General features: G+C 44.4%; 1 protein-coding gene and 1 pseudogene across 1 annotated transcript; one reads left to right on the forward strand and one right to left on the reverse strand.

Moving 5' to 3' along the window:
* Nucleotides 1-208: 208 nt before the first annotated feature.
* LOC101152036 (cytochrome P450 2A13-like) lies at nucleotides 209-103,479 on the reverse strand (annotated as a pseudogene).
* On the forward strand, nucleotides 67,998-93,997 carry CYP2B6 (cytochrome P450 family 2 subfamily B member 6). Its single transcript, XM_004060779.4, has 9 exons — nucleotides 67,998-68,251; nucleotides 79,636-79,798; nucleotides 79,932-80,081; nucleotides 82,540-82,700; nucleotides 84,842-85,018; nucleotides 85,615-85,756; nucleotides 87,900-88,087; nucleotides 88,279-88,420; nucleotides 92,228-93,997. The coding sequence occupies exons 1-9, from the start codon at nucleotides 68,081-68,083 to the stop codon at nucleotides 92,407-92,409; spliced, it is 1,476 nt and encodes a 491-aa protein (XP_004060827.4). The 5' UTR covers nucleotides 67,998-68,080; the 3' UTR covers nucleotides 92,410-93,997.
* Nucleotides 103,480-123,799: the final 20,320 nt, after the last annotated feature.

Genomic DNA, 123,799 nt, shown 5'->3' on the forward strand with positions numbered 1-123,799 from the left:
AGGTTTCCCTTCCTCTCATCCCAGCTCTGAAGGACATCGTCAAGGTGAACTGAGCCCCTTGTGTTTCTTCTCTTCCCCCTAACCACTTCACCCCTTCCTTTCCCCCTGTCCTGCCCCCATTCTTAGCCCCGTCCCTCCCGCAGGCCCGCTCCTGGCCCCGCCCTTCCTCTGATCCCGCCCACCACGCCTGCACCAGCACAGCCCTCCCTCAGCAAGGCAAGTAGCTCTTGGTGTAGTTTCGTGGGACTGTGACAAAGCCCACGTGTTTGGGGGACACAACAATGTCCTTAGGCGACTGCCGCGATTTGAAGCGGAAGTTCTGCATGATGGTGGTGAGGTAGAGAAAGAGCTCCATTCTGGCCAGGCCTTCTCTGAAACAGTTCCGCCTTCCTGAGGAGGAGAGGCGGGAGGGGTGGAGGTGAAGCCCACTCTCAGTGCAGCCTCGCCCCACTACAGACCTCCAGCTGCGGCTCTCCCAGGGAGGAGGGGTGGAATATTATGGCCTGAGAGACTTTCAGAGGAGGCTCTGATCCTCCCTGAGCCTCAGTTTCCTTGAGTGTACAAAAGATGTACAAAAGATGGGGTGATCGATGCCAGGTGTCACAATGGGAGGTTTAGATGCCCCTTCCCCCAGATAACACTGGCAAATATGACTGCTGTGCCGTCATCTCCTTTTTAGGGATCTGAAGAATCTGCTGTGTGACCCTAGAGAAATACATCTCTGATTCTCTCTGGGCTTTGGTTTTCCCTGCCTCTGAAAGGGGTATGATGTTTCCTTTCCTTTTGCCTGGGCACAGGTACTGGGTGCTTGGTAGTTAAGGGAGTATCAGCTGGTGGCTCAACGGTAGATTCTAACAGGAACTTCCAAGCTGGGGAAATACTAGGCTACACGGCAGAGAGGGGAGCTGGGTAAGGGAGGCCCCTGCTGGTGTGAGTAGTAGCCTGGCAGCAAACAGTGGTCTCTTACTGATGGAGAAGGGCACAAAAGCATCACGCTTCTTAAACTGCCCCTTCTCACCCAGGAAGTGCTGGGGATTGAAGTGCTGGGGATTGAAGTCCCGGGGGTTGGAGAAGAACCTGAGATCTCTCAGCACGGAGCCCAACATAGGGAACACTTCTATGCCCTGGGAGGGAGGAGGAAGGTGTATGTGACGAGGCGGGTTGGGGGATTGTTGAGAGTACACAGGGGCTGGAGGGGGAACTAGGGTGCCCCAGGTGAGGGGAAGTGGCAGGCATGGGAATTGGGGACCTCTGAGAGAGGAGCCTTGGGGGATAGAAGTTTCATGTCTCTGAGACAGGAAGTTTGGGAGACATGGGGTTCACGTCCTCTTAGGCAGGGTGTTCAGGGAACATGAAATTTATGTCCTTAAAGCAAAAGGGCAAGGGGAAAGGAAAAGGAGACTCATGTCCCTTGGGACAGGGAGTTTGTGGACATGGAGTTCATTCCTCTCCATGTGGCAAAAATTCTGGGGGAGATACAGGATTCAGGAGTCGCTGAGAGGGAAGATAGAAGGGATGTGGTGGTTCAAAAAATCTTTCATTGAGAGAGTGGGACAGGGGCTAGAAAGCTTCTCATGGAGATGGGGTGCTGAGGTCACAGAGAGTGTGTTGGAAGTCCTAGGCTGGTGGGGGGACAAGCAGCACCTTGGAGAGGAAGAAATCCCGAAACTTGGTGTCCTTCTTGACCCTGCGGGCCACACCCATGGGGAGCAAGTCTCCAAATCTTTGGATCTCATGGATCACTGCCTCTGTGTAGAGCGTCTTGGCCCGGTCCTCAAACTTGGGCTGCTGGTTCTTGCCGATCACTCTGTCAATCTCCTCATGGACCTTTGCTGGGGGAGGAAGGGGAATGCGTTTAGGTATCTAGGGGTCTCAGAGCAGGGATGATAGCCTGAATAGGTAAAATGGGGTGGATGACATGGCTCCGTGTATGACACGGAGGTAGACCATTCATAACAGATGTCAGCAATTAGCATTGTTGGTGCAGGATCATGTTAACCAGGTCGTGCCAGAATCACAGAGGAGGCATAGGGAGGAATTCAGGGGATGATCCAGAGGAGCGGGCAGCGGGCACTCAGTGGGCTTGGGACAGGAGTGACTGACCAATCAGTGCAGACATTTTCAATATTTAAATAGCTAATGAGACTCAGCTGATGCGTATCAGCTGAATATTGCCCTGTCTCTGGACAGCAAGGCACGTCTCAGGGTCCTGGGATCTGGGACAGGTGGGTCTTTGCACCAGGCTCAGGGGAGTTTTGAGGGTCTGGGGCCCTCCACTTCCCCTCCCCTCCAGCCTTACCCTCCACCTCTGGGTGCTTCATGAGCAGCAGGAAGCCGTAGTGCAGGGTGGTGCTGACGGTCTCGGTGCCCGCATAGAAGAGGTTCAACGTGGTCATCACCAGGTTCTTCAAGTAGAACTCTGTGTTGGGGTTCTTCTCCTCCTGCAGGGAGAGGGGGCTTTAGGCCAACCTCACTCCTCCTGCCCTCAAGGCATGCCACCACATCTGGCTAATGTTTTAAAAACTTTGTTGTAAAGATTATATCTCGCCATGTTGCCCCGGCTGGTCTCAAACTCCTGGGCTCAAGCAATCTTCCTTTCCCAGCCCCCTAAAGTGCTGGGATTTTGGGTGGGAGCCACTGCACACAGCCCAGATTATTATTTATTTATTTTTTGAGATGGAGTCTTGCTATGTAACCCAGGCTGTAGTATAGTGGCATGATCTTGGCTCACTATAGCCTCCACCTCCCCAGTTCAAGAAATTCTCCTGCCTCAGCCTCACGAGTAGCTGGGATTACAGGCATGCACCACCATGCCCGGCTAATTTTGGTATTTTTAGTAGAGATGGGGTTTCACCTTGTTGGCCAGGTCGGTCTTGAACATCCTCCTCAGCCTCCAAAAGTGGTGGGATTACAGGCGTGAGCAACCGCGCCTGGCCGAGGCGCAGATTAAAATGTTAAAAAAAGTACTCTTTATGCAGATTCACCTTAACATTTTAACCCATTCCCAATATGACTTGTTCTATTCTATCAATCAATCATCTATCTATCTTACTCTGTTTTATGCTACTATAAAAAAATACTACAGACTAGGTAACATATTTATTTATTTTTTTGAGATGGAGTTGTGTTCTTGTTGCCCAGACTGGAGTGCAAATGGCATGATCTTGGTTGACTGCAACCTCTGCCTCCTGGGTTCAAGTGATTCTCCTGCCTCAGCGTTCAGAGTAGCTGGGATTACAGGCGCCTACCACCACTCCTGGCTAATTTTTGTATTTTTAGTAGAGACAGGGTTTCACCATGTTGGCAAGGCTGGTCTTGAACACCTGACCTCGAGTAATCTGCCCATCTCAGCCTCTCAAAGTGCTGGGATTACAGGTGTGAGCAGTAGCACCCAGTCTACTTATAAAGAATACAAATTTATTTCCCACAGTTCTGGAGACTGGGAGTCCAAGATCAAGGAGCTGGTAGGTTCGGTGCCTGGTGAGGATCAGGTTTCTACTTTCAAGATGGCTTCGTGCTGTTGGATCCTCCAAGGGGAGGATCACTGTGTCCTCACATGGTGGAAGGCGGAAGACCAAGAGAGGTAAACTCCATCCATCAAGCCCTTTTGTAGGGGTACCTAATCCCATTCATGATGATGGAACCCTCATGACCCAATCACCTGTCATAGGCCACACCTCCCAATACTGTTGCATTGGGGATTACATTCCAACATGGATAAAAAACATTCAAACCATAGCAATATCTTTCTGAACCACTTAGGGTAAATTACATACAACATAGGTTTTACTTCTCAATACTTTGGAGAGTATCTCCTAAAAATGGGGACATTTTCTGATATAACTACAGTTACATTTATCAGCTATAGTAAATTTAATGTTGATGCAATACTTTCATCCCTGAGGTTTATATTCCAACTGTTGGTTTGAGAAGTAATTTGACAACTTTGAAACGAAATGGCAGTTTCTTTGTTGCCTGAGTGATGCCACGCTTAAGATTCACTCATGGTTCAGCGTGGTGGCTTATTCCTGTAATCCCAGCACTTTGGGAGGCTGAGGCAAGAGGATTGGTTGAGGCCAGGAGTTTGAGACCAGCCCATGCAACACATTGAGACCCTGTCATTACCAAAAACAAAAACAAAAAAAGAAAACAAACAAACAAAATACACAAAGAAAAAAAAAGACTCACATCTAAGTTTCCAGAGGCATCTCAACAGTTAATGGCAAGGGCCCTGGATCCAGGGAGCTGGGCTTTGATCCTGGCTCTGAATGCTATCAGAAAAGTGACGTTGATTAAGTTATGTGATCTCTTCATGCCTTGGTTTCCCCAGTGGTAAATGGGGATAATTTTAGAGATACGTGGTGAAAACATTTATAGGTGAATTGATGCAAGGTCTGGCATTTTCTTCAAAATAATCCCAATTTGAGGAGGAGGTTCCAAGATGGCCAAATAGGAACAGCTCCAGTCTGCAGCTCCCAGCGTAAGTGATGCAGAAGATGGGTGATTTCTGCATTTCCAACTGAGGTACTGGGTTCATCTCACTGGCACTTGTCAGACAGTGGGTGCAGCCCATGGAGCAGGGCGGGGCAGCGCCTCACCCGGGAAGTGCAAGGGGTCGGGAAATTCCCTTTCCTAGCAAAGGGAAGCAGGGACAGATGGTACCTGGAAAATCACGACACTCCCACACTAATACTGTGCCTTTCCAATGGCCTTAGCAAACGGCACCCCAGGAGATTATATCCCATGCCTGGCTTGGAGGGTCCCACCCCCATGGAGCCTTGCTCACAGGTAGCACAGCAGTCTGAGATCGAACTGCAAGGTGGCAGCGAGGCTGGGGGAGAGGCATCCGCCATTGCTGAGGCTTGAGTAGGTAAACAAAGCGGCTAGGAAGCTCAAACTGCATGGAGCCCACCGCAGGTCAAGGAGGCCTGCCTGCCTCTATAGAATCCACCTGGGGGCAGGGCATAGCTGAACAAAAGGCAGCAGAAACTTCTGCAGACTTAAATGTCCGTGTCTGACAGCTTTGAAGAGAGTAGTGCTTCTCCCAGCATGGAGTTTGAGATCTGAGAACAGATAGACTGCCTCCTCAAGTGGGTCCCTGACCCCTGAGTAGCCTAAATGGGAGACATCTCCCAGTAGGGGCCCACTGACACCTCATACAGCCAGATGCCCCTCTGAGATGAAGCTTTCAGAAGATGGATCAGACAGCAAAATTTGCCGTTCTGCAATATTTGCTGTTCTGCAGCCTCCGCTGGTGATATCCAGGCAAACAGAGTCTGGAGTGGACCTCCAGCAAACTCCAACATACCTGCAGCTGAAGGTCCTGACTGTTAGAAGGAAAACTAACAAACAGAAAGGATATCCACACCAAAACCCCATTTGTACGTCACCATCATGAAAGACCAAAAGTAGATAAAACCACAAACATGGGGAGAAACCAGAGCAGAAAAGCTGAACACTCTAAAAATCAAAGCACCTCTTCTCATCCAAAGGAATGCAGCTCCTCACCAGCAACGGAACAAAGCTGGACAGAGAATGACTTTGATGAGATGAGAGAAGAAGGCTTCAGACAATCGGTAATAACAAACTTCTCTGAGCTAAAGGAGGATGTTTGAACCCATCACAAAGAAGCTAAAAACCTTGAAAGAAGATTAGATGAATGGCTAACTAGAATAAACAGTTTAAAGAAGACCTTAAATGACTTGATGGAGCTGAAAACCATGGCATGAGAACTACGTGATGCATGCACAAGCTTCAGTAACTGATTTGATCAAGTGGAAGGAAGGGTATCAGTGATTGAAGATCAAATGAATGAAATGAAGCGAGAAGAGAAGTTTAGAGAAAAAAGAGTAAAAAGAAATGAACAAAGCCTCCAAGAAATATGGGACTATGTGAAAAGACTAAATCTACATCTGATTGGTGGAATTGAAAGTGACGGGGACAATGGAAACAAGCTGGAAAACACTCTTCAGGATATTATCCAGGAGAACTTTCCCAACCTAGCAAGGCAGGCCAACATTCAAATTCAGGAAATACAGAGAATGCCACAAAGATACTCCTCGAGAAGAGCAACCCCAAGACACATAATTGTCAGATTCACCAAGGTTGAAATGAAGGAAAAAATTCTAAGGGCAGCTATAGAGAAAGGTCAGGTTACCCACAAAGGGAAACCGATCAGACTAACAGCAGATCTCTCGGCAGAAACTCTACAAGCCAGAAGAGAGTGGGGGCCAATATTCAACATTCTGAAAGCAAAGAATTTTCAACCCAGAATTTCATATCCAGCCAAACTAAGCTTCATAAGTGAAGGAGAAAAAACCATTTACAGAGAAACAAATGTTGAGAGATTTTGTCACCACCAGGCCTGCTTACAAGAGCTCCTGAAGGAAGCACTAAACATGGAAAGGAACAACTGGTACCAGCCACTGCAAAAACATGCTAAATTGTAAAGACCATCAATGCTAGGAAGAAACAGCATCAACTAACAAGCAAAATAACCATCTAATGTCATAATGACAGGATCAAATTCACACATAACAATATTAACCTTAAATGTAAATGGGCTAAATGCTCCAATTAAAAGACACAGACTGGCAAATTGGATAAAGAGTCAAGACCCATCAGTGTGCTGTATTCAGGAGACCCATCTCACGTGCAGAGACACATATAGGCTCAAAATAAAGGGATAGAGAAAGATCTACCAAGCAAATGGAAAATGAAAAAAAAAAAAGCAGGGGTTGCAATCCTAGTCTTTGATAAAACAGACTTTAAGCCAACAAAGATGAAAAGAGACAAAAGAGGCCATTACATAGGTAAAGGATCAATTCAACAAGAAGAGCTAACTATCCTAAATATATATGTACCCAATACAGGAGCACCCAGATTCATAAAGCAAGTCCTTAGATACCTACAAAGAGATTTAGACTACCACATAATAATAATGGAAGACTTTAACACTCCACTGTCAGTATTAGACAGTTCAATGAGACAGAAAGTTAACAAGGATATCCAGGAATTGAACTCAGCTCTGCACAAAGCCGACCTAAAAGACATCTACAGAACTCTCCACCCCAAATCAACAGAATATACATTCTTCTCAGCACCACATCGCACTTATTCCAATATTGACCACATAATTGGAAGTAAAGCACTCCTCAGCAAATGTAAAAGAACAGAAATCACAACAAACTGTCTCTCAGACCACAGTGCAATCAAACTAGAACTCAGGATTAAGAATCTCACTCAAAACCACTCAACTACATGGAAACTGAACAACCTGCTCCTGAATGACTACTGGGTACATAACGAAATGAAGGCAGAAATAAAGATGTTCTTTGAAACCAATGAGAACAAAGACACAACATACCAGAGTGTCTGGGACACATTTAAAGCAGCATGTGGAGGGAAATTTGTAGCACTAAATGCCCACAAGAGAAAGCAGGAAAGATCTAAAACTGACACCCTAACATCACAATTAAAAGTACCAGAGGAGCAAGAGCAAACACATTCAAAAGCTAGCAGAAGGCAAGAAATAACTAAGATCAGAGCAGAACTGAAGGAGATAGAGACACAAAAAATCCTTCAAAAAATCAATGAATACAGGAGGTGGATTTCTGAAAAGATCAACAAAATTGATAGACAACTAGCAAGACTAATAAAGAAGAAAAGAGAAGAATCAAATAGACGCAATAAAAAATGGTAGAGGGGATATCACCACCGATCCCACAGAAATATAAACTACCATCAGAGAATACTATAAACTCCTCTATGCAAATAGACTTGAAAATCTAGAAGAAATGGATAAATTCCTGGACACATACACCCTCCCAAGACTAAACCAGGAAGAAGTTGAATCCCTGAATAGACCAATAACAGGCTCTGAAATTGAGGCAATAATTAATTGCCTACCAACCAAAAAAGTCCAGGACCAGAGAGATTCACAGCTGAATTCTACCAGAGGTACAAGGAGGAGCTGGTACCATTCCTTCTGAAACTATTCCAATCAATAGAAAAAGAGGGAATCCTCCCTAACTCATTTTATGAGGCCAGCATCATCCTGATACCAAAGTCTGGCAGAGACACAACAAAAAAAGAGACTTTTAGGCCAATATGCCTGATGAACATTGATGCAAAAATCCTCAATAAAATACTGGCAAACCGAATCCAGCAGCACATCAAAAAGCTTATCCACCATGATCAAGTGGGCTTCATCCCTGGGATGCAAGGCGGGTTCAACATACACAAATCAATAAATGTAATCCAGCATATAAACAGAACCAAAGACAAAAACCACATGATTATCTCAATAGATGCAGAAAAGGCCTTTGACAAAATTCAACAGCCCTTTATGCTAAAAACTCTCAATAAATTAGGTATTGATGGGATGCATCTCAAAATAATAAGAGCTATTTATGACAACCCCACAGCCAATATCATACTGAATGGGCAAAAACTGGAAGCATTCCTTTTGAAAACTGGCACAAGACAGGGCTGCCCTCTCTCACCACTCCTATTCAACATAGTGTTGGAAGTTCTGGCCAGGGCAATCAGGCAGGAGAAAGAAATAAAGAGTATTCAATTAGGAAAAGAAGAAGTCAAATTGTCCCTGTTTGCAGATGACATGATTGTGTTAGAAAACCCCACTGTCTCAGCCCCAAATCTCCTTAAGCTGATAAGCAACTTCAGCAAAGTCTCAGGATACAAAATCAATGTGCAAAAATCACAAGCATTCTTATACACTGATAAGAGACAAACAGAGAGCCAAATCATGAGTGAACTCCCATTCACAATTGCTTCAAAGAGAATAAAATACCTAGGAATCCAACTTACAAGGGATGTGAAGGACCTCTTCAAGGAGAACTACAAACCACTGCTCAACGAAATAAAAGAAGACACAAACAAATGGAAGAACATTCCATGCTCATGGATTGCAATAATCAATATCATGCAAATGGCCGTACTGCCCAAGGTAATTTATAGATTCAATGCCATCCCCATCAAGCTACCAATGACTTTCTTCACAGAATTGGAAACAACTACTTTAAATTTCATATGGAATCAAAAAAGAGCCCACATTGCCAAGTCAATCCTATGCCAAAAGAACAAAGCTGGAGGCATCATGCTACCTGACTTCAAACTATACTTCAAGGCTATAGTAACCAAAATAGCATGGTAGTGGTACCAACACAGAGATATAGACCAACGGAACAGGACAGAGCCATCAGAAATAATACCACACATCTACAACCATATGATCTTTGACAAACCTGACAAAAACAAACAATGGGGAAAGGATTCGCTATTTAATAAGTGGTGCTGGGAAAACTAGCTAGCTATATGTAGAAAGCTGAAACTGGATCCCTTCCTTATACCTTATACAAAAATTAATTCAAGATGGATTAAAGACTTAAATGTTAGACCTAAAACCATAAAAACCCTAGAAGAAAACCTAGGCAATACCATTCAGGACATAAGCATGGGCAAGGACTTCATGTCTAAAACACCACAAGCAATGGCAACAAAAGGCAAAATGGACAAATGGGCTCCAATTAAATTAAAGAGCTTCTGCACAGCAAGAGAAACTACCATCAGAGTGAACAGGCAACCTACAGAATGGGAGAAAATTTTTGCAATCTACTCATCTGACAAAGGGCTAATATTCAGAACCTACAAAGAACTCAAACAAAATTACAAGAGAAAAACAAACAACCCCATCGAAAAGTGGGTGAAGTTCCCCTTCCTGTGTCCATGTGTTCTCATTGTTCAATTCCCGCCTATGAGTGAGAACATGCAGTGTTTGGTTTTTTGTCCTTGCGATAGTTTGCTGAGAATGATGGTTTCCAGCTTCATCCCTGTCCCTACAAAGGACATGAACTCATCATGTGGGGTGGGGGGAGGGGGGAGATATAGCATTAGGAGATATACCTAATGTTAAATGATGAGTTGATGGGTGTGGCACACCAACATGTCATATGTATACATATGTAACAAACCTGCACGTTGTGCACATGTACCCTAAAATTTAAAGTATAATAAAAAAAGTGGGTGAAGATATGAACAGATACTTCTGAAAAGAAGACATTTATGCAGCCAACAGACACATGAAAAAATGCTCATCATCACTGGCCATCAGAGAAACGCAAATCGAAACCACAATGAGATACCATCTCACGCCAGTTAGAATGGTGATCATTAAAAAGTCAGGAAACAACAGGTGCTGGAGAGGATGTGGAGAAATAGGAACACTTTTACACTGTTGGTGGGAATGTAAACTCATTCAACCATTGTGGAAGACAGTGTGGTGATTCCTCAGGGATCTAGAACCAGAAATACCATTTGACCCAGCCATCCCATTACTGGGTATATACCCAAAGGATTATAAATCATGCTGCTATAAAGACACATGCACATGTATGTTTATTGCGGCACTATTCACAATAGCAAAGACTTGGAACCAACCCAAATGTCCATCAATGATAGACTGGATTAAGAAAATATGGCACATATACACCATGGGGAGGGATAGCGTTAGGAGATATACCTAATGTAAATGACGAGTTAATGGGTGCAGCACACCAACATGGCGCATGTATACATATGTAACAAACCTGCACGTTGTGCACATGTACCCTAGAACTTAAAGTATATATAAAAAAAGAAATAAAGTACATGCTTTCTCTATACACTTACATGCTGTATGTAAGTGTCATACAGAGGTATGCTCTGTAAGACACTTACCTAAGCATATACAGTTAAACCCTTTTTCTATGTGGTTATTGAGAATTTGACTAGTGGTGTTAATTATGGGTAGCCACTGGTACTGATCAGTACTTCTTGTTTATTCCTATTTTTCCAGGAACCATTTGTTTTACACATTGTTCTCTGTATTACTCATATTTACCCAGAGAGAAAAATATATCACTATAATTTGTAAAATTCATATGTTTAATGAAAGGAGCAAAACTGTTCTCCACTTATTACAATTATTTTTGAAACATAAAAAAGGTTGTGAAGATTTCATCTTAATATGGACATTTATCTGTTCTCAGATAATACTTTTATAATTTCTTATGCCTGTCTTTAGTCTCTTAATCCTGTTATCTTCAGAAGCTAAGGATGTATGTCACCTCAGGACCTCTGTGATAATTGTGTTAACTCTACAAATTGATTGTAAAACATGTATGTTTGAACAATGTGAAATCAGTGCACCTTGAAAAAGAACAGAATAATAGTGATTTTTATGGAACAAGGGAAGACAAACATAACATCTGACTGCCTGTGGGGTCAGGCAAAAAGAGCCATATTTTTCTTCTTTCTTCTTGCAGAGGGCCTATAAACGGACGTGCAAGTAGGAAACATATTGCTAAATTCTTTTCCTAGCAAAGAATATTAATATTAATACCCTGGGAAAAGTATGCCTTCCTGGGGGGAGGTCTATAAATGGCTGCTCTGGGAATGTCTGCCTTGTGCAGTTGAGATAAGGACCGAGATAAACCTTGGTCTCCTGCAGAACCCTCAGGCTTACTAGGGTTGGGAAAACTCAACCCTGGTAAATTTGTGGTCAGACTGGTTCTCTGCTCTTGAACCCTGTTTTCTGTTATTTAAGATGTTTATCAAGACAATATGTGCACCGCTGAGCATAGATGCTTATCAGTGGTTCTGCTTTTGCCCTTTGCCTTATGATCTTTGTTGGACCCTTATCAGTGGCTCTGCTTTTGCCCTTTGTCCTGTGATCTTTGTTGGACCCTTATCAGTGGTTCTGCTTTTGCCCTTTGCCCTGTTCCCTCAGAAGCATGTGATCTTTGTTGGACCCTTATCAGTGGTTCTGCTTTTGCCCTTTGTCCTGTGATCTTTGTTGGACCCTTATCAGTGGTTCTGCTTTTGCCCTTTGCCCTGTTCCCTCAGAAGCATGTGATCTTTGTTAGGCCATTATCAGTGGTTCTGCTTTTTGCTCTTTGAAGCATGTGATCTTTGTACCTACTCTCTGTTCTTACACCCCCTCCCCTTTTGAAACCCTTAATAAAAGCTTGCTGGTCTGAGACGCAGGTGAGCATCATGGTCCTACCAATATGTGATGTCACCCCTGGTGGCCCAGATGTAAAATTCCTCTCTTTGTACTGTCTCTATTTCTCAGCTGGCCAACACTTATGGAAAATAGAAAGAACCTATGTTGAAATATTAAGGGTGGGTTCTCCCAGTAATAATACAGGCATGAAAAACATTTGATGGAAATCCAACATCCATTCCTGATTAAAAATTATCAGCAAGCTAGAAATAAACAGAATTTCTTACCCTGACTAAAGGCATCTACAAAAATATCTGCAGCCAACATCATACTTAAAGGTGAAAGACTTAATGCTTTCCCTCTAAGATTGGGAGCAAGTAAAGAATGGCTGTTCTTACCACTCTGATTCAAAATCGCACTGGAGGTTCTATCTGTTATTCCACTCTCTAGGTCCATGTGTACACATTGTTTAGCACCCACTTACGAATGAGAACATGTGATACTTTCTGTGCCTGGCTTATTTCACTTAAGATAATCCCCTCCAGTTGTATCCATGTTGCTATAAAAGACAAGACTTTATTCCTTTTTATGGCTAAATAGTATTCAATGGTGTATATACACCACATTTTATTTAACCATTCATCTGTTGATTCCCTATCTTTGCTATTGTAAATAGTATTTGGACCACATTTCAAGTACTTAATTAGTGGCCACATGCAGCAAGTGACTATCATATTGAACAATGTAGCCCTAACCCACTGTATGACCTTGGGTAAGACTTGCAAACTGTCACTGCTTCAATCTCTCCATCTACAAAATGGGGATGGCAACAATACCTGCCTAAGAGGGTAAAGACTGTGTTACTGTGTGTAAAGCACTTCACGCCTCCCCGTTGGTGCTTCACGCTGGGGCTGGAATGAGGACTCAATCTTAGCGTCAGATGACACAGCACAGCAGGACCCCGGTCCTTGGGTCAGAAAAGTCCATGCTGGCACCTCTCCAGTGTCAGGAAAGTACAGCTTCCACCTCATAAAAATCAGGATTGTTTGTCTTATCCTCCTGGGTCAAAGTAACTTCTGGGCTCAGGGTAAACACTGGGTCACTGTGTGTAAAGCACTTCACGCCTCCCCATCGGTGCTTCACACTGGGGCTGGAATGAGCACCCGATCTTAGTGTCAGATGACACAGCACAGCAGGACCCAGGTCCTTGGGTTGGAAAGGTCTGTGCTGGCACCTCTCCAGGGTCAGGAAAGTACAGCTTCCACCTCTTAAAAATCGGGACTCTTTGTCTTCTCCTCCTGGGTCAAAGTAACTTCAGGGTCAGGATCCTGGATCCAGCAAAGAGTTTGGTTAACATTGCAAGAAAGATGTTGCCTCATGGTCAAAAGTCAGGCCTAGGATGAGACAGGCAGACACGGACACATTCACATCCAAATTGTGCAAATATGGACTGACCCTGTCAGAGGCTGTGTGGGTGCAGGCTCACAGTGAAGATAGAGACATATGGGAGTCCAGTAGACATCAATCAAACTGGACCCAGTTTCCACACACATGGAGCTCAAGAGTCTCCAGGGGGAAAACAGAGACATAAAGTTAGAGAGAGATAGAGCCAGAGAAATTTCCTGCACCATGAAGATAGTTGGGAAGAACCCCCTCAGCGCTAGTTAGAGTGATCAGAAACCAAGCGGACCCGATCGCTGCACCTGCCAGTCTCAGTTTCTGTCTCCCTCCAACTGACCACCTCTTCCTCTCAGACTCACTAGTTCTGCATTTCTTGCCCCTCATTCTGTTTCTCCCATCACTTCCACCTATGGCTGTCACAGAAGGACTGATAAAGGAGGGGACACTGGAGATAGACCCTGAGCATTGAAGGCGGCCAGCCCCCCGACACCTGTGGGTATTTCTCATCAGGTTGGACAAGAGACTGAGAAAAGAAATAAGACACAGAGACAAAGTATAGAGAAAGAACAGTGGGCCCAGGGGACTAGCGCTCAGCATACGGAGGACCTGCACCGACGCCGGCCTCTGAGTTCACTCAGTATTTATTGATCATTATTTTTACTATCTTAGTGAGGGGAGTGTAGCAGGGCAACAGGTGGGGAGAAGGTCAGCACAGAAACATGTGAGCAAAGGAATCTGTATCATGAATAAGTTCAAGGAAACGTACTGTGCCCGGATGTGCACACAGGCTAGATTTATGTTTCTCTTTACCCAAACATCTTAGTTTAGTAAAGAGTAACAGAGAAGTATTGCTGCCAGCATATCTCACCTCCAGCCACCGGGTGGTTTTCTCTTATCTCAATAGAATGAATGGGAATGGTCAGCTTTACACCAAGACATTCCATTCCCAGGGATGAGCAGGAGACAGAAGCCTTCCTCTTATCTCAACTGCAAAGAGGCCTCCCTCTTTCACTACTCCTCCTCAGCACAGACCCCTTACGGGTGTTGGGCTGGGGGACGGTCAGGTCTTTCCCTTCCCATGGGGCCATATCTCAGGCTGTCTCAGTGGGGGGAAACCTTGGACAATATCCAGGCTTTCTTGGGCAGAGGTCCCTGTGGCTTTCCGCGGTGCATTCTGTCCCTGGTTAATCGAGAATGGAGAATGGTGATGACTTTTACCAGGCATACTGCAAACATATTGTTAACAAGGCACATCCCACACGTTCCTAAATCCATTAAACCTTGATTCAATACAGCACATGTTTCTGTGAGCACAGGGTTGGGGCTAAAGTTACAGCTTAACAGCATCTCAAAGCAGAAACAATTTTTCTTAGTACAGATCAAAATGGAGTTTCTTATATCTTCCTTTTCTACATAGACGCAGTAACAATCTGATCTCTCCTTCTTTTCCCCACAAGCGTCTGCAGGCTTCCAAAGAGAGGGGCTAGGAGATGCACCAACACACAAGCACAAATACGCCAGCACACACAGATACACACAATTGGTTCACATATTGCTAGGTTACAGTTTGCTATGCGACAAAGGCAGTGGACCAGATTTGATTGAATTGAACAATTCCTTCTTTTCATCAGCTTCTCAATTTTTTTTTTGAGACAGAGTATTGCTCTGTCACCCAGGCTAGTGTGCAGTGGCATAATCCTGGCTCACTGCAGCCTCCACCTCCCAGGTTCAAGTGACTCTCTTGCCTCAGCCTCCCGAGTAGCTGGGATTAAAGGTGCCCACCACCATGCCCGGCTGATTTTTGTATTTTTAGTAGAGACGGGGCTTTGCCATGTTGGCCAGGCTGGTCTCGAACTCCTAACCTCAAGTGATCTGCCCACCTTAGCTTCCCAAAGTGCTGGGATTACAGGTGTGAGCCACTGCACCCAGCCAGCCTCCCAATTTTGAACACACACTACCACCACCTCCACAACACACAAATGTAAATGCACTTTCATATATGAAATTGTATAAATACAAGGAAGCTCCACACATGCAAGGATATACACATAAGCACCCCCAGATTCAAACACAGAAACACACGCCTGCACATTTGCATAAATACAAACACCCCTTTACATATAAAAATCATATAAGCACATACACGGATGCAAGCAGGCATGGACAAATGCACGGAAGCATAAACAAACAGACAAAGCTAAGTAAAAAAGTGTGCATGCTCACCTATGCTTACAAAAATACACATACTCATACACAAACACCCACACGTTCACATGCTCAGGTGGACTTTGATATCTCTACCACTGTATCCCTGCCAACATCTAGAGAGTGGATAAGGGATAGGCATCAGGTCGCTGGGTTGCCTAAGCAGGAAGTCTGGGTTCCCTAACACATTTTTCTAAGCTAATGCTCCTTGATGATAATGAGAAAGGAGGCGGGGAATGGATGAAGTTTCATAACTGAGTGAAGAGGCAGGTTCAGGATAAAAGGCCCAGTTAGAGGCTGCAGTGGGGTGCAGGGCAGTCAGACTGGAACCATGGAGCTCAGCGTCCTCCTCTTCCTTGCACTCCTCACAGGCCTCTTGCTACTCCTGGTTCAGCATCACCCTAACTCCCATGGCACCCTCCCACCAGGGCCCCACCCTCTGCCCCTTTTGGGGAACCTTCTGCAGATGGACAGAAGAGGCCTACTCAAATCCTTTCTGAGGGTAAGGCACAGATGAATGGGGTCTGAGGGTGGGCTGCTTCTTGCCTCTGTACTTGGGGATCCTTCACCAAACAGAATGAGACAGACTTCCAGAGTCACGGGTGGCACGGGGATGGTTGGTGAGTACAGAGCATAGTGAAGCATGATGGGTGGTAGTATTAGGAGAAAAACATCAGTGAAATTAAATTTAGCAGAGTTTATTTGAGCAAAGAAGTGACTTATGAATCGGACAACTCCCTAAACCAGGAGAGACACCACATGGCAGTATGGGCAAGCAGTATTCACAGGCAGAAAAAGGAGGTGACATACAGAAACAGCCTGGCTGGCCACAGATCACAGCTTGCCTTACTTGGTCACAATCTGAGGAGCTAGCAGCCTGTGGTGGACTGAAAGCCCAGCTGCTCTGATTAGCCAACATTTGGCTACTTGTCGCAAGAATATATTCATCTGGGCCGGGTGCAGTGGCTCACGCCTGTAATCCCAGCACTTTGGGAGGCCAAGGCGGTGGATCACCTGAGGTCGGGAGTTTGAGACCAGCCTGGCCATCATGGGGAAACTGTGTCTCTATTAAAAATACAAAAATTAGCTGGGCATGGTGGTGTGTGCCTGTAATCCCAGCTACCCAGGAGGCTGAGGCAGGAGAATCACTTGAATCCAGGAGGCGAAGGTTGCAGTGAGCAGAGATGGTGCCACTGCACTCCAGCCTGGGCAACAGAGCAAGAGTCCATCTCAAAAAATAAAAATAAAAAAAAGAAGAATATACTCCCTCCCAAGTTAGGTTGCAGTTCACTCTATGCAGAGAGAACTTTATGTCAAATTTAATTTAATTAAACAATTCTCCCCTTTTGGTGAGCCTCAAAATTTTGAGATCGACCAAAACCTTGGGCATCAACATTACTTCTGTCACCATCATAATGGACTTGTTTGCTCTCAGTATGGAATTCACAATGGACAATGTCAAAGTAGTTGAGTGATTCTTTGTTTTCTTGTTTTTGTTATTCATACTGTAATGAAGCCATTGGATGTACAAAGAATGGCTGCATATGAGCATTTAAGACTCTCTCTCTTTTTTTTTTTTTTGAGACAGGGTCTCACTCTGTCACCCAGGCTGGAGTGCAGTGGCACGATCTTGGCTCACTGCAAGCTCCACTTCCAGGTTTCATGCCATTCTCCTGCCTCAGCTTCCTGAGTAGCTGGGACTGCAGGCGCCCGCCGCCACACCCGGCTATTTTTTTGTATTTTTAGTAGGGATGGGGTTTCACCATGTTAGCCAGGATGGTCTCGATCTCCTGATCTCGTGATGTACAAATTTAGGGGGTACATATGCAGTTTTGTTACATGCGTAGGTTTTGTAATGGTGAAGTTAGGGCCGTTAGGGTATTTATCACCCGAACAGTGTACATTGTACCCATTAAGTAATTTCTCATCATTCACCTCCCCCTTCTGCTCCCTCGCTCTTCTTAGTCTTCACTATTGTTCCTCTCTCTGTGTCCATGTGTACACATTTTGTAGCACTCACTTATGAGTGAGAACATGGAATATTTGACTTTCTGTGCCATCACTTAAAAATTGATCCGTTCATCCACTTATCTTTTCATCTATTCTTTAATTTATTAATTAAAGAATGTGTACTCACTGATTCTTTCATTTATGATTCATCCAAGGACATATACTGTCATTCATTTATTTGGATTACTTGATCCACAAGTTGATCCTTTGAAACAGTGATATGTTGATGGACTATTTGTCATTGATTCATTGGTTCATTCATTCATTCATTCATGCATTCTTCCATCCTTCTATGAACTAGGTTTCACCTTTATCCTTCCATCAGTCAGTCTTTCAATTCACCCTTAATCCATCCATGCTTTCCTTCATTTATCACAATAATTCACTCATTTATTCACCTCTGATCTATTTATCATTCAATCCAGCCATTCATTTATTCCTTTATTTACTCATACTTCACTAATTTACTTATTCACTTGTTCTTCCATAAATCTAGCCATTCATGTGATTATTCATTAATTGGGTTCATTGATTTCTTTGTCTATGGACCATTCATTAGTGATTAATTAATCAATCAATCCATCTATTAATTGGTAAGTAAATATATACATCCATTTATTGGTTTGTTCATTTCTTCATCAATCTTTCCTTCCATGAATTGATCCATTGATTGATTGATTGATGTTTTTATCCAGTTCTTCATGGATTCATCTATTGTTCTATTACACTGTTATATACCTGAGGACCAAGAATAGTGTCTCACCTATATTATGAACACAGTAAATATTAGTTCATTTTCTACTCATCTTAGAGAGGGTGTTTTGATTTGTAGCCTGGAGTTCTTAATCTGAAATTCCATGCAAAATCGTGTTGTGTGTGTGCATGTGTGTGTGTGTACCTGTGCATGTGGGAAGAGGATCCATAATAGACATTAGATTTCAGCAGTGAGAATTCTTGTTGCTTCCTCCCTGCTCTCCTCACCCCACACTGATTGCTTTGAGGAGTATCAAAGATCTAAGCCTTGTAGGTTTTTAATTGGTCAATAGAAAGTAGTGTCCCTGCTGAAAGGTCTCTTTTTAAAAAATTTTCTTTCCTTCTTTTTTCTTTTTTTAAATTTTGAGACTGAGTCTTGCTCTGTCACCCAGGCTGGAGTGCAGTGGCATGATCTCAGCTCACTGCAACCTCCACCTCCTGGGTTCAAGCGATTCACCCGCCTCAGCCTCCTGAGTAGCTAGGACTACAGGCTTGCACCACCACACCCAGCTAATTTTTTGTATTTTTAGTAGAGATGGGATTTTGCCATGTTGGCCAGGCTCATCTTGAACTCCTGAACTCAAGCAATCTGCCCACCTCAGTCTCCCAAAATGCTGGGATTACAGGCGTGAGCCACCATGCCTGGCCTCAAATGCCTCTTTAAAATGAGATTCATTCATCTTCTTTTCTGTGCAGAGAGAGTCTACAAGGAGATTGAACAGGTGGTTGGCCCACATCGCCCTCCAGCGCTTGATGACCGAGCCAAAATGCCATACACAGAGGCAGTCATCCATGAGATTCAGAGATTTGCCGACCTTCTCCCCATGGGTGTGCCCCACATTGTCACCCAACACACCAGCTTCCGAGGGTACACCATCCCCAAGGTAAGACTGGCTGCACCCCCACATCCCTCCTGTGTGGGCATCCTGGATTCTCTTAATCCCCAAACTCAACATTTTGTTAGCTTCTCAATTGAGTCCCCTTGTTTTTGTTTTTTTTCTTTTTCTTTTTTGTGGTGTGTGTGTGGAGGGTGGGCAGGGAATGGCAATATCTTTTGATCTTGTGATCCTCCCTCAGGACACGGAAGTATTTCTCATCCTGAGCACTGCTCTCCGTGACCCACACTACTTTGAAAAACCAGACGCCTTCAATCCTGACCACTTTCTGGATGCTAATGGGGCACTGAAAAAGAATGAAGCTTTTATCCCCTTCTCCTTAGGTAAGCTGGACCCACAATTTCTTTCCCAGACACCTGAGGGCAGGTCCTATCCTCAACTTGAGAAAAAAAATGACAGGTCCTTATTAATTGAGCACTTAATATATTCCAATTGCTTCACCTGCCTTATCCCATTCCATCTTCACTACAACCCTGTAAGGAGGCTTGAGAAAGATGACATTCCCAAAGGCACATCTGGGCAAGCAGGAGCTTGGGCAAGTATTTTAACATCTCTAAACCTCAGTGAATTCATTTTCTTAAAAAGAAAAAAATCTGTTGAGCACTACTCTAAGCCCAGTGCTGTACTGGGGGCTGAAGATAATGCATCAAACAGGTCACACAGAGACAGGGTTCCTGCCCCAGGAAATTTAAAGTCCAACAGGGAAGATAGGCATTCATCAAATAATAATAAAATAATCATCTCATGAAATGAATGAATGCCTGCAACATGCTTGGAACTGCCTGGCACAAAGGACATGCTCACAAGGGCAATTATTATTATAATTAGACATAATTATGATAAGTGCTCTAAAGGGAACTTTTGGAGCACAAAATAGGAAATACCAGCTAATCTTGTGGTGAGTCAGTAAGGAAAAGCTTACCAGAGGAACTGGCTTCCAAGCCGAGATGTTCATGGGTGGGCGTCAATCAACGATTGCAAAGTGTGTTCCAGGCAAAGGAAACAGCAAGGGCAAAGGCTAAAGGTGGAAATGTGATGGTACCATTGAGAATCTATAGGAAGTCCAGTGAGCCTTGGGTGTAGATTGCAGAAGGGAATAAGACAAAGGTCTCAGCTGGGCAGGACCTTGAAGGCTGTGGGAGGAGTTTGGATTTATGGTCTAGCACTGGGGAGGTGGAGAAGGTCTTGACGTGCTCTGACTTGTCCCAGTTCTCATCTTCCACTCTTTGGCTGGTTAAGAGAAAAACTTTAGGCAAATTAAACTTAGCAGAGTCTATTTGAGCAAAGAAACAATTCATGAATTGGGCAGCACACGGAACCAGGAAAGGTTCAGAGAGCTCCACCCAGCAATGTGATCAGGCAGTATTTATCCACAGAGAAAGGAACTGAGGTACAGAAACAGCTTGATTGGTTACAGCTCTGTGTTTGCCTTATCTGAGCATGTCTGGGCAGCTTGTAGCCTGTGATTGGCTGAAGGTTTGCTGCCGTGATTGTCCAAGGTTACTTGTTACAAGAATATACTCTCAAGTTACATTGCAGTTTGTTTACATGTTGAGTTACGTTACAGTTTGTTATGCAGGGAGGCTGCTTTAGGCCAAATTTAATTTAATTTAACATGCACCATCCATGAAAGGCCCCAGAAACAAATCCCCAGTCTTGAGTTTCATCAGTGACTTCAGTGACCCAGGGTCCTGGCCCAGCCCCTGGTTTTGTGCAGTACAGTGACCTCCTTCCACATTTTATCTTCAATGACAGTTAGGAACACATGGGGTGATGGCTTGAGGGTCAATGTCTTCTCTCAATTTTGCTATCTTGTTTTTTTTTTTTTCTTTTTTTGAGACACCGTCTCGTTCTGTCACCCAGGCTGGAGTGCAGTGGCACAATCTCAGCTCACTGCAAGCTCCGCTTCCTGGGTTCATGCCATCCTCCTGCCTCAGCCTCCTGAGTAGCTGAGAGTACAGTCACCTGCCACCATGCCCGGCTAATTTTTTGTGTTTTTTAGTAGAGACAGGGTTTCACCGTGTTAGCCAGAATAGTCTTGATCTCCTGATCTTGTGATCCACCCGCCTCAGCCTCCCAAAGTGCTGGGATTACAAGCGTGAGCCACCATGCCTGAGACATTATCTTAACATTTCTTTCTTTTTTTTTTCTTCAGACAGGGTCTTGCTCTGTTGCCCTGGCTGGAGTGCAGTGTCGTGATCTCAGGTCACTGCAACCTCTGCCTCCCAGGTTCAAGCGATTCTCCTGCCTCAGCCTCCCAAGTACCTGGGACTACAGGTGTGTACCACCATGCCTGGCTAATTTTTTGTATTTTTAGTAGAGATGGGTTTTCACCATGTTAGCCAGGATGGTCCTGATCTTCTGACCTGGTGATATGCCTGCCTTGGTCTCTCAAAGTGCTGGGATTACAAGCGTGAGCCATTGTGGCAGGCCTGCTATTTTGTTTTAAGAGAGGCAGGGATGTAGGGAAATAAGGACAGAGACAGATAAGTAACAAAGATAATGAGATTGAGAAACATAGTTGGGGACAAAGAGGGAACACACTGAGAGACAGAGATGGGGAGACAGTGGCAGAAGGACAGACAGCAGGTGAACATCAGGCAGTATACGGAGAGGAAGAGAGAGAGACACACACAGAGAGAGCCACATAAGGAGAAGAGGAGGAGGAGGAACAAGAGGAGAGGGAGGAGGAAAAGGAAGGAGGAGGGGACAAGGAAGGAGGGAAAGGAGAGAAACAGAATAAGAGACAGGAAAAAGAGAGAGTGACACAAGAAGAGAGGAAGAAAGAATGAAGGAGACAAATAAGGTATCTTTAGAGGGAGTTGAAAAGAAAGAAGGAGAGAGAGAGAGATTGGGGAGCAATCAGATTCAAATAGATGGAGATAGGAAGTTAAGCAAGATGGAAGAAAGCCAACAAAAGGAGAGGAAAAGAAGAAAAACTGTGTCTGACAGGTATAGACAGAGAAAAAGACAGGAGTAGGGCTGCCAGGGGCAGAAAGAAAGGTATAACCCAAGCCAAAAGGGTACTGCAGCCAAAGAAATTCGAAAGGTGTCCAAACAGATGGCCTCAGAGATGGGGAGGGCATGATGGGAAGGATATAACAAGCATCAGGCTGTTGTGGAAAACATTAGGTCACACAAAGAGTTACAGAAGAACAGGCCCAGAGACCTGCCTGTTTCTAAGCTCATGTTGCCCAACTTCTGGATGTGCCAAAGGGACATGGATCCATCTCTGGACACCTCCACATAGACACACTTGTCCAACAACTTGACAGGCATAGGGAATGCCTGAAAACTCACACTCGACATGGCCTTTCCAAGGTTTGCAGATTATGAAACACTGAAGTAAAGGGAAAGGCTCCCTTTGTCTCTGCCTGAGCTTTTTCCAGCTCCCTTTGTTCTTATTTTTCTCCAAATCTGTGGTTTAGAACCTACTGGGGGTTCCTTGCACCTCTGAGAATCGGTGGAAGCCATAGACCCTCCCTGTCTCATATGCATCAGTCCCATTCACAATTTATATACAATTTGGGTTTTTTACCCCCTGAGCTCTTGAAGCCTGTGGATCTCAGGCTGAGACCAGAAAACAGCCTAGAGACACAGACACAGACACATGTCCAGAAACACATACCCCACACATACCCCCAGAAACAAACACAAGGCGATAACCAAACCTTAAGGCTCCTTAGCACAAGCCAAGTGCTGTTCTAAGAATTTTTACAATTGTCTCCTTTAACCTCACAAGAGCCCTTTGAGGGAGGTGCCATTCTCCCCGTATGAGAAGTGAAGAACACTAAGAATGTTGTCGTAAATATGCTCACACTCACACATGTACAGGTACACACACACACACACACACACAACCAGAAGTGGGTCATTATACACTGTGGGGATCACCAAACCCTTTGGAACTGTAACAGAAGCTACAAACTCTCTACTAGAAAAATGAACATGGCGCCAGGCGCGGTGGCCCACGCCTGTAATCCCAGCACTTTGGGAGGCCAAGGCGGGTGGATTACCTGAGGTCAGGAGTTCGAGACCAGCCTGGCCAACATAGTGAAACCCCATGTCTACTAAAAATACAAGACATTAGCCAGGCGTGGTGGCAGGTGCCTGTAATCCCATCTACTTGGGAGGCTGAGGCATGAGAATCGTTTCAACACCCTGGGAGGCAGAGGTCACAGTGAGCCGAGATATCGCCGCTGTGCTCCAGCCTGGGTGACCGAGAGAGATTCCATCTCAAAAAAAAAAAATAAATAAATAAATAAAGAGATTGAGAGAGAGAGAGCGAGAGCGAGAGCGAGAGAGAGAGAAATGAACATGGCACATCCACTCAAAGATTTGCACCTGGTTTCAGAGCAGCTTCCTAAAAGTCCACCCTGAATTGTAGGTTAAAGGCCAGTCTTATGCAAATCTCTTGCAGCGGACATACATGTCTGGGCTTAGGGACATGGCAGAGCAAAGAGTATGCACCTGCAGTGTGCCCATGCTGGTGACCTTCTGTGCCCACAGGGAAGCGGATTTGTCTTGGTGAAGGCATCGCCCGCGCTGAATTGTTCCTATTCTTCACCACCATCCTCCAGAACTTCTCTGTGGCCAGCCCCGTGGCCCCAGAAGACATCGATCTGACACCCCAGGAGTGTGGTGTGGGCAAAATACCCCCAACATACCAGATCCGCTTCCTGCCCCGCTGAAGGGGCTGAGGGAAGGGAGTCAAATGATTCCAGGGTCATTCAGTGTCCCCGCCTCTGTAGACAATGGCTCTGACTCCCTGCAACTTCCTGCCTCTGAGAGACCTGCTGCAAGCCAGCTTCCTTCCCCTCCATGGCACCAGTTGTCTGAGGTTGCGTGCAAGTGAGTGGAGGAGTGAGATTATTGAAAATTATAATATACAAAATTATATATATATATTTTGAGACAGAGTCTCACTCTGTCGCCCAGGCTGGAGTGCAGTGGCGTGATCTCGGCTCACTGCAACCTCCACCCCCGGGGTTCAAGCAATTCTCCTGCCTCAGCCTCCCTAGTAGCTGGGATTACAGGTGTGTGCTACCATGCCTGGCTAATTTTTGTATTTTTAGTAGAGATGGGGTTTCACCGTGTTGGCCAGGCTGATCTCAAACTCCTGAACTCAAGTGATTCACCTGCCTTGGCCTCCCAAAGTGCTAGGATTACAGGTGTGAGTCACCGTGCCCGGCCATGTATATATATAATTTTAAAAATTAAGATGAAATTCACATATAATAAAATTAGCCATTTTAAAGTGTACAATTTCGTGGCATGTGGTTCATTCACAAAGCTGTACAACCACCACCATCTAGTTCCAAACATTTTCTTTTTTTCTGAGACGGAGTCTCACTCTGTCACCCAGGCTGGAGTTCAGTGTTCTTGAACTCCTGATGTCAGGTGATTCTCCTAGTTCCAAATGTTTTCATTATCTCCCCCCAACAAAACCCATACCTATCAAGCTGTCACTCCCCATACCCCATTCTCTTTTTCATCTCAGCCCCTGCCAATCTGGTTTTTGTCCTTATGGACTTACCAATTCTGAATATTTCCTATAAACAGAATCACACAATATTTGATTTTTTTTTTTAAACTAAGCCTTGCTTTGTCTCCCAGGCTGGAGTGCTGTGGCGTGATTTTGGTTCACTGCAACCTCCGCCTTCCAAGCTCAAGAGATTCTCCTGCCTCAGCTTCCAAGTAGCTGGGATTACAGGCATGTGGTACCACGCCTGGCTAATTTTCTTGTATTTTTAGTAGGGACATGTTGGCCAGGCTGGTTGTGAGCTCCTGGCCTCAGGTGATCCACACGTCTCAGTGTCCCAAAGTGCTGATATTACAGGCGTAATATGTGATCTTTTGTGTCTGGTTCCTTTCATGTTGAATGCTATTTTTGAGGTTCGTGCCTATTGTAGACCACAGTCACACACTGCTGCAGTCTTCCCCCATCCTCATTCCCAGCTGCCTCCTCCTACTGCTTCCGTCTATCAAAAAGCCCTCTTGGCCCAGGTTCCCTGAGCTGTGGGATTCTGCACTGGTTCTTTGCATTCCCTGATATGTTCCTTCAAATCCGCTGAGAATTAAATAAACATCTCTAAAGCATGACCTCCCCACACCAAGAGGTGATCTGTGCCATTTTGTGTGTGATTCTTTTATTGTCAGGTCTCTAGGGATTTTTCTGGAAGGAATGTTGGTGAGAACGCCTCCCTCACCTCAGTGACAACTCTGTGAAGGGCGAATCCATTGTCTTGCTCATCCCTGTACTCTTAACACAGCGTGTGGCATATGACAGGTGTTGAAAATATTTGGTGAGGAGTGAATGAATGAGTGGCTAAATCAGCCACCCCCACCCCCACAGCCCATCCAAAATGGAGCTAGGCCTCCTCCATCAGACTATGTCTCCTCCATATCCCACTTTCTTGTGAGGTCCAGAATAAATTCTCATCCCCAAAGGGCCCAGGATGCCCCCAATTCTGCCTGCCAGTTACTCTCGATCCCCTGTGCTGCAATGTCACCTTTTGATAAAGCTTAGCACTATTCTTGAAGTGGAACCACTCTAAATCCAGCCTCCAGGCTGGACACGGTGGCTTATGGCTATAATCCCAGTACTCTGGGAGGCCGAGTCAGGTGGATCATCTCAAGTCAGGGGGTCGAGACCAGCCTGCCCAACATACAGAAACCCTGTCTCAACTAAAAAAATACAAAAATTAGCTGGGTGTGGTGGCACGCACCTGTAGTCCCAGCTACTTGGGAGGCTGAGACAGGAAAATCGCTTGAACGCAGGAGGCAGAGGTTGCAGTGAGCCAATATCCCACCACTGTACTCCAGCCTGTGTGACAAAGCGAGACTCCATCTCAAAAATAAATAAATAAATAAATAAATCCAACCTCCATGTATTCCACCAGCAGGACCACCATCCTTCCCTGAGGGAGGTGTTGCAAGTTTAATATCTTTATCGCAAGGATACATCAGCCAGCCTGTGGCCAATGGGAAGCTGGTTCTGGGACTCAGCCCTGAGATGCTAACCTTTTGGCTTCTGCAGCACCTGCCAGCTTTAGGCTCCTTGTAGCCTCTGAAGAGTTAGCAGGGACTCTGCCTGTGCAAATGCATGGCACACATTCCCTCACCAACCACAGAAATAAAACAACAAACAGAGCAACATGTCTTTTAAGAGTGACAGCAGAATCTGCCTGGCTTATTTCACCTAACATAACGTCCTGCAATTCCATCCATGTTGCTGCAAATATCAGGATCTTTTTCTTTTTAATGGCTGAATAGTACTCCCTTCTGTATGGGCACCATATGAACACTTAGGTTGATTCCATATCTTGGCTGTTGTGAACAGAGCTGCGAAATACATGGGAGTGCAGACATCTCTTCAGTATACGGATTTCCTTTTATTGGAATACACTTACCAGTGGGATTGCTGGATTGTATGGTAGCTCGATTTTTAATGTTTTTCTTTTTTGTTTGTTTGTTTATTTTTATTTTATTTTATTTTATTTTGAGATGGAGTCTTACTCTGTTACCCAGGCTGGAGTGCAGTGGTATGATCTTAGCTCACTGCAGCCTCTGCCTTCTGGGTTCAAGCCATTCTCTTGCCTCAGCCTCCCAAGTAGCTGGGACTACAGGCACCCACCATCACGCCTGGCTGATTTTGTATTTTTAGTAGAGATGGAGTTTCACCATGTTGGCCAGGCTGGTCTTGAACTCCTGACTTCAGATGATCTGCCTACCTCAGCCTCCCAAAGTGCTGGGATTACAGGCATAAGTCACTGCACCTGGTCTATTTCTACTTTTTTTTTAAGGAAACTCCATATTGTTCCTCAAATTGGCTCTACTAATATACATTACCACCAACAGTGTACAAAGTTTCCATGGGGGATTATTTCAGATTGAGTGGTCAGAGAGGGCTTCTTTGAGAAGGCTTCTGAGAGTTGGCCATGAGAAGGTGTGGAGAGAAGCCTTCTCAGCTGAGGGAACAGCAAGGTAAAAGGCCCAGAGGTGAGAAAGCAAGCTTGGCACCTTCTGGGAGCAAGCAGGCATTGCCTCTGGTAATGTCTCCTCCTGGTAAAATGACAGCTCTGGGAGGGCAGGGTTCTTATTTCCTATCTATCTATCATCTATCTATCTATCTATCTATCTATCTATCTATCTATCTATCTATCTATCTATCATCTATCTATCTATCATCTATCTATCTATCTATCTATCTATCTATCTAATCACCTATCTTTCTATGTATCTATCATCTATGTATCTATCCATCTGTCTATTTATTTATAGAGTCAGAGTCTTGCTCTGTTGCCCATTGTATTAGTCCGTTTTCATGCTGCTGATAAAAACATACCCTAGACTGGGTAATTTATAAAGAAAAAGAGGTTTAATAAACTCACAGTTCCACATGACTGGGGAGGCCTCACAATCATGCTGAAAGGCAAAAGTCACATCTTACATGGCGCTGGCAAGACAGAGAATGAGAACCAAGTGAAAGGGGTTTTCCATTATAAAACCAACAGATCACATGAGACTTATTCACTACTATGAGGACAGTATGGGGGAAACCACCCCTATGATTCAATGATCTCCCACCGGGTCCCTCCCACAACATGTAGGGATTATGGCAGCTACAATTCAAGATGAGATTTGGATGGGGACGCAGCAAAACCATATCACCCAGGCTGGAGTGCAGTGGTGTGATGATGGCTCATTGCGGCCTCCAGCTCCTGGATTCAAGCAATCCTCCCATCTCAGCCTCCCGAGTAGTGAGGACTAAGTCTGTGACACCACCTCTGGCTAACTTTTAAATATTTTGAAAGGATGTAATCTTGCTATTTTGCCCAGGCTGCTCTTGTACACTTGGTCTGAAATGATCTCCCCATCTTGACATCCCAAAGCACTGAGATTACAGGTGTGAGCCATTGCACCTGGCAGTTTCTCATTTACTTAATTATTACTGTTGTCATGGTTTGCTTTGGTCCCTGTGGGTTCCCCCACCCTCCAGAACAAGTGCCTGACATATAGTAGGGTTCACAATAAATATTTGTGGAATAAATAAGAGCTGAGCCTTCAAGGGATCCAAAATACTTGCACAGAGTTTTTCTAGGTGGTTACAATGCCGCCCAGTTGCATGACTATTTCAGGGTGTTCATTGGCTCCCTTGGGTGATATTTTGACATCTATTTAAGAACTCCCACTTCTCCAAATCTGGGGGCCACATCTTTAGAGTTCTCAGCTTTCCATCTCTCAGGAATGAAGGAGATAATATCACCGATTGGAGCCAGATTGTCTGGATGTTGAATCCCAGCTCCTTGCTGGTGCCCTTGAGAAGTGACTTAAGCCCTCTGTGTGCCTTATTTCTACCTCTGTAAGCAGAGATCATCATAGCACCTCTCATGTGGGGCTGTTTGAAGATTCAGTGAGGTATGTGCAAAGAGCTTTTTGCACTTCCAAAAAGTGTCTGGGATATCATTGTGCACTGTAAGAATGCACTGTAACAATTATCATTGAGTCTTCTTGTTGGGATTAAAAGAGATCAGGTCTGTCAGGGCCTGGTACAGAAGTGGTATCAGAAAAATAATGACGTGCTGGCTGCTCACAAGGCTTCCCAGGCCAAGCTGGTGTGGGAAAGAGAGTTTCTGGAGTACCAGATGAGTTGGTCTCCCCTATGTGAGACACCCATGGGGAGCCATGGGCGGCCTCTGAGGAGAAAAGTCTCCTTATTGTCTTTATGTCTTTATGCTCCCAGAACATACCTGCTCAGCGGCATTCCACAGGTTGCTCAGGGAGATAACACCTCCTTAAAGCAGTGAAGTACAATCAAACATCTTGGCTTCTCCTGAAACCCACTCCCACTCATTTCAGTCCTGATAAGATTTTAAGTAGTTTAGACACACGCCTTTGCTCAAGGAAATTCACAGAAACCGCCACTGCTCTACATCTTATTGAATAACTCATGAGTTCTCCTTCATTGATTAATCCTTTTCCTCATCCCTTCCTTGCCCTCTTATCTGCCCTAAGAACAAAGAGCTTGTAAGCCAATAAATTAGGCAGAGCCAAAGAGCTCTGGGCCATGAGCAAGCCTCTGATGCTCTGGTCCCCCGGACCCACCTTTTAAATTCTTACTCTGTTTCTTTCTAACTCTTTTGTCTCCGTTGGACTCACAGTACCTGCAGGGTGGTGTGGGGCTGGTTCCCCAACATCTGGCGCCCAACGTGGGGCTCCCCATAATCTCTACAGATAATCTGGTGAAGGAATGCTAGAGCATGGAAAGTGGAAGATGACAGAAAAAGGGTGCCTGAATATGTTTTCACTTCAAGCTCTGTGGATAAGTAGTGTGCTTGGAGAATTCCAGGGTAACCTCGGGAAAATGGGTCAGGCTGAGAGTAAATTTGCTAATTACTTAAGCTTGGTGTGGCAGTTATTGTGCCACAGAGGGGCAATTGTGAGTACCCAAAATCTCACATCTTTGTTCCCGCTCATAGAAAAGTATTCTCCTTGGTTCCTGGAATATGGAACCATGAATGTAAAAGACTGTGACAAGTTCAGAGCAGACTTAAAATGAGCACAACAAGAGGGCTACGATATTCCCTTGTCTGCTTGGTCTGTGTGGTCAGCAATCAAAATACCACTGGAACGTTTCCACACTGAGGAGGATGAGAAGTTTCAGGATGACATAGAAAAGTTTAATAATCAGGAGTTTGATGATCTGCAAAGTGAACCATCACAGTTTAGTTTTAAAAAGGGGGAGAAAGGGATATATGCTAACCTCCAAAAACTTATAGAAGAAGCATTTCCACCTACTGCAGAAACAGTGCCACCCACTGCGCCTTTAGGGGAAGGTCCAGAATGGCCACCCCCACCTCAGCCTTATGAATTTTTGGAATGAGAGCCTGAGACATGACTTGCTGCTCCCATTGTTGCATGCCCCACAATTAACTATGGTGAAGGGAAGCTTTAGGCTCACCCAACAGCCAATTATGGTGAGGGAATGATCCAGGCTTGTCCACCTTTTAATTATGGTAGAGGAATGCTGTGAGCAGGTCCAAATACAAATTATGATGCAGGGACAATCCAGGCATCTATTTACCAGGCATGAGATGTGGGGGATTTGGATGCTTGGCAGTTTCTGGTAATTATTTCTCCAGCTGAGAAGCCCAGAGAACATGCTGAAGCATGCTGGGAGCCATTTCCTTTTAAAATATTAAAAGACTTAAAGCAAGCAATTGGACAATATGGGCCAAATTCTCCTTAGGTTCATTCCTTGTTACACTCTGTGGCTTATAACAGGCATTTAATACGTAAGGATTGGGAGGCATTAGCCCACTCCACCCTGTCCCCCACTGAGTTTCTCCAATTTAAAATCTGGTGGACAGATCAAGCAACAACAAATCAGGCATGCAGAACATGCTCAAGCCCAACCTCCTGTTAATATCACATCTGATCACTTGCTTGGAATCAGACAGGCATGGGGTACTCTAAATTGACAGATGGTAATGGGTGATGAGGCTATTGATCAGCTCAGAACTATATGCCTCAGAGCCTGGGAAAAAATTCATGACCCTGGTACTACTTATCCTTTTTTTAACTTAGTTCAACAGGGTCCAAAGGAGCCTTATCCAGATTTTATCACCCGTTTGCAAGACACGGCTCAAAAGGCTATTTTGGATTCTCATGTCAGGAAAGTGATCGTTCAGCTGCTTGCTTATGAAAATGCTGATACAGAATGTCAGGCAGAAATTAGACCTATTAAGGGAAAGGCAGATCTAAATGAGGAAAAAACTTTAAGTGAATACATTAAAGCCTGTGATGGCATTGGAGGCACTTGAAAAAGGCCAGCCTTCTTGCTCAGGCAATGGCTAGACTAAGGGTAACAAAAAACATATGAGTGTTCCCTGGATCTTGCTATAATTGTGGACAGATAGGACATACAAAAAGAGAGTGTACAAAGAGCCAAAAAAGGCAAAACTCAGAAGGAAAAAGCAGGGAACCAGGTACCTGTCCCAGATGTAAAAAGGGAAAACACTGGGCTAATCAATGTCATTCAAAGTTTGATAACAGTGGACAGCCCTTGCCAGGAAATGGACAGAGGGGCCAGCCACAGGCCCTGATTCAAAATGGGGCATTCCCAATTCAGGACAGGACGTCCCTGACTACAAATGGGGTGTTCCCAGCCCAGTCTATCCCTGTACAAATGTACAGCAATTATCCCCCTCCACAGCTAAAAGTGGGGCAGTAGATTTATGCTGTACTGAAGCTGTATCCCTCCTTCCTGGGGAGCCTCCTAGGAAGGTCCCAATGGGAGCTTATGACCCATTGCCAGATGGCAAGGTGGGAAGGTCCAGCTTAAATTTAAAGGCAATTCAAGTACACACTGGAGTAGTGGACTCTGATTGCCAGGGAGAAATTCAAATTGTTATCTCCTCCACTGTTCCCTGGAGTGCTAATCCAGGTGACAGAATAGCTCAACTGTTGCTTTTACTGTATATTAACTTAGGAGAAAGCTCAGAAAAAAGAACAGGATAATTTGGAAGCACAAATTCAGCAGGCAAGCCTGCCTATTGGGTAAATCAAGTCTCTGACAATAGACCTATTTGTATGGTCACTATTCAAGGAAAACAATTTGAGGGTGTGGTTGACACAGGAGCAGATGTGTCGATCATAGCTCTTTATCAATGACCAAAAAAGTGGCCCAAACAAAAGGACCCAGTGGGTCTTCTTGGGGTTGAGGGTTTGCTTGTATCTCACCAGGAGAGAATCAGCTTCCTGTCTGGGTACCCACAAGACATCTTAAGTTGTGCCATGAGCCAGAATCCAAGGAAGAGGAAAAGACCTCGGAACGTCTCTGCACCCCCAGTTCATCAGATGGCTCAGATGAACATCTCTGTTGAGCAGATGGAAACCAGTAAAACTCACCAAGCAACTCCACCGACCTGGGGACAGATGAAGAGACTAGTTCACGTTGCAGAAGAGAACCTGAGGTCTCAGAACAAGCTGCTGACCACCAGTAATCTAATGGTAGCTATGATGGTGGTAATCTCCTTGGTGGTGAGTCACCCTGTAGCTGAGGCAGATCAAAATTACACTTATTGGACCTAAGTTCCATTCCCAACACTGATTAGGCCTATTACATTGTTAGAACCCCCAGTGGAGGTTTATATTAATGATAGTGTCTGGATGCCTGGACCAACAGACAACCAAGGTCCTACTCATCCAGAGGAGGAAGGAATGTTGTAGCCATTACCTCTAATCAGACGGTCCCATTGCAGAGTTGTGTTAAACCTCCTTTTATGTTGGCAGTGGGAAAAATTAATATCCTAGCTGACTCTCAAACCATATCATGCTTCAACTCTCATCTTTTTACCTGCATTAATTCTACCTTTAATAAAGATAATAGCATGTTACTGTTTAGGGCTCGAGAAGGAGTTTGGATACCTGTTTCCCTCAATAGACCTTGGGAAGCCTCTCCCTCTATACATATTATCACTGAAGTACTAAAAGGAATACTTAATAGATCAAAATGATTCATATTTACTTTAATAGCTGTGATCATGGGCCTTATAGCTGTCACAGCTACTGCTGCTGCTGCTGATGTTGCTTTGCACTCTTCTATTCAAACTGTCGGCTTTGTGGATAGTTGGCAGAAAAATTCTTCTAAGCTTTGGAATTCCCAAAGCCAAATAGATCAAAAATTGGCAAATCAAATTAATGATCTCCGTCAAACAGTAATTTGGATGGGAGATTGGATTATGAGCTTGGAGCAATGTGATTGGAATACTTCTGATTTTTATATTACTCCTAGCTCTTATAATGCCACTGTACACCATTGGGAGATGATTAGATGTAACCTACAAGGAAAAGAAGATAATTTAACCCTAGATATTGCTAAACTGAAAAAACAACTTTTTGAGGTATCTCAGGCTCGTCTCAACCTGTTGCTCGAAGCTGATATTCTTGCTGGAGCCACTGATGGCCTTTCTAATACCAATCCTTTAAAGTGGATTAAAACCATAGCTGGATCAACAATTGCAAATTTTGTTTTGGTTTATGTATGTTTATGCTGTTTGTTTTTAGTCTACAGATGCAGACGACGCCTTCGGAGAGAAGCCAGACACTGTGAACGAGACATGATAGTAATAGCAGTTATTAATAAAAAAAATTAATAGAGACAAAAAAAGGGAGATGTGGGAAAAAGAGTTTCTGGAGTGCCAGATGAGTTGGTCTCCCCTGTGCGAGACACCCATGGGGAGCCATGGGCAGCCTCTAAGGAGAAAAGTCTCCTTATTGCCTTCATGTCTTATGCCCTGAGAGCATAACCGGTCAGTGGCATTTCACAAGTTGATCAGGGAGATAGCACTCCCTAGAAGCAGTGGAGTATAATCAAACATCTTGGCTTCTCCTGAAACCCACTCCCACCCATTTCAGTTCTGATAAGTTAAAGATCTTAAGTAGTTTAGACACACGCCTTTGCTCAAGGAAATACACAGAAATCGCCACTGCTGTTCATCTTATTGAATGACTCACGAGTTCTGCTTCATTGATTAATCCTTTTCCTCATCCCTTCCTCACCCTCCCATCTGCTCTAAGAACAAAGAGCTTGTAAACCAATAAATTAGGCAGAGCCAAAGAGCTCTGGGCCTCCGACGCTCTGTACTTCTCTGAGTCTCTTTTTTTCACTTGTCTAAGTCTATCCAGGGCTCTGGGTCTGTCTGTATCTGCATTTACACCTTTGTGAGTGAGCATCTCTCTAGCTATCCACCTCTTCCTTTCTCTGTGTGTGCCTATTTCCATCTCTCTCTGCTTCTCCCTCTAACGGTGTCCTGTGTCTTTCTCAGATTCCTTCTCCCTGTTTCACTGGGTCCCAGTTATTCCCTCCATCCCTTCCCACCTTCTTCCCTCCCTCCCTCTCCTTCCCCTCCTTCCCTCCCTTCCTCTCCCCCTTCTCTCTCTCTGGCACTTTGTCTTTCTTTCTCTCTCTGTCTCTCCCTGGTTCTTTCTGTCTCTCCCTTTCTTTCCATCTCTCCCTGGTGCTCTCTCTCTCCATCTCTCTTTCCTCTCCCCACCTCTCCCTGTCTCCATCTCTTCCTTGTGTCCTCTGTCTTTCTGTCTCTCTCTCTTCTCTCTCTCTCTTCATCTGTCTCAACACCCCATCTCTCCCTGGTGCTCTCGGTCTCTCTCTTTCTCAGTCTCTCTGTCTCTCTCCACTCCCTCCCTCTCTCCTTGGTGCTCTTTGTCCTTCTTTCTCTGTCTCTCTTTCTCCCCCATCTCCCCCTGGTGCTATCTGTCTCTCTTTCTCTCCATCTCTCTCTCTACATCTCTTTCTCTGTCTCTCTCTCTTGCCATCTCTCCCTGGTGCTCTCTGTCTGTCTCTCTCTCTCTCTTCATCTCTGTCACCCCCCATCTCTCACTGGTGCTCTCAATCTCTCTTTCTCTCTCTCCATCTCTCTGTCTCTCTCCTCCCCTCTCCATCTCTCCTTGGGGTTCCTTGTCTCTCTTTCTCTCTCTGTCCATCTCTCTCTCTCTTCTCTCTCTCTCCCTCTCTGTCTCTGTCTTTCTGTCTCTCTCCCTCTCTCTCTCTCTCCCATCTCTCCCTGGTGATATCTGTCTCTTTTTCTCTCTCTCTGTCTCTCTCTCTCCATCTCTCTCTGTCTCTTTCTCTCCTGCATCTCTCCTTGGTGCTCTCAATCTCTCTTTCTCTCTCTCCATCGCCCTGTCTCTCTCCTCCCCTCTCTATCTCTCCTTGGTGTTTTTTGTCTCCCTTTCTCTCTCTTCTCTCTCTCTCTCCATCTCTCTCTGTCTCCCCCATCTCTCCCTGGTGCTCTCTCTCTCTTTCTCTCTCCCTCCATCTCTCCCTGGTTCTCTCTCTCTCTCTTGCTTTCTGTCCCCCTGGAACCTTTGTCTCTTTCTGTCTTCTTACTCATGCTGTTTGCCCACATACCTCCCCTTCTGGCTCTCTGCCTGTGGGAAGGAGTAAGGTGGAGGTGATTATGTAATTGTCATTATTCCAGAGGGTGGGGTGAGGGATGAGGAGGAGATCAGGAAGGAATACTTTCTTTCTTCTCACCCATCCATCAACCTGGTCTCATAGACACCTCCCCCAGCTCCATGGCTACTGAATTTGGTGGGTAGGTCAGATCACTGCCTCCCTTCCCCAGGGAAGGTCAGAGAATGAATCGTACAGAACCAGAGGGATTGAGGGGCTCAGGCTGGGAGACAGAGACTGCAGTCAGGTGGAGCTTCCCAAAGGAGACAGGCAGGCCTCAGGGCTCTCCCTCAGCTGCCAGAAAAGGTGAAAAGCAGTGGAATCAAGATGCCAGTGGAGGCTTTGGGGAGTTCCCAACTCAGCTGGGCTGAGGCCTGAGGAATCCAGTTTCTAAAACACCAAAACAGAGACCTTTGAGAGCAGAAGGAGGGATGCCTGGCTTCCTTCCCAGCCCACTGGCTCTGGAATTCAACAAGAGAGAAAGGGCTTTGCTGCTTGTTCCCTTTTGGGTGTGTGTGTGTGGGCACTTCTTGGTCACTATAGTGAGCCTGAAAATTCCATAAGTCATTACCCCACCTACTAGAGAAAAATGCAAAAGATTTACACTCCCAGCACCTACACTTCAGCACTAGGGATCTCCTCACCCCAGCCACAGGCCTCAGTATTTCTTACCCACTTCCTGATATATTTGAGCCTGTCCCGGGCTGTCGAGGCAGGCTCACCACACTCTTTCCATCCTTCAATCTGTCTATCTATCTATCTATCATCTATCTATCTATCTATCTATCTATCTATCTATCTATCCTTTTAATTTTCATCCTTCTGTCCATATGTCCACAAATTCATCAAAAAATCCATTAATTATTTCTTCTATATAAATACTTTTGCTCTATTATCTATACATGTACCAATTAACTTTCCATTTATCCATCTATCCAATATTCCATCCATCCATTCATTAACCCTTCCATCATTCAACAACTTATTAATATTTACATCCACCTTTCCAATTATTATTCATCTATTTCAATCCATCCATCCATTAAGCCTTCACCCATCTATTAAATCTTTCATCCATCCACCCGTTAGTCATTCTAGTCATAAACCCTTCCTTACATCCATCCATCAATCGAGATGATTTCATTAAATTTCCATTAAATTTCTAGTGCATTGGAATAAGACTCAATCCACACTTCTGGTAATCTCTAAATGTTTCTTGCTACACAGTAACCCCTTTTGTGTAGGCATATCAATGTACAGGTGTGAGCTTCTGTGTACACATATGTGCATGTATCCAGAGAATCCAAGTGGTGTCTAGAAAATAGAATTAACATCCCCATTCCAGGGCAGTCTATATGGCATTTTCGCAATACCTCCTCCCACTTTCCTATGCATTCATCCACTTATTTATATATGTAAGAAGGTTCAGGTCTCCTTCCTGTAAGAAACACTCTTTACTCTGCCCCTATCATTCCTAGACTGATTCCCCTTTCCTCCAACTCAGTCTGGACTTTTGTTTTTTCTTGGGGGGGGGATCCTGCAGGGAGGGAACCTTACTCTCTTGATTTCTTGATTGAACCTTGAAGGTTGGGAGTGGCTTCCTTGACAGCACAGTCTAGAGCTTTCATAATCCCTCCCTATCACTGTCTAGCACAGACTTGAACACAGGAGGGGAGGCAGGCAGAAGCATGAGACTGAGATGTAGCTCTGGCCAATGGAGAATGATGGAAGATTCTTTGATGCTTCTCCAGGAAGCCAGCTACCTACTGGAGGAGTTCCAGAAGACCAAGGGCTTGGGGGCCACAGGGGGAGGGCTACTAGGTGACTATGTGGTTATGGAGAACTCAGTCATGAGAAGATGGGCCTTACTGGGAGAAAGCTTTGGAACGGGAGAAGAGGGAAAATATTAAGAATTCACTGAGCTTTCTGGCCAGGTTTCATATTAAACTTAACGTAAGCTGGGTGCAGTGGCACACACTTGTAGTCCCAGCTACTCAGGAAGATAAGGCAAGAAGATCACTTGAGCCTGGGAGGTCAAGGCTGCAGTGAGCTATGAATGTGCTATTGTACTCCAGCCTGGGAGATAGAGTGAGACCCAGTCTCAAAAACAAACAAACAAACAAACAAAAACAAACAAAAAACATACCAGTTAATGTGGAAGAGACTTAAAGTCCACTTGTCTAGAAACCCTAATCCTTGTCATCACTCTAAAATGTGAAACAAACATTTCACACTCTGACCACAACCACTAGGTCCCCAACTCCTTCACTGCATCACTGCCAATGGCCTGAGGCATACACTGGCCAACTAGGTCTTTGGGTAAGGTTCCAAAGAATGCAAAAACTGTAAAAGGTCAAGGCTCCCTCCTGGTAAAAGACTGTTTAAAATAACATTTCAAAATCTTGCGTTACATACAGGGAAGTTTTTCAAGAACCATAAGAAATTACGGGCAGCTTTTCTAATGTCTCATAAAGAAAAGAGGTGGGGCATGACAGTCCAAATAAGTGATTAAAAGCATAAAATTTACAGTCACAAGATCATACCCAGGCTCTGCCCTCATTAGCTGTGGAAGCCAGAAGCAAGTCATTTACAACTTTTTGGGCTTTACCTAACTCATTTGCAAAATGAAGATGACAAAATCAACCTCACAGACTTACAATCACGCTCTTAAAAACTTCACACAGTTCTTTTTTTATATATAAGAGAAATAGAGGTGGGCTAGGGCTATGTTTGAATTCAAACACAGACAGGTACAGGCAAATATCAGATGTTCATATGTACACAGCATGGCCCACGTGTCTGCATACAGACACAAGAATGCATGCACAAAAACATCCATACACTTGTATGTAGTCAACCTGTTGTGCACACGTACACACAAATGTGAATATGCACATTTGTTGAATATCCACATCTAGCTGGACCCAGAAAAGCACGTCATAGACCTCCCCCAAGTGGCATATCCCAAAGCACATGTGCACTCAGGAGACATGCACAGACAGACGCAGAGACTGGCAAGCATTCAGGAAGAGTGGCATGAACACACATGCACCTCATCAGGTAATCACACAAATGTGCTTGGGCAGACATAAGTTGGAAAGGATGCCCACTTATAAAGCACAAACACACACCCCACAAAGCCTGGCGCATGCATACATTCATCTATCAACAGGGACATGCTGAAACATACATGCACACAGAAACCTCAAGCATGCACCCAGAGTGACACACACACACACACAGATGTATAAATAAGGGTAAAAATGGCAGAGGCATCTAGGATAAACCATTGGACAAAATGACACAAACATGCAAAAATGCACTTGCACAAAGGGCAGTTGAGGGGAAGGTTGTCTTGCAGGGAAGAAGAAAGAGAAAGACAGAAAGACAAGATCATAGACAAGGGGAGAGAGACAGGTGGGCAAAGTCCTATGCAGGGCTCCAGGCCATCTAGAATAATATGAGAGTCTAATGCTTGCCTGTCCTCTTGCAGAAACTTAAATCGGTGAATATGGTAAATTTTATACTATGTGGGTTTTTTTAACCACCATAGAAATATATAAATATAATGAAATCTGAACTAATTTCCAAAAAAAAAAGGCACAATGTCACATATGACCAAAATCTGCATATGCTATCAGGAGCTCACAGACTCCCTGAGATCCACTGATTAAAATTTTCTTTTTTTATATTTATTTTTGTTTTATTTATTGTTTTTATTATACTTTAAGTGCTAGAGTATATGTGCACAACATGCAGGGTTGATACATACATCTACATGCATTGTGTTGGTTTGCTGCACCCATTAACACATCATTTACATTAGGTATTTCTCCTAATACTATCCCTCTCTCATTCCCCCACCCCACGACAGGCCCCAGTGTGTGTTGTTCCCTGTCCTGTGTCCAGATGATCTCATTGTTCAATTCCCACTTATGAGTGACAACATGCAGTGTTTGGTTTTCTGTCCTTGTGACAGTTTGCTCAGAATGATGGTTTCCAGCTTCATCCATGTCGCTACAAAGGACATGAACTCATCGTTTTTTATGGCTGCATAGTATTCCATGGTGTATATGTGCGAAATTTTCTTAACCCAGTCTACCATTGGTGGGCATTTGGGTTGGTTCCAAGTCTTTGCTATTGTGAATAGTGCTTCAATAAACATAAGTGTGCATGTGCCTTCATAGCAGTATGATATATAATCCTTTGGGTACATATCCAGTAATGGGATCGCTGGGTCAAATGGTATTTCTAGTCCTAGATCCTTGAGGAATAACCACACTGTCTTCCACAATGGTTGAACTAGTTTAAACACCCATCGATAGTGTAAAAGTGTTCCTATTTCTCCACATCCTCTCCAGCACCTGTTGTTTCCTGACTTTTTAATGATTGCCATTGTAACTGGTGTGAGATTGTATCTCATTGTGATTTTGATTTGCATTTCTCGGATGACCAGTTATGATGAGCATTTTTTCATTTGTTGGCTGCAAAAATGTCTTCTTTTGAGAAGTGTCTGTTCATATCCTTTGCCCATTTTTTGATGGGGTTGTTTGATTTTTTCTTGTAAATTTGTTTAAGTTCTTTGTAGATTCTGGATATTAGCCCTTTGTCAGATGGGTAGATTGCAAAAATTTTCTCCCATTCTGTAGGTTGCCTTTTCACTCTGATGGTAGTTTCTTTTGCTGTGCAGAAATGCTTTAGTTTAATTAGATCCATCTGTCTATTTTGGATTTTGTTGCCATTGCTTTTGGTGTTTTAGTCATGAAGTACTTGCCCATGTACATGTCCTGAATGGTATTGCCTAGGTTTTCCTTTAGGGCTTTTATGGTTTTAGGTCTAACATTTAAGTCTTTAATCCATCTTGAATTAATTTTTGTATAAGGTGTAAAGAAGGGATCCAGTTTCAGCTTTCTACATATGGCTAGCCAGTTTTCCCAGCAATATTTATTAAATAGGGAATCCTTTCCCCATTGTTTGTTTTTGTCAGGTTTGTCAAAGATCAAACGGCTGTAGATGTGTGGTGTTATTTCTGAGGCCTCTGTCCTGTTCCATTGGTCTATATCTCTGTTTTGGTACCAGTACCATGCTGTTTTGGTTACTGTAGCTTTGTAGTATAGTTTGAAGTCAGGTAGCATGATGCCTCCATCTTTGTTCTTTTTGCTTAGGATTGTCTTGGCAATGCGGGCTCTTTTTTGGTTCCATATGAACTTTAAAGTAGTTTTTTGAATTCTGTGAAGAAAGTCATTAGTAGTTTGATGAGGATGGCATTGAATCTATAAATAACCTTGGGCAGTATGGCCATTTTCACGATATTGATTCTCCTATCCATGAGCATGGAATGTTCTTCCATTTGTTTGTGTCCTCTTTTATTTCATTGAGCAATGGATTGTAGTTCTCCTTGAAGAGTTCATTCACATCACTGTATAAGAATGCTTGTGATTTTTTTCACATTGATTTTGTATCCTGAGACTTTGCTGAAGTTGCTTATCAGCTTAAGGAGATTTTGGACTGAGACGATGGGGTTTTCTAAATATACAATCGTGTCATCTGCAAGCAGGGACAATTTGACTTCCTCTTTTCCTAATTGAATATCGTTTATTTCTTTTTCTTGCCTGATTGCCCTGGCCAGAACTTCCAACACTATGTTGAATAGGAGTGGTGAGAGAGGGCATCCCTTTCTTGTGCCAGTTTTCAAAGGGAATGCTTCCAGTTTTTGCCCATTTAGTATATATGATGTTGGCTGTGGGTTTGTCATAAATAGCTCCTATTATTTTGAGATACATTCCATCAATACCTAGTTTATTGAGAGTTTTTTGAATGAAGGGCTGTTGAATTTTGTCAAAGGCCTTTTCTGCATCTATTGAGATAATCATGTGGTTTTTGTCTTTGGTTCTGTTTTTGTGATGGATTGCCTTTATTGATTTGTGTATGTTGAATCAGCCTTGCATCCCGGGGATGAAGACCACTTGATCATGGTGGATAAGCTTTTTGATGTGCTGCTGGATTCAGTTTGCCAGTATTTTATTGAGGAGTTTTGCATCGATGTTCATCAGGGACATTGGTCTAAAATTCTCTTTTTTTGTTGTGTCTCTGACAGGCTTTGGTATCAGGATGATGCTGGCCTCATAAAATGAGTTAGGAGGATTCCCTCTTTTTCTACTGATTGGAATAATTTCAGAAGGAATGGTACCAGCTCTTCTTTGTACCTCTGGTAGAATTCGGCTGTGAATCCATGTGGTCCTGGACTTTTTTTGGTTGGTAGGCTATTAATTTTTGCCTCAATTTCAGAGCCTGTTATTGGTCTATTCAGAGATTCAACTTCTTCCTTGTTTAGTCTTGGGAGGGTGTATGTGTCCAGGAATTTATCCATTTCTTCTAGATTTTCTAGTTTATTTGCATAGAGGTGTTTATAGTATTCTCTGATAGTAGTTTGTGTTTCTGTGGGATGGGTGGTGATATCCCCTTTATAATTTTTATTGCATCTGTTCGATTCTTCTCTCTTTTCTTCTTTAGTCTTGCTAGTGGTCTATGAATTCTGTGATCTTTTCAAAAAACCAACTCCTTTATTCATTGATTTTTCTGAGGGGTTTTTTGTGTCTCTATCTCCTTCAGTTCTGCTCTGATCTTAGTTATTTCTTGCCTTCTGCTAGCTTTTGAATGTGTTTGCTCTTGCTTCTCTAGTTCTTTTAATTATGATGTTAGGGTATCGATTTTAGATTTTTCCTGCTTTCTCTTGTGGGCATTTAGTGCTATAAATTTCCCTCTACATGAAAAAATGCTCATCATCACTGGCCATCAGAGACATGCAAATCAAAACCACAATGAGATACCATCTCACACCAGTTAGAATGGTGATCATTAAAAAGTCAGGAAACAACAGGTGCTGGAGAGGATGTGGAGAAATAGGAACAATTTTACACTGTTGGTGGGACTGTAAACTAGTTCAACCATTGTGGAAGTCGGTTTGATGGTTCCTCAGGGATCTAGAACTAGAAATGCCATTTGACCCAGTCATCCCATTACTGGGTATATACCCAAAGGATTATAAATCATGCTACTATAAAGGCACATGCACACGTATGTTTATAGCGGCACTATTCACAATAGCAAAGACTTGGAACCAACCTCAATGTCCAACAATGATAGACTGGATTAAGAAAATGTGGCACATATACACCATGGAATACTATGCAGCCATAAAAAGGGATGAGTTTGTGTCCTTTGTAGGGACATGGATGAAACTGGAAACCATCATTCTCAGCAAACTATCGCAAGGACAAAAAACCAAACACTGCATGTTCTCACTTATAGGTGGGAATTGAACAATGAGAACCCATGGATACAGGAAGGGGAACATCACACACCAGGGACTGTTGTGGGGTGGGGGGCGGGGGGAGGGATAGCATTAGGAGATATACCTAATGCTAAATGACAAGTTAATGGGTGCAGCACACCACCATGGCACATGTATACATATGTAACAAACCTGCATGTTGTGCACATGTACCCTAAAACTTAAAGTATAATAATAATAAAATTAAAAAAAAATTTCCCTCTACACACTGCTTTAAATGTGTCCCAGAGATTCTGGTGCTTTTTGTCCTTGTTCTCATTGGTTTCAAAGAACATCTTTATTTCTGTCTTCATTTTGTTATTTACCCAATAGTCATTCAGGAGCAAGTTGTTTAGTTTCCCTGTAGTTGTATGGTTTTGAGAGAGTTTCTTAATACTGCGTTCTAATTTGATTGCAATGTGATCTGAGAGACAGTTTGTTGTGATTTCTGTTCTTTCACATTTGCTGAGGAGTTCTTCACTTCCAACTATGTAGTCAATTGTGGAATAAGTTGGATGTGGTGCTAAGAAGAATGCATATTCTGTTGATTTGAGGTGGAGAGTTCTGTAGATGTCTATTAGTTCCATTTGGAGCAGAGCTGAGTTCAAGTCCTGGATATCCTTTTTAACCTTCTGTCTTGATGATCTGTCTAATATTGGCAGTGGGGTGTTAAAGTCTCCCATTATTATTATGTGGGAGTCTAAGTCTCCTTTTAGGTCTCTGAGGACTTGCTTAATGAATCTGGGTGATCCTGTATTGGGTGCATATTTAGAATAGTTAGATCTCCTTGTTGAATTGATCACTTTACCATTTTGTAATGGCCTTGTCTCTTTTGATCTGTGTTGGTTTAAATTCTGTTTTCTTCGAGACTAGGATTGCAACCCCCATTTTTTTTCCTTCCATTTGCTTGGTAAATCTTCCTCCATCCCTTTATTTTGAGCCTATGTGTGTCTCTGCACATGAGATGGGTCTCCTGAATACAGCACACTGATGGGACTTGATTCTTTATCCAATTTGCCAGTCTGTGTCTTTTAATTGGGGCATTTAGCCCACTTACATTTCAGGTTAATATTGTTATGTGTGAATTTGATCCAGTCATTATGATGTTAGCTGGTTATTTTGCCCATTAGTTGATGCAGTTTCTTCCTAGCATCAATGGTCTTTACAATTTGGCATGTTTCTGCAGTGGCTGCTACCAGTTGTTCCTTTCCATGTTTAGTTCTTCCTTCAGGAGCTCTTATAAGGCAGGCCTGGTGGTGACAAAATCTCTTAGCATTTGCTTGTCTGTAAAGGATTTTATTTCTCCTTCACTTATGAAGCTTAGTTTGGCTGAATATGAAGTTCTGGGTTGAAAATTCTTTGCTTTCAGAATGTTGAATATTGGCCCCCACTCTCTTCTGGCTTGTAGAGTTTCTGCCGAGAGATCCACTGCTAGTCTGTTGAGCTTCCCTTTGTGAGTAACCCGAACTTTCTCTCTGGCTGCGCTTAGCATTTCTTTCTTCGTTTCAAACTTGATGAATCTGACAATTACATGTCTTGGGGTTGCTCTTCTCAAGGAGTATCTTTGTGGTGTTCTCTGTATTTCCGGATTTTGAATGTTGGACTGCCTTGCTAGGTTGGGGAAGTTCTCCTGGGTAATACGCTGAAGAGTGTTTTCCAGCTTGTTTCCATTCTCCCCGTCACTTTCAGGTACACCAGTCAAATGTAGATTTGGTCTTTTCATATAGTCCCATATTTCTTGGAGGCTTTCTTCGTTTCTTTTTACTTTTTTTTCTCTAAACTTCCCTTCTTGCTTGATTTCATTCATTTGATCTTCAATCACTGATACTCTTCCTTCCACTTGATCGAATTGGCTACTGAAACTTGTGCATGTGTCATGTAGTTCTCATGCCAACGTTTTCAGCTCCATCAGGTCATTTAAGGTCTTCTCTATGCTGTTTATTCTAGTTACCATTCATCTAATCTTTTTTCAATGTTTTTAGCTTCCTTGTGATGGGTTCAAACATCCTCCTTTAGCTCAGAGAAGTTTGTTATTACCGACTTTCTGAAGTTTACTTCTGTCAACTCATCAAAGTCATTCTCTGTGCTTTTTTGTTCCGTTGCTGGCTAGCAGCTGCGATCCTTTGGAGGAGAAGTGGTGCTGTGGTTTTTAGAATTTTCAGCTTTTCTGCTCTGGTTTCTCCCCATCTTTGTGGTTTTATCTACCTTTGGTCTTTGATGATGGTGACCTACAGATGTGGTTTTGGTGGGGATGTGTTTTTTTGTTGATGTTGATGCTATCCCTTTCTGTTTGTTAGTTTTCCTTCTAACAGTCGGGTCCCTCACTGCAGGTCTGTTGGAGTTTGCTGGAGGTCCACTCCAGACCCTGTTTGCCTGGGTATCACCAGCAGAGGCTGCAATACAGCAAATACTGCAGAATAGCAAAAATTGCTGCCTGATCCTTCCTCTGGAAGCTTCGTCTCAGAGGGACACCCAGCTGTATGAGGTGTCAATCGGCCATTATTTGGAGGTGTCTCCAAGTTAGGCTACATGGGGGTCAGGGACCCACTTGAGGAGGCAGTCTGTCTGTCTCAGAGCTCAAACACCATGCTGGGAGAACCACTGCTCTCTTTAGAGCTGTCAGACAGGGACATTTAAGTCTGCAGAAGTTTCTGCTGCCTTTTGTTCAGCTATGCCCTGCCCCCAGAGGTGGATTCTACAGAGGCAGGCAGACTTGTTGAGCTGTGGTGGGCTCCACCCAGTCAGAGATTCCTGGCCACTTTGTTTACCTACTCAAGCCTCAGCAAAGGTGGACACCCCTCCCTCAGCCAGGCTTGCCACCTGGCAGTTTGATCTTGGACTAGCAGTGAGCAAGACTCTATGGGTGTGGGACCCACTGAGCCAGGTGCGGTATATAATCTCCTGGCATGCCATTTGCTAAGACCATTGGAAAAGTGCATTGTTTAGGTGGCAGTGTCCCAATTTTCCCGTTACAGTCTGTCACAGAAATCCCCCAACTGCTTGCACTTTGTGGGTGAGGCAATGCCCCACCCTGCTTCAGCTCACCCTCCATGGTCTGCACCCACTTTCTGACCAGTCCCAATGAGATGAACCAGGTACCTCAGTTGGAAATGCAGAAATCACCCATCTTATGCATCGTTCATGCTGGGACCTGCAGACCGGAGCTGTTCCTATTCTGCCATCTTGGAACAGCTCCTGATTAAAGTTTTCTTGATCATTGGATATCATCTGAGTGGGTGGATGGCTTCTCTGCCCTGCTCATATTTATACATTTCTTCCTTCAGGGGCCTCAAATCTGTACTGTCAGGGTTATCACCCATGTTAATGGTTGATTTATAGGGCTTAAGTTAGATTTGAATTAATTCCTTCACTGAGCAACACGGGTCCTGTGGATGATTTTCCTATAATCCTGAGTATCAGGATCTTTGTTGCAAAAGAGGCATGGGCAGCAGTGGCAGAGGTCCTGGTGAGCCATCTGCTCTTAGGAGCATGGATTTCAGTATGCCACCAAATGGCTGCTTTTTTCCCTCTTCTCTCTCTTTGTCTCACTTTTTGTTTTTTGATGGAGACTTACTCTGTTTTTTAAGATGGAGTCTTGTTCTTGTCACCCAGGCCGGAGTGCGATGGCTTGATTTCAGCTTACTGCAAACTCTGCCTCCTGGGTTTAAGAGATTCTCCTGCCTCAGCCTCCCAAATAGGTGGGATTACAGGTGCCCACGGCCATACCCATGTAATTTTTTTATTTTTTGTAGAGATGGGGTTTCACCATGTTGGCCAGGCTTATCTCGAACTCCTGACCTCAGTTGATCAACCCGTCTCGGCCTCCCAAATTGCTGGTATTACAGGCGTGAGCCCTTGCACCCAGCTGTCTCTCTCTCACTCTCCAAAGATTGCTCTTTCTTGAATGACTATCCAGTGGGCCCGTGTATTACACCAAATAGAGTCTTTCACCTGAGTGCTCTATAGATTGGGGCCCAATGCCTGGTTGGGACACATACCAGTTGGTGGAAAGGCAGAGTCTTTTTCCTGAGCCTAGCTAGCATCATTCACAGGTGCATTCTAAGATACACAGATAAGTCCAGGCTGAGACACATGATCCATGGCTATATTAAAGAGGTTCTTAATCCCACCATCCTGTCTTTTAACGCCAATTAATTAACAAAACTTCTGACCAAGGTTTACTAAATCTTTAATGGAGGCTCAGTAGGACTCAACAATGAAATACAAGGCAGCACAGGTCAAGGCACAGGCTGGCTAGAAGGCAGCAGCTGAAAATGCATGCTAGGTATCAGGTAGTGGAGTGGGTTAGCAGGTTAGCAAGCTAAAGCAAAAGAAGAAAGACCCCTGGTGATTGTAGTCAGAATCTAGCAGCTCTGTTCACAGTGTCAATTGTTATGGTCACTCATAGAGGCAGATGGACACCCACCGAAAATTTGGACCAGGTGTCAAAACTGATGATGCCACACACACAATGAGAGGGCATGGAAAGTTTTATTGCTCCCATAATTGAGGCCTCTAGGGAGAGTGGGACAGGCCCTTGATTTCTATGGTGGCTAGGGGCTGAGGGTAGTGTGAAAGTCCTACTGTACTCCTGCATGTTCAGGAGTTTGTGTGGTTTGAATCTTCCATAGGCACCAAAGGAGAGAGAACCTGGGCTTTCTTTATTATTATTATTGTCATTATTATTATTATTATTTTAATTGACACATTATAATTGTACATATTTATGGAGTACTGTGTGATGTTTCAATACATGTGTACAAAGTGTAAGGATCACAGATCCCGGTAATTAGAATATCTATCAACATAAAATAATATGAGAGTGATATATCATCATATTCATAGGTTTTTAAGATTATTGCGCCAAATATGAAATTTCTTGAAATATTTCAGTGAAATATCTTGTGAAACCATTTTTAGAAATTTTGCCTACCTTGGTCCACCCTCCCACCCTCAAAGATTCATGTCCCTTTCACATGCAAAATATATTATTCCTCTCCTGAGGTTCCTAAGAGTTTTGTTCCATTACATCAATTCAAAGATTAAAATCTTATCTGCATATAATCAGCTCATAAGTACCAAATCTCGTTATATAAATCCGGTGTGGATGAAACTTCTAGGTATAATTTCTCGACATCTGTGGACCCTCAGCAGTGAAGAAACAAGTTATCTGTTCTCAATATACAATGATGAGACAGGCAATAGGATAAGAGTTATAAACATTCAAGTTCAAGAGAGGGAAAATGGAAGATAAAAAGGAGTGCCCAGCTCAAAGCACTTTTGAAATCCAGATGGAAAAACTCCAGCTGAAGCCCCTTGGTTAGGTTTCAGGGCCCAGGAAAACTTCTCCATAGTTTTTGATCCTGTCCTCTGGGCTTTTGGCTATGCCCTGTGAGTACTGTTAGTGCTGCTAAAACAAAATACCTGAGGATGGGCAAGTTATAAAGATTAGAAATTTATTTCTCATGGTTCTGGAGGTTGGGAAGTCCAAGATCAAGGAACCAGATGGATTGGTGTCTGGTAAGGTCTGCTCTCTGATTCCAAGGTGGCACCTTGTTGCTGCCTACCCTGGAGGAAAGGAATACTTTCCTTTCCCATATTATTTTACGTTTATTATTATTATACTTTAAGTTTTAGGGTACATGGATCTTCAAGGATCCAGAACCAGAAATACCATTTGACCCAGTGATCCCATTACTGGGTATATACCCAAGGATTATAAATCATGCTACTATAAAGACACATTCACATGTATGTTTATTGCGGCACTATTCACCATAGCAAATACTTCGAACCAACTCAAATGTCCATCAATGATAGACTGGATTAAGAAAATGTGGCACATATACACCATGGAATACTATGCAGCCATAAAAAATGATGAGTTCAAGTCCTTTGCAGGGACATGGATGAAGCTGGAAACCCTCATTCTCAGCAAACTATCACAAGGACAGAAAACCAAACACCACAAGTTCTCACTCATAGGTGGGAATTGAACAATGAGAATATTTGGACATAGGGAGCGGAATATCACACGCGGGGCCTGTCGTGGGGTGGGAGTATGGGGGAGGGATAGCATCAGGAGATATACATAACATAAATGACGAGTTAATGGGTGCAGCACATCAACATGGCACATGTATACATATGTAACAAACCTGCACGTTGTGCATGTACCCTAGAACTTAAAGCATAATAAAAAATAAATAAAATAAAATAATAAGAAGAAAAAATTAAATCTAAGTAAAGCACTTAGAACAATGGCTGGCACATAGCAAATGCTGTGTTAGTTGCTGTTCTTCCAGGCCAGAAGCGACACAGACAAGTTACCACCAGGTGGCGCTGTATTCCTCCAGCTCCACAGGTTACTCAGGCTCAGAGTCTGGGGGTGCATCTCAACAGCCCGGAATTTGAATCCTGTTCTGCCACTGCCTAGTCGAGACATTTCACTACATGCCTAGCTGAGACATTTACTAGCTCTAGGCCTCATTTTATTCATTTCACTTCATTACTTTTGTTTTCTTTTTTTTTGAGACAGAGTCTCACTCTGTTGCCCAGGCTGGAGTGCAGTGTCACAGTCTCAGCTCACTGCAACCTTCGTCTCCAGAGTTCAAAGGATTCTCCTGCCTCAGCCTCCCAGGTAGCTGGGGTTACAGGCGCCCGCCACCACGTCTGGCTAATTTTTGTATTTTTAGTAGAGATGGGGTTTCACCATGTCAGCCAGGCTGGTCTGGAACTCCTGACCGCCTGTGATCCACCCACCTCGGCCTCTCAAAGTGCTGGGATTACAAGCACGAGCCACCATGCCAGGCAGAAAGCTGGTTTTCTTGAGAGGTGATGAAGACTTGAGGCTACGTCAATCATACCTGAGTTAGAATTCCAGTTCCAGCACCTACAATCTCTATTTCCTTTGATAAATGACATCACCAGTCTGCCCTTCAGTTCCCTCCTTTAGAAAATGAGTATTTTAACAAAACCTATCTCTGTATAACATACAGCAATCATGATGCCTACACCATGAGGATTCAGTGTGATACTGTAGGAAATCCTTTAACGCAAGGCTTGGCACAAAAAGACACTCCTATCAACCTTAAAATATTAAGACTAATATTAAACTAAGACTTGAGGGCTTGTTATATATCAGGAACATAACACCATGAATTCTCATAGCAACATCATGAAACAGATAATACTGTCATGATTTCCATATTATGGAAGAGGGAACTGAGGCTCAAGGAGGAGATGTTACTTATGGAAAGTCACACATTTGGGATTTAAAATAAGGCAGCCTGTCTCCAGAACCCATATTACTCACCATTATGCTAGACTGGACTCCCTCACCCTCGTAACCCATGTTGTGTGCCCAAAATTCAAGTTTCTTCTGGGCTTGAGGTCTTTGAACAGCTAGAGGTCTTCCATTCCTTCCATCTTCTGTACTGGAGTGGATGACTCAAGAAGTAGAAAACTGGCCAGGTGTGGTGGCTCACACCTGTAATCCCAGAACTTTGGGAGGCTGAGGTGGGTGGATCCCCTGAGTTCAGGAGTTCAAGACCAGCCTGGCCAACATGGTGAAACCCCATTTCTACTAAAAATACAAAAATTAGCCAGGCGTGGTGGTGCACACCTGGAATCCCAGCTGCTCGGGAGGCTGACACATGAGAATTACTTGAACTGGGGAGGTTGCAGTGAGCCAAGATCACACCACTGCACTCCAACCTGGGTGACAGAATGAGGTTCCATCACAAAAAAAAAAAAAAAAAAAAAAAAAGAAAAGAAAAGATAAAAGAAAAAAGGGGGAAAAATACAAAACCTTCTGCTCTTTGACCATGAAGATCGTGATAATACTGTAGGGCAGTGATGCTCTGCAGGCCTTGTTGAAACACAGGTTTTCGGTTTCTGGTTTAGCAGGTCTGGGGTGTGGTCTAAGAATTTGTGTTTTTAACAAGTTTCAGATAGCTGAGTGTGTGGTGTATGCCTATAGTCCTGGCTACTTGGGAGGCTAAGGCAGTAGGATTGCTTGGGTGCAGGAGGTCGAGGCTGGAGTGAGCTGATATCGCATGACTGCATTGCAGCCTGGGTGACAGAGCAAGACCCTGTCTGTCTAAAAAAAAAAAAAAAAGTTCCAAGGTGATGCTGATGCTGCAGGTCTGGAGGCTGCACTTTGAGAACCACTGAACTATAGCAGAGCAACGAGTTTGAAGGAATCTGGGTCCATGATTGACCACAAGGAGGGGAGCCACCTTGCAGTGCTGGACTAACTGTCTACTTCAAGAGGGACACAAAATAGAGAAAGAAACTTGTATTTTATTTCAGTGACTGCATTATGGGATCTGTTGATTACAACAACCTGGCCTTTATCTTAATTAATATAGACATTTTTCAGGCTGTTTTCCTGCAGATGCCCTGATAGATATCTTTGTTCCCACGAGCCATTGGTAACTTAGCCAACATCTGTCAGCAGGTCCAGTTCTGTGGATTCCCCTCAAGGTCCAGAGCTTGCTTCCTACTTTCCTTCCTTCCTTCCTTCCTTCCTTCCTTCCTTCCTTCCTTCCTTCCTTTTCCTTTCTCTCTTTTCTTTTCTTTGACAGGGTCTCACTCTGTCGCTCAGGCTGGAGTGCAGTGGTGCAATCACAGCTCACTACAGCTTTGAACTCCTCGGCTCAAGCGATCCTCCCCGCTTAGTCTCCTGAGTAGCTGGGGCTACAGGCACATGCTACCACCCCCAGCTAATTTTTTTATTTTTTGTAGAGACATGGTCTCGCTATGTCACCCAGGCTGGGATTACAGGCATTAGCCACCGTGTCTGGCTTCAGAGTGATTTTTCTACAGCACAAATTTGATTGTGACTTACCCTACTTTAAATCTCCCATGGCTCCAAAGGCTCTAGGAAAAAGTCAAAACTCCTCGGTGGGACATTCAGAGATTTTTCTAAGAATCCAAAGGACCTCTCATGGTCCATGTCCCAAAATTTCCCCCGATGGACCCTCTGGGCTAAACTTTTTCTCTTGTTACCTCTAGCCAAACACAACACAGTTCCAAGCCTCCTGCCCTTTCCTCTTGCTGTTCCTCCTCCCTGAGGTGCCTTTCATGGCTCAGGCTGTGGCCAGGATCAGCGTGGAGTCAGTAGTTTGGATGGGTGGTCCAGGTCCATTGCTCACTGAGTGACCAGGATCTGGTCTCGGAATGTGACAGAGGTCTGGGTCAGCGTTCAGGTGGAAGCAAGGCTTGGGGTTCAGGTTGTCCATTTTTCATTTTCTCAGAATATTTACTGACCTGTTATCAGCTGATATTTTGAGATATCCAAGCCCTGGCTCATTCTGGCACCAGATGGAGTCCAAGAGCTAGGCTAGGATGGCTCCTGGGTGTCATTGTCATTGAAAGGTTCACTGTTGTGTTAAAGAACCCAAAATCTCAGTGGGGTTCAGTCACGGGGCTCCATATCAGATCTGAGCATCTGAGTCCTCTGCTCATCCCTGGAGCCCCAGGATCCCCTCCCTGCTTAGTTATCCCAGTGCTCCCCCTACCATCCCACAGCTGCATTTGGTTTATTAGAAGGGTGGGGAGCAGTAAATGTATTTGACCAAACTCTTGGGTGCCAGGTCTAGTACACACATGTCCTCACTAAGTCTTCAAAACAACACCGTGGGCCATGGACGGTTCCTCACACCTGTAATCCCAGCATTTTGGGAGGCCGAGGCGGGAAAATCACATGAGGGCAGGAGTTCAGGACCAGCCTGGCCAACATGGTGAAACCCTATCTCTATTAAAAATACAAAAATTAGCTGGGTGTGGTGGCGTGCGCCTGTAATCCCAGCTACTCAGGAAGCTGAGGCAGGAGAATCGCATGGACCCAGGAGGCAGAGGTTGCAATGAGCCAAAATCACAACACTGCACTCCAGCCTGGGCAACAGAGTGAGACTCTGTCACAAAACCTGCCCCCACCAAAGCCCCCAAAAAACCCTGTGGAGGAGTGCTATTCTCAGCCCCATTTAATTTTTTTAATTTATTTTTGAGACAGTGTCTCACTCTATCACCCAGGCTGGAGTGCAGTGGCATGATCACAGCTCACCACAGCCTTGACTTCCTGGGCTCAAGTGATCCTCCCACCTCAGCCTCCTGACTAGGACTACAAGTGTGTGCCACTAAACCTGGATAATTTTTAAATTTTTTTGTAGAGAAGGGGTCTCACTGTGTTGCCCAGGCTTGTCTCAAACTCTTGGGTTCAATCAATCCTCCTGCCTCAGCCTCTCAAAGTGCTGGGATTACAGGCTTGAGCCACCGTGCCTGGCTTCATCACCATTTTATAGATAAGGAAACAGAGGCACAGAAGAGTGAAGACATTTGCTGAACTTCACATCACTAGCGGCTGTTCCAGAATTCAGGTAGAACAGTTACTTCAGATCTATTCTCCTTTGTGTGGCCACTCCACTCTCATTTTACAGATGAGAAACGGAGGCTCAGTGAGGGGAAATAGGGGAAATGTCTTCATTAGGACTGTACAGGCAAGGGTAGGATTTGAACACTGCATTCCTCTTTACAGGGCACAGAGAAGTACCTGATGTATTCCAGGGCTGTCCAGGTGGAGGCCCTTGCCTTGGCCACAGGAGTGCATGGAGTGGGGGTGATATTAGAACACAGGTCACCGAAGTGGGTGGATCATCTGAGGTCAGGAGTTCGAGACCAGCCTGGCCAACATGGTGAAACCCTGTCTTTACTGAAAATACAAAAATTAGCTGGGTGTGCTGGTGCTTGCCTGTAATCCCAGCTACTCAGAAGGCTGAGGCAGGAGAATCGCTGGAACCCGGGAGGTGGAGGTTGCAGTGAGCTGAGATGCCTCCATTGCACTCCAGGCTGGGTGACAGAGCGAGACTTCATCTCAACAAAAAAAAAAAAAAAAAAAAAAAAAAGAAGAACGCAGTTCAGAAGAATCCCTCAGGAGATTAAGGGTCACCACCTGCTTTGTCCACAGAGTTTATGTCCTTCTCAAGAAGGGTATGAGAGAGATACACAGAGAAATGTCTAGGGATACAGGGCTCTTTTATTGCTTGTTTTTTTGTTTTTTTTTTTTAAGATGGAGTCTCACTCTGTTGCCCAGGCTGGGGTGATGTCCAGGCTGGAGTGGAGTACTCTAGCTGTGGCAGCCCATCTGTAGCTCCCTCAGCCCATGTTTAGCTCCCTGGACCTGTCTCTAGCTCCCTCCACCTCTCTATGAATGTCTATATCTCTCCTTGTGCCAATTACACATTCCTCAAACACTTACTGTGTGTCCTCCCCATGGCATATTGAGTCTCATTTCCATCCTCACAATGACTCTATAGGGTAGGTGTATTAGTTCATTCTCATGCTGCCAATGAACACGTACTTGACACTGGGTAATTTATAAAGAAAAAGAGGTTTAATGGACTCACAGTTCCACATGGCTGGGGAAGCCTAACAATTACGACAGAAGGCAAAGGAGGAGCAAAGACACATCTTACCTGGAGGCAGGCAAGAGAGAGAGTGTGTGCAGGGAAAACTGCCCTTTGTAAAACCATCAGCTCTCCTGAGACTTATTCACTATCATGAAACAGCATGGGAAAATTCACCCCCATGATTCAATTACTTCCCACTGGGTCCCTCCCATGACATGTGGGGATTATGGGAATTACATTTCAAAATGAGATTTGGGTGGGGACACAGCCAAACCATATCATTCCACCTCTGACCCCTCCTAAATCTCATGTCCTCACATTTCAAAATAAATCATGCCTTCCCAACACTCCCTCAAGGCCTTAACTCATTTCAGCATTAACTCAGAAGTCCACAGTTCAAAGTCTCATCTGAGATGAGGCAAGTCCCTTTTGACTATAAACCTGTAAAATTAAAAGCAAGTTAATTATTTCCTAGATATAATGGGGGTATAGCCACTGGGTAAATACACCCATTCCAAAAAGAGAAATTGGCCAAAATGAAGGGGCTATAGGCCCCATGCAGGTCCAAAGTCCAGCAGGGCAGTCAAATCTTAAAGCTCCAAAATGATCTCCTTTGACACTATGTCTCACATGCAGGTCACACTGTTGCAAGAGGTGTGTTCCCATGACTTCAGGCAGCTCTGCCCCTGTGGCTTGCAGAGTACAGCCCCGCTCCTGGCTGCCCTCACGGGCTGGCATTTTGTGTCTGTGGCTTTTCCAGGTGCACAGTGCAAGTTGTTGGATCTACTATTCTGGGGTCTGGACGACAGTGGCCCTCTTCCCACAGCTCCACTAAGCAGTGCCCCAGCAGGGGCTCTGTGTGGGGGCTCCAACCCCACATTTCCTTTCTTCACTGCTCTAGCAAAGTTCTCCATGAGGACTCTGCTCCCTTAGCAGACCTCTTCCTGGACATCCTGGTGTTTCCATACATCCTCTGAAATCTAGGTGGAGGTTCCCAAACCTCAGTTCTTGTCTCCTGTGCACCACAGTCCCAACACCACTTGGAAGTTTTGAAGGCTTGGGGCTTGCACCCTCTGAAGCAAACACCTGAGCTGTACCTTGGCCAGCTTTAGTCAAGGCTGGAGTGGCTTCGAGGCAGGGCACCAAGTCCCAAGGCTGCACATAGCAGGGGATCCCTGGAGACCTTTTCCCCATTGTCTTGGTGATTAACATTCTGCTCCTGGTTACTTATGCAAATTTCTGCAGCTGGCTTGAATTTCTCCCCAGGAATTGGGGTTTTCTCTTGCATCTTCAGGCTGCAAGTTTCCCAAACTTTTATGCTCTGCTTCCTCTTGAATGCTTTGCTGCTTAGAAATTTCTTCTGCCAGATACCCTAAATCATTTGTATCAAGTTCAAAGTTCCACTGATCTTTTGGGCAGGGGCAATATGCCACCAGTCTCTTGGCATAGCAACAGTGGCCTTTAGTGCAGTTCCCAACAAGTTTCCCTTCTCCATCTGAAACCACCTCAGCCTGGACGTTATTGTTCATATCACTATCAACATTTTGGCCAAAGCCATTCAACAAGTCTCTAGGAAGTTCCAAACTTTCCCACATTTTCCTGTTTTCTTCTGAGTCTTCCAAACTGTTCCAACCTCTGCCTGTTACTCAGTTCCAAAGTAGCTTCCACATTTTTGGGTATCTTTACAGCAGTGTCCCACTCCCAGTACCAATTTACTGTGTTAGTCCATTCTCATGCTGCTAATGAAGACGTACTTGAGACTGGGTAATTTATAGACAAAAAGAGGTTTAATGGACTCATATTTCCACGTGGCTGGAGAGGCCTCACAATCATGGTGGATGGCAAAGAAGTAGCAAAGGTACGTCTTATATAGTAGCAGGCAAGAGAGAGCAGCAGGAAAGAAAGGGAAACTTCCTTTTATAAAACCATCAGACCTCATGAGACTTATTCACTATCAGAAGAACATCACGGGAAAACCCGTCCCCGTGAGTAAATCATCTCCCACAGTGTCCCTCCCACAACATGTGGGGATTATGGGAACTACAGTTTGAAATGAGAATTGGGTGGAGACACAGCCAAACAATATCACTAGGTATCCATATTTTCCAGATAAGGAAACTTTAGGTTCCAAGCTGAGCTTGCACTTGCCTGAGCATCTTTAGCACAACAAATGAATGATGACAAAGCTGGGATTTGAACTCAGGTATGTCTGACTGAAATTAGTCCTTTATTCTGACTTCCCAGAGTGTGCCCCTCAGAGCCTTGGACCTGAGAAATAGTGACGAGTGCTGTGATGGAAAAGAAAAATCTGAGAAGCCAAATAGTCCGCACAGCTGCTGTCAGCCCCCTCCCCTCTTGATGTTATTTTAAATGCATATAAACATTCTAAAGACCCTGAGAAGTCCTGCAGGTGAGAAATTGGTTTCCTCTCATTTAACCCAGTATCTCCCTTGCTATTTACCTGCAGAATCCCTTTTCTCCAGAACTTATTCTCTTCCTCTGCCTCTCACACTCTCTCTCTTTCTCTCTGCCTCCTACTCTTTACTATCTCTCTCTGTCTCCACATTCTGCTGAGAGAGGCATCATGGGGTAGTGATTAAAACAGCAGGCTGTAGAACCAAACTTTCTGGGTTTGACAACTGATTCTGCCTTTAGCCTGCTGCGTGACATTGGGAGAAGTCTCAACCCCTCTGTGTTTCACTTTCTCCATCCATAAAATGGGGGTGAAAACAATTACTACATCAAAGGGTGACAACTAAGTGAATTACTCTATTGAAAGCACTTCATGCCTCCTTATCAGTGCTCCCCAAGGGTGGAATGAGGACCCAGAGTACCCATATTAGGCCATACTTGTGTTGCTATAAAGACTGTGCCAGATTGCACAACAGAGCAGGAGACAGGTCCTGGGGTCAGGAAAGTCCATGGTGGCATCTTTCCTAGGTCAGGAAAGTGTGGGTTGTACTTTGTTGGTCCTCTCCTCATGGGTTGGGGAAGTATGGGGTGCAGCTGCTCCTGGCAGCTTTGACTTTCAGCCTCAGATAATGCATTGCCTGTGTCTAATCCACATGGATGTGGGGTGACTCAGCCACCTCCATTCCCTGAATCAGCATCTTCAGTGGCGGCAAGTGGTTTGTTTAGCTATGCAAGCAAGACGCAGATTTCCCATTTTAAATGAGAAAAAAAGCACCAGGCAGAGACAGCAGATGTGGACACATTCATTCACATGTTGCGTGATTAGGGACTGACCTCTGCCAGGGGCAGGGAGGGGACAGGCTCACAGCAGTGATGGAGACAGACCCAAGCCTAGGGGTCATCAATCAAACTGGACCCAGTATCTGTGCTTCTGGACCTCAGATTCTAGAGAAAGAGGGACACAGAAGGGCATAGAAGAGGGTGGGGAAGAGGTAGGGGGCAATGGGAAGAGAGGGGGGTTGCATTGATTTGAGATCTTTCTTCTTCTTAAAGAACGTTTAGTTACTGTAAAGTTCCTCTGTGAGCTATCTGCACCCCATGTTTATTGTAGCATACTCACACAGCCAATATATACAATCAACCTAAGTGTCTATCAACAGATGAATGAATGGGTAAAGAAAATGTGCTATGCATGCATGTACACACACACACACACACACACACACACACACACACACACACACAAATACTATTTAGCCTTAAGAAAGAAGAAAATCCTGTCCTTTGCAACACCAGGGGTGAACCTGGACCATGTTACATTAAGTGAAATAAGTCAGGCTCAGAAAGATATATACTGCATGATCTCACTTTTAAGTGGAGTATAAAAAAGTTTCACTCACAAAAGCAAAGAGTAGAATGGGGGTTACCAGGAGTTGGTGGAGAGGGTGAGGAGATGTTGATCAAAGGATACAAAATGTCAGTTAGGAGGAATAAGTTCAGGAGATCTATTACATAAATGGTGACTATAGTTAATAACAATGGATTGTGTTAACTATACATTAATTGAAAAGCAATTACTTGAAATTTGCTAAATTTGAAAATTGCTAAGAGGATTATGACTCCCACCTGGGGGGGAAGCAATGCTCCACAGCCACTGAAATCAACCCTGCTCTCCTCAAGAGACCCCGCTGAGCATCTGCTGAGGACCCGGGCGTCAGCCCCTCCTGCCTACCTCAGTCAGTGCCCACACACAATTGAGGGGTCTGAGGACAGGCCCACCTGGCCCAGCTCCTCCCCTCTAGTGCCCAAACATGTCATACGGGGGACTAGGTATCATCCTGCTCCATCCACCACCTTTGGCAGCTGAGTATCAAAGTACCAAAGTACTCGGCACCTGAGTACTCCTCCCAGGGAGGAGGTGGGCCCACCCAACCTGCCACTACCACCATGGCTGGCACCCACCTGCGTGTGCCACCAGCAGGCCTGGTGACTGGCCTATCCAGCCCATTATACCACCAACCACAAAAGCATGGACCATTTTGGAGCTAGAGGATTATCCTGCCACAGCTACTGTTCATGCCATGGCCACCACACAGGGGCCTGAGGTCCCACCTACCAGCCCAGCCCACCATTCCACTGTCAGAACCTGAGAAAGTCACCTGGAGGCCCAAGAATTGGCCCACCTAGATCCACTAACACCATTGCCAGTGTATGCTACCCTCAGACCCAAGGACAGGCATACTCACCATGCTGCTGCCACCCCTTGGCCCACCTAATGTCCCCATCTCAGAACAACTTTACCATGGCTTCCACTAACAACCACACCCTAAGCCACTGAGGAAATCACAGACTCTACTGACACTGTTTAAAGAGGGAGAAATCACATGGGAACCACACTAATGCGTGCACTCACAGTCAAAGTCAAAGTGCCCAACCCAACCAACACTATAGGTACAACTTCAGGGAAAATGTCCTCCCCTATGAAAGCAGATTCAAAAAATTAAAAGAAGCAACCATGATCCCAGATGCACAGATATCAATGTAAAGACACAAGAAACATGCAAAAGCAAGAAAACATGACACCTCCAAAGGAACACAATAATTCTCCAGCAAGAGATTCTAAAAAAAATTAATCTAGGCCAGGTGCAGTAGCTAACACTTGTAATCCCAGCACTTTGGGAGGCTGAGGCAGGTGGATCACTTGAGGTCAGGAGTTTGAGACCAACATGCCCAACATGGTGAAACCCCACCTCTACTAAAAATACAAAATTTGCCAGGAGTGGTGGCACGCACCTGTAATCCCAGTTACTTGGGAGGATGAAGCATAAGAATTGCTTGAACCTGGGAGGTGGAGGTTGCAGTGAGCTGAGATTGCACCACTGCACTCCAGCCTAGGCTACAGAGGGAGACTCCATCTCAAAAAAAAAAAAAAAAAAAAAAAAAAGAAGAAATCCATAAAATGCCTTAAAATTCAAAAGAATGATATTTAAAAAGCTCAGTGAAATACAAGAGAAGTAAAAAAAAATACAAAAATGTCAGAAAATTCAGAATATGAATGACAAACTTACCAAACAGATCACTATCATAAAAAAAAAGAACCAAACAGAAATTCTGGAACTGAATAATTCATAGAATTAAATACAAAACAAATTCAAAAGCTTCAATGATAGACTAGATAAAAAAAAAATTAACAACTGCATAACCTGAAGACAGGTCTTTTGAAATAACTCAGTCCGAAAAAAAAATAAATAAGAAACAATGAGCAAAGCATATCTGATATATAAAACACAAGAAAGCAACCAACTATTCAAATTTTCACTATCCCAGAAGGCAAAAAGGAAACAAAAGGGATAGAAAACCTGTTTAATGAAAGAATAGCTAAATTCTTCTAAAATCTATCAAGAGATTTAGATATCTAGATATACGAAGTTCAGAGACCCCTAGGTAGTTACAATGCAAAAAGTTCTTCTCCATGGCACATTGTATTGAGATTGCTTAAAGTCAAAGATGAAGAGCAAATTCTAAAAACAGTGAGAAAAAAGCATTTAGCCATCTATAAAGGAGCCCATCAACAGTGGGTTTGCAAGCAGAAACCTTACAAGCCAGGAGAAAATGGGATCATATATCCATTGAGCTGAGCTTTTGCTCACTGTCCACCACTGCTGAATGCCGCCTGCAGACGTGCCACTGACTTCCACCCCTCCGGATCCGGCATGGTGTCCACTGATAGAAAAAAACTATCCGCAAGATACTGTACCCAGAAAAGTTATACTTTATAAATGAAAAGGAAATAAAGTCTTTCCCAAACAAATAAAAGCTGAGTAAATTTATCATCACTAAACCAGACCTACAGGAAATGCTTAAAGGAGTCTTACACATAGAAGCAAAAGGAGGGTATCTACCATAAGGAATCACACAAAATGTGAAACCCATTGGTAGAGAAAACACACAAATGAGGAAGAGAATAGACTCAAATGGAAGCACAACAACAACAAAAAACCCACCAAACTGTTACAGGAGGGTCTTTCTTCTTAGAGCTCCCAAGATGGTGACGGGCCACTCCCAGATGGGGCGGGACACTTCCAAGATGGTGGCAAGCCTTTTGTTCTCTGAGCTGGGGTTCTTGGCCTCATGGATTCCAAGGAATGGAACCTTGGGCCATACGGTGAGTGTTATAGCTCTATTAGAAGCCGTGGGTCATGGAAGAGAACCATGGAACCCAGCAACTAGTGTTCAGCTCGATTAGAACAAACCCAGGCACTTAGCCATGGAAGAACAGTGGTGAGCCTTTAGCCTGATTGGGAGCAGCAATGGGTGCCTTGCTGGGTCAGGAGTGCAACGGACACCATGCTGGATCTGGAGGGGTGGAAGTCAGTGGCACATCTGCAGGCAGCATTCAGCAGTGGTGGACAGTGAGCAAAAGCTCAGCTCAAGCTGGAACAAACATGGACCAGAAGAGTGTGCATTGGCAAGATTTAATAGAGTGAAAACAGAGCTCCAATACAATGGGAGGGGACCCAAAGGGGGTTGCCCACCCCTGGCTCCAATGCCTGGGGTTTATATCCCAATCATTGTCCCTCCCTCTGTGCTCTCAGATGATAGATGATTTGACTATTTCTTTACCTCCTACTTTTAGCCTAATTGGTATTTTAGTGAGCCCTCTTTACTACCTGATTGGTCAGGTGTGAGCTGAGTTACAAGACCTTTGTTTAAAGGTGGGTGCAGTCACCTTCCCCAGCTAGGCTTAGGAAATCTTAGTCAGCCTAGGAAATCCAGCTAGTCCTGTCTCTCAGTACCCCCTCTCAACAGGAAAACCCAAGTGCTGTTGGGGAGGTTGGCCAACAGCTGTATTAACTTCTTTCTGCTGAATGGGGGCATAATAGGGGTCATGCAGTTGAGATTTCCTCAGGAGGGGTGTCTTTCATGTCATCAACATTGGAGCATGGGCTAGCAGGCAGGTCCAGGGGTCCGCGGTAGATCTTAGCCATGGACTGCACCTGGGGCTCCGTTTGAAGAACTATTTGTAGTTTTACAGCTTCAATTCTGGAAGAGACAAACTTAACAAGGAGGTTAAAGATACAGGGATTGAAATGTCTGGCCGGAAGTGCAGGGGATTATTTCTTTGGCACACTTCACAGGCCCTGACTACCTGCTTGACAGTTTTGAAAAGGCCTGGTCCACCAAATACTGATTTGGCCATCTGACGGGTGCTATCAATGCCTAAATGAAAGGTTTGGTGAAGGGTTTTAAGTAATTTCCATTGGTTAGCAGCAGGCAAAAGTATTTTTCCCTCTTCAGTGGCTAGACATCCTGAGGGGAGGAAACTATGTCCTTGTGAGGTTCCCCATTCTATTTCTTCTGCTGAGCACTGGGGCTTGGTTTCCCAGAGGGGATTACCCCATACTAGGGGTCCTTGTATAAGCATTTCTAATGGAGGGTCCCGCCTTGTGGCTCTTTGGCTTCAATATCTGCTTGGTGGTTCCCTTCTATTTCCCTTTCCTTTCCTTTCTAATGACCCCAGCAGTGTAAGATGGCCACCTCTTTAGGTTTCTGTACAGCCAATAATAACTCATAATGGCTTCCTGATGTTTAATAGGTGTTCCCTCAGAAGTTAGGAATTCCGTTTCTCACCGTATTTTTGTGTAGGCATGGAGGAGAAGGTAAGCATAATTAGAGTCTTTATGTATATTTACCCTTTTCCCTTCTCCTAATTCTAGTGTATCATGGCCCCTGCTTTTGCTAGGATGTCTCTCCCTAACAAAGGAGTGGGGCTTTCAGGCATAATTAGAAAGACATGTGAAAAGAGTAAAGTTCCCCAGTCACAACTTAGTGGCTGGGCGAAGTATCTAGTGACTGCTTGTCCTAGGACCCCTCGGATAGTAACAGATCTGGAAATCCAGCTAGTCCTGTCTCTCAAAACTACAATGATAAACAATAAGAGAAAAAGAAAGGAAGAAAGGATATACATATATAAAGAAGCCAACTAATAATATGACAGGATTAAGCTCTCACATATCAATAATAACCTTGAAGTAAATGGATTAAACTTTCCACTTAAAAGAAAGAGACTGATTGAATGGATTTAAAAAGCATGACCCAGCTATATGCTGCCTACAAGAAACACATCTCACCAGGAAAGACACATATAGTGAAAGTAAGGAAATGAGAAAAGATATTCCATGCAAACGAAAACCAAAAGTGAGCAGGAATACCTATGTTTATAAAGGAAACAGACTTTAAGTCAAAAACTGTAAAAAGAGACAAAGAAGGTCAATACATAATGATAAAAGTATCAATCGAGCAAGAGGTTATAACAATTCTAAACATATATGCACCCAACACTGAAGCACATAGATATACAAAGCAAATATTATTAGATCTGAGGGGAGAGATAGACTCCAACACAACAGTAGCTGGGGACTTCAACATCCCACTCTCAGCATTAGACAGATCATCTAGACAGAGTATCAACAATAAAACGTGGGATTTAAATTGCACCATAGAACAAATGAATCTAACAGACATTTACAGAACATTTTACCCAACAGCTGCAGAATACACATTCTTCTCATAAGCACATGAAACATTCTCCAGGATAGATCATATGTTAGACCACAAAACAAGTCTCAACACATTTTTGACATCAAAATCATATCACGTATCCTCTTAGACCATAATGGATTAAAATTAGAAGCAATAACAAGAGAAACTTTGGAAACTGTAAAAAATTAAGAAGAAAATAAAAAAATGTATTGAAATGAATGAAAATGGAAACAAAATATAGGCAAACTTAGGGGATACAGCAAAAGAAGTAATAAGAGGGAAGCTTATAGTAATGAATGCCTGCATCAAAAAAGTAGAAAGATTTCAAATAAACAATCTCATCATGCACCTCAAGGAACTAGAAAAGCAGAACAAACCAAACTCAAAATTAGTAGAATGAAAGAATAAACATCAGAGCAGAACTAAATGAAATAGAGACTGAAAAAAAAATTACAAAGGATCAATGAAATGAAAAATGTTTTTTGAAAAAGATATAAATCAACCATGAGCTAGACTAAGCAAGAATGAAAAGAGAGAAGACTCAAATAATTAAATTCAGAAATAAAAAAGAGACATTGCAACTGATACCATAAATATAAAAGATCATCAGAGGCTATTATGAACAATTATCAAATCAATGATATTAGCTTCCACTTAAAAAAAGAAGAAGGAAAATAAACCCCAAGGTGATAAAAGAAACAAATTTTAAAAATAACAGAAGAAATCAATGAAATATAAAACAGAAAAACAACAGGGAAAATCAGTGAAACCAGAAACTTATTCTTTGTGAAGATTAATAACATTGATAAAGAAAAAATAGAAAATACATAATTTACCAATATCAGGAAAAAGAGTTGAAATCATTATAGATTCTATAAATATTTAAATAATAATAAGGAAATATTATGAAAACTATGGCAAAAAATTTGGCAACTTAGATGATTTGGATAAATTCCTCAGAAGACACAAATCACAAAAACTCACTAAGGGAGAAATAGAAAACCTGAACAGCCCTATATTTATTTTAAAAATTGAATGTGTAGTTAAAAAGTTTTCTACAAAGAAAACTCTAGGCCCATATGACTTCACTAGTGAGTTCTATCAAACATTTATGAAAGAAGCATTATCTAGCCTATACAAACTCAGAAAATTAACAGGATGTGATATTTTCCATCTCATTCTCTGAGGCGAATGTCACACTGATCACAAAACCAGGAAAAGACATTACAAAAAGGAAAACGACAGACCAACACCCTCATGAACAAAGATTTAAAAATACTAAAGAAAATTTTGGCAAATTAAATCTCAGAATACAAAACAAGTGTACTACATTATGGGATAAACACAATGGAAGTGGGTTTAACCAGGGATGCAAGGTTGGTTTAAAGTTTGATAATCAATTAAGGGAGCTCAGCATATTAATGAGCATATATATATTCATTATAACACAGACATGAAAAACATTTGATAGAAATCCAACATCCATTCCTGATTAAAAATTATCAGCAAGCTAGAAATAAACAGAATTTCTTACCCTGACTAAAGGCATCTACAAAATATCTGCAGCCAACATCATACTTAAAGGTGAAAGACTTAATGCTTTCCCTCTAAGATTGGAAGCAAGTAGAGAATGGCAGTTCTTACCTCTGATTCAAAATTGCACTGGAGGGTCTACCTATTATGCCATGTTGTGGGAAGTCAGGAACCCCGAACGGAGGGACAGGCTGAAGCCATGCAGAAGAACATACATTGTGAAGATTTCACAGACATTTATTAGTTCCCCAAATTAATACTTTTATAATTTCTTATGCCTGTCTTTACTGCAATCTCTGAACATAAATTGTGAAGATTTCATGGACACTTAGCACTTCCCCAATCAATACCCTTGTGATTTCCTATGCCTGTCTTTACTTTAATCTCTTAATCTCATCATCTTCATAAGCTGAGGAGGATGTATGTCGCCTCAGGACCCTGTGATGATTGCGTTAACTGCACAAATTGTTTGTAGAGCATGTGTGTTTGAACAATATGAAATCTGGGCACCTTGAAAAAAGAACAGGATAATAGCAATGTTCGGGGAACAAAAGAGATAACCTTAAACTCTGACTGCTGGTGAGCTGGGCAGAACAGAGCCATATTTCTCTTCTTTCAAAAGCAAATGGGAGAAATATCTCTGAATTCTTTTTCTCAGCAAGGAACATCCCTGAGAAAGAGAATGCATCCCTGAGGGTAGGCCTCTGAAATGGCCGCTTCGGAGGGCAGCCGTCTTTTATGGTCAAAGCTGTAGGGATAAAATAAGCCCCAGTCTCCCACAGCACTCCCAGGCTTATTAGGACGAGGAAATTCCCGCCTAATAAAGTTTGGTCAGACTGGTTGTCTGCTCTCAAACCTTGTCTCCCAATAAGATGTTATCAATGACAATGCTTGCCTGAAACTTCATTGCAATTTTAATTTCACCCCAGTCCTGTGGTCCTGTGATCTTGCCCTGCCTCCATTTGCCTTATTATATCTTATTACCTTGTGAAGCATGTGATCTCTGTGACCCACACCCTATTTGTACACTCCCTCCCCTTTTGAAAATCACTAATAAAAACTTTCTGGTTTTACGGCTCAGGGGGCATCATGGAACCTGCCGACATATGATGTCTCCCCCGGACACCCAGCTTTAAAATTTCTCTCTTTTGTGCTCTGTCCCTTAATTTCTCAGGTTGGCCAACACTTAGGCAGAATAGAAAAGAAACTACCTGGAATATTGGGGGTGAATTTTGCCCGATATCTGGCTGAATTTCCCCCGATAATGTCACTCTCTATGTCCATGTGTACACATTGTTTAGCACCCACTTATGAATGAGAACATGTGATACTGACTTTCTGTGCCTGGCTTGTTTCACTTAAGATAATCCCCTGATACTGACTTTCTGTGCCTGGCTTGTTTCACTTAAGATAATCCCCTCCAGTTGTATCCATGTTGCTATAAAAGACATGATTTTATTCCTTTTCATGGCTAAATAGTATTCAATGGTGTTTATATACCACATTTTATTTAACCATTCATCTGCTGATTCCCTATTTTGGCTATTGTAAATAGTATTTGGACCCCTTTTCAAGTACTTAATTAGTGGCCACATGCAGCAAGTGACTATCATATTGAACAATGTAGCCCTAACCCACTGTATGACCTTGGGTAAGACTTGCAAACTGTCACTGCTTCAATATCTCCATCTATAAAATGGGGATGGCAACAATACCTCACTAAGAGGGTAAAGACTGTGTTACTGTGTGTAAAGCACTTCATGCCTCCCTGTCGGTGCTTCACCCTGGGGCTGCAATGAGCACCCAACCTTAGTGTCAGATGATACCGCACAGCAAGACCGAGGCCCTTGGTTCAGGAAAGTCCATGTTGGCACCTCTCCAGGGTCAGGAAAGTACAGTTTCCACCTCTTAAAAATAGGACTGTTTGTCTGCTCCTCCTGGGTCAAAGTAACTTCAGGGTCAGGGTCCTGGATCCAGCAAAGGATTTGCTTAACATTGCAAGAAAGATGTTGCCTCATGGTCAAAATCAGGCGTAGGATGAGACAGGCAGACACGCACACATTCACACCCACATTTTGCAAAGATGGACTGACCCTGTCAAAGGATGTGTGGGTGAAGGCGCACAGTGAGGATAGAGACATATGGGAGTCCAGTAGACATCAATCAAACTGGACCCAGTTTCCACACACCTGGAGCTCAAGAGTCTCCTGGGGGAAAACAGAGACACAAAGTTAGAGAGAGATAGAGGCAGAGAAATTTCCTGTACCGTGAAGATAGTCAGAGGCAGGGAAGAAACTCCTCAGCACTAGTTAGAGTGATTAGAAACCAAGAGGACCTGATCGCTGTACCTGCCAGGTCTCAGTTTCTGTCTCCTTTCAACTGCCCACCTCTTCCTCTGAGACTCACCAGTTCTGCATCTCTTGCTCCTCCTTCTGTTTCTCCAATCACTTCCACCTGTGGCTGTCACAGAAGGGTGGATGAAGGAGGGGACACTGGAGATAGACTCTGAGCACCTTCAGGCTTCCAAAGAGAGGGGCTAGGAGATCCACCAACACACAAGCACAAATACACCAGCACACACAGATACACACAATTGGTTCATAGATTGCTAGGTTACAGTTTGCTATGCTACAAAGGCAGTAAGCCAAATTTGCTTGAATTGAATAATTCCTTATTTTCATCAGCTTCTCCTTTTTTTTTTTTTTTTTTTTTTGAGATGGAGTATTGCTCTCTCACCCAGGCTGGAGTGCAGTGGTGTAATCTTGGCTCACTGCAGCCTCCACCTCCCAGGTTCAAGTGATTCTCTTGCCTCAGCCTCCCGAGTAGCTAGGATTAAAGGTGCCCACCACCACGCCCGGCTACTTTTTGTGTTTTTTGTAGAGATGGGGTTTTGCCATGTGGGCCAGGATGGTCTCGAACTCTTGACCTCAAGTGATCTGCCCCCCTCAGCTTCCCAACGTGCTGGGATTACAGGTGTGAGCCACCGCACCCAGCCAGCCTCTCAGTTTTGAACATGCACTACCACCACCTCCACAACACACAAATGTAAATGCACTTTCGTATATAAAACTGTATAAATACAAGGAAGCTCACACACATGCAAGGATACACATATAAGCACCCCCAGATTCAACCACAGAAACATACGCCAGCACATTTGCATAAATACAAACACCCCTGTACATACAAAAATCATATAAGAACATACAGGGATGCAAGCAGGCATGGACAAATGCATGCAAGCACAGACAAACAGACAAAGCTAAGTAAAAAAGTGCAAGCTCACCTATGCTTGCAAAAATAGACATACACATACCCACATACCCACACATTCACTTGCTCACGTGGACTTTGATATCTCTACCACTGTATCCCTGCCAATATCTACAGAGTGGGTAAAGGGATAGGCATCAGGTCACTGGGTTGCCCAAGCAGGAAGTCTGGGTTCCCTAACAACTTTTTCTAAGCTAATGCTCCTGGATGATGATGAAAATGGAGGTGGGGAATGGATGAAATTTCATAACTGGGTGGAGAGGCAGGGTCAGGATAAAAGGCCCAGCTGGAGGCTGCAGCGGGGTGCAAGGCAGTCAGACCAGGACCATGGAACTCAGCGTCCTCCTCTTCCTTGCACTCCTCACAGGACTCTTGCTACTCCTGGTTCAGCGCCACCCTAACACCCATGGCCGCCTCCCACCAGGGCCCCGCCCTCTGCCCCTTTTGGGAAACCTTCTGCAGATGGATAGAAGAGGCCTACTCAAATCCTTTCTGAGGGTAAGACACAGACGAATGGGGTCTGAGGGTGGGCTGCTTCTTGCCTTGGTACTTGGGGATCCTTCACCAAACAGAATGAGACAGACTTCCAGAGTCAGGGGTGGCACGGGGATGGTTGGTGAGTACAGAGCATAGTGAAGCATGATGGGTGGTAGTATTAGGAGAAAAACATCAAATTAAATTTAGCAGAGTTTATTTGAGTAAAGAAGTGACTCATGAATTGGACAGCTCCCTAAACCAGGAAAGACACCACATGGCAGTATGGTCAAGTGGTATTTACAGGCAGAAAAAGGAGGTGACATACGGAAACAGCCTGATTGGCCACAGATCACAGCTTGCCTTACTTGGTCACAATCTGAGCAGTTTGCAGTCTGTGTGGACTGAAAGCTCAGCTGCTCTGATTAGCCAACACTTGGCTACTTGTCACAAGAATATATTCATTTGGGCCAGGCGCAGTGGCTCATGCCTGTAATCCCAGCACTTTTGGAGGCCGAGGTGGTGGATCACCTGAGGTCAGGAGTTCGAGACCAGCCTGGCCAACATGGTGAAACCTTGTCTCTACTAAAAATACAAATATTAGCTGGGCATAGTGGTGCGTGCCTGTAATCTCAGCTACCCAGGAGGCTGAGGAAGGAGAATCACTTGAATCCAGGAGGCAGAGGTTGCAGTGAGCCAAGATCTTACCACTGCACTCCAGCCTGGGTGACAGAGCTCCTTCTCAAAAAAAAAAAAAAGAATATACTCCCAAGTTAGGTTGCAGTTCACTCTATACAGAGAGAGCTTTAGATCAAATTTAATTTAATTAAACAATTCTCTCCTTTTGGTCAGCCTCAAAATTTTGAGATTGACCAAAACCTTGGGCATCAACATTACTTCTGTCACCATCGTAATGGACTTGTCTGCTCTCAGTATGGAATTCACAATGGACAATGTCAAAGTAGTTGAGTGATTCTTTACGTTTTTTCATGTTTTTGTTGTTCCCACTGTAATGAGACCACTAGATGTACAAAGAATGGCTGCATATGAGCATTTAAGACTCTTTTCTTTTCTGAGACAGGGCCTCACTCTGTCAGCCAGGCTGGAGTGCTGTGGCATGATCACATCTCACTGCAGCCTTGACCTCCCAAGGCTCAGGTGATCCTCCTGCCTCAGCCCCCCAGGTAGCTGGAACTACAGGTGCATGCCACCACACCCAGCTAATTTTTGTATTTTTTGTAGAGACAGGGTTCTGCCATGTTGCCCAGACTGGTCTCAAACTCCTGGGCTCAAGCAATCCACCTGCCTCGGCCTCCCAAAGTGCTAGGATTACACGTGTGAGCCACCGCACCCGGCCAAGACTCTTGAGAAAATACAACACATCAGGGAGACTGTTATGATGGCTCTCAGGAGGGTAATACAAAGAAAATGAAGTCACTGGGCCTGTAATAAACTTTGAGGAATGTGGACTTGGGGGTATAGACAAGGTCCACTGTCCATAGACAGAAGAAAGGCTGTTAATAGTCTCTTTTAACTTGAGTGTGTCCATGAGCCAAACTGATCAAAATCGAATAATTCAAAGTTCAGACAATAAAGATAGTTCAATAGTATTAGAGTCCAATTGGTCATAGATTTTGTTCAGGGCATGATGGTGATTAAGGATCACACCTTGCTATAAAATAACTTGATTTATAGAGGCATTCATTTGTAGTTGGCCTGGTAACACATATCATAGTATCCTGGAGACCCACTAAAAGAAACATTAAGAGTAGAAAAGCTTGGGATAGCCAAGCTTGCTGTGTTAGTCCATTCTCACACTGTTATAAAGACATACCCAACTGGGTAATTTATAAAGAAAAGGGATGTAACTGACTCACAGTTCCACACGGCTGGGGAGGCCCCAGGAAAATACAATTCATGGCAAAAGGTGAATGAGAAGCAGGAAACTTACAATCATAGTGGAAGGTGAAGGAGAAGCAAGTACTTCTTCACAAGGTGGCAGGAAAAAGAGAGAGAGCCAAGGGGGAAGAGCCTCTTATAAAACCATCAGATCTTGTGAGAACTCACTCACTATCACAAGAACAGCATGGGGGAAACCGCCCCCAGGATCCAGTTACCTCCTACTAGGTCCTTCCCTCCACACCTGGGGATTACAATTCGAGATGAGATTAGGGTGAAGACACAGAGCCAAACCATATCACTTACCATCACCATTCAGGATGCTTGCAAACCAACTGTTAGCTGCACCTGTAAACACATATCTGTTTCTTTCCCCTGAGAAACGTCCTTAGTGTATTGGTGGCAGTGTCTAGAGAAACAGCATTGTCAGCCACATTTTAAATTAAGTTATCTGCACTAGTAAATTCACTGGAAAGATAAAAGCAATATTTCGTTTTCTTCAGCACCATACACAAGCCTCCAAGATGGGCATAGAGGAGATCTAAAATTGCGTGATGTTCCATTAAGCATTTTTGTTGCCACAAATGTTCTCATCTGGGTTTGGAGAGTGGCTTCTACCCATCTGAACTCCCTGGAGGTTCAATTAGCTGCAAAATTCAAGATGTCCCTTAATGTATAAATTAGCCTCAGATTCCATACAACTGTCACCCAAATACCACCAAGAGTGAGCACCCAGGAACCCAATTGGAACGTTTTCTGAACAGAAACCAACTTATCTTCGTCGATTTTGAGGTTGATAGTAATTTCAGTTATTGACTGTTTTGGCTTTTAACTACGGGAGGTATTAGGGAACTCTCAGGGGAACAATTTGGAAAGCAGCAGTGAGCTGGGCCAAATAGCAAGTTCTGGACCCGTGAGGAGAAAGAACAGAGTAAGCAAACCTCAGGATACTCAAGGTAGGCACTTGTGGTGTTGGAAAAGAGGGTCACCTACTGGCATTAGAGCAGAGATCAGTTAGATTTGTTTACCCATAAGTCTGCATAGCTCCTGAACAAGGTGGGAAACTTACTTTTTTGTGGTCTTATTCTAGCATGCTGCGAAGGTGCATAACCACATTTAGTTGGAAAGAGACTTTACTGTATTTACTTATTTATTTATTTTTTACAGCACTGGGGTCGTGCTATGTTGAACAGGCTGATCTTGAACTCTTGGCCTCAAGCAATCCTCCCATCTCAATCTCCCAAAGTGCTGGGATTACAAGCATGAGCCACCATGCCTGGCCACTTTACATATTTAATCCAGTAACATTACACACGCAATTACCCATACCCCCATAGGTAGTCCCCAGGTCTTGCATACGGGATGCCTGGAAGCAAAATATGCCTTTTGCAGCCATTATTTAGATACATTTTCTGTATTTGGTAGTGATTATGTTATTAGCTAGTTAATAGTATGTTATTACATACTGTTATTATATTAACTAACTAATAACATAATCACTACCAAATATTTCCAGTGAGTGCGAAAAAGCAAGTGGCAATTGATGTCTAGAATATCAAGACATAGCTTTCCACTCCTCCTTTGGAGTTTCTGGGTGATTCTCATTGGGAACATGAAGAGGCATTGGCACCAGTGAAATTATTTCCTGATTTTGGGGCATTGGCTCACAAACTCAACAACTGCTTGTTTGTTTTTTTGTTTGTTTGTTTGTTTGTTTTGCTAGAGTATAAGCCTTTGCTAAAGCCATTCACAGATTATAGTCCTATGGATTTTCTTGTAAGGAAAGGGAAAGGGTTAGGACAGCAAGAAATGGGGAAGAAAGGATAAAAGATAATGCTTTCATGATGGAAGAGAAATCTTGATCCACAATCTTGGAAAAGCTGTGCGCATATAAGATGCCAACTGCTTCTGGGGAAAAACTTCCCTGGTCAGCTTTGCCTTAAGGTCTCCAACAGACATACAGTTCTAGGAGTCTAGAAGGGTCCTTTCCGATGGAGAGATGTGGATCCAAGATCCAAGACCCTGACATTTTGCTACAGAGAAGAACTTGGCATTGTCCTTTCCACTGGAGTACAAGGAACAGTCTTAGAAGAACTTGGCATTGTCCTTTCCACTGGAGTACAAGGAACAGTCTTAGAAGAACTTGGTACAGTCTCTTCCAATGGAGTTCAAGGACAGTTTGTCTGGTGTCATTTCCAAAGGGCCCAATCTCTAAATTCTAGATCATGAAAGGTCTGGTTGTCATCAACCGATGTGTCATCAATGACTCATTTTACCTGGTGAAAACATGCTTTGGCATAAAGTATTATAGCCTTGCCTTATTGAGTCATATCAGAGTTTATACGAGTGGGAGATACATGAGATTCTATTATTGGGGGCATAGGCCTTCTATTACTATTTTACAAGAGATCTATCTATGTCTTTCCAGTAGGAGTGGATCTGATTGCCATCAATCAATAATACCTTAGACCAAGGGACTCCAATCAATTCAGCATGCTTTGCCTAATGATATTTGTTTGTAATACTGTTGCAGGACAATCAAAGACTGGAGAGACCAAAAAAGGTTCAGGAGAGTTTATTAAATTAAGGTGATCACCGGTTCAGCCAGACATACATCCAGAAAGTCTGAGCCCCGAACAAACGGCTTTTCCTACTTTTAAACATATTAAGGTGGGAACTACATGAGGCAGGAAGCCAGTTTCAGAAGTGAGAAACAAAGCAGTTAAATAACATTTCTTACATCTTGAGAAAGACATGTCTTGCAACCTAAACTTATCGGTCCTGTGACCCTGCAGCTGTGCAGGAACTCACTGGGCCTGTAATAAACTTTGAGGGATGTGGAGTTGGGGAGTATAGGTAAGGTCCGCTGTCCACAGAGAGAAGACAGGCTGTTAATATTCTCTTTTAACTTGAATGTAAGGTGCAGTCATACTTTGCAGAAACCTTAAGAGGATTTTAAAATTTCTATTACTACTACTATTAGGTTATAGTTGATTTCATTAATTCCTTCTTCAATACCTTATTTAACTGTTTTACCACTTGTCTAGTGAAACAAGTACCTCTATCACTGGAGAGTTCTCCAGGAATGCCCAGTAAGGAAAAACATTTTCTAATAACCTTTTATCTACTGTTATGGCATTGATTGATCTTTGTGCATAGAAACACTTTAATACAACCAGAAAACATGCAATGAAGCTGGCAGTTGAATTAACTCCATCTTCAAGTGTTCAAATGATCTACCAAGTGCCAGAAATATATCACCTGAGCTTTTTGTTGTCTTACTAGAATTATGGATTTGATAAACCAAATATTAGTTATAAACCATTTAGCAATCTGAGAACAGTCAACTCATCAATATTTTTTCATAGTTTGGATCATTTTCTGTCTTCTATGATGAGTCATGGAATGCAGAGCTTTTAGTAATGGAAATTTTAAGAACTCAGGAAGGACCAGGTGGCCATCTAGGGTCTCCATGAGCGCATGCTTCACATTGGAATTACAGACTCTAAAGTACAAATTTTAATACCATGAGTAGCAATTTATGCTTCTCTAATTCAGGTACGTAACACTGGTTTATCAAATAGGTTATCATAGGTAATTTGATGGTGCCATTGCACTCCAGCCTGGGTAACAGATTGAGACCCTGTCTCTGAATTGGAACTGCACGGGGGCGCCGTCCTTGGAGGGGTGAATGGGCGTGAAGAGGTGTCTGGGTATGAGCCACAGGTGTAGAATTTCACTCTTCTCTGCCATCCTCTGTTACATCCTGGGTACCTGCCTGCCACTGAAAGAATGAGGTAAAAGAGGTGGTGGCACAAATCAAATAGATTTTGCTGTGCCAATGAGAGAGAGCAGACTAGCCCAGGTCAGTGCCAGGAGAGTGGAGGAGAGAGGGAGAGCAGGAAAGGAGTCTGGGCAGGGAGTGCTAATCAACAGTACACATAGTGCCCTATAATGGCAACTGACACTTGCTCAGTATTTACCTGGCTTATCACTGCTTACCATGCATGATTTTATGATTAATTATCTACTTATTATTACTAATCAATCAACCCACTTTCCAATGGGAGAATTAGAACACTGACAATACCTTCCAGCTCCTCTTCCTCTTCCCCCTCCCATGTTGACCCATACTCCTGAATCTTAGGCTCGTTATCCTTTTACTATTAATAGAGTTATTTTTTTAATTTCTGATCAATGGTCTTTTTAATGATACCAAGTACAGAGTATATATGCCAATACTACTATGAATTTTTTAATTATTTGCTTAGACAGAATACATGGACATACAAATGGTGAATGTGATAATTGTCATACATATATATTTATCTTAGACACTTAGTCAAAACATGTGGTCTTTGGTTATCAGTTAGACACTGTCACTTTACCTGGAAGATACAAGGTAATTGGTCACAGACTCTCAAATTATGGAACATTTAGATTTTTCAGGGGAATGACATGGAGGGAGCCAAGGAGTCTTATGATTAGGTATGATGTTGTTTGGGTGGCTCATGACACCACTGGGCAACACTCAAAGATGTGGTGGCTTATACTTGTAATCCCAACACTTTGGGAGGCTGAGGTGGGAGGATCGCTTGAAGCCAGGAGTTAGAAACCAGTCTGGGCAACCAAACAAGACCCTGTCTCTACAAAAGACTTTTAAAAATTTAGCCAGGCATGGTGGCGTGTGCCTGTAGTCCCAGCTACTTGGGAGACTGAGGCAGGAGGATGACTTGAGCCTTGTAGTTTGAGGCTGCAGTGACCTATGATCATGTCACTGCCCTCCAGCCTGGGCACAGAGCAAGACCCTGTCTCTTAAAAAAAAAATCATCTGCAATGTGAGGAGTGATAACATTTAGGAACGTGTGTATAGGTTTAAATTCTGGTCAAAGACATCCTACACAATTCACTGAACTTTCTCTTTAAGGGTTTTTTCCCAAGCTCTGCAGACGCTATCTGGGCACAAATCATGCCTCTGTTAACAGAATTTGCTGTTCCTTCTAGCTCTTGGTATCCCACTGCCCGCTTTCTTTATGAAAGCTGGTATGGTCATTGAATATCCCAATCCTTTACAAATTTGGAAACAAGCAAAACTGTCAATGAAATTTGTATTTGCCTAAAATGAGTTTTTAAAAGGATCTTTGTGGCTACCTTATTAGTTCATAGAAAGTGGAAGCTTGTCAGGAATGATATTAAAGAATTTTTTCATTTAAATTGTTTTAGAGACAGGGTCTCACTCTGTTACCCAGGCTGCAGTGCAATGGCACAGTCATAGCTCACTGCACCCTTGAACTCCTGGACTCAGGAGATTCTCCCACCCTAGCCTCCAGAGTAGCTGGGACTAAAAGTGTGAGCCACCATGCCCCACTATTTATTTTTGTAGAGATGTGTTTTGGGGACAGTCTCACTATGTTGCCTAGGCTGGTCTCGAACTCCTGGACTCAAGCAATCCTCCTGCCTCAACCTCCCAAAGCATTGGGATAAGTTTTGCATAGACATGTTTGACCCTCTCCCTTCCTTTATTGCAGCAAAGATTTCCATTTTCTCACAGGGAGGACTTGGGGCAAATTGTTTTTGTCGTTGTTGTTGTTATTTGAGGATGTGGGTGGGTCATCTTGGTTAATGTCAGTGCAAGAACGGTGTCTGCTCCTCATTATTGGGGTTCCTTAGCTATTCAGGCAGGCAGCAGCTCCCTTGAGAAGACTTCCTGACCCCCAGGTCCCCACCATATGCTCTCATACACCAGCTGCCCCTCCTTACTGAGCCTATGTCCTTGACAATGCTGCATTTACCTGTGATCCTGTGGCTGAGCTCTCCCTCACACTTCCAGACAAGGAAGGCCTGTGAGGTATCAGAACAGAGCTGAACATAGTGCCTGGCACAGAGTAGGTGTTTAGTAAATATGTGTCCAGGAACAAATGAAGGAGTCAGTGAGTGAAAGCTCCAAGCCTGACTCAGCAGAACTGGCAGTCAGCCAGGGCCTGCAAAGTGCTGCCTGGCCCTCAATAGGGGGTTGCAGATCTGGGGATCCCTCCCCACCAAATAGAGTTGCATCATACAGGTAAAGGTCCCAAGTGCCTATTGTTTTCTTTTCATCATTTTCCATGTGTGACAAGAGTATCACGCAATCATGTGAATCAATGGACTTAGCTTTCTCACTAGAGTAATGTGTCTGGGAATTATCTGGGTTGTCATGGGATTTTCCAGGTGTCATTTACAACTACTTGTGGACAAGATGAGGTGCTACCCTCATCTTAGAATTAGGGATGGTGGCCAGGCGTGGCAGCCCATGCCTATAATCTCAGCACTTTGGGAGGCTGAAGCGGGTGGATCAACTGAGGTCGGGAGTTCGAGACCAACCTGACCAACATGGAGAAACCCTGTCTGTACTAAAAAACACAAAACTGGCTGGGCATGGTGGCACATGTCTGTAATCCCAGCTACTCGGGAGGCTGAGGCAGGAGAATTGCTTGAACCCGGGAGGCGGAGTTTGCCCTGAGCTGAGATTGCATCATTGCACTCCATCATGGGCAACAAAAGTGAAACTCCATCTCAAAAAAACCAAGCAAAAACAAACAAACAAAAAAAATTAGTGATAGTGATGCTCAGCCTGGGGAAAGCATTTGTCCAGTGGCACACAACTGGGAAAAGGGGAAGCTGAGATCCAGCAGGAGGTCTGTCTCCAAAGCCCTCCTAGACTAAAGCTGCTTAACAATTTGTGGATTATGAAATCCTCTGAGAGTTTGATTAAAGCTGTGGCCCCCTCTTTTCCAAATAGGCACATACATGTTTGCATAAAGTTGTGAGGCTTCACAGACTCCCTAAAACTCTTTCATAAACCTTCCGAGGATCCTCTAGGTATTCATGACCGTCTATTATGATTGCATCTCTTGGGGGTGGGGGAAAGAGGGAGGGCATGAGCAAGTGTGTGTCAGGGCTGAGGAAGGTGGTGCTGTTGCTTTTCCATTTCCCAATAAGCTTCCAGATTCTTTTTGATGTCAGAGGGATGTGGGCTCGTGTCTCAGATTCAACTCTTATGCATTGAGACACAGTTTTCTCTTCTGTCAGTTAAGATCATGACAATGAGAATGTGTGCCCCTAAGGTGGTTGTGAGGATTAAATGGGATATTGCATACAGCTAGTATATAATAAGTGCTCATTAAATGGCAACTACCTTGATCCACTCATTCATTTATTCACAAATCCAATAACAATTCAGTGGGCACTTTCTATGTACCAGGAAATAGTCTAGGAATTGATGATGTGGCATCTTGGACAAGACATACGAGGTCACTGTGCTTATGGACATTCCATTGGCAGAGACAGATAAGCAAAAAATAAACAGATAAGGAAATGTTAGGTGGAGAAGAGCTACAATTAAACTAAAGCAGGGGGATATTTCAGACAGTGATGAGAACTACGTTAGATTGAGTGGTTAGGGGAAGACTGTCTTGTTTTTTTTTCTGAGCAGAGACAATGAAAGATTCAGGTGGAAGGCACTAGAAGGAGGCAGGGGTGGCTGTAAGAATCCTGAAACAGGAAAAATGTCAGAGAACAACATGGAGGAATGAGTGGGAGGAGAAGTCAGAGCGGTAATAGGGCCACGTCATGTAGGACCATGTGAACCATCAGTGGAGACTTCAAATCTTATTCTCAGCAAAGTGGGAATATTGTAGGCCTTGGTGAGCATATGGATATTAATTATTTTACATTTTAGTGGGGTTACCCTGGCTTGTGGGGCAGTGAAACAATTGTTAAGTGGAGTAAGCATGTCATCCAGAAGTCCAGTGAAGGGGCTTTGCAGAGATCAATGCAGGGCATTTGTAAGTAAACTTAACAAATTTTATGACTTTTATGTCAAGTTTTTATTGAAGTTGAACATCACTGTAAAAAGCGCACAGCTCAATGAATTTTCACAAACTGAACATACTCATGTAATTGACGTGCAGGCCAAGTAGCAAGAATGCCCCGAAACCCTGCACCCTGTTCTTTTCTATTCACTATCCACCTACCATCTTGATCATGGGTTGATTTTATCTGTGTATGAACTTCTTTTTTTGTTTGTTTGTTCGTGAGATTGAATTTTGCTCTGTCGCCCAGGCTGGAGTGCAGTGGCACTATCTCGACTCACTGCAACCTCCGCCTCCCCGGGCTCAAGCAATTCTCTTGTCTCAGCCTCCCGAGTAGCTGGGACTACAGGTGAGGGCCACCACGCCTGGCTAATTTTTGTATTTTTAGTAGAGATGGGGTTTCACCATGTTGGTCAGGCTGCACTCAAACTCCTGACCTCGTGATCAGCCCGTCTCAGCCTCCCAAATTGCTGGGATTACAGATGTGAGTCACCACGCCTGGCCCTGTGTTTGAACTTCATACACATAAAATTATGATGCATTGACTCTTTTGTGCCTAGTTGCTTCCACTCAACATTATGCCTGTGAGTTTCAGCCACGTTGTCACCTGTAGCTGTAGTTTGTTCTTTTTTGTTGCTGTATACTAGTCTATTGTGAGAACCCTCACTGTTTGTCTATATCTATATTGATGAGCATTTTATTAAGAAAGCTTCTGTGAATATTTTGTTCATTTTTTGGTGAACACCCATACACATTTTTGCTGGGCATGTACCTGGGAGTGAAGTGGCTGGTTTCCTGGCTATCCATTTGTTCAGCTTCAGGAAATACTGCCCAGCAGTTCCCCAAGTGACTGCACAGTAATCCCACCTTATCCACTGGAGATATCTTCAGAGACCCCCAGTGGATGCCTGAAACCCCACATAATACTGAACACTATGCATACTCTTTTTTTTCCTATACAATCACATTATATAGGGAGGGTGGTATACACAGTGCAGACATGGTGGACAAAGGATGATTCATGTCCTGGGTGGGACAGAGTGGATGGTGAGAGATATCACCATCCTACTCAGAATGATGCACAACTTAAAACTTACGAATTCTTTATTTCTGGAATTTTCCATTTAATATTTTCAGACTGCGATTAGCTGCAGGTAACTGAAACTGCAAAAAGCAAAACCACAGATCATAAGAAGTATGCGGTGGGGGTGATATTCATCGTATTTTATCAACCATCTTTACTGTTTAGGGCACAAGCCAATCAGAGCAGACCCTGGCTGGGCCACCCGTTAACCTAAGCTTGTCCAACCTGCCTTATTTTGTTGTTGTTGTTCTGTTTTGTTTTGTTTACCTTTTTAGCAGCCTGAAGCCATGGTTTTCAGTTTCTGTCTCCAGTGATACACAGAAAGGAAGGATGAGGAAGGGGCTTTACTGGCCCAACCAGAAACGGAAACTAAGAACCCATGACTGTATTCTCTCCCTTGGACAGCGTTAACCATTAACCCTTAATTGCTGGGTCCCGGCAGGGGAAAGGGCAGCCTGGGGAGGCGGATGTTGGGGAGGGGTTAATTACCAATCTGGTATGTAAGTATTTTGATAGTTTTACAAATGAGGTGTATGCTGACTAACAGCCACCCCTGGTGTGGATGTGATTGGCAGTTCCGAGAGAAATATGGGGACGTCTTCACGGTACACCTGGGACCGAGGCCCGTGGTCATGCTGTGTGGAGTAGAGGCCATACGGGAGGCCCTGGTGGACAAGGCTGAGGCCTTCTCTGGCCGGGGAAAAATCGCCATGGTCGACCCATTCTTCCGGGGATACGGTGAGGGCCTCAGAGGCACTGGGAGGGGGCAGGTGGGGGGTGCATCAGGGAAGGGAGTATATGGGGGGAAGATGGACTCAGAGCCTTCTTCCAACTTCTTCTGCAACCAACCCACACCTCCCCTGCACCCCAGGTGTGATCTTTGCCAATGGAAACCGCTGGAAGGCGCTTCGGCGATTCTCTGTGACCACCATGAGGGACTTCGGGATGGGAAAGCGGAGTGTGGAGGAGCGGATTCAGGAGGAGGCTCAGTGTCTGATAGAGGAGCTTCGGAAATCCAAGGGTGAGTCCTGGGGAATGAATAGGAAAGAAAGACAATGAAACACTGAGAGATGCAGGTGCATGGGAATAGAAAGACAGAGAGGTATATAAGGGCACAGACAGAGACAGACGAAACTGGAGACACCATCAGACAGAGGGATAGAGACAGAGAGGGAGAGAGACAGGGGAATAGAGAGGGATGGGGATGGGCAGGAGAGAAACACAGAGAGCCAGGGAAAGGGAGAGATGCCAGGTGTATAATGTCCAAGAGTTACTCAAAGAGGCTGGATGTGATGACTCTCACCTGTAATCCCAGTACTTTGGGAAGCTCAGGCAGGAGGATTGCTTGAGGCCAAGAGTTGGAAAACAGCCTGGGCAACATAATGAGATCCTGTCTCTACACAATATAGAAAAGAAGTGAGCCAGGCATGGTGGTGTGTGCCTGTAGTCCCAGCTACTCAGGAGGCTAAGGTGGGACTACAGGATCACTTGGGCCCAGGAGGTTGAGGCCGCAGTGAGCTGTGATTGTGCCACTGCACTCCAGCCTGGACAACAGAGCAAGATCCTCTCTCAGACAAACAAACAAACCCTCAAAGACATATAATTTCATGGATCAATTGTGTCTGTCAAAGTCAAAAACGGAAGTTATGTAAAAGAAAAAAACTACAGACATTTAACAAATAATGAACTGTGTTTTCCTTGCCCTGGGTGAAGTGCTGATGAGCTGGCAGTGAGCAGACAGGCCAGGTGGGGTGTTCTGCCCGGGTGCAGCTGGAGGGGTCATCAAAGAATCACTAGGTTATTTTTGAGTTCTCCATAACTTGGTGTCTGTGGGACATGTAGGTGAAGGGTCTCTGGCTAGCACCTCCATCTCATTCATGCCAGGTGTTTACCATCTCTCTTATCAAAATTTCTCAAGAGACTCTGGGATGTAAATGCAGAGGCTGCATGGGGAGGTCGAGACCCAGGAGCTATAGGGAAACAGGGACAAGAAGACTGAAGAGAAGGACAGGAAGAAACAGTGACACAGGCAGGAGGAAAGAGACAGACGGAGGGACCAAAACAAAAAAATATAGGTTGGGTATGGGGCTCATGCCTGTAATCCCAGCACTTTGGGAGGCTGAGGCTGGTGGATCATTTGAGGCCAGCAGTTCAAAACCAGCCTGGCCAACATGGTGAAACCCCATCTGTGCTAAAAATACAAAAATTAGCCAGGTTTGGTAGCACGTGCCTTTAATCCCAGCTACTCAGGAGGCTGAGACAGGAGAATTGATTGAGCCTGGGAAATGGAGGTTGCTGTGAGCTAAGATCACACTACTGCACTCCAGTCTGCATGATAGAGTGAGACTCTGTCTCTAAAAATAATAATAATAATAATAATAAAATAAAGAACGGCAGGGGGGAGACAAATATACACACAGAGAGACAGAAAGAAACAAAGGCAAAGAGAAATTGAGGCAGAGAAAATTAGAGAGACAGACAGACAAAGCTTAGGAAAAGGTCTGCAGAGGAATGAGAGAAGACAGGCAAGTGAGAACCAGAGAGAGGCTGCACTAACCTGATGTTCTTGGGTCCTTACAGACCACTCTCCCTCCAGCTGGGGCCAGTACTGAGCCTGGTGTATACAGGTATCACTTAACAAGTACAGAATAATTCCCAGAAGACTGGAGAGCCCTAGATGTGGAAAGAAGAGATTAAGGGGGAGTAATAGGTAGGGGTGGAAAGATGGTTTTTTATTTGTTTTAAATTAGAGACAGGGTCTCACTCTGTACACAGGCTGGAGTGCAGTGGCACGATCATAGCTCACTGCAGCCTCAAACTCCTGGGCCCATGTGATCCTCCCACTTCAGGCCCCTGGACTATTTCAACTGGGACTACAGGCATGTGCCACCATGTCTAGGTACATTTTTTTTTTTTTTGTAGAGACAGGGTCTCCTTCTGTTGCCCAGGCTGGTCTTGAATTCCTGATCCTTTTGCCTCAGGCTCCCAAAGTGCTGGGATTAGAGGTATGGGCCCCTGTGCCCACCCAGGGCTTTTTAATTTATACAAGCAATTGATTGAACACCTACTCTGCCCAGCCCCTACCCCTGGGATTTAACTATACTCACTCCCAGAGTCAGAGGTGGGGCCTGAGAGGAGGTGCAGAGTGAGAACCGGCTGCATGGACTCTATAGCTGGATTGCCTGGGTCTAAATCCTGGCCTCAGGAATGAGTAGCTGTGCAACTTTGGTCAAATTACTCAACCTCTCGGTCTGCCCACCTATAAACTGGAGCTAATAATTGAATTACATCTGCCTCACATTGTTGTAGTGAGAGTTCAGTGGAATTATGTGTGAAGTGCTGGTACATAATTAGCTGTTATGGTTATTCTCATGTTTACCATTACTGAGTGATGGCAGACAATCACACAGAGGTGGGTGACAGCCTGATGTTCCCCAGGCCCTTCAGTCTGTGTCCTTGACCTGCTGACTTCTTCCTAGGAGCCCTCATGGACCCCACCTTCCTCTTCCAGTCCATTACTGCCAACATCATCTGCTCCATTGTCTTCGGAAAACGATTCCACTACCAAGATCAAGAGTTCCTGAAGATGCTGAACTTGTTCTACCAGACTTTTTCACTCGTCAGCTCTGTATTCGGCCAGGTCAGGGAGAGGGAGAGGGAGAGGGGGTGTGGGGGTGAGGTGAACATCCAGGACACAGGAGAAAAGGATGACTTATCTTGAGGGCTCAGAAATGCAGCTTATCCCTGGAAGAAAGGCAGAGACACATGAAGAATCAGGGACATGGAGACCTGGAGGGAGGGGAGACGGTGAGACAGGGATAGAGACACTGAGAGAGAGAATGAGGCGTGATGGGGAGGCAGAAATAGAGTCAGAGAGAGACTGAGAGAAGGAAGATGAGCAAAAACAAGACAAAGAAGGGCAGAAATCAAGAGATCCTGAGAGACAGAGTTGATGAGAATGAGAGTGAAAGAGAGGGAGAGAGAGAATGGATCAGGCTTTGAGCTTGATCTCTACTCTTCTGCTCCTGGATGTCATTTTTGTTATTTTTTTTTTTTAGACGGAGTCTCGCTGTTTCATTCAGGCTGGGGTGCAGTGTTGCCTTCTTGGCTTACTGCAAACTCCACCTCCCGGGTTCAAGTGATTCTCCTGCCTCAGCCTCCCAAGTAGCTGGGACTGCAGGCATGTGCCACCACACCTGGCTAATTTTTTTTTTTTGAGATGGAGCCTCGCTCTGTTGCCTAGGCTGGAGTGCAGTGGCACAATCTCGGCTCACTGCAACCTCCACCTCCCTGGTTCAAGCAATTCCCCATCTCAGCCTCCTGTAGCTGGGATTACAGGTGCCTGCCGCTACACCAGGCTAATGTTTTTGTATTTTTAGTAGAGACGGGGTTTCACCATGTTGGCCAGGCTGGTCTCTAACTCCTGACCTCAAGTGATCTGCCCACCCCAGATTCCCAAAGTGCTGGAATTACAGGTGTGAGCCACCATGCCCAGCCTGCTCCTGGTTCTCTTGTATCCTTGCTTCTCAGTCTTTGGTAAAGCTCTCCACCTAAAGAAAATGAAGGATAAATGACAATAAGGAACAGCAATTCTTCGTTTTCTCCCATTTCTCCTTCTCCCTCTGTGTTTTTTTTTTACTTTCCCCAGATTATAAAGGTAATCTTCTGCTCTTTTAAAACAAAATAATAAAATGTCTCCTTATTTCTTAACCTGGAAATATGCCTATTACATATTAAATTTAAGAATATCAAGCTGCAGAACAGTATGCATAGCTGTAGTTTTTGTTGTTGTTGTTTTCAGAGAGTATCTTGCTCTGTTGCTCAGGCTGGAGTGCAGTAGTGTGATCTCAGCTCCCTGCCACCTCCACCTCCCAAGTTCAAGTGATTCTTGAGGCTCAGCCTCCCAAGTAGCTGGGACTATAGGCGAGCGCCACCACACCCAGCTAATTTTTTTGTATTTTTAGTAGAGATGAGGTTTCACCACGTTGGCCAGTGGTCAACATAGCTACAGCTCTTAAGCGGGGGTGTAGGTTGAATTCACATGTGGGGTTGTCAGAGTTATGGATTTTCAGGACCCTACTTTCTGGGCGGTCTGATCTGGAAAGTCTGGGATGGGGCCCAAGGTGAGTACTTGTAACAAGCCCAACCAATAATTCTAATGTTCTCCTCCCACCGAGAACCACAGAGAAAAGTCTGGAAGGAGACCCACCAGACAGTTAACAATGGTTATCTCTAGAAAGAGAGATTAAGAAGGAAATTTATATCTCACTATATACATTTGCACTTTTGCAATTATTTGCAATAAATTAGGCATTCCATTCTTCATCAAAGTAATAGGAATAACCTCCAAAATACATAGTCCTAATGTGTCAGCAGGCTTATCTTTTGTAAGAATCATTTTATTAATATCTGACACAGCAAGGGAGATGAGGAGAGGAGAGAAGAGGGAGAGAAAAGTATGAGAAAGACAAATAAACAGGCTGAGGTAGACAATGAGTGACACAGAAAGGAAGTGAGACAGAGACTAAGAGAAAAAGGAGAGAGGCAGGGAGGTGGGGCAGAGGCCAAGAAAAAGACAGAAGGATGAGGGAGGAAGACGCAGAAAGAGGTAAATGTGAGACAGATCAAAGGAGACATAGAGTCAGTGAGTGAGGCGTTCAGAGGCAGAGGGGAGTGGGGAAGTGGGGTTCCCATGGAGGGATTGGGGCCCAGGAGGGGCTCTCTCCCTGTGACCTGCTAGCTCAGCCCTAGGCAAACCTCACCACCCCTTCTTTCTTGCAGCTGTTTGAGCTCTTCTCTGGCTTCTTGAAATACTTTCCTGGGGCACACAGGCAAGTTTACAAAAACCTGCAGGAAATCAATGCTTACGTTGGCCACAGTGTGGAGAAGCACCGTGAAACTCTGGACCCCAGCGCCCCCAGGGACCTCATCGACACCTACCTGCTCCACATGGAAAAAGTGGGGTCTGGGAGAGGAAAAGGGAAGGGAGGGGAGGGAAGGCAAGATGGAGAGGTGAGAAGAGGGAGGGAAAAGGGGTAGGGAAGGGGAAGATGGGGAGGGAAGAAGAAAGACTAGGGAGGGGAGAATAGGGAAAGGGAGGAGAGCAGATGAGGAAGGAAAGAAAGATGAGGTGAAAGGAAGGAGAAAATAGGGAGGAGGAACTGAGACGGAGAGAAAGGGGAGGTGGGGAGACAGAATAAAGGACAGAGAGAGAGAGAAAGACTGGCTGAGGAAGGAATTCGGGGCAAGGGACAAAAATACCGCAACAAGAGAAAAAACTCACAGAGGCAGAAAGAGACTGGGAGACAAAAAGAGAGAAACACATCAAAGAGATGTGGAGAGAGATAGAAACAGAGTCAGGCAGAGTAAAGAGAGGCTGAGAGAGACGAGTTAGAGATATGCGGCTGGACATGTAGAGGACAGAGAAAAGCAAACTGGGCCAGATAGTGTCAAAGACCTTTAGGCAAACGGAGGGCAGCCAGGGAGATGGGCGTATGCACAGCAAGGCTACAGCCTCCCCTGACCCTCCCCTTCCTTCCCTACTGTGGACGCAGGAGAAATCCAACCCACACAGTGAATTCAGCCACCAGAACCTCAACCTCAACACGCTCTCGCTCTTCTTTGCTGGCACTGAAACCACCAGCACCACTCTCCGCTACGGCTTCCTGCTCATGCTCAAATACCCTCATGTCGCAGGTGGGCCAGGGACAGCCAGTCAAGGGGGTCTTCTGGACTGCAGAAATGGGGCTATGGGTACCACCTGGATGAGAGAGGGGATGCTGGCTTCCTATTCTGGGAGCACTGTAGGCTCTGGGCTAGATTCCAACCAAGCCAATTCTGTTGGTGGATGCATGGATGCATGAGGAATCTGTCCATGCGTTCTCCCACTGTTTTCTTCCATCACTTAAGGAATTTTTGTTCTAAGGTTTTTGTTTGTTTGTTTTTTGTTTTTTGTTTTTTTTTTTTTGGTCTTTTTTGAGACAGAGTCTCGCTGTGTCGCCCAGGCTGGAGTGCAGTGGCATGCTCTTGGCTCACTGCAAGCTTCACTTCCAGGGTTCACGCCATTCTCCTGCCTCAGCTTCCCGATTAGCTGGAACTACAGGCACCTGCCACCACACCCGGCTAATTTTTTGTGTTTTTAGTAGAGATGGGGTTTCACCATGTTAGCCAGGATGGTCTCGATCTCCTGACCTGATGATGTGCAAATTTAGGGGGTACATATGCAGTTTTGTTACATGCGTAGGTTTTGTAATGGTCAAGTTTGGGCTGTTAGGGTATTTATCACCTGAACAGTGTACAGTGTACGAATTTCTCATCATTCACCCCCCTTCTGCTCCCTCACTCTTCTGAGTCTTCACTGTGCATCATTCCTCTCTCTGTGTCCATGTGTACACATTTTGTAGCACTCACTCATGAGTGAGAACATGCAATATTTGACTTTCTGTGCCATCACTTAAAAATCGATCCATCCACTTATCTTTTCATCTATTCATTCTTTAATTCATTAATTAAAGAATGTATAATTACTGATTCTTTCATTTATGATTCATCTAAGGACATATACTGTCATTCATTTATTTGGATTACTTGATCCACAAGTTGATCATTTGAAACAGTGATATGTTGATGGACTATTTGTCATTGATTCATTGGCTCATTCATTCATTCATTCATTCATGCATTCATCCATCCTTCTACGAACTAGGTTTCACTCTTATCCTTCCATCAGTCAACCTTTCAATTCACCCTTAATCCATCCATGCTTTCCTTCATTTATCACAATAATTCACTCATTTATTCACCTCTGATCTACTTATCATTCAATCCAGCCTTTCATTTACTCCTTTATTTACTCATACTTCACTAATTTAATTATTCACTTGCTCTTCCATAAATCTAGCCATTCATGTGATTATTCATTAATTGGGTTCATTGATTTCTTTGTCTATGGACCATTCATTAGTGATTAATTAATCAATCCATCTATTAATTGATAAGTAAATACAGACATCCATTTATTGGTTTGTTCATTTATTCATCAATCTTTCCATCCATGAATTGATCTATTGATTGATTGATTGATGTTTTTATCCAGTTGTTCATGGATTCATCTATTGTTCTATTACACTGTTATATACCTGAGGACCAAGAATAGTGTCTCAACTATATTATAAACACAATAAATATTAGTTCATTTTCTACTCATCTTAGAGAGGGTGTTTTGAGAGGTTTGTAGCCTGGAGTTCTTAATCTGAAATTCCATGCAAAATCGTGGTGTGTGTGTGCATATGTGTGTGTGTACCTGGGCATGTGGGAAGAGGATCCATAATATTCATTAGATTTCAAGCAGTGAGAATTCTTGTTGCTTCCTCCCTCCTCCCCTCACCCCATGCTGATTACTTTGAGGGGTATCAAGGATCTAACCCTTTACTATAGGTTTTTCATTGGTCAATAGAAAGTAGTGTCCCTGCTGAAAGGTCTCTTTTTAAAAAAATTTTTTTTTCTTTTGAGATGGAGTCTTGCTCTGTCACCCAGGCTAGAGTGCAGTGGCATGATCTCGGCTCACTGCAACCTCCACCTCCTGGGTTCAAGTGATTCTCCTGCCTCAGCCTCCTGAGTAGCTAGGAATACAGGTGTGCACCACCACACCCAGCTAATTTTTTGTATTTTTAGGAGAGACGGGATTTTGCCATGTTGGCCAGGCTCATCTTGAACTCCTGACCTCAAGGAATCCACCCACCTCAACCTCCAAAATTGCTGGGATTACAGGCATGAGCCACCATGCCTGGCCTGAAATGCTTCTTTAAAATGAGATTCGTTGGTCTTCTTTTCTGTACAGAGAGAGTCTACAGGGAGATTGAACAGGTGATTGGCCCACGTCGCCCTCCAGAGCTTCATGACCGAGCCAAAATGCCATACACAGAGGCAGTCATCCATGAGATTCAGAGATTTTCCGACCTTCTCCCCATGGGTGTGCCCCACATTGTCACCCAACACACCAGCTTCCGAGGGTATATCATCCCCAAGGTAAGACCAGCTGGACCCCCATAGCCCTCCTGTTTGGGCATCCTGGATTCTCTTAATCCCCAAACTCAACTTTTTGTTAGCTTGTTAATTGAGTCCCGTTGTTTTTGTTTTTTGTATTTCTTTTTTATGGGGTGTGTGTGGAGGGTGGGCAGGGAATGGCAATATCTTTTGATCTTGTGATCCTCCCTTAGGACACGGAAGTATTTCTCATCCTGAGCACTGCTCTCCATGACCCACACTACTTTGAAAAACCAGACGCCTTCAATCCTGACCACTTTCTGGATGCTAATGGGGCACTGAAAAAGAATGAAGCTTTTATCCCCTTCTCCTTAGGTAAGCTGGACCCACAATTTCTTTCCCAGACACCAGAGGGCAGGTACTATCCCCAACTTGAGAAAAACAACGAGAGGTACTGATTATTTGAGCACTTAATATATTCTGATTGCTTCACCTGCCTTATCCCATTCCATCTTCACTACAACCCTGTAAGGAGGCTTGAGAAAGAAGATTACATTTCCAAAGGCACATGTTGGCAAGCGGGACCTTGGGCAAGTATTTTAACATCTCTAAACCTCAGTAAGTTCATTTTCTTAAAAAGAAAAAATCTGTTGAGCACTACCCTAAGCCCAGTGCTGTACTAGGGGCTGAAGATAATGCATCAAACAAGTCACACAGAGACAGGGTTCCTGCCCCAGGAAATTTAAAGTCTAGCAGGGAAGATGGGCATTCATCAAATAATAATAAAATAATCATCTCATGAAATGAATGAATGCCTGCAACATGCTTAGAACTGCCTGGCACAAAGGACATGCTCACAAGGGCAATTATTATTATAATTAGACATAATTGTGATAAGTGCTCTAAAGGGAGCTTTGGGAGCACAAAATAGGAAATAGTAGCTAATCTTGTGGTGGGTCAGTAAGGAAAAGCTTACCAGAGGAACTGGCTTCCAAGCTAACATGTTCATGGGTGAGCATCAATCAACCATTGCAAAGTGTGTTCCAGGCAAAGGAAACAGCAAGGGCAAAGGCCAAAGGTGGAAACGTGATGGTACCATTGAGAACCTATAGGAAGTCCAGTGAGCCTTGGGTGTAGATTGCAGAAGGGAATAAGACAAAGGGCTCATCTGGGCAGGACCTTGAAGGTTGCAGGAGGAGTTTGGATTTATGGTCTAGCACTGGGGAGGTGGAAAAGGTCTTAACGTGCTCTGACTTGTCCCAGTTCTCATCCTCCACTCTTTGGCTGGTTAAAAGAAAAACTTTAGACAAATTAAACTTAGCAGAGTCTATCTGAACAAAGAAACAATTCATGAATTGGGTAGCACACGGAACCAGTAAAGGTTCAGAGAGCTCCACCCAGCAATGTGGTCAGGCACTATTTATCCACAGGGAAAGGAACTGAGGTACAGAAACAGCCTGATTGGTTACAGCTCTGTGTTTGCCTTATCTGAGCATGTCTGAGCAGCTTGTAGCCTGTGATTGGCTGAAGCTTTGCTGCCGTGATTGTCCAAGGTTACTTGTTACAAGAGTATACTCTCAAGTTACATTGCAGTTTGTTTACATGTTGAGTTATGTTACAGTTTGTTATGTAGGGAGGCTGCTTTAGTCCAAATTTAATTTAATTTAACATGCACCATCCATGAAAGGCCCCAGAAACAAACCCCCAGTCTTGAGTTTCATCAGTGACTTCAGTGATCCAGGGTTTGGCCCAGCCCCTGGTTTTGTGCAGTACAGTGACCTCCTTCCACATTTTATCTTCAATGAAAATTGGGAACACATGGGGTGATGGCTTGAATGTCAATGTCTTCTCTAAATTTTGCTATCTTAAGTTTCTTTTTTTTTTTTCCTTCTTCAGACGGTGTCTTCCTGTGCTGCCCAGGCTGGAGTGCAGTGTCGCGATTTCAGCTCACTGCAACCTCTGCCTCCCAGGTTCAAGTGATTCTCCTGCCTCAACCTCCCAAGTATCTGGAACTACGGGCATGTGCCATGCTGCCTGGCTAATTTTTTTTATTTTTAGTAGAGACGGGATTTCACCATGTTAGCCAGGATGGCCCTGATCTTCTGACCTTGTGATATGCCCGCCTTGGTCTCTCAAAGTCCCAGGATTACAGGCATGAGCCATTGTGACCGGCCTGCTATTTTGTTTTAAGACACGCAGAGATGTAGGGAAATAAGGACAGAGACAGATAATTAACAAAGATAATGTGACTGAGAAACAGAGTTAGGGACAAAGAGGGAACACGCTGAGGGATAGAGATGGGGAGCCAGTGGCAGAAAGACAGACAGCGGTTGAACATCAGACAGTATACAGACAGGAAGAGAGAGACACACACACACAGAGAGCCACATAAGGAGAAGGAGGAGGAATAAGAGGAGAGAGAGTAGGAAAAGGAAGGAGGTGGGGAGAAAGAAGGAGGGAAAGGAGAGAAACAATAAGAGATAGGAGAAAGAGAGAGGACATAAGAAGAGAGGAAGAAAGCATGAACAAGACAAACAAGGTATCTTTAGAGGGAGATGAAAGAAGGAGAGAGAAACAGAGATTGGTGAGGAGTCAGATTCAAATAGACGGAGAAAGGAAGTTAAGCAAGATGGAAGAAAGCCAAAAAAAGGAGAGGGAAAGAAGAGACACAGTGTCTGACAGGTACAGACAGAGAAAAAGACAGGGGTATGGCTGCCAGGGGCAGAAAGAAAGGCATAACCCAAGCCAAAAGGGTACTTGCAGCCAAAGAAATTCGGAAGGTGTCCAAACAGACGGTCCCAGAGATGGGGAGGGCGTGATGAGAGGGAGATAACAAGCCTCAGGCTGTTGTGAAAATCTTTGGGTCCCACAAATAGTTACAGAAGAACCAGCCCAGAGACCTGCCTGTTTCTAAGCTCATGTTGCCCAACTTCTGGATGTACCAAAGGGATGTGGACCCTTTTCCAGACACCTCCACGTAGACACACTTGTCCAACAACTTGACAGGCATAGGGAATGCCTGAAAACTCACACTTGACATGGCCTTTCCAAGGTTTGCAGATTATGAAACACTGAAGTGAAGGGAAAGGCTCCCTTTGTCTCTGCCTGAGCTTTTTCCAGCTCCCTTTGTTCTCATTTTTCTCCCAATCTGTGGTTTAGAACCTACTGGGGGTTCCTTGCACCTCTGAGAATCAGACCCTCCCTGTCTCATATGCATCAGTCCCATTCACAATTTATATAAAATTTGGGTTTTTTCTCCCCTGAGCTCTTGAAGCCTGTGGATCTCGGGCTGAGACCAGAAAACAGCCTAGAGACACACACACAGACACATGGCCAGAAACACATACCCCACACGTACCCCCAGAAACAAACACAAGGCGATGACCAAATCTTAAGGCTCCTTAGCACAAGCCAAGTGCTATTCTAAGAATTTTTACAATTGTCTCCTTTAACCTCAGAAGAGCCCTTTGAGAGATGTGTCATTCTCCCCATATGAGAAGTGAAGACACTAAAAATGTCATAAATGTGCTCACACTCACACATGTAGAGGCACACACACACACACACACACAACCAGAAGTGGGTCATTATACTCTTTGGGGATCACCAAACCCTTTGGAACTCTAACAGAAGCTACAAACTCTGTACTAGAAAAATGAACATGGCGCCTGGCACAATGGCTCATGCCTGTAATCCCAGCACTTTGGGAGACCAAGGTGGGTGGATTACCTGAGGTCAGGAGTTCGAGACCAGCCTGGCCAACATGGTGAAACCCTATCTCTACTAAAAATACAAGAAGTAGCCAGGCGTGGGGGCGGGTGCCTGTAATCCCAACTACTTGGGAGGGTAAGCCACGAGAATCATTTGAACCCCCTGGGAGGCAGAGGTCGCAGTGAGCAGAGATGGTGCCACTGTGCTCCAGCCTGGGTGACAGAGAGAGACTCCATCTCAAAAAAAAAAAAAAAAAAAGAGAGAGAGAGAGAAATGAACATGGCACATCCACTCAAAGATTTGCACCTGGTTTCAGAGCAGCTTCCTAAAAGTCCACCCTGAATTGTAGGTTAAAGGCCAGTCTTATGCAAATCTGTTGCAATGGACATAGGTGTCTGGGCTTAGGGACATGGCAGAGCGAAGAGTATGCACCTGCCCTGTTCCCATCCTGGTGACCTTCTGTGCCCACAGGGAAGCGGATTTGTCTTGGTGAAGGCATCGCCCGTGCTGAATTGTTCCTCTTCTTCACCACCATCCTCCAGAACTTCTCCGTGGCCAGCCCCGTGGCCCCAGAAGACATCGACCTGACACCCCAGGAGTGTGGTGTGGGCAAAATACCCCCAATGTACCAGATCCGCTTCCTGCCCCGCTGAAGGGGCTGAGGGAAGGGAGTCAAAGGATTCCAGGGTCATTCAGTGTCCCCGCCTCTGTAGACAACGGCTCTGACTCCCTGCAACTTCCTGCCTCTGAGAGACCTGCTGAAAGCCAGCTTCCTTCCCCTCCATGGCACCAGTTGTCTGAGATCACATTGCGAGTGAGTGGAGGAGTGAGATTATTGAAAATCATAATATACAAAATTTTGTATATGTGTGTGTGTGTATATATATATATATATATACTTTTTTTTTTTTTTGAGATGGAGTCTCACTCTGTCGTGCAGGCTGGAGTGCAGTGGCATGATCTTGGCTCACTGCAACCTCCACCCCCAGGGTTAAAGCAATTCTCCTGCCTCAGCCTCCCTAGTAGCCGGGATTACAGGTGTGCGCTACCACACCCAGCTAATTTTTGTATTTTTAGTAGAGACAGGGTTTCACCGTGTTGGCCAGGCTGGTCTCGAACTCCTGAACTCAAGTGATCCGCCCTCCTCGGCCTCCCAAAATGCTGGGATTACAGGCGTGAGTCACCGTGCCTGACCATATATATATAATTTTAAAAATTAAGATGAAATTCACATAACATAAAATTAGACATTTTAAAGTGTACAATTTCGTGGCATGTGGTTCATTCACAAAGCTGTACAACCACCACCATCTAGTTCCAAACATTTTTTTTTTTTTTTTTGAGATGGAGGCTCGCTGTGTCACCCAGGCTGGAGTTCAGTGGCGCCATCTTGGCCCACTGCAACCTCCACATCCTGGGTTCAAGAGATTCTCCTGCCTCAGCCTCTGGAGGAGCTGGGATCACAGGCCCCTGCCACCATGCCAGGCTAAACTTTGTATTTTTAGGTGGTCTCGAACTCCTGATGTCAGGTGATTCACCTGGTTCCAAATATTTTCATTATCTCCCCCCAAAATACCCATACCTCTCAAGCTGTCACTCCCCATACCCCATTCTCTTTTTCATCTCAGCCCCTGATAATCTGTTTTTTGTCACTATGGACTTACCAGTTCTGAATATTTCCTATAAACAGAATCACACAATATTTGACTTTTTTTTTTTTTGAAACTAAGCCTTGCTCTGTCTCCCAGGCTGGAGTGCTGTGGTGCGATTTTCGTTCACTGCAAACTCCGCCTTCCAAGATCAAGAGATTCTCCTGCCTCAGCTCCCAAGTAGCTGGGATTACAGGCATGTGCTACCACGTCTGGCTAATTTTCTTGTATTTTTAGTAGGGACATGTTGGCCAAGCTGGTCATGAGCTCCTGGCCTCAGGTGATCCACCCACCTCAGTGTCCCAAAGTGCTATTACAGGCATAATATGTGATCTTTTGTGTCTGGTTGCTTTCATGTTGGATGCTATTTTTGAGGTTCGTGCCTGTTGTAGACCACAGTCACACACTGCTGTAGTCTTCCCCCATCCTCATTCCCAGCTGCCTCTTCCTACTGCTTCCATCTATCAAAAAGCCCCCTTGGCCCAGGTTCCCTGACCTGTGGGATTCTGCACTGGTGCTTTGGATTCCCTGATATGTTCCTTCAAATCCACTGAGAATTAAATAAACATCTCTAAAGCCTGACTTCCCCACGTCAAGAGGTGATCTGTGCCATTTTGTGTGTGATTCTTTTATTGTCGGGTCTCTAGGGATTTTTCTGGAAGGAATGTTGGTGAGGACGCCTCCCTCACCTCAGTGACAACTCTGTGAAGGGCGAAATCATTGTCTTGCTCATCCCTGTACTCTCAACACAGCGTGTGGCATATGACAGGTGTTGAAAATATTTGGTGAGGAGTGAATGAATGAGTGGCTAAATCAGCCACCCCTACCCCCACAGCCCACCCAAAATGGAGCTAGGCCTCCTCCATCACACTGTGTCTCCTCCATATCCCACTTTCTTCTTTGGCCCAGAATAAATTCTCATCCCCAAAGGGCCCACGATGCCCCCATTCTGCCTGCCAGTTACTCTCGATACCCCGTGCTGCAATGTCACCTTTTGATAAAGCTTAGCACTATTCTTGCAGTGGAACCACTCTAAATCCAGCCTCCAGGCTGGTCGCGGTGGCTCATGCCTATAATCCCAGCACTTTGGGAGGCCGAGGCGGGTGGATCACTTCAAGTCAGGGGTTGGAGACCAGCCTGATCAACATACAAAAACCGTGTTTCAACTAAAAAAGATACAACAATTACCCGGGCATGGTGGCGTGCATCTGTAGTCCCAGCTACTCGGGAGGCTGAGACAGGGTGATCGCTTCAATGCAGGAGGCAGAAGTTGCAGTGAGCCAATTTCCCGCCACTGCACTCCAGCCTGGGCGACAAAGTGAGACTCCGTTTCATAAATAAATAAATAAATAAATAAATCCAGCCTCCACACATTCCACCAGCAGGACCACCACCCTTCCCTGAGGGAGGTGCTGCAAGTTTAATATCTTTATGACAAGGATACATCAGCCAGCCTGTGGCCAGTGGGAAGCTGGCTCTGGGACTGCACCCTGAGATGCTAACCTTTTGGCGTCTGCAGCATCTGCCATCTTTGGGCTCCTTGTAGCCTCTGAAGAGTTAACAGAGACTCTGCCAGTACAAATGCATGGCACACCTTCCCTCACCAACCACAGAAATGACAAACAGAGAGCAACATGTCTTTTAAGAGCGACAGCAGAATGGAAGGCGGGAGGAATGAGGACCACGGTGCCCTCAGCCTTCTCATTCCTCATTGTCCCCAGTGGCCCCTTGCTACTCTGGTTCTGGGGCCATCCCACCTCCCGGGGCTGCCTCTCTCCTAGGCCCTGGCCTCTGCCCTTCCAGGGGGAGCATTTTGCAAATAAACCACAGGGCTTTCTCAAGTCTGTCCAGGTGGTGAGATGGGAGAGTGTGGAAGGGATGGAAAAGGAGGAGGTGGGTAGATGGGAAACAGCTCACAGGCAGCAAGGCAGTTGGGGTCAAACTTTGGGTGGAACTCCACAGACAAGCTTGGGAGTTCCTTTCTGGCTTATATATTAACTACAGAAGCTTCTGGAATTTTATAAGGTGAAATGGAGAGGAGACAGACTGGAGGGAGAAATTCTGATAGACTTGAGGCTTTGAGATGTGGTCCTGGGGTGGAGCAAGACAAGAAGAGTACTGGAGATTGGGGTTTGAGGAGTCTATGCAATTATTTTTATTTTTAAAAATCTCTGTGGCTACATAGCAGGTGTATAGATTTATGTGGTAAGTGAGATATTTCGATACAGACATACAATGTATAATCACAGACATACAATGTAGACAGGCATAAAGTGTATAGTCACATATAATAATCACATCATGGTAAATGGGGTAACCATCACCTCAAGCACTCATCATTTCTTTGTGTTACAAACATTACAGTTATATTCCCTCTGTTATGCTAAAATGTACCACAGGCTGGGCACAGTGGCTCATGCCTATAATCCCAGTATTTTGGGAGGCCGAGGCAGATGGATTGCCTGGGCTGAGGAGTTCGAAACCACCCTGGGCAACATGGTGAAACCCTGTCTCTACAAAAATACAAAAAAAATTAGCCGGGCATGGTGGCATGCATCTGTAATCCCAGCTACTCTGGAGGCTGAAGCAGGAGAATTGCTTGAGCCTGGTAGGTGGAGTTTGCAGTAAGCCAAGATTGTGCCACTGCAGTCCCGCTTAGGTGACAGAGCGAGACTCCATCTCAAAAAAACAAACAAGCAAACAAACAAAAGTACAATGAATTATTGCTGACGGCAATCACCTTATTGTGCTATCAAAAACTAGATCTTATTCATTGTATCGAACTCTATTTTTGTACCCATTAGCCATCCCCAGTCCCTCACCTCTACCCTTCCCAGTCTCTGGTAACCATCATTCTACTCTCTCTGCATGAGTTAAATTGTCATAATTTTTAGCTCCCACGAATGAGTGAGAATGTGCAAAGTTTGCCTTTCTGTGCCTGGCTTATTTCACCTAACATAATGTCCTGCAGTTCCATCCATGTTGCTGCAAATAGCAGGATTTCATTCTTTTTTAGTGGCTGAATAGTACTCCCTTCTGTACGGGCACCACATGAACACTTAGTTTGATTCCATATCTTGGCTATTGCAAACAGAGCTGCAAAATACACTGGAGTGCAGATATCTCTTCAGTATACGGATTTCCTTTTTTTTATATATAGATTTAGCGGTGGGATTGCTGGATTGTGTGGTAGCTCTATTTTTAGTGGTTTTCTTTCTTTTTGTTTGTTTATTTTATTTATTTATTCATTTTTTTTGAGATGGAGTCTTACTCTGTCACCCAGGCTGGACTGCAGTGGTATGATCTCAGCTCACTGCAGCCTCCACCTCCTGGGTTCAAGCGATTCTCCTGCCTCAGCATCCTGAGTAGCTGGGACTACAGGCACCCGCCGACACGTTTGGATGATTTTTGTAATTTTAGTAGAGATGGAATTTCAACACGTTGGCCAGGCTGGTCTTGAACTCCTGACCTCAGATGACTCGCCCACCTCAGCCTCCCAAAGTGCTGGGATTACAGGCATGAGCCACCGCACCTGGCCTATTCTACTTTTTTTTTTTCTTTTTCTTAAGGAAACTCCATGTTGTTCCTCAAAGTGGCTCTACTAATTTACATTACCACCAACAGTGTACAAGGGTTCCATGGGGATTACTTCAGATTGAGTGGTCAGAGAGGGCTCCTTTGAGAAGACTTCTGAGAATTGGCCATGGGAAGGTGTGGGAAGAAGCCTTCTCCGCTGAGGGAACAGCAAGGTCAAAGACCCAGAGGTAAGAAAGCAAGCTTGGAACCTTCCAGGAGCAACAAGGCATTGGCTCTGATAATGCCTTCTCCTGCTAAAATGACAGCTCTAGGAGGGCAGGGTTCTTATTTCCTGTCCATCTATCTATCTGTCTATCTATCTATCTATCTATCTATCTATCTATCTATCTATCTATCTATCATCTATCTATCTATCCGTCTGTCTTTATTTATAGAGGCAGAGTCTTGCTCTGTTGTCCATTGTATTAGTCCATTTTCATGCTGCTGATAAAGACATACCGTAGACTGGGTAATTTATAAAGAAAAAGAAGTTTAATAAACTCACAGTTCCACATGGCTGCGGAGGCCTCACAATCATGCTGAAAGGCAAAAGGTGCGTCGTACATGGTGGCTGGCAAGAGAGAGAATGAGAACCAAGAGAAAGGGGTTTCCCCTTATAAAACCAACAGATCTCATGAGACTTATTGACTACTATGAGAACAGTATGGGGGAAACCACCCCTGTGATTCAATGATCACCCACTGGGTCCCTCCCACAATACGTGGGGATTATGGGAGCTACAATTCTAGATGAGATTTGGGTGGGGACACAGCCAAACCATATCACCAAGGCTGGAGTGCAGTGGTATGATCATGGCTCATTGCAGCCTCCAACTCCTGGGTTCAAGCAATCCTCCCACCTCAGCCTCCTGATTAGTGGTGACTACAGGTGTGTGACACCACCTCTGGCTGGCTTTTACATTTTTTGGAGAGATGGAGTCTTGCTATTTTGCCCAGGCTGGTCTCAAACTCTTGGTCTCAAATGATCTTCCCATCTTGACTTCCCAAAGCACTGAGATTACAGGTGTGAGCCATTGCACCTAGCTGGTTCTCATTTATTTAATTATTACTGTTGTCATGGTTTGCTTTGGTCCCTGTGGGTTCCCCCACCCTTTGAAACAAGTGCCTGACACATAGTAGGGTTCACAATAAATATTTGTGGAATAAATAAGAGCTGAGCCTTCAAGGGGTCCAAAATACTTGCACGGAGTTTTTCCAGGTGGGCACGATGCCATCCAGCTGCACAACTATTTCAGGGTGTTCATTGGCTCCTCTGGTTGATCTTTTGATGCCTGTATAAGAACTCCCACTTCTCCAAATCTGGGGGCCACATCTTTAGAGTTCTCAGCTTTCTGTCTCTCAGGAATGAAGGAGATAATATCACCGATTGGAGCCAGATTGTCTGGATGTTGAATCCCAGCTCCTTGCTGGTGCCTTTGAGAAGTGACTTAAGCCCTCTGTGTGCCTTATTTCTGCCTCTGTAAACGGAGATCATCGTAGCACCTCTCATGTGGGGCTGTTTGACGATTCGGTGAGGTATATGCAAAGAGTTTTTGCACTTGCAAAAGTGTCTGGGATATCATTGTGTGCTGTAAGAATGAGCTGTAATGATTATCACTGAGACTTGTTGTTGGGATTAAAAGAGATCAGGTCTGTCAGGGCCTGGTACACAAGAGGTACTAGAAAAATAATGGGAGGTTTAGATGCTCCTTCCTCCAGATACTCTCGCAAATATGACTGCTGTGTCGTCATCTCCTTTTTAGGGATATGAAGAATCTGCTGTGTGACCCTAGATGAATAAATCTCTGATTCACTCTGGGCCTTGGTTTTCCCTGCCTCTGAAAGGGGTATGATGTTTCCTTCCCTTTTGCCTAGGCGCAGGTACTGGGTGCTTTGTAGTTAAGGGAGTATCAGCTGGTGGCTCAAGGGTAGATTCTAACAGGAACTTCCAAGCTGGAGAAATACTAGGCTACACCTCAGAGAGGGGAGGTGGGTGAGGGAGGCCCCTGCTGGTGCGAGCAGGAGGTGGGTGAGGGAGGCCCCTGCTGGTGTGAGCTCGATCCTTTATCCCTGAGCTTCAGACTCTCTTAAGCCTTCCCACATGAGAAACTGACATGCAGATGGAGGTGGGGACCCTGCAATGTAAAGCCAGGTCACCTGTCCACAGAGGTGTGTCTGATAACCAGGGCATGACAGGTTAGAGAGTGTGGTGGCTAAAAGCACCAGCCCTTGGATCACCTGAGGTCAGGAGTTCAAGACCAGCCTGGCCAACATGGTGAAACTCCGTCTCTACTAAACATACAAAAATTAGCTTGGTGTGGTGGTGGGCGCCTGTAATCCCAGCTACTTGGGAGGCCGAAGCAGGAGAATCACTTGAACCCAGGAGGCAGAGGTTGCAGTGAGCCGAGATTGCGCCATTTCACTCCAGCCTGGGTGACAAAAGCGAAACTCTGTCTCAAAAAAAGCACCAGCCTTAGACTCAGAGAGACCAGGATTTGAGCTTGGGGGACCTCAGCTTCCTCTCTTTGTGACCTCAGGTAAGCCACTTATACTCTTTGGGCCTCAGTTTCCTCATTTGTAAAATTGAGGCTGTGATTGAACCTCTTTCAAAAGCTGTTGTGAGTGCTATAGGGGATACTATCTTAAAGCACTTAATGCAGTGCCTGGCACATGGTAGTTCTGTAGAAGTGCTTGCTATTTTAATTCACGTGCACAGGTCCTGCCTGTGGGTGAGGGCTCAGTAGATGGAACAGCAGTGGTTGATATAGTTGGGATTGTGAGGATTATTATGACAGGGGCTAATTTAAATGGGCCTGTGTTGTCTGCCCTCCCCACTGCCAGCCTGATTTCCCTCTGCCTGGCTTTGCAGCTCCTCCCATTGGCTGCTGGGGTGTACCCCTTGCATGCAGATGAGAAACGAGTCAATGAAGTCCCATGGGGAATTGGGATCCAGCGTGCACTGGTTGTGCTCCACTTTCTTAGCAATGAAGTCCTCCAGCCCTTGCAGCTCCTTAAAGGCCTGTTGCTGTGGTCCTGGCAGGTGTTTCATCACCGAAGAGAACATCTCATAGAGCTGGGGTTGCAGAGAGAGGATGGGAAGGGAAGGACCGCTGTCAGGAGGCAGGAACTGATGGGAATGGGACCTGTGTCAGAGCAAGAAAGGCACTGGGTTAAAGGCACCTACCTGCCCAGGTGTTTAGGTATTTCAGTGGGGCTGGATGGGAACATATATCTAAGTCTTCATGAGGGTTAAGTGAGAAGGCTACTGTCCAGAAATTTAGGTAACATGGACTGAGGCACACATCCAGGTTTCAATGAGGGTGGATTGGAGCACACAGCTAGGTGTTCAGACATTCAAGGCAGGATGTGTTGGAAAACCTGTTCAAGTGTTTAGCTACTCAGACGGGGCTGGTATGAGGGGAGTGTCACCTGTCTAGGTATGTAGGCATTCAGGTGGGCCTGGTTGAAGACAACTACTGAGATACTTATTGGGTCTGGATTGGGGGCTTTTGTTCAGATGTTCAGGTATTAAAGTGGGGCTGGTGAAGATGTTGAAGTGGAGGGGATACCTGTTGAGGTGTTTACCTATCCAAGTGGGATGCACTGGGGACACCTCTGTAAGGTGTGTGATTGGAAAGGGTTGGGGAACACTTATTTGGGTGTCAGGGAATAATCTGTCTAGATATTTATGTGTTTAGGGTATTGGTTAGGGCACGTGTCCATGTTTCCAGGTATTTAAGTGGGTGAAGTAGAGGGCGCTTGGCCAGATATTCCAGTGGGCTAATCTGGGACATTTGTGTAGATGTGAAATGATTATGATGGGCTGGATTTTGCAGCACCAGATGTTCAGGTATGCAGGAGGCGGGTTGACGCAGGCACTTGTCCAGGTGTTAAAATATTCAGAAGAACTGGGTAGGGAACATCTGTTAGAAATTACGGTAAGTCGGGGATGGGAACACGTGCCCAGGTGAGAGAGCTGAGCTGAGGGTATGCATCCTGCCTTCAGGCTCTGTTTTGGGGAGCATCTGTTGAGCTATCCAGGTGTCCTTGGAGACTGGGTAGTGGGCACCCATCCCAGGTTCTGGTGCAACTGTCCAGTTGTCCAATATTGGGGGCTGATTTTGAGGGGACACTGTCTGGAGGGGGGTGGGAGTTTGGGGCACCTGTCCCCATGTAGGGGAGCAGTTGGCAGGTTGTGGTAGGGGCGTGATGGCCAGGCTGCAGGCGGTTACCTGCCCCGTGGAGGTTGCCGTGAACTGGAAGCTTTCCAGCATCATGCACAGCAGTGACAGGAACTTTTATCCTCATAGTCAAAGCGGTCCCTAAAGACAATGGAGCTGATGACATTGGAGATGGTACAGCTTAGGAAGAAGGTGGGATCGATGCTGGAGCTTGCGGGTGTGGCGGTGTATTGGGGGAGAAGGGGGTTGGGAAGAGAGTCAACTCAGAGCTCTGATGCTAGTCTGAGAATTCCAGGAGGCACTGCCCTGATGAGCCACATTCCCAGCGCCAGACTACAGGGCTGGGAGCGCGGGCGCCTTTCCCCACCGAGGCCCGGTCCCCAGACAGAACGCGCGCAGGTTCCTCGCCCTGGGCGTTTTCCTTCTCCTGCCTCCACACTCGGGGTGTCCTGCTCACCGCGCGTGCCCTAGACGACCTTGATGAGGAAGCCCGCTTTCTCCCGGATACCTCCTTGATGCCGCGCTTGCCCACCCCGAAGTCCCTCAGGGTGGCGATGGAGAAGCGCCTGAGCGGCTTGGTGCGCTCCCAAGTGCGGCGGTCACTCCTGGGAGAGGAAAGCAGGGGTGGGGAGAGGTCAGGCCCTGGGGACAGGCACAGAAGCCTCGCGCAGGAGAGCTGCAAACTCAGTCAGAGAAACACAGAGAGAAACAGAGACCGAATAGGAACAAGAGGATCAGAAAAGAGACAGGCCAGACAGACAGAACAGCACAGCAGAACAGAGGGAGATGGGACACTCCATGGAGCATAGGGAGGGAAGGAGGGAGAGAAAAAGACAGAGATGGGAGAAGATGATGGAAGGGGGGGAAGTGAGGTATGGGGAGATAAGCGAGGAGAAAATAAAAATGGTGAAAGGCACAGCAGAACAGAGGGAGACGGGACACTCCATGGAGCATAGGGAGGGAAGGAGGGAGAGAAAAAGACAGAGATGGGAGAAGATGATGGAAGGGGGGGAAGTGAGGTATGGGGAGATAAGCGAGGAGAAAATAAAAATGGTGAAAGAGTCTTTTTTGTTTGTATGTTTGTTTATTTGTTTTTGAGACGGATTCTCGCTCTGTCACCCAGGCCGAAGTGCACTGTCGCCATCTTGGCGGCTCACTGCAACCTCCACCTTCCAGGTTCAAGCGTAAAAATGGTGAAAGACTCTTAAGCTGAGCTGGTGAAGACAGAAAACTACGGAAAGAGAAACAGAGACGGTCGGGAAGGAGGAGAGACTGTTATCAGGAGAGGAGGCTGGAGATGTGGAAGTAGGAATACCGCGAAATCCTAAGACAGAGGAAGGAGAAGGAGACGTCAGTGGACAGAGGAGAAACACAGAGAAGCACAGAAGCTGAGAAGGACAAAAAGACAAATGAAGACAGAGGACCAGGGTTGGAAAACAGAAACCCAGGATTGTCCTCAGAGATGGGGAAAGAGGAGACTCCAGTGAGAGAAGCAGGGAGAAATCTGGACAGGGACAGGGACAGGGATGCTGGAGACAGGCAAGAGGGAGAGGCCGCAATGAAGGGAGCTGGGGAGAGAAGGCCAGACGGGGGCTCTGCCGCAGCCTTCAGTGGGCAGGAGAGTCAGGGAGAAGGCTGGGGACACGGAGGCCATCGAGTCGGCCTGGCCACCTTCCCCCTCTTGGGCACCCCCTCACCACAGCGTTTGAAGACCCACTTGAAGGTGGCCTGCTCGCCTCGCCCGCTGAACTCCTCAGCCTGGTCCACCAGAGCCTCCTTGATGGCATCATGTCCGCACAGCACCACGACCCGCCGGGGCCCCAGGTGAATGGTGAACACGGGGCCATAGCGCTCACTGATCTGATGGAGGCAGGTGGGAGTGATTAGAGGGAGCAGCCCCCACTCTGAATGGGCCCAGCACCGAGATATCATGTACTGGGATGTTTCACCCCCAGGTTCTCACAGTCAGGGAGCTGGACATCCCAAGATCCTGTCTTTCCTGCCTAGGACCCTGATGTTGAAACTCCAAAACTCCCTTTCCTAAGACTCTGGTCCACACTGGTCAATCTCCTCCCACAAAGCCTCAGCCAATTGGGCAGCCCCCACCCTGTGCCACCCATCTCCCTGCCTTGGGACACCTTCATGATGGAGTCACATATCTGCTCTGTGTTCAGCTGCAGGTAGTTTCCAATAAAGGGCAATGGGGTGGGTCCCAAAGGCAGCTTCCCCCTGCTCTTCCTCTGCTGCCAGACTGACATCAAGACCATCACAGTCAGGCTGGCCAGCAAGGCCACCAGAAGCAGCCCTGAGGCCAGCATGGTGGCAGTGGAATGATAGATGGTGACGACTGGGGTGGTTTGCCTTTATACTGCCTGAAAAAAAGGGGTGGACTTTGGCTGGTTATAAAATCACCTCATTTCACCTCCCAACTACATCCTCTCTGTGAACCCCACCTAGCTTTGGACACAACCAGCAAAGGAGGAGAAGGGGGACCCCAGGGAAGCTGAACAGAGAGGGTACCTCCCAACTAAATCTGTGGTACATCAGGAGGGGTGCCCCAGGGCTGTGGATTTAGGAGGGGGCAACAGATAAGCTGTAGAACAAAGGAGTTGGGAATATTTGCATAGCGGAGTACTTGGGCTTTGGATTTGGGATCTGGGAGTGAGAATGCACCCCAAAATTGCGGATTTGGGGGTTCTGAGGAGAAGAATGCAAAGGTCTGGGTTTTATTAGGGTGAGATGGAAGTGTGGCTGTGCATTTAGGGGTCTTCTGTTGTGGAGGATGCAGGGTTAAGGGTCTTGGGGGGGGATTCCAGGCATATGGACTTGAGAGTCTTGGGGCTAGGAAGACCCAGGGCTGTGGGTGTGGAGTTTCTGGGAGGAGGAGTGTGTAGCAAGCCCAGTAGGTCGTCCCAGAAAGCCCAGCAGCCCAGCACTGGGCCCAGGGGCTGACTTGATTTTGCTTTTGCCCAGAGCTGTCTCTTGATGCCCGGAATCCTCACTGGAACCTCAGAGTGAGGCCAGGATGGGTGCCATGGAAACTCCACTGACCATCTCTGATTGGGAAACGGGTGGAAGACCAGAGCCATATTTCAAGGGAAATTTCCACACACCTGGAGAAGCGTACCTTGTGTTATCAGTTGACAGAGGGAATGGCCAGGTCTGGAGAAATAGTAACAACAACCCCCAAATGGTGGAAAAAGCTCAAGTGTCCCAAGGGTTGTAATTTACAAAGACCTACACTGGTTTCCAACCCAGATTCTTAGGGAAACCCACTAGATTGATTGTATCATCCCCATTAATATTATGATTGTTATTTGTTTCTCATTTTATATAAGGGTCTACAGAGGACAGAAAACAGACAGTGGGCAGGGGACATGCGTGAGTGGCCCTGAACTCCCATCTCTCCTGCTCTGAGTACTTAGTTCCCCTTTCTGGATTTGGTTTTCCTGCCAGTAGAAAGGGAGTATTTAGGAAAAGATCATATTTGAGGGTGAGTTAAGTCTCCTTTAAGAATGATTCCTGCTTTGTCAGGGGCTAGTACTATTAGCAGGCAGAGGGAACAATCGCAGAAGAGATTGGGGTAAACTCCCGTGTTAGGCACAGAGGCAGATCCTGGGGTGGGTGGGAGTGCAGAAGGGATGAGTAGCCCTCCTCTCCTTCCCTCAGGTAAATTCTTCCTTAGTAAACAGGACAGTTACCCTTTGGTGAGCATGGTCGTATATGGGAAGATTAAGTCTAGGTGTGTATGATCTGGTCGAATCTTTGTAACAGTGAGGTTGGTTCATCATGATCATCCTCATTTTGAAGATGAGCAGATCTAGACTCCATAAATCCTCTTGAGTGAGGTCACACACTGAGTAAGTGAGGGAGCTGGGATATGAACTTTCTTCTCATCCCCCATCATTGACTGGCCTAGATCACCCTGGGAGTCAAGTGCGGGCAGGCTTAGCAGGAGGTGAGTGCTGAAACTAGCATCAGCAGTGGACACAGGGATGACACTGGAGGGCTCTGATATCAACATCAGATATGGCCAGGGAGGGAAAGGCATCGTGTTGGCTTTGGGACTGCCCCCAGGTGTACGTGAGGATGGGAAACAGGTTGGCACTGAACTTGACACCAGGAGAATACTGAAGTCATGTTTGGTGCCAAGAGGGTTCTGTGTATTGTCTCAGGTGTCATTGAGGACATAAGAGTGTCCTGCTTCAGGAGGGCATAAGGGTGGCACCATATAGGGTCTGAGGTTGGTCCCAGTGGGCTCTGACATGAGCATGAGGCAGGTGCTGATATTGGTCCTATGTGGGTCTGAGATGAGCCTCAGCCAGACCCTGAGAGGGGCCCCAGATGGCCACAGGACAGGCTCTGATGGTTGGTCCTTCCAGGGTCGCACCTCTCCTCTAGGTCACCAAATTTGGACAAGTGGAGGTCTGTGAGGTTGACACTCCCAGGACTGGCTCTAACTGGCTCAAATTGGCTGTTGAGCTCTGAGACCTGTGTGGAGGAATCAAAGAGCAGAGAACAAAGTAGACAGAGGAAAGCTGTTTATTGATTTTGTGGGGGAAGAGGTGGGAAGGAGGATTAGCACCAGCTGGGCAGACATCAATCCATCTAATCCTGGTCACCAGCCTGCACTGGGGCTCGCCACAAGCCTGGGTCCTTCCTCTTCTCCCTTGTTTCTTAAAAAGGAGAGAGGTAGAAATTTGGAGAGTTTGTTTCTCAGTGAGTTTGGCACTAGGAAGGGCACTGAGTGTTCAGACAGGCTGCCATGACCTGGCCAGGGTGGGGGTGGGGAGAGTCAGGTTGGGAGAACTCTAGTATTTGGGGACATAGAGGTCAAGAAATTTTGGCCTTGTTGATTATTCTGAAGTGTGGAGTAAGAGAATGGTGTCTGAAATTACGTGGGAGGGACTTGTCCCAGTGGCGGTGCGGGTACAGGCTTTCAGAGTGAGTTAGTGGTGAACCCAGGAAAATCCCTTTCCATTGCTGGGCCTCTGTTTCCCTTTCTGGATGGATGGTACAGTGGTTAAGAGCAAGGTTAAGGCATGGATTGGAATCCAAACCTTATCCCGTCTTTGTTGTGTGACCTTGAACAGCTGACTTCATCTCTCTGAACCTTATGGAGCCAAAAACAGCTCCTAGCTCTTCAGCTATTTAGGTGAGAAGTATATGGGTCAAAGCAGGGGAGGTACATGTAAGTGCTCAATGAATATTAGCTGTTTTTATTAATCTGTAGGTTGAAGAGAACGGATGAGATGTTCTCTAAGCCCCCTCCTGGCTTTTACAATTCTCTGGTCTAACGTTATCAAAGCTTTTCCTTTGAGAAGGGGGAAGGGAGACAGAGTTTTTTCGGTACCTCTCTCCACATCCCTTCCTTAGCATAGCCAAGCCTTACCCATGAAGCTGTGAATAGGAAATTGAACTGCCTCCTAGAGCATGGCGCTGAGTTAAGCAGTATCCGCAGGAAGAAAGGCCAGTGTTAGGCCCTCAGATTACTCTGGATGGGCCTGGAGCCCTGCACAGGACTTTGCTCACCTGTCTCTCTCCCCTTTTCTCTGATCTTGTCTTTCTGTCTTCCTCTTTCTCGTTCCCTGCAAGTCAACCTTACCCTTAACTGCCCTGTGTGCTCCTGCAACTTTGCAAGTTTGCATGATTTTGTCCAGTGGTTTCTCCTAGATGCCTCTGTCATGTTTATCCTTATTTATACGTCTGTCTGTGTGTGTGTCACTCTGGGTGCATGTTTGAGGTTCCTGTGTGCATGTATGTTTCAGCATGTCCCTGTTGACAGATGAATTTATGCATGCACCAGGCTTTGTGGAGTGTGTGTTTGTGCTTGATAAGTGGGCATCCATTCCAACTTATGTCTACACATGCACATCTTTGTGAGTACCTGATGAGGTGCATGTGTGTTCCTGCCACCTTTCCTGAATGTTTGCCAGTCTCTGTCTGTCTGTGCATGTAGCCTGAGTGCATGCTTTGTGTTATGCCACTTGGGGGGTACCTATGACGTGCATTTCTTTGTCCAACCTGATGTATGGCTGCATGTTCACATTTGTGTGGATTCATGCACAACTGGGTGACTACATATAAGTGTTTGGATGTTTTATGCATACATTTTGGTGTCTGTATGCAGGCATGTGGGCCCTGTTGTGTACACATGAACATGTGGTATTTGCCTGTACCTCTCTGTGTTTGGATTCAAAAATAGCCCAAGCCCAGACCCATTTCTCTTCTACAAAAAAAAAAAAAAAACCATGTGAAGCTTTTTATGAGCATGATCTTAATTACACGCTGCACTGCAAGCCTGTGAGGTTGGTTTTATCATCTTCATTTTGCAAATGAGTTGGATAAGGCTCCCAAAATTGGAAGTCCCTTGCTTTGGGTTCTACAGTGAATGAGGGTAGAGCTGGAGTACGGCCTTGTGTGACTGTCAAGTCCATGCTGTCAACCACCACCCTGGACTGCCAAGCCCCACCTGTTTTCTTTATGAAACATCAGAAAATTGCCCCTAATCTCCTGTGGTTCTTGAAAAACTTCCCTGTAAGCACATAATAAAAGATTCCAAAATGTCAGGGGGAAAAAAGTCTTTTAATAGGAGGGAGACTTCAACTTCTAGTTTTTGCATTCTTTGGAAGATTAACCAAAGATATGGTCAGCTGGTATACCCCTCAGGCCATTGGCAGTGAGACAGTGCAGGAGTTGGGAAACTAGATGTTGTGGGCGGAGAGTGAAATGTCTGTGTTTCATATTTCAGAGTGATGACAAGGATAAAGGTGGGCCTGTGGATGTATTGGCTGAAATAGAGTGAAGAAGGTCAAAGAAGAGAAGAAAGTCAAGATTCTTTCTTTCTGAGTGTTTGGATAGCTCACATTCCTGGCCATAAAGGGCTTCCCTACCAGTAGAATGTCAGGGCTTAGAGTAGAGAGGCAGGAAAGAAGTTGGGTAGATGACAGGGATGAACAACTTTTTAAATAACAGGGCGAAGGTGTCAGTATCCAAGTGTCTGGAGAGTTTCTTCTGGTAATGTTTGAGTAGCTTCTATTGGATCAAGCATCCCATGAATAACAGCTATTAACTCTGAAGAAAACATTTTTAAGAACCCAGTTCTCTGAAATTACTGGAGAGTGAACAAAAGCAGCAGATACTGAAGGGGGTTGGGTGAAGCAGATTTCCTATTTTGGGTGTTTTTTTAATGCTTTCAGCCTAAAGGCAGACCCTGGAAAGTGCCTTGTGGGGTGGCTTAATCCCAGATAGAGATGTTTTAATTTTTTTGACTTCAAGAACCAGAGGACAGAATTCAAGGTGATTATAGCATCTGCTGATAGTGGTGGTAGAATTGCAAAAAGGAAAGAGCCAGAGAGGGGGAGCCCCAAATTCTGTAAATAAACTCTGTCCAAATTTCTGACCAATTGTTGAACTACTTATATGCTGGAGAACTCCAGGTACCCTGCTAAGGCTAAAGGAACTTAATTGAGATTTCAGAGCTGAGGGTTTGAGATTAGCCAGGTTAACTGCTTTCCAAATTAAACAAACAACCAAAATCAGTATTTTTCAACAGAACATAATGGAATCCATGGTCTCTACAACTTATCACTTGTAATATCCAGGATGAAATCTCAAATTACTAGGTATATGAAGATACAAGAAATGGGGGAGAGTCTAGCCAAGATGGCCAATTAAGAAAAGCTCCAGTCTACAGCTCCCAGTGTGAGCGACGCAGAAGACGAATGATTTCTGCATTTCCAACTGAGGTACCAGGTTCATCTCATGGGGCATTGTCGGACAGTGGGTGCAGGACAGTGGGTGCAGTGCACAGAGCGTGAGCCAAAGCAGGGCAAGGCATCGCCTCACCCAGGAAGTGCAAGGGGTCAGGGAATTCCCTTTCCTAGCCAAGGAAAGGGGTGACAGATGGCACCTGGAAAATCAGGTCACTTCCACCCTAATACTGCACTTTTCCAATGGTCTTAGCAAATGGCACACCAGGGGATCAGATCCTGCAACTGGCTCAGAGGGTGCTATGCCCACAGAGCCTTGCTGATTGCTAGCACAGCAGTCTAAGACCAAACTGCAAGATGGCAGTGAGGCTGGGGGAGGGGCGCCTGCCATTGCTGAGGCTTGAGTAGGTAAACAAAGTGGCCTGGAAGCTTGAACTGGGTGGAGCCCACCGCAGCTCAAGGAGGTCTGCCTGCCTCTGTAGACTCCACCTCTAGGGGCAGGGCATAGCCAAACAAAAGGCAGCAGAAACCTCTGCAGACTTGAATGTCCCTGTCTGACAGCTTTGGAGAGAGTAGTGGTTCTCCCAGCACGCAGCTGGAGATCTGAGAACAGACAGACTGCCTCCTCAAGTGGGTCCCTGACCCCTGAGTAGCCTAACTGGAAGGCATCCACCAGTAGGGGCAGATTGACACCTCACACGGCCAGGTACTCCTCTGAGATAAAACTTCCAGAAGAATGATCAGGCAGCAACATTTGCTGTTCACCAATATTCACTGTTCTGCAGCCTCTGCTGCTGATACCCAGGCAAACAGGGTCTGGAGTGGACCTCCAGCAAACTCCAACAGACCTGCAACTGAGGGTCCTGACTGTTAGAAGGAAAACTAACAAACAGAAAGGACATCCACACCAAAACCCCATCTGTACATCACCATCATCAAAGACCAAAGGTAGATAAAACTGCAAAGATGGGGAAAAAACAGAGCAGAAAAACTTAAAATTCTAAAAATCAGAACGCCTCTCCTCCTCCAAAGGAATGCAGCTCCTCACCAGCAATGGAACAAAGCTGGATGGAGAATGACTTTGATGAGTTGAGAGAAGAAGGCTTCAGACAATCAAACTTCTCCGAGCTAAAAGAGGAAGTTTGAACCCAAGGCAAAGAAGTTAAAAACCTTGAAAAAAGATTAGACAAATAGCTAACTAGAGTAACCAATGCAGAGAAGTCCTTAAAGGACCTGATGGAGATGAAAACCACAGCAAGAGATCTATGTGACAAATGCACAAGTCTCAGTAGTCGATTTGATCAACTGGAAGAAAAGGTATCAGTGATGGAAGATCAAATGAATGAAATAAAGGGAGAAGAGAAGATTAGAGAAAAAGAATAAAAAGAAATGAACAAAGCCTCCAAGAAATAACGGACTATGTGAAAAGACCAAATCTATGTCTGATTGGTGTACTTGAAACTGACAGGGAGAATGGAACCAAGTTGGAAAACACTCTGCAGGATATTATCCAGGAGAACTTCCCCAATCTAGCAAGGCAGGCCAACATTCAAATTCAGGAAATACAGAGAATGCCACAAAGATACTCCTTGAGAAGAGCAACTCCAAGACACATAATTGTTAGATTCACCAAAGTTGAAATGAAGGAAAAAATGTTAAGGGCAGCCAGAGAGAAAGGTTGGGTTACCCACAAAGGGAAGCCCATCAGAGTAACAGCTGATCTCTCAGCAGAAACTCTACAAGCCAGAAGAGAGTGGGGCCAATATTCAACATTGTTAAAGAAAAGAATTTTCAACCCAGAATTTCATATCCAGCCAAATTAAGCATCAGGAGTGAAGGAGAAATAAAATACTTTACAGACAAGCAAATGCTGAGAGATTTTGTCACCACCAGGACTGCCTTACAAGAGCTCCTGAAGGAAGCACTAAACATGGAAAGGAACAACCGGTACCAGCCACTGCAAAACCATGCCAAATTGTAAAGACCATCGATGCTAGGAAGAAACTGCATCAAGTAACAGGCAAAATAACCAGCTAACATCATAATGACAGGATCAAATTCACACATAACAATATTAACATGAAATGTAATATTGGGTTGTAAGAGGCAGATTATTACCTTTTTAGGCTATTGATTTTAGGATCCAGACAATCTGAGTACAAGCAGCAGCTCTGTCTTTTCTTCACTGGGCAATCACTTAACCTCTGGGACTTGTTTCTCCATCTATCAAATAGGGAAACCATGTTGTTTTATTTTACTTTATTTTATTTTATTTTTTTGAGACAGATTATCACTCTGTCACCCAGGCTGGAGTGTAGTGGTGTGATCTCATTTCACTACAACTTCTGCCTCCCGGGTTCAAGCAATTCTCATGCCTCAGCTTCCCAAGAAGCTAGGACTACAGGTGCACACCACTATGCCCAGCTAATTTTTGTATTTTTCTACAGATGCGGTTTCACCATGTTGGCCAGGCTAGTCTCGAACTCCTGGCCTCAAGTGATCCACCCCAATCAGCCTCCCAAAGTGCTGGAATTACAGGCGTGAGCCACCGCAGCTGGCAGACCATGTTGTTTTAGAAAGTCTTGATAGACAACAAGGAAAACTCTTTGTTTACTATTTAATTAAGGATAACCTTAATTAATCGGTTATTAGATTTTTTAATTGACACATAATAATTGTATATATTTGTGGTATATATATGTACATAATAATTGTACATATGTGTGATGTTTTGATGCATGTATGCAATGTATAACAATCAAATTCGGGTAATTATTATATCCATTACTGAGACATTGTCATTTCTTTGTGGTAAGAACATTCAAAATCCTCTCTTCTAACTATTTTGAAATATGCAATGTATTATTGTTAACTATAGCCAGCCACCCTACTGTATAATGGAACACCAGAATGTTAATAAGGAAAGTAAGCTGAAGATTTAGAAAACAAGAGAAATAAATCAATTGAAAGGGTTTTGTTCAAAGAGTTCTTGTTTTCTACTCAAGTTAATGTTCAATAACAATAATCAAAGATTACCTGTGTTGGTGTATCAGAAATTTGCTGTATCAAATTTAAAAAAAGAAAAAAAAGAACTTTGCTGTAGTGTGTGTCAGTGTGTGTGTGGGTGTGTGTTTTGAAAGTTTAAGGTGTAGAGATCACCTCTGAACCCCAGTCTCTGGAGGGGAACGTCTTAATAATCTAAAAAGTGATTAACTACCTTTTCTGCACCAAATATTTTCAAAGCCTTATTGTCCTGAAATGAACTTCCTGGATATTATGTCCTACCCTCAAGTACTATTTAACAAAATTCAATGACCTTTTCATGCGACTGTATTCTCAGACTTGGAAACTGAATCCCTCAAGGTATCTGTAGGTTTGGGGAATGGGGTTTGGCTGGCTGAGCTGAGGCATCCTGTGTCCAGAAGTGGTGGAAATTCTGGGAAAGCTGAGTGACTCACACACAGTGCCACCTTTTGTCTCTTGGATCTGCGGCTAGAATGTCTTTCTTGGAGTAGAGACTCAGCTCAGCCCATCTCCTTGACTCCCTTAGCTTTCACCTTCCCATCCCATTCTGATCCTCACCCCCCAGCACTTAACACCCATTCAGGACTAACCTCTTAACCATCTTGTGGTGGTGGCATGTGCGTGGTGATGGTGGTTGGTTGTGGGTCTGGTTTTCCTATTCAGACAGGAAGGGAGAGAGCAAGTACTCTTAGAACAGCTGCCTTCACCATCCCACCTCCAGACAGGAAGCCAGGAATGGAGGAACTTGAACTAAAGTTCAGCTGGAGTTCAGTGGTGTGATCTTGGCTCACTGCAACCTCTGCCTTCCAGGTGCAAGCGATTCTCCTGCCTTAGCCTCCCGAGTAGCTGGGATTACAGGCGTGTGCCACCACACCCGGCTAATTTTTGTTTTTTTAGTAGAGATGGGGTTTTGCCAGGTAGGCCAGGCTGGTCTTGAACTCCTGACCTCAAGTGATCCACCTGCCTGGCCTCCCAAAGTGCTGGGATTACAGGCATGAGCCACTGCGCCCAACCAAATTTTTTTAATTTGTCACTTTGTGCCAGGCATGAATGGAGCTGTGTGCTTGACAAGCAGGGTATCCTCTAATCCAAACAACCAGCTTGCAAGGAAGGACATGTTAAATAGTCAGAGATGATTCAGGTCACCCTAAAACAAATATTCTTATAACCTGAAGCTGCTGGATAAACTTTTTTTTTTTAAACTCTGTGTAATACCTTTCATACGGAGGGGAAAGGCATTCAGATGTTTCAGGTGCTTGGAGGTATAGCTCTCATTGTCATCTGGTTTGATATATTAAATTCATATATGACTGTATTTGAGAAAAGGTTCATATTTCAGAGGCACCTAAATGTCTCCCAATATTTGTTTTCCCTGTCTTCCATAGTAATAGAATTCTATCCAGCTACATGATTATCTAGAGTTAAAAACTACATTTCCCAAGCTCCGTTGCAGCTGCGTATGGCCGTGTAGCCAAGTTATGACCAATGAGAAGTGAGTGAAAGTGATGCATGCAACTTTCAGTTTATGCTTTTAGAGGGAGGGGCAAGGTTTCCTTCCTGAGTATTTCCTCTTTCTGGCTAACTGGGATAGCAAGAGCAACAACTTAGGAAGGAGCAGCAGCAATATGGAAGGAGCCTGGGTCTTTGATATCAGTGAACTGCCTGATGAGCTCTGGGTTGCTTATGCAGAGCCATTAAGTGTAAGAAAATTAAATTTCCACCGGGCGCGGTGGCTCATACCTGTAATCCCAGCACTTTGGGAGGCCAAGGCAGGTGGATCACTGGAGGTCAGGAGTTCAAGACCAGGCTGGCCAACATGGTGAAACCCCATCTCTACTAAAAATGCAAAAATTAGCCGGGCGTGGTGGCACACACCTGTAATCCCAACTACTCGGGAAGCTGAGGCAGGGGAATCGCATGAACCCGGGAGGCCGAGGTTGCAGTGAGCCCAGAAGGTGCCACTGCATTCCAGCCTGGGTGACAGAACGAGACTCCATCTTCAAAAAATAAAGAAAGAAAGAAAATTAAATTTCCATCTTATGTAAGCCCCTTTAAACCACTGTTTTGGGTCTTTGTTATAGCAGTTAACCTATATCTTAGGAAATTTGGCTTCTATGAAAAATGCTTGAAAAATCATTGAACCAAGATAAGTGCTTGTTGCCTTCTTTTTTATTGTTGTGTCTGAGTACCACCCATATATGAATTTAATGTTTCTTTAATTGACTCTCCTTTTTAAGAACTTAAATTCATTAAGATGGAACTTGGTATTTCTCCCTTTAATGGAAAATTAGCTATTTTCTATCATAACTAGAAAATACCTGTGTATTAGTTATCTAATACTACATAACAAAACAGCTCAACACTTAGAGGCTTAAGACAACGATTTGTTATTTCCCGCAGTTTCTGTGTGTCAATGTAATTTAATGCCATACTCTCCCACATCCATGGGGAAGTCTTCCTGGTACTCATACCTGCCCCCAACTTCTTTTCTGCATCTCCTTTCACTCTTAAACTCAAGCTTAGGGTTCAGGTCTAAACACAGCATGTCAGAGCTTGAAGAGGTCTCAGAAATATTATTAGTTCAGAGTTTCTCAAAAGGTATAAAATGCATAATTTGACCCAATGTATACCCATGAAGTATAAATCATCAGTTGTGAGATACTGCAAGATTCCTTGTAAGGAGGATGTATGTATGGATTTGAGTATTACAGATGATGATAATAAACATATTTAACAACCAGGGCAGCACAAACATTGTCTGAAGATGGAGTAGGGTCCTAGAGGCCTCTGTAGTTGCTGAATTATGGGACTATTGGTAAGAGTGGTCCTGGAGAAGTGGCTGAATTTCCCATTTACCAACTGCTCTCGTTTGGATGTTTGTCCCTGCAAACCTCACATTGAAATTTGATCCCCAGTGTTGGAGGTGGAAATTAATGGGAAGTGTTTGGTTCATGATCCAGGAGTTACCTGATGTCCTCCTCATGGTAATGAATGGGTTCTTGCTCTATTAGTTACCATGAGAGCTGGTTGTTTAAAAGAATTTGGCCATACCCTCTGTCTCTTGCTTCTTCTCTCACTATGTGATCCCTGCACATGCTGGCTCTACTTTGCCTTCTGCTATGAGTAGAAGCAGCCTGAAGCCCTCACCAGAAGCAGATGTTGGTGCCATGCTTCTTGTACAGCCGGCAGGACTGTGAGCCAAATAAATCTCTTTTTATTATAAATTACTCAGCCACAGATATTAGGTAATAACAACACTAAACAAACTAAAACACCAACCTCTATCAAAAGATGCTCTAATAGTCCAGGTGTGTTGGCTCACACCTGTAATCCCAGCACTTTGGGAGGCTGAGATGGGTGGATTGCTTGAGGTCAGGAGTTTGAGACCAGCCTGGCCAACATGATGAAATCCCATCTCTACTAAAAATAAAGAATTAAAAAAAAAAAACTAGCTCGGCATGGTAGTGGGCGCCTGTAATCCCAGCTATTCAGGAGGCTGAGGCAGGAGAATCACTTGAATCTAGGAGACAGAAGTTGCAGTGAGCCAAGATTGCGCCACTGCACTCCAGCACGGGCAACAGAGCAAGACCCTGTCTCAAAAAAAAAAAAAGGCTGTAATAACTCATAGGACCACACCTGTGTACGTGTGCTGAATTTTGTCCTTAGGCATTGTCCTTAAGAAGTTTCCTTCTTCCCAGGACAGGGGCTTCATCAGGGCTCGATGCAGAACATGCAGGTGAGGGGCAGGGCACGGCGAACCTGGCAGAAGAGCTGATTATTAAATGTTCAGTAATTATGTGAGCTTATTATGAAATAGTCATTATTAATTAAATTATGCAAACTTAAAATGGAATATATTATACTTTTAAAAGAAGGTAATAAGTACTCAAGGCTGATCACATCCTAATTATTTTACTAGAGTTTACCATTATCTGTGCTATTGAGATCGTTTATGTCTATTTGTGTCTATATGGTGAAAATACTATATGATGGTATGGTTTTGCACATCTCTTCCCAACTCCATGTTCAGTGACACCACCTTGGCCGGTTGTTTGAAATTGGCCATAGTGAATGCATGTACAGCACAGCAATCAGAAAACTCTACAAATGAGGTCTTTTTTCCCTAAGAGCCAGCTGATAAACATTTACCAGCACACCCCTGTGGGTGCTTTTCCAAAGCTGAAGATCTGGGCTTGGGATGATGTCAGCAGGTGCCCAAGGGAGAGTGGGGGAAGTTTTTCAGGAACTCACTGATATCAAGAGGAATTCTATGTGGGTTGGGATCCCTGTGGAAGTCTCCACCTCCCTTTGAGCAAAGGAGATGGAAGAGAAAGCTAGGTTGGAGTTCAGCTGGCTGTAGTGTTCATGTCTTGGATAATGGCATGCGAGGAGCACCCTATGACTTTGGAGACTGACAGACATGAAGACCATAGAAAAAGTAAGCCTCCCTCTGTGAGCCTTTTTTCAATCTGTGTTTGGGGGATGATAACAATAGTACCTTCTGTGTAGCGTTGTTCGGGGTTGGTGATAACGCGCATCGAAGGCCCTTAGCACAGACTTTGCTTGGCACATGCTCAACCAGTGGAAGGCTTTTAGCATGACTAAATGGTTGTAAAATGGAATGATCCTAAGAGTCCCTGAAAATGAGGCCTTGGACACTATCTGTGTCTCAGTTTCCCCATCTGGAAAATGGGACAAATGGTTGTATTGATCTTCTGAGGTATTTGGGACAATTCAATGAGTTGTGACACAGAGCAAGCATTTAATAAGTGTTTGCTAATATGAAAATTAGAGTTCTGCTGCAACAGTGGAGCTGGGACCAGGAAAAGCTGAGTGGAGAAAGGATATTCATCCCCTTCACCATCAAAACCTGGGCAAATCTGTTGGTTTCCTCTTGGCTGCAGTAGAAGGGAGGGTAGCTAGAATTGGACATTTTCTTCTAAGGAGGCAAAATAAGTGTGTCCAGGAGATCTTCATGGGTAGTCTAAGAAGACCCATTATGGGCAGTGTTTTATGGGATGGTTCCAGGACTGAACTAAATAGCCTCCCCAAGCTGGCATTTTCCTAAGATTATGCTATTCTCAGAATCTATTGTTCTAATGTTTGGGGATTCCAGAATTCTGTGATTTTTAAGTTTTCAATACTATGTGGATTCTTCCAGTTGGGAGTGGGGTGCAGCTTTAGGAAAGTAAGGAGCTGAGGAGGGAGAGGCAGTCTCACCAACATCCACCTCCTCCTGGATGTTTTTATCAGGAGCAAAAAGGTAAAGTCAGTGCACAGTTTTGGTTGCTCTAGGTCCCAACGCAAAACAAATGTGTGGAGTCCTAGGAACCAAATTTTAGGGGCCTGAAGGTGGTACCTGGATCATTTTTCTCTTGGGGAGTGCCATCATTTCCAAGAGGCTGAAGAAGAGATTTGGAGCCAACGAACAAGACATAGAATTTATTGAAGACTTACATATACGGTGGTCCCAGAGCGGCCACCTGGACAGGAAAACCACTAACGTGTGTAAAAAGCATGTGGTTTATACAGGATTGTCACTTAGCAACCTCCACCTAGCAACCTCCATTTAACCCAAAACAAAGAGCCTTGATGCCTTGTATGGCCTGCATTACAACAAATGGGCCAGGGGTTCAGATGTCCTTCGCAGATATGGAGTGAATCTCTGGGTTGGCCACTCCCTTATTTCTTAGCTCAGAAATCCCAACTTACATTCTTCCTAGACCATTCTCAGGGTATGCTTGAGATATTGCTGTCAAGTATGTCTTCCATACATAGGGCTGAGAAAAATTATTCAAAACATGGCAATAAGGTACAACTGATTACGGGATGTTTTAAAGTCAAGTTAAGCATATTTTCTAACAAGCCCACTTAAAGATAACTTCATTCCAAAATGGAATGTCTCTTTGTTTGCACAATTAATTAGTGTCTAAGCTTTTTTAACTTTTATTTTAGCTTCAGGGGTACATGTACAGGATTTATTATGTAGGTAAGTTGCATATCCTGGGGTTTGGTGCACAGATTATTTTGTCACCCAGGTAATAAGCACAGTACCCAATAGGTAGTTTTTTGATCCTCACCGTCCTACCACCTTTAACCCTCAAATAGGTCCCAGTGTTCTATTGTTCCCATCTTTGTGTCCATACGTTCTCAATGCTTAGCTCCCACTTACGAGTGAAAACAAGAAGTATTTGGTGTTTTGTTCCTGTGTTACTTTGCTTGGGATAAAGGCCTCTAGTTTCATCCATGTTGCTGCAAAGGACATGATCTCATTCTTTTTATGGCAGTGTAGTGCTCCATGGTGCATATGTGCCACATTTTCTTTATCCAGTCTACCACTGACAAGCATCTAGGTTGATTCCATGTGTTTGCTATTGTGAATAGTGCTGCAATGAACATACAGCACTATTTATCTATTTTTATGGTAAAATGATTTATATTCCTATGAGTAGAGACCCAATAATGGTATTGCTGGGTCAAATGGTAATTCTGTTTTAGATTCTCTGAGAAACTGCCAAATTACTTTCCACAATGGCTAAATTAATTTCCATTCCCACCAGCAGGTATAAGCGCTCCCTTTTCTCTACAACCTTGCCAGCATCTGTTATTTTTTGACATTTTAATAATAGCCATTCTGGCCAGGCACGGTGGCTCATGCCTGTAATCCCAGTACTTTGGGAGGCCAAGGTGGGTGGATCATTTGAGGTCAGGAGTTTGAAACCAGCCTGGCCAACATGGTGAAACCCCTCCTCTACTAAAAGTACAAAAATTAGCTGGGCGTGGTGGTGGGTGCCTGTCATCCCAGCTACTCGGGTGGCTGACGCAGGAGAATTGCTTGAATCCGGGAGGCAGAGGTTGCAGTGAGCCAGCCAAGATCGTGCCACTGCACTCCAGCCTAGGTGCCAGAGCAAGATTCTGTCTCAAATAATACTAATAACAGCCATTCTGACTAGTGTGAGATGGTATCTCATTGTGATTTTCGTTTGCATTTCTCTAATGACTAGTGGTGTTAATCATTTTCATATGCTTATTGGCCACATGTATGTCTTCTTTCGAAAAATATTCATGTCCTTTTCCCACTTTTTAATGGGGTTGTTTCTTTTCATGTAAATTTGTTTAAGTTTCTTATAGATTCCAGATATTAGATCTTTGTCAGATTCATAATTTGCAAGTATTTTCTCCCATTCTGTAGGTTGTCTGTTTACTCTGCCAATAGTTTCTTCTGCAGTGCAGAATCTCATTAGTTTAATTAGGTCCCACTTGTTAATTTTTGCTTTGTTGCAATTTGGCAGCTTCATCATGAAATCTTTGCCAGGTCCTATGTTCAGAATGCTATTTATTCCCTAGGTTATCTTCCAGAATTTTTATGACTTTAGATTTTACATTTAAGTCTTTGATCCCTCTTGAGCTGATTTTTGTATATGGTGTGAGGAAGGAGTCCAATTTCAGTCTTCTGCATTTGGATAGCCGGTTATCTCAGCACCATTTGTTGAATAGGGAGTCATTTCCCCATTGCTCATTTTGTTGTCTTTGTCAAAGGTCAGATGGCTGTAGGCATGTGGCATTATTTCTTGGCTCTATTCTGTTCCATTTATCAATGTGTTTGTTTTTGTACCACTACCATGCTGTTTTGGTAACTGTAGCCTTGTTGTACAGTTTGAAGTTGGGTAATGTGATGCCTCCATCTTTGTTCTTTTTGCTTAGGATTGTCTTGGCTATTCAGGCTCTTTGTTGGTTTCACATGAATTTTTAAATATTTTTTCTAATTCTGTGAAGAATGTCATTGGTAGTTTGATACAAATAGCATTGAATCTGTAAATTACTTTGGGCAGTGTGGTGGTTTTAACAATACTGATTCTTCCTATCCATGAACATGGAATATTTCTCCATTGGTGTCATCTCTGATTTCTTTCAGCAGTATTTCATAATTTTCATTGTAGAGCTCTTTCACCTCTTTGATTAACTATATTCCTAGATATTTTATTCTTTTGTGGCTATTGTGAATGGTATTGCAGTCTTGATTTGGCTATCAGGTTGGATGTTGTTGGTGTATGAAAATGTTATTTGTTTTTATACATTAATTTTGTATCCTGAAACTTTGCTGAAGTTGTTTATAAGATCAAGGAGCTTTTGAGCAGAGACTAGGGGGTTTTATACTTATAGAATCATATCTGCAAACAGGGATAATTTGACTTCCTCTTTTCCTGTGTGTATCCCCCCCTTTTTTTTTTTCTTCTGCATGATTGATTTGGCTAGGACTTCCAGTACTATGTCAAATAGGAGTGGTGGGACAGAATCCTTGTCTTGTTCTGGTTCTCAAAGAGAATACTTCCAGCTTTTGCCTGTTCAGGATGATGTTGACTATGGGTTTGTCATGAATGGCTCTTATGATTTTGATGTATGTTCCTTCAATGCCTAGTTTGTTGAGGATTTTTAATATGAAGGGATGTTGAATTTTATGAAAAGTCTTTTCTGCAACTATTGACAAGATCATATGGTTTTTGTTTTTAGTTCTGTTTATATGATGAATCACATTTACTGATTTGCATATGTTGAACCAACTTTGTATCACAGAGATAAAGCCTATTTAATTGTGATGGACTAGCTTTTTAATATGCTGCTGGATTCAGTTTGCTAGTATTTTGCTGAGGATTTTGGCATCTATGTTCAGCAAGGATATTGGCCTGGAGTTTTCTTTTTTTGGTTGTGTCTCTGCCAGGTTTGGGTATCAGAATGGTGCTGGCTTCATAGAATGAGCTGGGGATGAGTCCTTCCTGCTCATTTTTTTGGAATAGTTTTCGTAGAGATGGTACTACCTCTTTCTTATACATCTGGTCAAATTCAGCTGTGAATCCATCTGGTCCTGGGCTTTTTCTGGTTGGTAGGATTTTATTACTGATTCCATTTCAGAACTTGTTATTGGTCTGGTCAGGGATTTAATTTCTTCCTGGTTCGATCTTGGGAGGTTGTATGTTTTCAGGAATTTATCCATTTCTTCTAGGTTTTCTAGATTGTGTGCATAGAGATGTTCACAGTAGTCTCTGTGAATTTTTTTTTTGTATTTCAGCGTGTCCCATGGTAAAATTCCCTTTGTCATTATGGTTGTGTTTATTTGGGGATCTTCTCTCTTTTTTTCTTTATTATTCTTGCTAGCAGTCTATCTATCTTATTTATTCTTTCAAATAACCAATTGCTGGACTCGTTGATCTTTTGTTCATATATTGTGAAAAGTAGTGTGATGATTCCTGAAAGAACTAAAACAAGAACTACCATTCAACCCAGCAATTCCACTACTAGGTATATACTGAAAGGAATATAAATAATTCTACCATAAAGACACATGCACATGTATGTTCACTGCAGCACTATTCACAATAGCAAATACATGGAATCAACCTAAATGCCCAAAATGGTAGACTGGATAAAGAAAATGTGGTACATATACACCATGGAATACTGTGCAGCCATAAAAAAAGAACAAGATCATGCCCTTTGCAGGAACATGGATGAAGCTGGAGGCCATTATCTTTAGCAAACTAATGCAGGAACAGAAAACTAAATACTGCATGTTCCCGCTTAGAAGTGGTAGCTGAATGATGAGAACACATGAACACACAGAGGGGAACAACAGACACTGGGGCCTCCCTGAGGGTGGAGGGTGAGAGGAGGAAGAAGAACAGGAAAAATAACTGGTGGGTAATAGGCTTAATACTTTGGTGATGAAATGATCTGCACAACAAACCCCCATGACATGAGTTTACCTGTATAACAAACCTGCACATGTACCCCTGAACTTAAAATTAAAATAAATAAAATAAAATAACATTTCATAAATTTTTTTAAAACAGAAAACATGTTCATTCCCTGGCAACTCCACCAAAAAAAAAAAAAAAAAAAAGGAAAGAAAACATGGTTATATATACAATGGAATATTATTCAGCCATAAAAAAAAGAATGAAATCCTATCATCTGCAGGAACATGGGTGGACCTGGAGGACATTATATTAAGTAAAATAAGCCAGGCACAGAAAGACAAATATCACACATTCTCACTCATAATGGGAGTTAAAAAACTGATCTCATGAAAGTGGAAAGTAGAATGTTGGTTAGTAGAAGCTGTAATCCCTAGCAAGCTTCAACAGGGGAGCCAATGCTTTCAGTCAGGGGGTGGCACCACGTGTCTTCAAGATGAAATGCCTCTTGGGGACAAACATGCTACTTTCACCAAGTACATAAGCTTTCTGCTTGTCATACTTAGGATTGAACATTGTACATCCTTCAGAAGTACATCCTACTCAGATCTTGGGACAGTATGATCCCCCCATTTTAGGCATTTCCCTCATTTTTGGTTTGCATTGGGTTGCTGCTGGGAGAACCAAATGTCTGGCAGCTTCTTGGTCCCTTCAAAAAAAAAAAAAAAAAAAATGTGCAGCTTCAGCCAGGCACAGTGGCTCATGCCTGTAATCCCATCACTTTGGGAGGCCAAGGTGGGCAGATCACCTGAGGTCAGGAGTTTGCCACCAGCCTAGTCAACATGGCAAAATTCCGTCTCTACAAAAATAAAAAAATTAGCCAGGCGTTGTGGCTTGTGCCTTGAGATACAGTGCAGTCTCTTGTCATCCACTGCTTCCTTATTAGAGAGGGTAGAACCAACACTAGCTAACATCACAGGCCATACAGGGTAAGCCCATCTTAACAATTTTTTTTCTCTTTTTTGAGATGGAGTTTTGCTCTTGTTGCCCCAGGCTGGAGTGCAGTGGCCCAATCTCAGCTCACTGCAACCTCCGCGCCCACCCACCGTCCCCCGTCCCGCCCGAGTTCAAGCGATTCTCCTGCCTCAGCCTTCCTAGTAGCTGGGACTACAATTGTGTGCCACCACACCCGGCTAATTTTTGTATTTTTAGTAGAGACGGGGTTTCACTATATTGGCCAGGCTGGTCTTGAACTCCTGACCTCAAGTGATCCGTAAGCCTCAGGCTCCCAAAGTGCTGGGCATAGAGGTGTGAGCCACTGCACCCAGTCACAGATGCAGATTTCTTACATGCATGTATTGCATCATGGCAAAGTCTAGGCTATTAGCGTCCCCAGCACCCAAATAGTAAACACTGTACCCAATAGGTAACTTTTCAAGCCTCACCCCCTCCCGCCCACCCACCTTTCGAAGTCTACAATGTCTCTTGTTCCACTCTGTATGTCCAAGGGTATCCATTGTTTAGCTTCCATTTATAATTGAGAACATGTGTTATTTGACTTTCTGGTTTGACCTCTTTCACTTAGGGTAATGGTCTCCAGTTCCATCCATGTTGCTACAAGAGACATGATTTCATTCTTTTTTATGGCTGAGTAGTATTCTATGTTATACGTATGCCACATTTTCTTTATCCAAACCTCTGTTGATGGGCTTAGACTGATTCCATAGCTTTGCTATTATGAATACCGCTACAATAAACATATAAGTGTAGGCGTCCTTTGTATAAAATGATTTCTTTCTTTTTTTTTTTCTTTTTTTGAGGTGCAGTCTCACTCTGTCGCCCAAGCTGGAGTGTGCAGTGGCACGATCTCGGCTCACTGCAACCTCTGCCTCCCTGGTTCAAGCGATTCTCCTGCCTCAGCCTCCCGAGTAGCTGGGACTACAGGCGTGTGCCACCATGCCAGGCTAATTTTTTGTATTTTTAGTAGAGACAGGGTTTCACCATGTTGGCCAGGCTGTTCTCGAACTCCTGACCTCAGGCAATCCGCCCTTCTCGACATCCCAAAGTGCTGGGATTACAAGGCATTAGCCATCACACCTTGCCTAAAATGATTTCTTTCTTTTGCTGTGAAGAAACTCTTTTAGTTTAAGTCCCATTTGTCTATTTTTTGTTTTATTGCATTTGTTTTTGAGGACTTCATCATAAATTCT

Source organism: Gorilla gorilla, chromosome 20 (genome assembly GCF_029281585.2).
Source record: "Gorilla gorilla gorilla isolate KB3781 chromosome 20, NHGRI_mGorGor1-v2.1_pri, whole genome shotgun sequence".
In the NCBI taxonomy this organism is placed as follows: domain Eukaryota; kingdom Metazoa; phylum Chordata; class Mammalia; order Primates; family Hominidae; genus Gorilla; species Gorilla gorilla.

Bases quoted from the DNA above. Each gene is read 5' to 3' on its own strand.
- CYP2B6 (XM_004060779.4), top strand. From the start codon at position 68,081: ATGGAACTCAGCGTCCTCCTCTTCCTTGCACTCCTCACAGGACTCTTG. The intron at 85,019-85,614 runs GTGGGGTCTGGG...CTGTGGACGCAG, and splicing joins ACCTGCTCCACATGGAAAAA to GAGAAATCCAACCCACACAG. The intron at 85,757-87,899 runs GTGGGCCAGGGA...TTTTCTGTACAG, and splicing joins CAAATACCCTCATGTCGCAG to AGAGAGTCTACAGGGAGATT.